Below are 144,179 nucleotides of genomic sequence, written 5' to 3' on the forward strand. Positions count from 1 at the left end.
TATCCAATCTAAACCCTTCCTTCCAACACCAGCTGTGTATTAGTACCTACATTTATACCAGTAAATTTCATGTATTGAGTGTACCTGCTTTTCACTGGTCTTGTCGGCGAAGGTAGCCCCAAGGATATGTATTCGAATTGAGACCAAAGAAGGACTACAAGTGAACATGGATATGATACTGAGCACAGGATGTGACGAACATAAGAAAGCAGAAGGACTTGTGTGTTAGAAAAGCAGTCTACCTACGTCGACAAGGCCAGATAGGCCACATACATCATTCCGTATTCGTTAGTGTTCCTTATCTGGTCTGCCCCTTTCTATCTTTATTCCCGTTAAAATACAATATAAGTTAAAATAACCCATTGCGTGACGAAATTTGTATATATTCAGTGATACGGAAAGGACGCAAGTAAGTTGTACTACTTTTGTCCATTACATTTGATTATAGCTGCAATAAAATTGATTAGAACAAAACTTAAGAAAAAAATATAGTAAAGAAACTGAATTGAAATGAGAAAGAAAAGAGAATACTTTAGAGGTATTTCTAGGAGTTAGTTTGTGTCAACGCCAGAATTTTCAAGTATTTAGGGCTACCCCTCCCCCCAATTTTATATATATGAACTGCTACTATGGAACAATTAAACAGAAATAACTTTTCGTATGCATCGTGGCTAACCCTTGCATAGAAAATATTACTTTCATTTTTTTTTTTTTTTATGTGACAGTGGTATGTGTAATCTGTTAAGCTGAAGGTTGGCAACTACGCCACAGGCGAAACGGCACCCCATCTCACTTCAATCGACTAAAAAACACATTTATTCAAACTGACATGGTGCACACTATATACAACCGTCATCAGGAAACATTCATCTTTAACCTACCGTGCCACTCAATACAAATTGTTACATCCAAAACACAATTTTCGTATTTGACGATGACATGGTATTTGTAAAATGTGCAGAAATAAATGAGCAGGTCTGGAGTAAGTAATGTTGGTACACATGTATACGTTCCAGTAACCTGATGGCAGTCTTATTCGTGATTCACTTTTCTTTTTGTTCGTCCAGATTTCAGTAAACTGCCAAAAGTAAATCAATAAATAAGCATTTTGTTGTACCTTTGTGACAAAAGTATGCAAATCCATTTCCCAATTACCCCTTTTTTTTATTTCAAGTTTAAAATGTCTAGGCCTCCGCGTGAATGTGATTGCAGAATAGGTATTCTTGACTTATTTTGCTTTTCCTGTGTACTAGCGGATTCAGAGTTGGGGGGGGGGGGGGGGGGGGGAGTGGTCCAGGGGGTCAGGAACACCCCCCCCTTCCTTTCACATGAGAAAAAATTGTTTATAGCCTTAAAAACCGTTCATTATTTAGAAAACGATACGATAGTGACGTTCCGTGTGAATCAATATATGCCCCCTCCCCTTCCACTTATCGAAAATCTTATTCTCGAAGGATTGCAAAATTTGCTATAATCATTTGATCAATTTTGTTCCGAAATTTTGGCCCCAAGACCCCTCGCCAAACCCCCCCCCCCCCCCCCCCCTTTCCAATTCCTAGATGACCCCCAAAAGTACACCGGACGACTGACGATCATATAATCGCATGACCTTTCAACCCCGTATGTAAATGAAGAATCTGGACAAGCTGAGGGAGCCGTTTGAAAAATGGCGTTCTGAGCGGGGAATTCGGCGATGTTTTCACGGATTATTGTGTTTTGGATGTAACAATTCGTATTGAGTGGCACGGTAGGTTAAAGATGAATGTTTCCTGATGACGGTTGTATATAGTGTGCACCGTGTCAGTTTGAATAAATGTGTTTTTTAGTCGATTGAAGTGAGATGGGGTGCCGTTTCGCCCGTGGCGTAGTTGCCAACCTTCAGCTTAACAGATTACATATACCACTGTCATATCAAAAAAAAAAAAAATGAAAGTAATATTTTCTATGCAAGCGCCTGTGGGTAAACCGTAGGACTTGCTGTTAACATGCAATTTGTTAAGTTGTTTTTGCGAAAAATGCATGTTTCAGGGGACATAATTAGCTCATTTGTATCGCATATACTGCACAAACTAGCCATGTAGTTTTGCCCACAAATGTCTATAGCACAAAATAGAAGCATTGGTTCGGCTAGATTTGACTTTATTGTATGTATCAACACTGTTTTTATGAAGAACTCTAGAAATTGCCAGAAGACTTGAAGACAAATGTTCAACCGTTTAACAAATTGACTTTAAAATGTCCTTACTATGATCACATGTTTTAAAAGGATGATATAGCAGCATTTTTATTAATTGAAATACCTTCCTATATGCCATATTTGTGTTATATTATTCAAAGCCGCCATTTCAAGGTCAAAACAATACAAGCGTTTATACGTACATAAAGTAAAATCCGGTCAAACAAATGACACTTGTTAGCATAACAGCTTGGCTATTTTTGAGGTTTGGCAATTTGCGTGACTTACAATTAATCCATGTTACAACTTACCACAAAGTAACTATATAGAAGAAACTAATAGCGTCTACGGCAAATTATTGGTGATTGTAAGAAACTATATGTCCAAACAAACACTTTGGTATATTACATGACAATTTTTGTGCTATTCTTTAGATATTTATTTGTGTTTGAAAATCAACATTATACTACTTTCTTGACGGTCGCATATAGTGTGCACTGTGTTAGTTTGAATAAATGTGTTTTTTAGTCGATTGAAGTGAGATGGGGTGCCGTTTCGCTCATGACGGAGTTACCAATCTTGTGATTACCACAGTACACATTACCACTGCCATATCATTTTTTATTTATTTATTTTTTTGAAAATCACATTTTCTATGCAAACGCCTGTGGAAATGATCATTCACGCCACATACTTGTTCCCGACTGTAGAGTTGGCCGGGAACATGTTCATTCACGCGACATACTTGTTCCCAACAGTAGAGTTGGCCGGGAACATGTTCATTCATGCCACATACTTGTTCCCGACAGTAGAGTTGGCCGGGAACATGCTCATTCACGCAATATACTTGTTCCCAACAGTAGAGTTGGCCGGGAACATGTTCATTCATGCCACATACTTGTTCCCGACTGTAGAGTTGGCCGGGAACATGTTCATTCATGCCACATACTTGTTCCCGACTGTTGTGTTGCCCGGGAACATGATCGTCCAAGCAAACTACTTGTTCCCGACTGTAGAGCGAGCCGGGGACATGATCGTTCATAGTCGCTTACCTGTGCCGCTAGCACAGAATGACTTACCTCTCCGCGTGCACAGAGTGACTAACCTCTCACCGCGTGTACAGAGTGACTAACCTCTCACCGCGTGTACAGAGTGACTTACCTGTCCCCGCGTGTACAGAGTGACTTACCTGTCCCCGAGTGTACATAGTGATTTACCTGTCCCCGCGTGTACAGAGTGACTTACCTGTCCCCGCGTGTACAGAGTGACTTACCTGTCCCCGTGTGTACAGAGGGACTTACCTGTCCCCGTGTGTACAGAGGGACTTACCTGTCCCCGCGTGTATAGAGGGACTTACCTGTCCCCGTGTGTACAGAGGGACTTACCTGTTCTCGTGTGTACAGAGTGACTTACCTGTCCCCGTGTGTACAGAGGGACTTACCTGTCCCCGCGTGTACATAGTGACTTTCCTGTCCCCGTGTGTACAAAGGGACTTACCTGTCCGCGTGTGTACAGAGTGACTTACCTTCCCCGTATGTACAGAGTGACATACCTGTCCCCATGTGTACAGAGGGACTTACCTGTCCCCGCGTGTATAGAGTGACTTACTTGTCCCCGTGTGTACAGAATGGCTGACCTGTTCCCATGTGTACAGAGTGACTTACCTGTCCCCGTGTGTACAGAGGGACTTACCTGCCCCCGTGTGTACAGAGGGACTTACCTGTCCCCGTGTGTACAGAGGGGCTTACCTGTCCCCGTGTGTACAGAGGGACTTACCTGTCCCCGTGTGTACAGAGGGACTTACCTTTTTCTGAAGGTACAGTGAGCAGCTGTGAGTATGGTGTCAGCGTTTAGAAGGGTACCGCCACATATAAACTTTTTCTTTAACAGGATGAGCACTTGCCATGGCCAAGCGTCCTCTGCGGCTGTAGTGCCTCCAATAATGGCTGGCGGTATGTCCAGTTCATCGTTACCTCCGTCTTCTGAAATATCAGCGACAGAAATGTTAATAGAGACCCACTCTAAAGCTGAGTAAATCTTAGATCTACATTAACTCTGTTATCCCATCAGTACAACAAGCAAAAACACGTTTAACAACCTTTTGTGTGCATCATTTATAAACTGATAAACAATCATATAGTTGCTAAATAAAACAGTTTATTTGTGGTTCATATATATTCAATGAGTTTGACTGGCTACCGTTTTGCACGTGTGAAGATGTCGGTATGTTCTTAATTAATAGTTTAGTCAATACTCAAAATACAGCCCAAAGCGGGACCTAACAACAACAGAATGTATCTGGTTTTAGATGGTAGGTACCTACATTAAAACAGGAGTCTACCAAAATCGGCCATGGGAGAAATATCTTAAGGCTTTCTAGGAAATCAAGAAAATAAGAGAAATCACATGTTTACCTTCTTCAAAGTGTAATATCTACTTCTTGTGTAACGACGCATATAAGAAATGAACAATATAGTTAGACTAAAGTGCAGTACAGTTGTGCCAAGTTTAGCAAAGAACTAGCAATATGTGTTGAAATCATTTTTTGTTTGACGATAATTGATTTTGACGATAATTGATTTTGTTTGACGATAATTGATTTTGTTGTCTTTTTTTAAATGTAGATATTATCATTAAGTTATTTCATAAACAAATTAAATGAGTTATATTTTACTTCTAAAATGGCGACATTTCACTAGTTTGCATATACATATAACCGATAATACATCATTAGGCCAATTGAAAACACTGTGCATCGCTTATCTGCAATATCAATTTTGGTAAGATCAGTTTACATATGTGTCGAAGGTCGAATCATGTTACCGATTCCAACACTTTTTGACACTATTAATTTTTCGATGTTTTAATTTTGTTTTTAGTTTATAAAATGCAATAAAAACAAAATTGAATGGTTGTTTGACAGAATATTTCGATATTTTTCACCCATGTTTTCCACTCATATCATACTCGTGAAATACATTTTATATTAAACGGGAAACCATTCAATGTCCTCTATATGTTTCAGGACTCCGTTTTTAATTATCTTTAATTGTCAAAACTAAAACTTCGTGCTTGTCATTTATCATAAGATGAAGACAATGAATCTTTTTGAGCAAAAATGACACGTAAAACATGATATACCTTACCTGCCAATGTGACCTCCGCAACGTAGCCATAGATGGCTAAGACCATCAAAACCAACCTTGTGTCCATGGCTTCTTTGATTGTGTGGCAGGCAAACTTAAAGTTATAAGTCCTAATAGACCATCTGATCAACTTGCCTGTGGCCACGTTTCAGCCTGACATGTGTGATTAAACAGGAGCGCTAACGGGATTTTTTGTTATTTTTGTTTAAATCGTGATGTAGAAGAATAGACGTCCATTATATCAGTTGTCCTTCTGTTGTCCCTAGATCGTCCTACAGTTATCTCCATTTCCATTAATGAATACAGTCTAATTGATCATGAAAGTTAAGTGCTGATTGGCGGTCACTTAGTTCTAATAAGACAGGTAGTCATTATTATGCAATACCGAAGTGTTTTAACCCAGTTATGAACCCAGTTATGTTCAAATAGGTGTTAGTAGTAAGACTGGAGGACACACACCCCGACCAAAGTATACCCTAATGGACAGATGAGTGTCCGACTATCTCAAATATATGTTTTCAGATTTCAGGAAATATAACGACAGTTAACGCATGATATAATATTGAATCATATGCAAGATACCAAATCAAATAACATAAAGGTATATTTCGATTGAGAGCACCTCCATGGACGTATCCTGAACGGTTTGTTGATGGAGTTCCTAACCTTATATATATATTAGAGTTCCAGTGGTTATTGTAAGTGACGTCGTAAATAACATGGACAAATTTGAAAGACGGATTCGTTTTATCGTATGTTTACAAAACATAAAATATCCCAAGTTAGAACATGGTTGTGATGTCATCTATTGTTATAGCATGAAGTATAGTTGAGACATGTCTACTATTATCACCTACAGCTGTGGAATAGTTGGAATTTACAGTGGAATAATTACAAACTATTCAACAGTAACCCAAGATTTATTCCACAATTGAAGGTGAGAAAAGTAGATCTGTCTCAACTATACTTCATGCTATACCAATAGATGATTATTTTGATTTTGAAATAAAATATGAAATGGAAAAATAACACTTGATAATAAAAGGCTACTAAAGTATTCATACTCTATGAGGAAGTTCACATTTGATAAATCCAGAATTCCAAGAGCAGAACATATTCTCTCCAAAAGAAATCATAGAAGCTTGACATTTTTGTTTCGCTAAAATGTCCATCTTAGCATTGACCCATTTCACGAAATACCACTGAATTCCAGTAATTATTTCATAAAGTATATATTCCCTTGATATTCTGTTCTATCTTTTTGTACATTTCTGTTATAAATCTTCCTAAATTGCAATCAAGATCTTTGTCAGAAAAAACAAATTCCCTTTAACTTCATATTAACACATTTTGACGGTTTATTGCCTTTTTGTTTCTATCAATTGTTTAGGCCTCAAATGAATAACTGTCCCGTTTGTCACAGTATTTCTGAAACTGGTGGTTATGTTGGTGTTCCAATTTATGCTCTGTTTCCTGCATTGCTTAATTATGTTCCTGTTCCGAATCGATTGCACACAATATATATCTGACAGAATATCACTTTTGGGATCAAAAGTAATGATAATTTTTGTTTGTGTGAGGAGAACTTCCCTAAAGCACTGTGCACAGTCTCCACGTTGAACAGTGAAATGTCTCAATAGTAACACCATAGTACCTGGGAAACATTCACAGATTTCATGCAAAGCATGATGCATGCGTTTTAGTGAGGTAAACAAGCGAATAGGTTTCAGTGTGTAGTGTGTAAAGGTTTACCTGGAACAGAGGAATAGTTGGACAATACACCTGTGTAATAGGTAAAGGTTTACCTGGAACAGTGGAATAGTTGGACAATACACCTGTGTAACAGGTAAAGGTTTACCTGGAATAGTTGGACAATACACCTGTGTAACAGGTAAAGGTTTACCTGTAACAGTGAAATAGTTGGACAATACACCTGTGTAACAGGTAAAGGTTTACCTGGAACAGTGGAATAGTTGGACAATACACCTGTTTAACAGGTAAAGGTTTACCTGGAACAGTGGAATAGTTGGACAATACACCTGTGTAATAGGTAAAGGTTTACCTGGAACAGTGGAATAGTTGGACAATACACCTGTTTAACAGGTAAAGGTTTACCTGGAACAGTGGAATAGTTGGACAATACACCTGTGTAATAGGTAAAGGTTTACCTGTAACGGTGAAATAGTTGGACAACACACCTGTGTAATAGGTAAAGGTTTACCTGGAACAGTGGAATAGTTGGACAATACACCTGTGTAATAGGTAAAGGTTTACCTTGAACAGTGGAATAGTTGGACAATACACCTGTGTAATAGGTAAAGGTTTACCTGGAATAGTTGGACAATACACCTGTGTAATAGGTAAAGGTTTGCCTGGAACAGTGGAATAGTTGGACAATACACCTGTGTAATAGGTAAAGGTTTACCTGGAATAGTTGGACAATACACCTGTGTAATAGGTTAAGGTTTACCTGGAACAGTGGAATAGTTGGACAATACACCTGTGTAATAGGTAAAGGTTTACCTGGAATAGTTGGACAATACACCTGTGTAATAGGTTAAGGTTTACCTGGAACAGTTGGACAATACACCTGTGTAATAGGTAAAGGTTTACCTGGAATAGTTGGACAATACACCTGTGTAATAGGTAAGGGTTTACCTGGAACAGTGGAATAGTTGGACAATACACCTGTGTAATAGGTAAAGGTTTACCTGGAATAGTTGGACAATACACCTGTGTAATAGGTTAAGGTTTACCTGGAACAGTGGAATAGTTGGACAATACACCTGTGTAATAGGTAAAGGTTTACCTGGAATAGTTGGACAATACACCTGTATAATAGGTAAAGGTTAACCTGGAACAGTGGAATAGTTGGACAATAAACCTGTGTAATAGGTAAAGGTTTACCTGGAATAGTTGGACAATACACCTGTATAATAGGTAAAGGTTAACCTGGAACAGTGGAATAGTTGGACAATACACCTGTGTAATAGGTAAAGGTTTACCTGTAACAGTGAAATAGTTGGACAATACACCTGTGTAATAGGTAAAGGTTAACCTGGAACAGTGGAATAGTTGGACAATAAACCTGTATAATAGGTAAAGGTTTACCTGTAACAGTGGAATAGTTGGACAATACACCTGTGTAACAGGTAAAGGTTTACCTGGAACAGTGGAATAGTTGGACAATACACCTGTGTAACAGGTAAAGGTTTACCTGGAACAGTGGAACAGTTGGACAATACACCTGTGTAATAGGTAAACGTTTACCTGGAATAGTTGGACAATACACCTGTGTAATAGGTAAAGGTTTGCCTGGAATAGCCGGACAATACACCTGTGTAATAGTCAAGTCTAATGATGCCATGTTTTAAGTATGAGAAACACCTCAAACTGTGGAATTGTCAAGATAATGCATAGTGCTCGGCGCTAGAAGGCCCCGAACTATCCATTATCTTGACTATTCCAGTTTTCAATGTTCTCCAATACTTACACTGTAATATTTAGATATTTAAAAGAGATCAAGATGTTTCACTATTATGATTTGGGTTTACAATTTAAACAAATTCTCTCAGATAAATAGATAAGATATATAGGTGTTGTACATTACCTTCAGATAAATGGATAAGATATATAGGTGTTGTACATTGTCTTCAGATTAATGGATAAGATGTATTGATGATGTACATTGCCTTTAGATAAATGGATAAGATGTATTGATGATGTACATTGCCTTTAGATAAATAGATAAGATGTATTGATGATGTACATTGCCTTTAGATAAATAGATAAGATGTATTGGTTATGTACATTGCATTTAGATAAATAGATAAGATATATTGGTTATGTACATTGCCTTTAGATAAATAGATAAGATATATTGGTTATGTACATTGCATTTAGATAAATAGATAAGATGTATTGGTTATGTACATTGCCTTTAGATAAATAGATAAGATGTATTGATGATGTACATTGCCTTTAGATAAATGGATAAGATGTATTGGTTATGTACATTGCATTTAGATAAATAGATAAGATGTATTGGTTATGTACATTGCCTTTAGATAAATAGATAAGATATATTGGTTATGTACATTGCCTTTAGATAAATAGATAAGATGTATTGGTTATGTACATTGCCTTTAGATAAATAGATAAGATGTATTGGTTATGTACATTGCCTTTAGATAAATAGATAAGATGTATTGATGATGTACATTGCCTTTAGATAAATGGATAAGATGTATTGGTTATGTACATTGCCTTTAGATAAATAGATAAGATATATTGGTTATGTACATTGCCTTTAGATAAATAGATAAGATGTATTGGTGTTGTACATTGCCTTTAGATAAATAGATAAGATGTATTGGTGTTGTACATTGCCTTTAGATAAATAGATAAGATGTATTGGTTATGTACATTGCCTTTAGATAAATAGATAAGATGTATTGGTTATGTACATTGCCTTTAGATAAATAGATAAGATGTATTGATGATGTACATTGCCTTTAGATAAATGGATAAGATGAACAGAGTGGATCAGATTTACCATAAAACCCCTGAAACTAATGTCATTTCATACTAATCTAGGTCAGCACCAATCCTACAATATAAACAGCTCACATCTATGTTGTTTAAGATAACAGGTGATGATTAGATACCTCGATAATTTCATAATCAATGTTCCCGATTTCTGAAATAGCTGTCTGCTGCCAACCTCTATGGAATACATTACTGTCTTCCTGTATAATATAAACAACCAGAATATTGACATATTAATAAACTACTATTCTAAGTCATGGACGATAAAGCAAGCAAAATATGAATAAAATATGGGTATATGGAGACCCCCTAAAGGAGTACAAGGAGAATAAATCCATGTGTTCCAGGAGAGCAAGCGTTGCATTTTCTGACGAAACGCTTTATACAGATCTAGCTGAAATCTATGATATGTTGGAGGGTAGGCGCCTTCATTATCATCCAAGTCAAGCACGTTGTAAATCTAGGTCACGTTTAGGAAATGTCACGTTTTCAACAGAAGAACCGAGGTGATGACAACAGAACTAAGGAATGAGCAAACATAGAACACATAAATTTATAAAAAAAAAAAAAAAAAAAATGCGAAGGGGACGTGGAATACGCAGTGTTTTTCTTCTTGTAATTTAGTCCCTGTACCTTGGTATTGTCCTTGTCATAGATTTTACGATTTAGAATCCAGATAGGATTTCGTTTTACATCTGCAGTCGCATGGACAATCAGTTCTGTGTAAACTGGATATCATCAATATTTGTACCAAGCCTGCTTAAATATATTTTATAGCAGGAAAAAAAACAAAACAAAAACAACTAAACAGGACTCTGTGTGAAGCATGTATGCCGTCAACGTGGTCAGTACATTGGCTATCTGATGACAACACACAACGTGGTCAAAACATTGGCTATCTGATGACAACACACAACGTGGTCAATACATTGGCTATCTGATGACAACACACAACGTGGTCAATACATTAGCTATCTGATGACAACACACAACGTGGTCAATACATTAGCTACCTGATGACAACACAACGTGGTCAATACATTGGCTATCTGAAGACAACACACAACGTGGTCAATACATTGGCTATCTAATGACAACACACAACGTGGTCAATACATTGGCTATCTGATGACAACACACAACGTGGTCAATACATTGGCTATCTGATGACAACACACAACGTGGTCAGTACATTGGCTATCTGATGACAACACACAACGTGGTCAATACATTGGCTATCTGATGACAACACACAACGTGGTCAATACATTGGCTATCTGATGACAACACACAACGTGGTCAATACATTAGCTATCTGATGACAACACACAACGTGGTCAATACATTAGCTACCTGATGACAACACACAACGTGGTCAATACATTGGCTATCTGATGACAACACACAACGTGGTCAATACATTAGCTATCTGATGACAACACACAACGTGGTCAATACATTAGCTATCTGATGACAACACACAACGTGGTCAATACATTGGCTATCTGATGACAACACACAACGTGGTCAATACATTGGCTATCTGATGACAACACACGACGTTGTCAATACATTGGCTATCTGATGACAACACACGACGTGGTCAATACATTGGCTATCTGATGACGACACACAACGTGGTCAATACATTGGCTATCTGATGACGACACACAACGTGGTCAATACATTGGCTATCTGATGACAACACACAACGTGGTCAATACATTGGCTATCTGATGACAACACACAACGTGGTCAATACATTGGCTATCTGATGACAACACACAACGTGGTCAAAACATTGGCTATCTGATGACAACACACAACGTGGTCAATACATTGGCTATCTGATGACAACACACAACGTGGTCAATACATTGGCTATCTGATGACAACACACAACGTGGTCAGTACATTGGCTATCTGATGACGACACACAACGTGGTCAATACATTGGCTATCTGATGACAACACACAACGTGGTCAGTACATTGGCTATCTGATGACAACACACAACGTGGTCAATACATTGGCTATCTGATGACAACACACAACGTGGTCAAGACATTGGCTATCTGATGACAACACACAACGTGGTCAATACATTGGCTATCTGATGACAACACACAACGTGGTCAATACATTGGCTATCTGATGACAACACACAACGTGGTCAATACATTGGCTATCTGATGACAACACACAACGTGGTCAGTACATTGGCTATCTGATAAACTGTCAAAGGCTTTGTTATCTACACTGGTAAGTTGTTTAATACCTTGATCCTGATATTTCACGGAGGCCTAACATTGATGTCAGGCGTCTACTATTTATGTAAAACAAACTCCATGATTTCTCTGATAACATCAACTTTATTATGAAGCATATGAACACAACATTTCAAATTGCAATGAGTTCAAATTACTCCATTATGTGATAAAAAATGAGAAGTTTTCAAATCTGCTTATTTTACAGAAAATAATACATTGAACTAAACCAAAACATCCCGAACACTTGGCAAGCAGGATGTATTACATTATCCATCTTAATCAACCGATTAAATAGTAAATGCTTAATGACAGATTCACACAAGCATGGTCATACAATCCGCCCCTCAAGTATAATCAATAATTACTCGGAACGACGGAATTTCTCTATACACCAAAATTATCGCTATATTTAAACTTCCATGCTCTTGGTCATTCTAAACAAAGACCATTTTTCAAGACCGACAATATAATTCAACCATATCCCAATACATTTGCCAATTAGAAAAAAAAATCTAAAATAAATTCTGCAGTCAGTGTATTGATCACACTTTATTACGATAAAATAAAGTCAAATCAGATCAATGTCATATTTTCAAATGAAACAGAGAATAAACTTTTCACAAATGAAATATCAAAAACAACAACATCAAAGAAAAATAAGCAAACACACTAAGCTGCACAAATATGTGTTACATTTTCCATCATTAGTCAGTTCAAAGTATTAATTCAAATATATAATTTGATATGATATGTATATGATATGAAAGCAAAGTCATTATCCAAGAAACCATCGGTATGTAACCACAACATAGGTAAAGTACAATGGTGTACAATACAGCACTGGAAACTCTCATCGACTGTGTATTTGTATATTATATGGTGAGTCTCACTGTGTAGTACATTTGTATATTATATGATGGTGAGTCTCACTGTCCAGTACATTTGTATATTATATGATGGTGAGTCTGTCCAGTACATTTGTATATTATATGGTGGTGAGTCTGTCCAGTACATTTGTATATTATATGATGGTGAGTCTCACTGTCCAGTACATTTGTATATTATATGATGGTGAGTCTGTCCAGTACATTTGTATATTATATGATGGTGAGTCTCACTGTCCAGTACATTTGTATATTATATGATGGTGAGTCTCACTGTGAAGTACATTTGTATATTATGTGATGGTGAGTCTGTCCAGTACATTTGTATATTATATGATGGTGAGTCTGTCCAGTACATTTGTATATTATATGATGGTGAGTCTGTCCAGTACATTTGTATATTATATGATGGTGAGTCTGTCCAGTACATTTGTATATTATATGATGGTGAGTCTGTCCAGTACATTTGTATATTATATGATGGTGAGTCTGTCCAGTACATTTGTATATTATATGATGGTGAGTCTCACTGTCCAGTACATTTGTATATTATATGATGGTGAGTCTCACTGTCCAGTACATTTGTATATTATATGGTGGTGAGTCTCACTGTCCAGTACATTTGTACATTATATGATGGTGCGTCTGTCCAGTACATTTGTATATTATATGATGGTGAGTCTGTCCAGTACATTTGTATATTATATGATGGTGAGTCTCACTGTCCAGTACATTTGTATATTATATGATGGTGAGTCTGTCCAGTACATTTGTATATTATATGATGGTGAGTCTCACTGTGAAGTACATTTGTATATTATATGATGGTGAGTCTCACTGTGAAGTACATTTGTATATTATATGATGGTGAGTCTCACTGTCCAGTACATTTGTATATTATATGATGGTGAGTCTGTCCAGTACATTTGTATATTATATGATGGTGAGTCTCACTGTGAAGTACATTTGTATATTATATGATGGTGAGTCTCACTGTCCAGTACATTTGTATATTATATGATGGTGAGTCTGTCCAGTACATTTCCATATTATATGGTGGTGAGTCTCACTGTCCAGTACATTTGTATATTATGTGATGGTGAGTCTGTCCAGTACATTTGTATATTATATGATGGTGAGTCTGTCCAGTACATTTGTATATTATATGATGGTGAGTCTGTCTAGTACATTTGTATATTATATGGTGGTGAGTCTCACTGTCCGGTACATTTGTATATTATATGATGGTGAGTCTGTCCAGTACATTTGTATATTATATGATGGTGAGTCTCACTGTCCAGTACATTTGTATATTATATGATGGTGAGTCTCACTGTCCAGTACATTTGTATATTATATGATGGTGAGTCTGTCCAGTACATTTGTATATTATTTGATGGTGAGTCTGTCCAGTACATTTGTATATTATATGATGGTGAGTCTCACTGTCCAGTACATTTGTATATTATGTGATGGTGAGTCTCACTGTCCAGTACATTTGTATATTATATGATGAATGAGTCTGTCCAGTACATTTGTATATTATATGATGGTGAGTCTGTCTAGTACATTTGTATATTATATGATGGTGAGTCTCACTGTCCAGTACATTTGTACATTATATGATGGTGCGTCTGTCCAGTACATTTGTATATTATATGATGGTGAGTCTCACTGTCCAGTACATTTGTATATTATATGATGGTGAGTCTCACTGTCCAGTACATTTGTATATTATATGATGGTGAGTCTCACTGTCCAGTACATTTGTACATTATATGATGGTGAGTCTGTCCAGTACATTTGTATATTATATGATGGTGCGTCTGTCCAGTACATTTGTATATTATATGATGGTGAGTCTCACTGTGTAGTACATTTGTATATTATATGATGGTGAGTCTGTCCAGTACATTTGTATATTATATGATGGTGAGTCTGTCCAGTACATTTGTATATTATATGATGGTGAGTCTCACTGTGTAGTACATTTGTATATTATATGATGGTGAGTCTCACTGTCCAGTACATTTGTATATTATATGATGGTGAGTCTCACTGTCCAGTACATTTGTATATTATATGATGGTGAGTCTGTCCAGTACATTTGTATATTATATGATGGTGAGCCTGTCCAGTACATTTGTATATTATATGATGGTGAGTCTCACTGTCTATTACATTTGTATATTATATTATGGTGAGTCTGTCCAGTACATTTGTATATTATATTATGGTGAGTCTGTCCAGTACATTTGTATATTATATGATGGTGAGTCTCACTGTCCAGTACATTTGTATATTATATGATGGTGAGTCTCACTGTCCAGTACATTTGTATATTATATTATGGTGAGTCTGTCCAGTACATTTGTATATTATATGATGGTGAGTCTCACTGTCCAGTACATTTGTATATTATATGATGGTGAGTCTCACTGTCCAGTACATTTGTATATTATATGATGGTGAGTCTGTCCAGTACATTTGTATATTATATTATGGTGAGTCTCACTGTCCAGTACATTTGTATATTATATGATGGTGAGTCTCACTGTCCAGTACATTTGTATATTATATGATGGTGAGTCTCACTGTCCAGTACATTTGTATATTATATGATGGTGAGTCTGTCCAGTACATTTGTATATTATATGATGGTGAGTCTGTCCAGTACATTTGTATATTATATGATGGTGAGTCTGTCCAGTACATTTGTATATTATGTGATGGTGAGTCTCATTGTCCAGTACATTTGTATATTATGTGATGGTGAGTCTCACTGTCCAGTACATTTGTATATTATATGTTGGTGAGTCTCACTGTCCAGTACATTTGTATATTATGTGATGGTGAGTCTCACTGTCCAGTACATTTGTATATTATGTGATGGTGAGTCTCACAGTCCAGTACATTTGTATATTATATGTTGGTGAGTCTCACTGTCCAGTACATTTGTATATTATGTGATGGTGAGTCTCACTGTCCAGTACATTTGTATATTATATTATGGTGAGTCTTGCTGTCCAGTACATTTGTATATTATGTGATGGTGAGTCTGTCCAGTACATTTGTATATTATATGATGGTGAGTCTCACTGTCCAGTACATTTGTATATTATATGATGGTGAGTCTCGCTGTCCAGTACATTTGTATATTATATGTTGGTGAGTCTGTCCAGTACATTTGTATATTATATTATGGTGAGTCTGTCCAGTACATTTGTATATTATGTGATGGTGAGTCTCACTGTCCAGTACATTTGTATATTATATGATGGTGAGTCTGTCCAGTACATTTGTATATTATATGATGGTGAGTCTGTCCAGTACATTTGTATATTATATCATGGTGAGTCTGTCCAGTACATTTGTATATTATGTGATGGTGAAAGTAAAACACGATGTCGATAATTCTTTGTGAGATAGTCTTTAACTAAATCAGATTTTATATTCTAAGGACAACATTTCATTATGGAGAGTCTTGTTATGTGTTTTAAACACTCACCATTACAACACTACATAGATTCTTGTTAATTAGCTAATATATATATGCAATTCTTTTATGTTATTTTATATACACACCATTTAGCAAACAAGTTAAAGTGCATTCTAATCTATTGTTTTCAGAGTAACCAGCTGTTTTTGGTACGATGTGAAGATATACATCATGATAGAGTTTGGACACAGGCATGAATTAAAGAACCTCCAATATATCGGGATAAACAAGTTACCCATTAATTCCCTACTGAAGCCTATCGTACGACAATCTACATTACCCGTTACTTGTTTTGTAACTGGTACGAGACGTTTCCGTTCCCTAAAGCCTGTCGGACTCTCGTATGACAATCTACATTACCCGTTACTTGTTTTGTAACTGGTACGAGACGTTCCCGTTCCCTAAAGCCTGTCGGACTCTGGTATGACAATCTACATTACCCGTTACTTGTTTTGTAACTGGTACGAGACGTTTCCATTCCCTAAAGCCTGTCGGACTCTCGTATGATGTTCTATTACATTATTACTGAATTTGTTTCTCGTACCTATAATTATTTCGTGTTACTTGTTTTGTATCCTACCATTATCTATAATTATTGCGTATTACTTGTTATATTTCCTATCAATATCTATAATTATTGCGTGTTACTTGTTATATTTCCTATCAATATCTATAATTATTGCGTGTTACTTGTTATATTTCCTATCAATATCTATAATTATTGCGTGTTACTTATTATATTTCCTATCATTATCTATAATTATTGCGTGTTACTTGTTTTGTTTCCTATCATTATCTATAATTATTTCGTGTTACTTGTTTTGTTTCCTATCATTATCTATAATTATTTCGTGTTACTTGTTATATTTCCTATCATTATCTATAATTATTTCGTGTTACTTGTTTTGTTTCCTATCATTATATATAATTATTGCGTGTTACTTATTATATTTCCTATCATTATCTATAATTATTGCGTGTTACTTGTTTTGTTTCCTATCATTATCTATAATTATTTCGTGTTACTTGTTTTATAATTTGTATCCGATGTTTTTAGTTACAGATATTTACTGATGACGTACCTACTGGGAGTATTCTTGGTATCCAGAAAAATGCCGATTAGTTTGATAATAAATCATCTTCTATCACTGAGCTGTCCGACAGCTACAAGGCACTGAGGAATCATAAGTATATTTTATCGTTAAAACATTTAATACCATACATATAAATATCCCATACAATGTCACCGATATACCACGATATACTATAAACCCTACCCTCCCTCCTATCAGTTATAAATATCCCATACAATGTCACCGATATACCACTATATACTATAAACCCTATCCTCCCTCCTGTCAGTTATAAATATCCCATACAATGTCACCGATATACCACTATATACTATAAACCCTACCCTCCCTCCTGTCCCATACAATGTCACCGATATACCACTATATACTATAAACCCTACCCTCCCTCCTGTCCCATACAATGTCACCGATATACCACTATGTATTATAAACCCTACCCTCCCTCCTGTCAGTTATAAATATCCCATACAATGTCACCGATATACCACTATATACTATAAACCGTATCCTCCCTCCTGTCCCATACAATGTCACCGATATACCACTATATACTATAAACCCTACCCTCCCTCCTGTCCCATACAATGTCACCGATATACCACTATATACTATAAACCCTATCCTCCCTCCTGTCCCATACAAGTCACCGATATACCACTATATACTATAAACTCTACCCTCCCTCCTGTCAGTTGTACCACATTTGTTTAAACATCTCACGTGATACAATAAAGTTAATGTGATATCCGCATGGCACTGACATCAAGTTTAATATTGAGTCGATCAATTATTAAATAACAAAATGTCACTGTCATTTCAAAACCTCTACTCGATCCAACACTTTTTCTGTGTACTTTCTCGCTGACTTAAACACTGTTAACGACTTTGTTAAGATCCCATGATTTCATGACCACAGTATTTTTTTTGGATCACGTGATCTCATGACCGTAAGATTTGGTTTAGATCACGTGGTCTCATGACCGCAAAATTGTTTTGGATTATTTGGTCAAATGACCACAAGATCTATTTTGGATCACTAACCTAATGGTAACAATGTTTGTGTTATATCACATAATTTATGTCTATGATAATTGTTAAGGATTTGTTAAGGATCACTTGTTTTCGTTGACTTTAGTTCAATGATTTGGTCCCATCACAATGCTTGGTTTATATCACGTGATGTCATAATGCCACCCAACGTGAATGTAGTGCTGAACATTAAGGTCGGATCACGTGATCGCCATTTAATTGAACACTGTGTTCAGAAATGTGAAAAGAATAGCATGCCACTTATCGGGGTCGTCTAGATAGGCGGGATGCTTGGCATCCTTCAAAAGAAAATCATAAGAGTTGGCCAGGGCTGCCAGTCTCCTCCGTGCCGAGGGTCCGATTGTTTTGTCTTTGTCCCCCGTCACTATGGCCGTAGGAATCTGAAAAGATATTGTAATGGAGCTGAAAATACATTAACCAAAGGCTGGAGTTTTAAAAACACATATATGACAATAGTTTAGTAGGTATCAGGTAGTGTGTGGAAGATCCCCTCGAAAAACACAACAGATAACACCAAATGAAATGATCAATAAGACGAGGTAATTGTTTAAATTCCTCACGATTAGGATTAGATTGAAATTTACGAGGAATTAAGGTTATGTATGAATTAAAAACAACTGCTTAACAAGGAGCCACAAGGCTTGATAGTATACAGAGGAAGACACCTAAACAACAACAACAACAAAGTGATATAGGGGAGACACCTAAACGACAGCAACAAAGTGATAAAGGGGGAGACACCTAAACAACAGCAACAAAATGATATAGGGGGTGACACCGAAACAACAACAAAGTAATATAGGGGGAGACACCTAAACAACAACAACAAAGTGATATAGAGGGAGACACCTAAATAACAACAACAAAGTGATATAGAGGGAGACACCTAAACAACAACAACAAAGTGATATAGAGGGAGACATATAAACAACAACAACAAAATGATATAGAGGGAGACACCTAAACAACAACAAAGTGATATAGAGGGAGACACCTAAACAACAAAGTGATATAGAGGGAGACATCTAAACAACAACAAAGTGATACAGAGGGAGACACCTAAACAACAACAAAATGATATAGGGGAGACACCTAAACAACAAAATGATATAAAGGGAGACACCTAAACAACAAAGTAATATAGAGGGAGACACCTAAACAACACTAAGTTGATGTAGACAGAGACACCTAAACAACAACAAAGTGATATAGAGGGAGACACTTAAACAACAAAGTGATATAGAGGGAGACACCTAAACAACAACAAAGTGATATAGAGGGAGACACCTAAACAGCAAAGTGATATAGTGGGGGACACCTAAACACCGCTTAAGTGATGTAGACAGAGACACCTAAACAACAACAAAATGATATACAGGGAGACACCTAAACAACAACAACAAAGTGATATAGAGGGAGATACCTAAGCAACAAAGTGACATAGAGGGAGACACCTAAACAACAACAACAAAGTGATATAGAGGGAGACACCTAAACAACAACAAAGTGATTTAGAGGGAGACATATAAACAACAACAACAAAATGATATAGAGGGAGACACCTAAACAACAACAAAGTAATATAGAGGGAGACACCTAAACAACAACAAAGTTATATAGAGGGAGACACCTAAACAACAACAAAGTTATATAGAGGGAGACACCTAAACAACAACAAAGTGATATAGAGGGAGACACCTAAAAAACAAAGTGATACAGAGGGAGACACCTAAACAACAACAAAATGATATAGGGGAGACACCTAAACAACAACAAAATGATATAGGGGAGACACCTAAACAACAAAATGATATAAAGGGAGACACCTAAACAACAAAGTAATATAGAGGGAGACACCTAAACAACACTAAAGTGATGTAGACAGAGACACCTAAACAACAACAAAGTGATATAGAGGGAGACACTTAAACAACAAAGTGATATAGAGGGAGACACCTAAACAACAACAAAGTGATATAGAGGGAGACACCTAAACAACAACAAAGTGTTAAAGAGGGAGACACCTAAACAACAACAAAGTGATATAGAGGGAGACACATAAACAACAAAGTGATATAGAGGGAGACACATAAACAACGATGAAGTGATATAGAGGGAGACAAATAAACAACAATAAAGTGATATAGAGGGAGACACCTAAACAACAACAACAAAGTGATATAGAGGGAGACACCTAAACAACAACAACAAAGTGATATAGAGGGAGACATATAAACAACAACAACAAAATGATATAGAGGGAGACACCTAAACAACAACAAAGTGATATAGAGGGAGACACCTAAACAACAAAGTGATATAGTGGGGGACACCTAAACACCACTTAAGTGATGTAGACAGAGACACCTAAACAACAACAAAATGATATAGAGGGAGACACCTAAACAACAACAACAAAATGATATAGAGGGAGACATCTAAACAACAACAAAGTGATAAAGAGGGAGATACCTAAGCAACAAAGTGACATAGAGGGAGATACCTAAACAACGACAACAAAGTGATATAGAGGGAGATACCTAAACAACAACAACAAAGTGATATAGGGGAGACACCTAAACAACAAAGTGATATAGAGGGAGATACCTAAATAACGACAACAAAATGATATAGAGGGAGACACCTAAACAACAACAACAAAGTGATATAGAGGGAGACACCTAAACAACAACAACAAAGTGATATAGAGGGAGACACCTAAACAACAACAAAGTAATATAGAGGGAGACACCTAAACAACAACAAAGTTATATAGAGGGAGACACCTAAACAACAACAAAGTTATATAGAGGGAGACACCTAAACAACAACAAAGTGATATAGAGGGAGACACCTAAAAAACAAAGTGATATAGAGGGAGACATCTAAACAACAACAAAGTGATACAGAGGGAGACACCTAAACAACAACAAAATGATATAGGGGAGACACCTAAACAACAAAATGATATAAAGGGAGACACCTAAACAACAAAGTAATATAGAGGGAGACACCTAAACAACACTAAAGTGATGTAGACAGAGACACCTAAACAACAACAAAGTGATATAGAGGGAGACACTTAAACAACAAAGTGATATAGAGGGAGACACCTAAACAACAACAAAGTGATATAGAGGGAGACACCTAAACAACAACAAAGTGTTAAAGAGGGAGACACCTAAACAACAACAAAGTGATATAGAGGGAGACACATAAACAACAAAGTGATATAGAGGGAGACACATAAACAACGATGAAGTGATATAGAGGGAGACAAATAAACAACAATAAAGTGATATAGAGGGAGACACCTAAACAACAACAACAAAGTGATATAGAGGGAGACACCTAAACAACAACAACAAAGTGATATAGAGGGAGACATATAAACAACAACAACAAAATGATATAGAGGGAGACACCTAAACAACAACAAAGTGATATAGAGGGAGACACCTAAACAACAAAGTGATATAGTGGGGGACACCTAAACACCGCTTAAGTGATGTAGACAGAGACACCTAAACAACAACAAAATGATATAGAGGGAGACACCTAAACAACAACAACAAAATGATACAGAGGGAGACATCTAAACAACAACAAAGTGATAAAGAGGGAGATACCTAAGCAACAAAGTGACATAGAGGGAGATACCTAAACAACGACAACAAAGTGATATAGAGGGAGATACCTAAACAACAACAACAAAGTGATATAGGGGAGACACCTAAACAACAAAGTGATATAGAGGGAGATACCTAAATAACGACAACAAAATGATATAGAGGGAGACACCTAAACAACAACAACAAAGTGATATAGAGGGAGACACCTAAACAACAAAGTGATATAGAGGGAGATACCGAAACAACGACAACAAAGTGATATAGAGGGAGACACCTAAACAACAACAACAAAGTGATATAGAGGGAGACACCTAAACAACAACAACAAAGTGATATAGAGGGATGCACCTAAACAACAACAACAAAGTGATATAGAGGGAGACACCTAAACAACAAAGTGATATAGAGGGAGATACCTAAACAACGACAAAGTGATATAGAGGGAGACACCTAAACAACGACAAAGTAATATAGAGGGAGACACCTAAACAACGACAAAATGATACAGAGGGAGACACCTAAACAACAACAACAAAGTGATATAAGGGAGACACCTAAACAACAACAAAGTGATATAGAGGGAGACACCTAAACAACAACAACAACAAAGTGAGTTAGAGGGAGACACCTAAACGACAACAATAAAGTGATATAGAGGGAGACACCTAAACAACAACAACAACAAAGTAATATAGAGGGAGAAACCTAAACAACGACAAAGTGATATAGAGGGATTTGGTTTGTTTGGTTTGTGTTTGTTTAACGTCCTATTAACAGCCAGGGTCATTTAAGGACGTGCAAGGTTTTGGAGGTAGAGGAAAGCCGGAGTACCCGGAGAAAAACCACCGGCCTACGGTCAGTACCTGGCAACTGTCCCACGTAGGTTTCGAACTCTCAACCCAGAGGTGGAGGGCTAGTGATAAAGTGTCGGGACACCTTAACCACTTGGCCACCGCGGCCCCGTGATATAGAGGGAGACACCTAAACAACGACAAAGTGATATAAAGGGAGACACCTAAACAACAACAAATGGTTGCGTTCAGGGTGGAAAGTATATGATCCGAATCCAATTGTACTAGTTTGTTTTCAATGCAACCCATTTTGGTACAGCATTTGGTCGATGAAGTGATGAGAACGGTGCCATATTTTGTGTATATTTATACATATACTAAATACGACCTTTCCATACACCTAATGACCTTCCCCATATAATATTTACATTTTGGTGGCAAAGGCAAGATATAAACTAAGTGAAAAGATTTGCAGTCTATGTGAGCATAATTGACACCGAAAACGTGACATCGATCCATGCCGCGCGATTCAACCACCGAAACCACTTGTAACTAACGTAAACAATCATATGGCTCTATGAAAAAAAACTTAGGACTACGTCGTTTTTTATGTTAATTAAAAAGTATCAAAAAGAAATTTTATACGATATTGTTACACAAATAATAAAAAGAATTCAATGCACTTTTTTGTTTGCCAATCTGCACGAGACAAATGAATTTTGAAAAAAATAGGCTGTTCCATTTGTCGAATCCCATTGACGAAGTCGCTGAATATTGGCATTTGTTATGCTAACTCAATTCTAATTTTCAAAAATAACCAAAACAAAATATGTTGATAATGTAAATATAAGCATTAAACTGTCTTTTTTGGTGTCTATGGTCGATATAGAAGACAGAGCTTTGCAAACAAACGTGTCATATAGCGCACAATATGACGTTTGTTTGCAAAGCTCTGGCATCTACATTGTATATCGACCATAGACACCAAAAAAGACAGTTTAATCCTTAACTAAAGACGACCTTTCCATACACCTAATGTGTGTTTGTAGTTTATCCTTACCTTTGATATACTTAGTTGTGACGTATATTTGTCTGTCTGTACCGGTGCCACTGGTACAAATCCCCGGGCCCTGAGAGGGGTTGTGTCAGGCTCGTCAAACAAGAAGGGCAGAGAAAAGCTTCCGCTCATAGACGGGCTTATTATAACCGGCTTCGTCAGCTTCAGTGCTGTGATTAGAGCACCAATAAATGGCCCCCTCTTCTCATCGGTCAGCTCAATTTTGGAACTCTCACCATAGTCTATATAAAGTCAATAATGAAAAACAACATTAGTAAGCGATTAAAATGTCTGCTACAATGTTTAAAACATTGACAAGAATTGCTAGCATATAAATGAAGTTCCAGTCTATTAACATTCTTGTTTGTAGATGACATTTTTATAACAGGCTAAGTAAGGTTTAGTTGACAGGTGTCAGTATTCTGTTATAATTACAAGCTACGTAAACTTTAATTTTATAGATGTCAGTTTTCTGTTTCAATTTCAACATGCTACGTAATTTCAATTGGACAGATATCTATTGTCTCATTGTTTTCCTCCTAAAAAGAAACAGTAGGGCGGATGATAAGTACTGACTTGGAAGATCTACTGCCACTGCCCGATACCCCGCGGCCCCCAGAAACTGTAGGCTAGGACAGCTTTTTTCCCAGGTCTCAGACGTAAACATCTGGCCGTGTAACAGCAGAACGTCGCCACGTGATTTCTCCTTTAGCAGAGGTTCTCGTGTACAGATTTTCATCTCCTGCAATGAATTATGCCGCTATTAAAATAAGTAGCATTTCAAGTTAGGATGCCCAAGAAATAAAATGGTAAAATGAAGCCACGGACTTAAATACAGTACACAAAGCCAAATTCCATTAAAACAATGAAGCTAAAATATAAATAACACCAGACCATCGTACCCTAACATATCAGTGTAGTCATTATATTACTTCCTTATATAGAGTTAATTCAACATAAGCACAAATTATGTGTATGGATACACCGGAAGTCCTTTTGTATAAGGGGGCCGCGGTGGCCAAGTAGTTAAGGTGTCCCGACACTTTAACACTAGCCCTCCACCTCTGGGTTGCGAGTTCGAAACCTACGTGGGACAGTTGCCAGGTACTGACCGTAGGCGGTGGTTTTTCTCCGGGTACTCCGGTTTTCCTCCACCTCCAAAACCTGGCACGTCCTTAAATGACCCTGGCTGTTAATAGGACGTTAAACAAAAACCAACCAAACTTTTGTATAATTATAATAATATTACTTGAAAACAAGACACTAAAAATACCTCCATAGCACGGCTGATTTTCTCAAAACCCCATAACCATATAGTGTAACAAGTGGTTAACGACATTTTCTACAGAGAAGGAATCATTGTTGAATGTTTCAGGGCCATTCACTTAATTTAAACACGCCAATTCTTGTCCAAGCTCGATCAAGAATCATTGCTAAAATATTAAATAATATTATTTATATCTCTCTCGCTCTCTGTATTAACGTACGCCATATTGTATTTTGTGTCATGATTGTATTTAACTGATTGGCTGTTCTGCCAAAGGTAATTACAGAAAGCTAGATGTGTGTGGTTTGGGAGGCTGTGGTATGCTTGTCTTCTTGTGATAGCTCGAACTGTTGCCGAGTTTATAGTGCTACCCCATGGTTATCGAGGCATACTGCCGAAGACACTCCGGCAGGCAACGGGCTAACCATTCTTCTTCTTTCGTTGTTCAGCCTCCGTCAAAAAAAATGACGATTACGGCCAATGGAAGGATCGTTGCACATGCTCTTCAAAAGAAGTAAAAAAGTGCAGGGATTTGGGTACAGTGAGAGGGTTCGTCTCACTCCCAACAAGAGGTCCATGTTAGTTGAATATATATATATAATTATATAAGCATAAATGTTATTTAGCTTGTTTATACTTTTTTTAATTATATTTCATTGTTAATATAAGAGTCTTACTCTTGTTGTCAAAAAACAAGAGTCCCAGATGGCCTGTATCGCTCACCAGGATAATTTAGTGATCATGAGAAAACATCGAGTTCCTCTTCATAAGAGGATGCCCCATGCTAGTTTTCGACAAAATTATGTCATTTGTACAAACGAATTAGGATTTCATGAAAGAATTTGCTTCAGATGAGTCCTGCAACTATGACAGAAAAGGGTAACTTTTTTAAGAGTTTGAAACACTTTCAAAGTATGCGACGATAAATGATCTTTTTTGTTTTTTGTATCTTACCTATTTCGGAATTACAGGAGACAGGATCTGTGATGTGATACAGAAAGAAAGAACAGACATTCATGGTGCGGTGATATTTGTGTAGTGAGTTTCTGGAAGTGTCTAGCGGTCTGAGGTGTACTCTGTCAATTGGTTATCAGGATGCAAACTAATGATTGGGTTGTTTTTAATATGTTATTTACTGCTAAAGTTATTAGTTATTACAGCACAAGTGCAAAAACTATTTTCCTTCTGTTAAATGCAATGTATTTCAATAGTCTATCGAAGCTAATAATCTGTTGGTATATTTATATTATCTGGAATTGCATACATGTATACATATGAATATGTTAATCAGTAATATAGTCATTTACTCTGATAATTGAAGTTTATTTGCAATACATGCAGCACGTTTCGTGTTTTTGTGCAGCATTCACTATTGTTGCTCTTAATAACAATGAGTTGAACATTCTATTAGAGCAAGCAATTTAGCTAAATGCACTTAATATATATAGGAGAAATATATGTATCTCCATAGCTTTATATTGTAAATGAACTTATATTCAATCCAGACATGCGGGTACAGTGACTTCATAATATGCCATATGTATATGGCACATTTTATCTTATAGCTATTTTTGACATGTTCACATCATCATCAATTGTCTTTATTATTTTCGGTCATGTATATTCATTTCATCATTTATGTTATACGGGAAAAGACGGATTATAAGTTTTATACTTGTGTCTAATCCCATTTGTGTTTTGACAAATAAAATATGTTCAAATCAAAACCTATTTCCCCTATTGGACTCCGCCCCTCAGGCCACTGATGGTTTAACCCCACCATTTGTACAGGGTTAAATTCTCCTACCTCGAAAAGATTCTAGTCAAGCGATATCTAGGGCAAAGTTCAAGAGAGAAAGTTGTTATTTGTCCCCATTTGTGCTGCCCCTTGGGGTCAGCCCCACCATTTGTTCAAGTTTGAATCCCCGCCACCAAGGGATGCTTTACGTCAAATAAACTTCAATTCCAATCAGTGGTAAGGATAAAGAAATTTCACAAATCAATGTCCCCTAAGACTTAATAAATAAAGTTTGTATTCGCAAAAAATGCAGGGCAACCCCAGCTTATAGTATCCTGGACAAAGGTTTAGGGACTAGAAACGTTAAGGTTTTTCACATTATCTATACTGAAATCGATGATGATATCAACAGGTAACCCAGCTATATATCTCCTAGACTCTATTAACCTTAGTGAGTTTACCACAGCTATATCTCCTAGTTTCTATTAACCTTAATGAGTTATTTATATACCTCAGCTATATCTCCTAGTTTATACCTCAGCTATATCTCCTAGTTTATACCTCAGCTATATCTCCTAGTTTATACCTCAGCTATATCTCCTAGTTTATACCTCAGCTATATCTCCTAGTTTCTATTGACCTTAATGAGTTATTTATATACCTCAGCTATATCTCCTAGATTTTATCAACCTTAATGAGTTATTTATATACTTCAGCTATATCTCCTTGTTTCTATTAACCTTAATGAGTTATTTATATATACTTCAGCTATATCTCCTAGTTTCTATTGACCTTAATGAGTTATGTATATACCTCAGCTATATCTCCTAGATTTTATCAACCTTAATGAGTTATTTATATACCTCAGCTATATCACCTAGTTTCTATTAACCTTAATGAGTTATTTATATACTTCAGCCATATCTCCTAGTTTCTATTAACCTTAGTGAGTTATTTATATACTTCAGCTATATCTCCTAGTTTATATTGACCTTAGTGAGTTATTTATATACTTCAGCCATATCTCCTAGTTTCTATTGACCTTAGTGAGTTATTTATATACTTCAGCTATATCTCCTAGTTTATATTGACCTTAGTGAGTTATTTATATACTTCAGCTATATCTCCATGTTACTATTGACCTAAGTGAGTTATTTATATACCTCAGCTATATCTCCTAGTTTCTATTGACCTTAATGAGTTATTTATATACTTCAGCCATATCTCCTAGTTTCTATTAACCTTAGTGAGCTATTTATATACTTCAGCTATATATCCTAGTTTATATTGACCTTAATGACTTATTTATATACCTCAGCTATATCTCCTAGTTTATATTGACCTTAATGAGTTATTTATATACCTCAGCTATATCTCCTAGTTCCTATTGACCTTAGTGAGTTAAATATATACCTCAGCTTTATCTCCTAGTTTCTATTGACCTTAATGAGTTATTTATATACTTCAGCTATATCTCCTAGTTCCTATTGACCTTAGTGAGTTAAATATATACCTCAGCTTTATCTCCTAGTTTCTATTGACCTTAATGACTTATTTATATACATCAGCTATATCTCCTAGTTCCTATTGACCTTAGTGAGTTAAATATATACCTCAGCTTTATCTCCTAGTTTCTATTGACCTTAATGAGTTATTTATATACCTCAGCTATATCTCCTAGATTTTATCAACCTTAATGAGTTATTTATATACTTCAGCTATATCACCTTGATTTTATCAACCTTAATGGGTTATTTATATACTTCAGCTATATCTCCTTGTTTCTATTAACCTTAATGAGTTATTTATATATACTTCAGCCATATCTCCTAGTTTATATTGACCTTAGTGAGTTATTTATATACTTCAGCTATATCTCCATGTTTCTATTGACCTAAGTGAGTTATTTATATACCTCAGCTATATCTCCTAGTTTCTATTGACCTTAATGAGTTATTTATATACTTCAGCCATATCTCCTAGTTTCTATTAACCTTAGTGAGCTATTTATATACTTCAGCTATATCTCCTAGTTTATATTGACCTTAGTGAGTTATTTATATACCTCAGCTATATCTCCTAGTTCTTATTGACCTTAGTGAGTTAAATATATACCTCAGCTATATCTCCTAGTTTCTATTGACCTTAATGAGTTATTTATATACCTCAGCTATATCTCCTAGATTCTATCAACCTTAATGAGTTATTTATATACTCTAGCTATATCTCCTAGTTTCTATTGACCTTAGTGAGTTATTTATATACCTCAGCTATATCTCCTAGTTTCTATTGACCTTAGTGAGCTATTTATATACTTCAGCTATATCTCCTAGTTTCTATTGACCTTAGTGAGTTATTTATATACTTCAGCTATATCTCCTAGTTTATATTGACCTTAGTGAGTTATTTATATACTTCAGCTATATCTCCATGTTACTATTGACCTAAGTGAGTTATTTATATATACTTCAGCCATATCTCCTAGTTTATATTGACCTTAGTGAGTTATTTGTATACTTCAGCTATATCTCCATGTTTCTATTGACCTAAGTGAGTTATTTATATACCTCAGCTATATCTCCTAGTTTCTATTGACCTTAATGAGTTATTTATATACTTCAGCCATATCTCCTAGTTTCTATTAACCTTAGTGAGCTATTTATATACTTCAGCTATATCTCCTAGTTTATATTGACCTTATGAGATTATATACTCAGCATATCTCCTATTCTATTACTTAGAGTTATTTATAAAATATCTCAGCTATATCTCCTAGTCTTATATTTACTTAATCGCTTTATTATATATTCCTCAGCATATCTCTAGTTTATATTACCTTATGAGTTATTTATATCCCTCAGCTATATCTCCTGTTTCTATTGACTAGTCAGTTATTTTATACTCAGCTATATCTCCTAGTTCTATTGACTTGAGTTATTATATCCTCAGCTATATCTCCTGTTTCTATTAACCTTAATGAGTATTTATATACCTCAGCTATATCTCCTAGTTCATGACCTGAATGAGTTATTTATATACTCAGCTATATCTCCTAGTTTCTATTGACCTTAATGAGTTATTTATTACCTCAGCTATATCTCCTAGTTTCTATTACCTGTATTTATATACCTCAGCTATATCTCTAGTTTCTATTGACCTTATGAGTTTTTATATACCTCAGCTATATCTCCTTGTTTCTATTAACCTTAATGAGTTATTTATATACTTCAGCTATATCTCCTAGTTTCTGTTGGCCTTAATGAGTTATTATATACCTCAGCTATATCTCCTAGATTTTATCAACCTTAATGAGTTATTTATATACTTCAGCTATATCTCCTTGTTTCTATTAACCTTAATGAGTTATTTATATACTTCAGCCATATCTCCTAGTTTCTATTAACCTTAGTGAGTTATTTATATACTTCAGCCATATCTCCTAGTTTCTATTGACCTTAGTGAGTTATTTTTATACATCAGCTATATCTCCTAGATTCTATTGACCTGAATGAGTTATTTATATACCTCAGCTATATCTCCTAGTTTCTATTAACCGTAATGAGCTATTATATACCTCAGCTATATCTCCTAGTTTCTATTGACCTGAATGAGTTATTTATATACTTCAGCTATATCTCCTAGTTTCTATTGACCTTAATGAGTTATTTATATACCTCAGCTATATCTCCTAGTTTATACCTCAGCTATATCTCCTAGTTTATATTGACCTTAGTGAGTTATTTATATACTTCAGCCATATCTCCTAGTTTCTATTGACCTTAGTGAGTTATTTATATACTTCAGCTATATCTCCTAGTTTATATTGACCTTAGTGAGTTATTTATATACTTCAGCTATATCTCCATGTTACTATTGACCTAAGTGAGTTATTTATATACCTCAGCTATATCTCCTAGTTTCTATTGACCTTAATGAGTTATTTATATACTTCAGCCATATCTCCTAGTTTCTATTAACCTTAGTGAGCTATTTATATACTTCAGCTATATATCCTAGTTTATATTGACCTTAATGACTTATTTATATACCTCAGCTATATCTCCTAGTTTATATTGACCTTAATGAGTTATTTATATACCTCAGCTATATCTCCTAGTTCCTATTGACCTTAGTGAGTTAAATATATACCTCAGCTTTATCTCCTAGTTTCTATTGACCTTAATGAGTTATTTATATACCTCAGCTATATCTCCTTGTTTCTATTAACCTTAATGAGTTATTTATATACTTCAGCTATATCTCCTAGTTTCTATTAACCTTAATGAGTTATTTATATACCTCAGCTATATCTCCTAGTTTCTATTAACCTTAATGAGTTATTTATATACATGTATATATTATTTATATACTCTAGCTATATCTCCTAGTTTCTTATTTATATACTTCAGCTATATCTCCTTGCTTCTATTAACCTTAGTTATTTATATACCTCAGCTATATCTCCTAGTTTATATTGCCCTTAATGAGTTATTTATATACCCCAGCTATATCTCCTAGTTTCTATTGACCTAAGTCAGTTATTTTTATACATCAGCTATATCTCCTAGATTCTATTGACCTGAATGAGTTATTTATAGACCTCAGCTATATCTCCTAGTTTCTATTAACCTTAATGAGCTATTTATATACCTCAGCTATATCTCCTAGTTTCTATTGACCTGAATGAGTTATTTATATACTTCAGCTATATCTCCTAGTTTCTATTGACCTTAATGAGTTATTTATATACCTCAGCTATATCTCCTAGTTTATACCTCAGCTATATCTCCTAGTTTATACCTCAGCTATATCTCCTAGTTTCTATTGACCTTAATGAGTTATTTATATACCTCAGCTATATCTCCTTGTTTCTATTAACCTTAATGAGTTATTTATATACTTCAGCTATATCTCCTAGTTTCTGTTGGCCTTAATGAGTTATTTATATACCTCAGCTATATCTCCTAGATTTTATCAACCTTAATGAGTTATTTATATACTTCAGCTATATCTCCTTGTTTCTATTAACCTTAATGAGTTATTTATATACTTCAGCCATATCTCCTAGTTTCTATTAACCTTAGTGAGTTATTTATATACTTCAGCCATATCTCCTAGTTTCTATTGACCTTAGTGAGTTATTTTTATACATCAGCTATATCTCCTAGATTCTATTGACCTGAATGAGTTATTTATATACCTCAGCTATATCTCCTAGTTTCTATTAACCGTAATGAGCTATTTATATACCTCAGCTATATCTCCTAGTTTCTATTGACCTGAATGAGTTATTTATATACTTCAGCTATATCTCCTAGTTTCTATTGACCTTAATGAGTTATTTATATACCTCAGCTATATCTCCTAGTTTATACCTCAGCTATATCTCCTAGTTTATACCTCAGCTATATCTCCTAGTTTATATTGACCTTAGTGAGTTATTTATATACTTCAGCCATATCTCCTAGTTTCTATTGACCTTAGTGAGTTATTTATATACTTCAGCTATATCTCCTAGTTTATATTGACCTTAGTGAGTTATTTATATACTTCAGCTATATCTCCATGTTACTATTGACCTAAGTGAGTTATTTATATACCTCAGCTATATCTCCTAGTTTCTATTGACCTTAATGAGTTATTTATATACTTCAGCCATATCTCCTAGTTTCTATTAACCTTAGTGAGCTATTTATATACTTCAGCTATATATCCTAGTTTATATTGACCTTAATGACTTATTTATATACCTCAGCTATATCTCCTAGTTTATATTGACCTTAATGAGTTATTTATATACCTCAGCTATATCTCCTAGTTCCTATTGACCTTAGTGAGTTAAATATATACCTCAGCTTTATCTCCTAGTTTCTATTGACCTTAATGAGTTATTTATATACCTCAGCTATATCTCCTTGTTTCTATTAACCTTAATGAGTTATTTATATACTTCAGCTATATCTCCTAGTTTCTATTAACCTTAATGAGTTATTTATATACCTCAGCTATATCTCCTAGTTTCTATTAACCTTAATGAGTTATTTATATACATGTATATATTATTTATATACTCTAGCTATATCTCCTAGTTTCTTATTTATATACTTCAGCTATATCTCCTTGCTTCTATTAACCTTAGTTATTTATATACCTCAGCTATATCTCCTAGTTTATATTGCCCTTAATGAGTTATTTATATACCTCAGCTATATCTCCTAGTTTCTATTGACCTTAATGAGTTATTTATATACTTCAGCCATATCTCCTAGTTTCTATTAACCTTAGTGAGCTATTTATATACTTCAGCTATATCTCCTAGTTTATATTGACCTTAGTGAGTTATTTATATACCTCAGCTATATCTCCTAGTTCCTATTGACCTTAGTGAGTTAAATATATACCTCAGCTATATCTCCTAGTTTCTATTGACCTTAATGAGTTATTTATATACCTCAGCTATATCTCCTAGATTCTATCAACCTTAATGAGTTATTTATATACTCTAGCTATATCTCCTAGTTTCTATTGACCTTAGTGAGTTATTTATATACCTCAGCTATATCTCCTAGTTTCTATTGACCTTAGTGAGCTATTTATATACCTCAGCTATATCTCCTACTTTCTATTAACCTTAATGAGTTATTTATATACTTCAGCTATATCTCCTAGTTTCTATTAACCTTAATGAGTTATTTATATACCTCAGCTATATCTCCTAGTTTCTATTAACCTTAATGAGTTATTTATATACATGTATATATTATTTATATACTCTAGCTATATCTCCTAGTTTCTTATTTATATACTTCAGCTATATCTCCTTGCTTCTATTAACCTTAGTTATTTATATACCTCAGCTATATCTCCTAGTTTATATTGCCCTTAATGAGTTATTTATATACCCCAGCTATATCTCCTAGTTTCTATTGACCTAAGTCAGTTATTTTTATACATCAGCTATATCTCCTAGATTCTATTGACCTGAATGAGTTATTTATATACCTCAGCTATATCTCCTAGTTTCTATTAACCTTAATGAGCTATTTATATACCTCAGCTATATCTCCTAGTTTCTATTGACCTGAATGAGTTATTTATATACTTCAGCTATATCTCCTAGTTTCTATTGACCTTAATGAGTTATTTATATACCTCAGCTATATCTCCTAGTTTATACCTCAGCTATATCTCCTAGTTTATACCTCAGCTATATCTCCTAGTTTCTATTGACCTTAATGAGTTATTTATATACCTCAGCTATATCTCCTTGTTTCTATTAACCTTAATGAGTTATTTATATACTTCAGCTATATCTCCTAGTTTCTGTTGGCCTTAATGAGTTATTTATATACCTCAGCTATATCTCCTAGATTTTATCAACCTTAATGAGTTATTTATATACTTCAGCTATATCTCCTTGTTTCTATTAACCTTAATGAGTTATTTATATACTTCAGCCATATCTCCTAGTTTCTATTAACCTTAGTGAGTTATTTATATACTTCAGCCATATCTCCTAGTTTCTATTGACCTTAGTGAGTTATTTTTATACATCAGCTATATCTCCTAGATTCTATTGACCTGAATGAGTTATTTATATACCTCAGCTATATCTCCTAGTTTCTATTAACCGTAATGAGCTATTTATATACCTCAGCTATATCTCCTAGTTTCTATTGACCTGAATGAGTTATTTATATACTTCAGCTATATCTCCTAGTTTCTATTGACCTTAATGAGTTATTTATATACCTCAGCTATATCTCCTAGTTTATACCTCAGCTATATCTCCTAGTTTATACCTCAGCTATATCTCCTAGTTTATATTGACCTTAGTGAGTTATTTATATACTTCAGCTATATCTCCTAGTTTCTATTGACCTTAGTGAGTTATTTATATACTTCAGCTATATCTCCTAGTTTATATTGACCTTAGTGAGTTATTTATATACTTCAGCTATATCTCCATGTTACTATTGACCTAAGTGAGTTATTTATATACCTCAGCTATATCTCCTAGTTTCTATTGACCTTAATGAGTTATTTATATACTTCAGCCATATCTCCTAGTTTCTATTAACCTTAGTGAGCTATTTATATACTTCAGCTATATATCCTAGTTTATATTGACCTTAATGACTTATTTATATACCTCAGCTATATCTCCTAGTTTATATTGACCTTAATGAGTTATTTATATACCTCAGCTATATCTCCTAGTTCCTATTGACCTTAGTGAGTTAAATATATACCTCAGCTTTATCTCCTAGTTTCTATTGACCTTAATGAGTTATTTATATACCTCAGCTATATCTCCTAGTTTCTATTAACCTTAATGAGTTATTTATATACTTCAGCTATATCTCCTAGTTTCTATTAACCTTAATGAGTTATTTATATACCTCAGCTATATCTCCTAGTTTCTATTAACCTTAATGAGTTATTTATATACATGTATATATTATTTATATACTCTAGCTATATCTCCTAGTTTCTTATTTATATACTTCAGCTATATCTCCTTGCTTCTATTAACCTTAGTTATTTATATACCTCAGCTATATCTCCTAGTTTATATTGCCCTTAATGAGTTATTTATATACCCCAGCTATATCTCCTAGTTTTCTATTGACCTAAGTCAGTTATTTTTATACATCAGCTATATCTCCTAGATTCTATTGACCTGAATGAGTTATTTATAGACCTCAGCTATATCTCCTAGTTTCTATTAACCTTAATGAGCTATTTATATACCTCAGCTATATCTCCTAGTTTCTATTGACCTGAATGAGTTATTTATATACTTCAGCTATATCTCCTAGTTTCTATTGACCTTAATGAGTTATTTATATACCTCAGCTATATCTCCTAGTTTATACCTCAGCTATATCTCCTAGTTTATACCTCAGCTATATCTCCTAGTTTCTATTGACCTTAATGAGTTATTTATATACCTCAGCTATATCTCCTTGTTTCTATTAACCTTAATGAGTTATTTATATACTTCAGCTATATCTCCTAGTTTCTGTTGGCCTTAATGAGTTATTTATATACCTCAGCTATATCTCCTAGATTTTATCAACCTTAATGAGTTATTTATATACTTCAGCTATATCTCCTTGTTTCTATTAACCTTAATGAGTTATTTATATACTTCAGCCATATCTCCTAGTTTCTATTAACCTTAGTGAGTTATTTATATACTTCAGCCATATCTCCTAGTTTCTATTGACCTTAGTGAGTTATTTTTATACATCAGCTATATCTCCTAGATTCTATTGACCTGAATGAGTTATTTATATACCTCAGCTATATCTCCTAGTTTCTATTAACCGTAATGAGCTATTTATATACCTCAGCTATATCTCCTAGTTTCTATTGACCTGAATGAGTTATTTATATACTTCAGCTATATCTCCTAGTTTCTATTGACCTTAATGAGTTATTTATATACCTCAGCTATATCTCCTAGTTTATACCTCAGCTATATCTCCTAGTTTATACCTCAGCTATATCTCCTAGTTTATATTGACCTTAGTGAGTTATTTATATACTTCAGCCATATCTCCTAGTTTCTATTGACCTTAGTGAGTTATTTATATACTTCAGCTATATCTCCTAGTTTATATTGACCTTAGTGAGTTATTTATATACTTCAGCTATATCTCCATGTTACTATTGACCTAAGTGAGTTATTTATATACCTCAGCTATATCTCCTAGTTTCTATTGACCTTAATGAGTTATTTATATACTTCAGCCATATCTCCTAGTTTCTATTAACCTTAGTGAGCTATTTATATACTTCAGCTATATATCCTAGTTTATATTGACCTTAATGACTTATTTATATACCTCAGCTATATCTCCTAGTTTATATTGACCTTAATGAGTTATTTATATACCTCAGCTATATCTCCTAGTTCCTATTGACCTTAGTGAGTTAAATATATACCTCAGCTTTATCTCCTAGTTTCTATTGACCTTAATGAGTTATTTATATACCTCAGCTATATCTCCTTGTTTCTATTAACCTTAATGAGTTATTTATATACTTCAGCTATATCTCCTAGTTTCTATTAACCTTAATGAGTTATTTATATACCTCAGCTATATCTCCTAGTTTCTATTAACCTTAATGAGTTATTTATATACATGTATATATTATTTATATACTCTAGCTATATCTCCTAGTTTCTTATTTATATACTTCAGCTATATCTCCTTGCTTCTATTAACCTTAGTTATTTATATACCTCAGCTATATCTCCTAGTTTATATTGCCCTTAATGAGTTATTTATATACCCCAGCTATATCTCCTAGTTTCTATTGACCTAAGTCAGTTATTTTTATACATCAGCTATATCTCCTAGATTCTATTGACCTGAATGAGTTATTTATAGACCTCAGCTATATCTCCTAGTTTCTATTAACCTTAATGAGCTATTTATATACCTCAGCTATATCTCCTAGTTTCTATTGACCTGAATGAGTTATTTATATACTTCAGCTATATCTCCTAGTTTCTATTGACCTTAATGAGTTATTTATATACCTCAGCTATATCTCCTAGTTTATACCTCAGCTATATCTCCTAGTTTATACCTCAGCTATATCTCCTAGTTTCTATTGACCTTAATGAGTTATTTATATACCTCAGCTATATCTCCTTGTTTCTATTAACCTTAATGAGTTATTTATATACTTCAGCTATATCTCCTAGTTTCTGTTGGCCTTAATGAGTTATTTATATACCTCAGCTATATCTCCTAGATTTTATCAACCTTAATGAGTTATTTATATACTTCAGCTATATCTCCTTGTTTCTATTAACCTTAATGAGTTATTTATATACTTCAGCCATATCTCCTAGTTTCTATTAACCTTAGTGAGTTATTTATATACTTCAGCTATATCTCCTAGTTTATATTGACCTTAGTGAGTTATTTATATACTTCAGCCATATCTCCTAGTTTCTATTGACCTTAGTGAGTTATTTTTATACATCAGCTATATCTCCTAGATTCTATTGACCTGAATGAGTTATTTATATACCTCAGCTATATCTCCTAGTTTCTATTAACCTTAATGAGCTATTTATATACCTCAGCTATATCTCCTAGTTTCTATTGACCTGAATGAGTTATTTATATACTTCAGCTATATCTCCTAGTTTCTATTGACCTTAATGAGTTATTTATATACCTCAGCTATATCTCCTAGTTTATACCTCAGCTATATCTCCTAGTTTATACCTCAGCTATATCTCCTAGTTTATATTGACCTTAGTGAGTTATTTATATACTTCAGCCATATCTCCTAGTTTCTATTGACCTTAGTGAGTTATTTATATACTTCAGCTATATCTCCTAGTTTATATTGACCTTAGTGAGTTATTTATATACTTCAGCTATATCTCCATGTTACTATTGACCTAAGTGAGTTATTTATATACCTCAGCTATATCTCCTAGTTTCTATTGACCTTAATGAGTTATTTATATACTTCAGCCATATCTCCTAGTTTCTATTAACCTTAGTGAGCTATTTATATACTTCAGCTATATATCCTAGTTTATATTGACCTTAATGACTTATTTATATACCTCAGCTATATCTCCTAGTTTATATTGACCTTAATGAGTTATTTATATACCTCAGCTATATCTCCTAGTTCCTATTGACCTTAGTGAGTTAAATATATACCTCAGCTTTATCTCCTAGTTTCTATTGACCTTAATGAGTTATTTATATACCTCAGCTATATCTCCTTGTTTCTATTAACCTTAATGAGTTATTTATATACTTCAGCTATATCTCCTAGTTTCTGTTGGCCTTAATGAGTTATTTATATACCTCAGCTATATCTCCTAGATTTTATCAACCTTAATGAGTTATTTATATACTTCAGCTATATCTCCTTGTTTCTATTAACCTTAATGAGTTATTTATATACTTCAGCCATATCTCCTAGTTTCTATTAACCTTAGTGAGTTATTTATATACTTCAGCTATATCTCCTAGTTTATATTGACCTTAGTGAGTTATTTATATACTTCAGCCATATCTCCTAGTTTCTATTGACCTTAATGAGTTATTTATATACTTCAGCTATATCTCCTAGTTTATATTGACCTTAGTGAGTTATTTATATACTTCAGCTATATCTCTATGTTACTATTGACCTAAGTGAGTTATTTATATACTTCAGCTATATCTCCTAGTTTCTATTGACCTTAATGAGTTATTTATATACTTCAGCCATATCTCCTAGTTTCTATTAACCTTAGTGAGCTATTTATATACTTCAGCTATATCTCCTAGTTTATATTGACCTTAGTGAGTTATTTATATACTTCAGCTATATCTCCTAGTTTCTATTAACCTTAATGAGTTATTTATATACCTCAGCTATATCTCCTAGTTTCTATTGACCTAAGTGAGCTATTTATATACCTCAGCTATATCTCCTAGTTTCTATTAACCTTGATGAGTTATTTATATACCTCAGCTATATCTCCTAGTTTCTATTGACCTTAGTGAGTTATTTATATACCTCAGCTATATCTCCTAGATTCTATTGACCTTAGTTATTTATATACCTCATCTACATCTCCTAGTTTCTATAGACCTAAGTGAGCTACATATTTCCACTTTTTTTGTCTCCTAGCTTTTTGTTTTATTGAGCTTAGGGAGGTAAATGTATACCTTAGCTGTATACCTATAGTCTATATGGTTAATCAGCCCACTTTACCTGGCCATCAAATGTCAAGTCGATTATTTTCTTCTCCACCACGGCCTTCTTTGCTGCCTCTTTGATTTGGTCGGGGACCGCCTTCATCGTGGTGAACCAGCCCTTTGGTTCCATTTTTTTATCCAATGAAGGTGATGTTGTATGCCAGTAGAAGCGGTAAAACAGGGCCAGTCCTCCGCACACGACCAGTATGGCGACAACAGCGGCCTTGTTCAGCTGAATACCCGACGGACTCATTCAACCAGCTACGTGACCTCGCATTCCCTGATAACGACAAGTGCGTGGTGGTTACTTTACCAGATAAATCAGATTTTTTTATATAACATCACATATGCAGTATTGAAATCTTTAGGGGTGACGAACTGTTTACAAAGATTCCAGCACGTATAATTATATCATTAATTTGAAATGTCGAAGGCAAAACTAGGGAATTAGGTGAAACAAATAAAAGGACAACAAAATCTGACCGGTCGACATGACTCCTAAGCGGTTTAATGGTTGAAATGAGGTGTTATAAACAGCACTGCTCATTTCATCACCATATATAATAAAAGAGCCGCATGTTTACAGTTTCCACAAAGCGTGGATCCCGGAACTCGACGATTTATTGCAGGATATATAATTTTTCTACGCTTTCCTATGATCTCAATACGTTCTGCTTCTACCGGTTGCGTTTGGTACGAAGCCAATATGATACTGATCAACATCTGTCGCGACTTCAGTTTTCTTACGCCCCTATAGGCTTCCCATCACGTGCACTTCAGTTCCCTTACGATACACAAGCCTTCCATCACGTGTACTTCAGTTCTCTTACGATACACAAGCCTTCCATCACGTGCACTTCAGTTCTCTTACGATACACAAGCCTTTCATCACGTGCACTTCAGTTCTCTTACGATACACAAGCCTTCCATCACGTGCACTTCAGTTCTCTTACGATCCCCACGCCTTCCATCACGTGTACTTCTGTTCTCTTACGATCCCCATGCCTTCCATCACGTGTACTTCAGTTCTCTTACGATCCCCACGCCTTCCATCACGTGCACTTCAGTTCTCTTACGATCCCCACGCCTTCCATCACGTGCACTTCAGTTCTCTTACGATCCCCACGCCTTCCATCACGTGCACTTCAGTTCTCTTACGATACCCAAGCCTTCCATCACGTGCACTTCAGTTCTCTTACGATCATCACGATTGCTGTCACATTTGGTCACGTTCTGATCTCTGATGTTCATAACGTTGAGTTGAGCAATTCTCCGATTTATGACCACGATTGTAACAAGATGGCCACTCTGGACCCTCCAATTCGGTCCGGATGTGTACATGTATCTAATGTGTGTACATATAATGTAGTTCATTAAATGCTATATTGCTGTTTTCCTATTAGATATGTATACGATGTATTGTCACACAATTTTAACAAATATAAAAGTCACTACAATGGTTATTACACCTCGCTTAGCCTAATTAAATATCTTGTTTTTTTTATAGAAGTTTTGTTTCCCAATCGGGTTTGTTTTATCCTTTTATTGGCATTTCATAATTTCCTTATGAAGTTGCTCAACCAAGTCTTTGGCCAAACTTCTCATTACCATCCTTACTGCTCGTTTTTAATGAAATGTAGACTTTGAAGAAAATTTTAGTAAATCTTAAACATGTGCTCCTAAACACATCTCCATTCAAAACCTTTGATTTTCCCACTCTTTATACTATCACCCGCCCCCACCATTCCAAACACCTTCGTTCTCTTTTGAGGGTCTTTTCCAAGAGAGGCGTATTGCGTTATAGAAGTCCATACATGTGCTATACTACCGTATAGCGGGAAATTTTAGCGGTCATAAAATTTGGCGATTTGGTCATGAAAACTGAAAGTTAAATTTTGGCGAGTTAAAATTTAGCGATTTCCCTTAAATCTAGGGTTTTAATTTGACGTTGAGCATATATATTACCTACTGATATATAGAGATAGAATCTAATTATGTTATGTCCATACATTCAATTCATGTTGATTAAGTGTGTTGTGTATTATCGATCCTCTGTCTCGAAACCGGAAACTACATGTATTACCAAAAAAATTCAGACGAAAACATACATATGAGTATGTGTACAAGCAACAGACAAAGAGAATTTAATCAACCGTAAGATATTGCCATGGTAATCTATTGTATGATGTGTATATGTATACAGGTAAGTTAAACAATGAGACTACAGGTAAAGTGTTAACATCAGTTCATTGAATGGTATGGGTAGATGGCTTTGTTTTCACAAAAAATAATTATGATGCGATATATGTCATACTTGTATTGCTATACATATATCGTGAGTAGTTGTTCACTAACTATTCGTATTACATGTACCTATCGGCATTTTGGCCGAAAGTTGCCAGGCAACAACCAACGTTACGCACAAGTCGTTACTCTCTTGAGTTATCAAAGGTAAATGGCGGTCAGAAAGGAAACTATTTGGGAAATTGAAATTTTCGCGTCTTTTTATTTGGCGGTGTTAAAATTTGACGGGTTAAATTTTGGCGATCTTTATACGGACCCGCCAAATCGCCAAATTAAAGCCCCGCTAAAATTTCCCGCTATACGGTATGACCTATGCTTGAGCATATCTCGTTAACCAACGGACCCAGAGAAAATACGCTAAGGATGAAATCTTGAGATTAATTGAGTTCCGGGTTACCAAGATCTTCCAACAGACGACTAGCATACCAATGGGGAGGGAACTGTGTCCCTCTCACGGCCGACTGATAATTGAAGATCGGAACAGGTAAAAGAGACATTATAAAGTCCTTCAAAATGAATAACAATAACTCCATTGGCCATGTTTATCGGATAAATCCAGCAGAATTTGAAAACTACAGACTATTCAACATCAGCCGCTTACTTTGATCTTTACTTACAACGTTTAACGCAACCAGCAGAGACAGCACACATGTATACATACAGACAGCACACATGTATACATACAGACAGCACACATGTATACATACAGACAGCACACATGTATACATGTACATACAGACAGCGCACATGTATACATGTACATACAGACAGCGCACATGTATACATACAGACAGCACACATGTATACATGTACATACAGACAGCGCACATGTATACATACAGACAGCACACATGTATACATACAGACAGCACACATGTATACATACAGACAGCACACATGTATACCTACATGTTGTATGATAAGGGTGGTGATGTCAATTACCTAACTGTTAATTTTCTATTTCTAGATTGTAACATCCCTTCTTCTCCAGGCCTTCCCACGGTGTTGATATGGTCCATGTGATTTGACATTCAAGGGCTTCTTCTCATTATCATGATTATTACGGATTTCCAAGATTGGAGCCATTACTCTATCTGGATCACAGACACTCTCCTAGTCTATCAATATACCCAATATACAATCTATTGGGTAATTGACCCTGGAGTGATCCCCCGGATCCTGAAGTCGGCCTATGACAATGACTATGAAATATGAGATCGTATGTGATCTTATTGAAGCTGACAAACCAGGCCTCCCTCCTAGAACTCTGCAGTGATCTTATTGAAGCTGACAAACCAGGCCTCCCTCCTAGAACTCTGCAGTGATCTGATGAGGGAGTCATGATCAACCGTTGTCGAGAAAATCATGGAGTTTTCCAACGAAAGTAGTCTGCACAGTATGGGTCCTAGGCGGAGCCGAATTCCAGTAGGGGTCTGACCAGGCCAGGGCAGAGTAAGCGATGGCTTTGACCTGCCTGGTCCACCAGAACAGGTTACAGCCTAAGAATCCTTGAGTTCTATGCGCCATGGCAAAAATGCACAACATGCGAGTCCCAAGACAGGTCATTGGACAGGTACGGGGTGTTTGGGACAACCTGGATTGTTGGTGGAGTGAGTAGTAGAGATGGAGTGACATTGTTTTGATGTCCTTATGACAATTAATTTGTCTTTTGCTGTATTGACGGGTCTACAAAAGATAGATTCATCGGGAAAGAGACGACCATTGGGAAGTACATATTCGGAAAGGCCGTTAATGAAAAGGAGGAACAGAGGTGTTCCGAAAACTTTACTTTGCTAGAAGGAAAACCTTTCGGTACTATTCATAGTCGCAATTATTTAGATTTCCATTTCGGATGGAAATCCGTATCGTTTTCGTTATGTTTTTTGTTTTTGTTTTGTTTTGTTGTTCTTATTATCATTCTTATTTACACCAATCTTGTTAAAACTTTAGCTCATATATAACTTTAGCACATAATAGAGATATTGAACCGATGATGTCCTTGATATTTTCGTGATCGTGGATTTAAAGGTCAATATCACACAACTATAGATAGAACTTTGATAATGTTTTTGAGCGACCCCATATTCCGTGCACGCTAAGTTCTTCATGACGTTCATGCATAGTCAGTGTTAACTTTTCTCTGTCGAATATTATCAGAGAATCCTGTGTCAAGGTAAAGACCTCGCTATTGAGTCAAAATTAGGTAAACAAAAACACAGTCTCAAATTGAGTAATCATCGCATGTGAAAGAGCATGATCCACTGAGATGGAATATACATTTTTTTGGTCTTCCGATGAATAAACCGAAGTTTTTCCCGCCGGAATTGAAAAATCTCAAAATTGCTCTGGAAATGTTTCTGCTTCTTTATCTATTTACAGATATACTTGATATTTTTTTACATATAGTTGACAATAAAAATGTATGCTTATCTTTGACCCTTGACCTTCATTCAAGGTCAATGGGTTCAAATAATCAAAACATCAAAAATTACAAATTTCATTCAAAATGGTCTTTTTCAATCACGTTGTGTGTGATGTTTCAAGGACAAGTCATCAATAATTGCGGAGAAATAGAACTTGGAAAAATGTTTCCCGGCAAAATTCAAATTTGTCCCAAAAGTTGCAATTTAAATGTTTTTTTCCCCCCATGAATCACATTCAGACTTCATGATTTTATGTCGGTATGCATCGCTATACCAACTTGGATTCGTGCACGTATGAATACCTCACCGTTTCGTAGCTCGGCATTCACAACGGGCATGAGCCTAGGTTATACATGTACATAGAAGTTTGTTGCAGGCTCCAACACTGGTATTCATACGTGAGAGATTTAGTCTATTGTAGATAATGATGATTATAATATATTACTTTCTGAATTAAGTGTTCTTCATGACTTGAAGCGGGTTTTGTATAGAATATAATGCATAGATTTTATCTCGGCACTCGGCCAACCGATTTTGATGTGGTTCGCGACATCATTCTTTGGTTTTTACAAAAAATACCATGTTTGAATATCGTTTTTTTGTTCTTGGTACACTTTAACACCGAGTTTCACCACGTCAGCATTTGAACACCAAGAACTTTAACTCTGTACATGTACCACTTGTGATATATACTGAAATGACTAAAGTTTTATATACATGTATGACTAAAAACAAACACATTTTATGTTAAATATTTTATTAGAAAATGTTTTAGATAATGCAATGAACTTTCAAAATACATGTCAAATACAATTTATATAATTCATATATATTCATAAATATATATGATCTCTAGCAATATAGTCTTTGGAAAAAACATTTGATTGTGTCACATGGATTATAAAATAGAGAAATGCTTTAACAGCTTAATATTTAAATCATACGCTTCAGAAAAAAAATATACGTTGAAATTTTATTGTTATCACATGAAAAAATCAGCAAATATGTTTTTTATCTTCTAAAAACCACCGTACTGTCTTCTTAAATAATGTTAAATAAATATGTTTATTATCAAAAATACCAAAGAAACTGTTGATGTAATACCATGTACTGACTTTCGTATACGTGAAGTATCACTATCGAAATGGAGATCATTTACAAATCGTGTGCTTTTAACATGCATCTTATTGCCGTACTCAACAAGACAAACACCGAAACATGAATTAAATAACTTCCACGATTCCAATGATCGATGGTAAAATTATGGATTGATATACATGTATTTAACTCGTTATGGTCATAAACGTGATAAAACTAACTTTCTGATAGCAAAACTTTAAAAGAATAGTTATCATTTATTTGCAAATATATTTATCTGTAAAAGATTGATACATAGTAATAACAAGACATTTCGTAACTGTCTTGTAAATCTTACCTGTGCACGGAGAATGACTTGTAAATCATTCTTATCAACCAATGAAATACGCGCAAAGCATTTCCGCGGCGTTTGATTGACAGCAACAATGCTCACTGAGGTGTGACGAACTTCAGTGTCATCTGCTTTGTATAAGGTGACTTGTCAATCCAACCGATGAAATTCGTGTACGGCCAGGTACCCATTTCTATTGCGTTTGATTGACAGACAGCCAAGATGGATACTATCCACCAATGACGGCTATCATGTTGATTCATCACAAAATGAAAACGTGTTGTATTCTATAAGACGCTACGTAATAAAATGTACAAGTATTATGATTTTATAAAAATCATTGAAATCACATTTTTGATAGAAACAGTAACCATAAAATAGGCTAGAGTAAAACAAAAAATACTCAGTGACATGATATTAATGTGAAGACATGAAACAGCCGGTACATTTAACACCCATATTATATGGATGCCCTAAGATACGATATATTGCAGGTTTTTGACTATGCAACCAGTATCATTACACATAATTAGTGTTATTCCCACTTTTGATCAGTTTCATATATGGAATTAGCCAGAGTTTCTATTAGCCTCCTCTGGCACACTACGATATGAAAACGTGGAATTCTCCGACAGCTGACATGTGGCATGTCGCTAAGATTTTGGTCCTAATACAATAAAATCGGGAATGACATAACACTTACATATATGGATAAATGAGATATTTATTTACCCCAGTATACCCATTTAGTCCCATCTAGGTGTTTTATTCAGTCCTTATAGACCCTCGCTTTACGCTAGTCAATATTTCATTCTGGATTCGACGCCATGTTGCTAACTATACATTGTAGGTCGCGGTCGGCCTAATTACCTAATCCATGTGCGATGATACAACTTTTATTTCTATAGATTTTACCGCTTATAATTAAGAAATTATGAATTTTTGAATTTAATATAACAGGTTTTGTGAAATAATAAGCTTAGTTTTCTTGATTCAAACTACGTTAGAAGAAAAACACAATAAATTATATGTGGTCTTTTCGGTCCATTGCGTTCCGATTCGGGTTGTTGCGTCGTACTGTCACTTACAAAATGGCAGGTCAACAGCGTGAAATTTTGACTAGCGTAAAGCAAGGGTCTATACTGACGGAATAAAACACCTAGGTGGGACTAAATGGGTGATCTGGGATAAATAAATATCTCATTTATCCATATTGGTAAGATACGTACGGTTTCACACCGGTTTTATTGTATTTACACCTTATATCTTAGCGACACCAAACGGTGACGGAACATTCAATGTTTTCATATAGTAGGCTAGTGCGTTCTGGCCCTACACCAGGAATGTATGCAAATTATATCCTTACTTGGATTTAAGTTGTTTGAAATGATAAATGATCATCACACAGTGATTCTTAGATCTACTACTCAAGAAATAACTTCCATCAAATCTACTTTCTTTTACCTGTCATCGACACACAGCGGAATGTTTACAGTTCTTTATATATCTAAATATACTACACATTATCTATGTCCCCTCTAGACTACGACTATAGTGACAAATAAAAAAAATATATCATATTTTCAAGCTAAGTAAAACTGATGTTTAATTCTACGGCATTTATAAGAGATGGAAACAATTAAAACCAATGGCAAATGGTTATACCGTACGTCTCTGGTCACATCGATCATAGCGTTGATGGGTGTCAGTTATATACATGTAATTACTCCATACCGATTCATATTACAGGTAAATTTTATCGCATGAGTCAGCACCGACGAGTCCTGCTGATCCTCTGTGATCCTCTGTGATCCTCAGTGTCTCGATCGCGGAGGTTCACCGCGGCACGCTTGGTCACCGCGATCTTTGATGATTTAACCCCGGTGATCGATCGGCATAATTGGTCTATCACCAGGAAACACGGTGATTATTTCTCCATGTACACTCGTCACCATTAAATCGCGGAGGAGAGGGTAGAAGTATTAAAAGCTAAGGTCCTTACTGTAGAAGCGATGCCTACCTCTCCTCCTATCGATACCCATTACTTGCACACAGGTTGTTTTTCGTGCTCTATCGGGACACAGTGAGTGACCGAGGCGGTATTGAATTAATGATAACATATATAAATATATACCTGTGTATGCATGTACACGTTTTAAGGTTATGGTATTCGGTAACAACGTACGTGGCAGGCACTGTTCTGTCCTAGCTACATGTAATCATGACATATATTTGAATTGTTACGCAATGCATTCAAAACATGCACTGCACATGCAATCGAAGTTATATAAGGGTAATGTCTAGCTATAGATGACCATCGCATTACGAATAAAAATTACCTGTACAAGACGTTTGATTTTTAGTTCCTGGATTACCATCACACCAAAACAAACATATGTAATATTAAAACCAACAGACGAATATTTTTTCCGGAAACTGGAGCATCGATGGGAAGAAAATAATGATCCTGACGAAAACTTGATACGTTCTCCGCGAATACAGATCGACATTTTCTAATTATTATATATATATTTTTTTTACTATTTCCTTTTTTACATCATACCAGCTCAACATCATTTCCTTCTCTGTGGTTTGTGAAACATCAATGACTAGTTTCACGGCAGAGACTTGTATATCAGGTATTGATAGGTGATATAAATATTTTCAAATGTTTTCATTGAACGTCAGCCTCACTGTTGTGACCTTTATTGGTTCTCGAAGTAATATAATCGGATTTTCAAAATGTTGAAATTAATTGAATTTGACTAGGTGTTGGTGTCACCATGTCCTTTGAGATCGAATTAATGTTGGTATTAATACTGAAGGCATCCGTTATGTACAGTAAATTGTTTACTCTGCCGAATATGTGCGTACATAATGATGATACAATATTTATCAAAGTGTCACGCATTGATCAACAGTAAACTACAATTCGCACTTATAAAATCTACAAGTAAAGTGACCAATACCCAGCCATAATTATTTAACACTATGAAACACTAAAAGTCATAAAATTACTCGATCATAATCAATTGACATATCTAAAATCAAACCACTCATACACTAGGACTGATAGAGTATCATATCAGAGCATATCGAACAGGAAATGCCTTCGTTTCACATATGCGGACAAAGGGGGTCGCGGTGGCCGAGTGGTAAGGTGTACCGACACTTTAACACTAGCCCTCCACCTCTGGGTTGAGAGTTCGAAACCTACGTGGGGCAGTTGCCAGGTACTGACTGTAGGCCGGTGGTTTTTCTCCGGGTACTCCGGCTTTCCTCCACCTCCGAAACCTGGCACGTCCTTAAATGACCCTGGCTGTTAATAGGACGTTAAACAAAAACCAACCAAAGTATGCGGACAAACCGGTTCGTCAGTTTTTAAATGCTATATTTCAAACATATATCTTGACGGATGTCAATACATGCCTTGGACGTCTTTGTTAAGTCTCGTCTGAAAACAATATAAAATCACCAGGACCGTCTTTATTCTAAGGTAGTAATATAACTGGACACCATTCTTCATTTTCATTTGGGTATTGGTTCAGTTATCTATCACTTATTCAAAAAGAGTATCGGGCTTGTATATTTGCCTAACTGTCGTTTAACAAAATGATTTAATAAATGAAAATAGATAAATAAGTAAATGAATAAATACATAATTATGTTCTAACATGTGAATAAATAAATAAATAAATACGTTCCATTTCCGTTGTTCGTTTATACTATTAGTATCTTTCAAAATCGTGGTCGTTTTGAAGTTTTATTTGAAAATGGCGGACGCAGATGGTCCATCGACCAAACCGCCGGTTGAAAATGTAGAAGGTGAGTTTATCTATTGGTACATTATCTTGAACTACATGTGGATGTATGTGTGACATATTTCACACTAGTTCACACCAAAAATTAGTATTGATTTCAGAATTGGGATTCCTCTGGATGTAAATACCTGTAGTGTAGGTAGGTTACAATTATTTTTAGAGAATGACATAATCACCTGTTATCAGTTAGTCAGTAACATAGTTTATCGTAAATCGTAATATATATATATCTGTTACAGTGAACCATGGCCGTTTGTGGAGAGACTTTTTTTGTATATTCCTCAAATGAGTCGGAGACCTTGTACATTGTATCGCAGTATCGGTCTATCATGATGGGTTTTTTTTGTTATTGTTTTTGTTTTGTTTTTGCAGAGACGTATATACCATATCTGATATACAAGTCTCTGGTTTTTGTTTTGTTGTAAAATTAGCTCCAGGGGTGACTAGAGTGAGTACCTACATGTACACAGGACCTCGGTTTCGGGATTCTGAGTAACAAATGACATCGGTACTCCGATTTTTTTAAGGGTTCAGAATGTATATGAATACTTAATGTATCGTGTGTTGTGGTTGTTAAATGATGCCATATGTTATATTACTCAGAATTCCGAAACCGAGCCCATATGAGTACCTATAGAAGAGTGACCGAATATTTGATGGTATTGTAACAGAGCACATTCTTAAATTAATTTGAATCACTGCCTCAGCTAGGGATCAAACTCAGGACCTCTGGCTTACTAGTCTTACGCTCAACTGATCGACCTAAAGAGAAGATCTCTCTAGCCAAGCGGTATATTGCGACTAGTATTTACCAGGGTTACATACTCCCCTTCCAGGAAAGAACTTGTCCTCGAGATTCCAGGGGTAACAGCGATGCTTTCGCAAGCAGCGATGAGTATCATTACATTCCCGAGTCCCTATATGGGCGCCAATGTAACAGAGCGCATGATTAATTGAATTTAATAATCATGCGCTCTGTTACATTAGCGCCCATGTAGGGACCTAGCCCATGTAGGGACCCGGGAAAAATACTCAAGCCTTGCTCCACAAACATCGTTGTTACTCCTGGAAACTCAAGGACGAGTTCTTTCAGTGGAGGGGGAGTATGCTATAACCCTGGTAAATACTAGCCGCAATATACCGCTGGGCAAGAGAGATCTTCTCTTTAGCTCGATCGGTTTGATGTACAAACAGATATTCTGACAGATTTTTATTGCATGAACAGTATTTGAAAGAGTGTTTAAAGGTTTTGATGAAAAATGGGATACCTAATCATGATCATGTCAGCTACAAGAACAAATTGGATGGTCGGTAATACACTAGCTGAAGAAATTATAATCGCAGGGCATTATCAACAGTTAGTTAATAGAAAAATAAGGGGGAGTTACACATGCATTAGTTTGACAGTATAAAGGTTATATACTTATTGTACATATTTGACACGTTATTGCAATTAAATAAGTGTTTGAATACATTCGCATGCTTCTTTTTTTTCTGTTGTAGTTAATCTGAATTGAAATATGCAGTGGAATATAACTAACATAACCTGTATGTTCAAAATTGAATTGATAATTTGATGGATAGATGATAAATATTAGTTCTGTAGTTCAACAGATCTATTATGTAAAAAGCTATATGAAGTTAATTTTACTTAATTGAGGCGAGTAGATTTTAGAAATGTGCAAAGTAACAGTGTGCAGAGGAATGGAAACGACTAAGAGATCTATAAAAAGGAATTAAGCAAAGTGGTATTAAATTAAAAAATGACATGTAAAAAACTTGTTTGGCCCGACAGTGATGATTTCCAGGAAGAATTCAAGCCAGATTCTGAGAAACGAATTTTGTCCCGGCTGTCATTGTGCTTATCATAATAAACTCTAGTAACCAGTCAAGATCACATTAGCTTCATCACTGACTATAGCTATATACCACAGATCATTGGGTGTTAATTTCAACAAATAAACGAAGGAATCGGAATTTAAATGAACTGATACTGAGCTAGTGTCATGATATCTGTTGGAAAATGAAAACAGGTGTGAGAGCTTTTTCAGGACTTTAGTTACTGTAGACTATGCACATATACATTTCGTCTCTTCTCCAAACGTTTCGTCTCTTCTCCAAATATGCTATATGTTCAAAATGTGTTTTTGTGTAATATACTATAATTATATGATGTCTGTGACTATGAATAGTAGGCATTTGATGCACTTCAGTTTGAATTGTAATAGTTAAAGTAGATAGAATATAAGTACTTGAGACCATCACTGCCTATATCATGACATCACAGCTATCAAAACACTTAAAATTCTCTTATGTTATCAAGAAGTATGCCTACATAAACATACATTGTATCTATCTTTCTATCCATCAAGAGGAAGTACATGTATGTCTACATAATCATACATTGTATCTATCTTTCTATCCACCAAGAGGAAGTATGTCTTCATATCATACATTGAATCTATCTTTCTATCCATCAAAAGGAGGTATGTCTACATAATTATACATTGTATCTATCTTTCTATCCATCCAGAGGAAGTACTTACCAAACCAGAAGACAGCCAAACTGATGATTTTGACATTAAGTCTCACACATTTGAGATCCCCAACAAAAAAATCAGCTTACCAACAGATGTGCCAGCATGGGAAAAATCAGAGGTATATATTTATACTGTATATGTTAGTGTTGGGAATCACAGTCAATTTCATGATCGATCATCATCATTTCTTAACGATCTATATATATGAAAGATTATTAACCGAATTAACAGAAATGGAAATATATGCCAAAACATTTAAAACCAAAATGGGGAAAAAATGTTGTGGATATGTTTCAAAATATTGTTTTAATGGACATTTATTTCAATTTTCTGGTGATATAATAATAATATATTATTGATGATGTATTAATTGTTTAAATCACTGTAAATCTTGAAATTTTTTATGTTATAAATCAAGATCAGGATCAATTAAGGTACTTGTGTACAATGTAAACATTAAGATACTTGTGTAACAGTGTTAACATTAAGATACTTGTGTAACAGTGTTAACATTAAGATACTTGTGTAACAGTGTAAACATTAAGATACTTGTGTAACAGTGTTAACATTAAGATACTTGTGTAACAGTGTTAACATTAAGATACTTGTGTAACAGTGTTAACATTAAGATACTTGTGTAACAATGTTAACATTAAGATACTAGTGTAACAATGTTAACATTCAGATACTTGTGTAACAGTGTTAACATTAAGATACTTGTTTACAATGTTAACATTAAGATACTTGTGTAACAATGTTAACATTAAGATACTTGTGTAACAGTGTTAACATTAAGATACTTGTGTAACAGTGTTAACATTAAGATACTTGTTTACAATGTTAACATTAAGATACTTGTGTAACAATGTTAACATTAAGATACTTGTGTAACAGTGTTAACATTAAGATACTTGTGTAACAGTGTTAACATTAAAATACTTGTGTAACAGTGTTAACATTAAGATACTTGTGTAACAATGTTAACATTAAGATACTTGTGTAACAATGTTAACATTAAGATACTTGTGTAACAGTGTTAACATTAAGATACTTGTTTACAATGTTAACATTAAGATACTTGTGTAACAATGTTAACATTAAGATACTTGTGTAACAGTGTTAACATTAAGATACTTGTGTAACAGTGTTAACATTAAGATACTTGTGTAACAGTGTTAACATTAAGATACTTGTGTAACAGTGTTAACATTAAGATACTTGTGTAACAGTGTTAACATTAAGATACTTGTGTAACAATGTTAACATTAAGATACTAGTGTAACAATGTTAACATTCAGATACTTGTGTAACAGTGTTAACATTAAGATACTTGTGTAACAGTGTTAACATTAAGATACTTGTTTACAATGTTAACATTAAGATACTTGTGTAACAATGTTAACATTAAGATACTTGTGTAACAGTGTTAACATTAAGATACTTGTGTAACAATGTTAACATTAAGATACTTGTGTAACAGTGTTAACATTAAGATACTTGTGTAACAGTGTTAACATTAAGATACTTGTGTAACAATGTTAACATTAAGATACTTGTGTAACAATGTTAACATTAAGATACTTGTGTAACAATGTTAACATTAAGATACTTGTTTACAATGTTAACATTAAGATACTTGTGTAACAGTGTAAACATTAATATACTTGTGTAACAGTGTTAACATTAAGATACTTGTGTAACAATGTTAACATTAAGATACTTGTGTAACAGTGTTAACATTAAGATACTTGTGTAACAGTGTTAACATTAAGATACTTGTGTAAATATCTTTTTAAACCCACAATGACCTTTTAATTGCAGGCCTACAGAGATCTGGTTGGTTTCATCTGTGCTATAAGTGAAGCTGTTAAGTCTAAGAAGATCAGAGACAATTATCCTATTTCAGAGGTGATTATTATTATTACTTCTCATAAAAGTACACATGATTAGCCATTTAGATTATCACACCTTTTTGGAGACAGTGATATATATGAGATAATCAATGCCTGTTTCTTATTAAATAATTAACCTATTCTAAATCACTGGTATGTATTATTATCAATCTGTATATTTGTTTGGTATCAGAGACATCTAGACAAAAATCTGTCAACATTTATCTCTGCATCAAGTTCTTATTTGATTTAAATGGTCATCAGTTAAGGGTAAAGGTCAAAACTCTTGACAATGTAAATCTGTTTGGTGTAAATAAGACGGACATCTACATGTGTGTTTCAGACCATCACCCGATTGGTAGGTCTACTAGACACAATGAGCCAATGGGTTGAAGAGATCCCACCCATAGATCAGCCACAGCGGTTTGGTAACAAGGCATTCAAAGATTTCTATGACCGTCTCAAGGATGTAAGTATGAGTATGGCTACAACATGTATCTTACTACATTGTAAGTAATTTGAAGAAAGTAAAAACAAAAGAGGTATCACAGCAATGATAATATCACTGATGATGTCTCTCACTCTCCCATCACTGATGATGTCACTCTAACTCTCCCATCACTGATGATGTCCCTCTAACTCTCCCATCACTGATGATGTCCCTCTCACTCTCCCATCACTGATGATGTCCCTCTCACTCTTCCATCACTGATGATGTCCCTCTAACTCTCCCATCACTGATGATGTCTCTCTCACTCTCCCATCACTGATGATGTCTCTAATTCTCCCATCACTGATGATGTCCCTCTAACTCTCCCATCACTGATGATGTCCCTCTAACTCTCCCATCACTGATGATGTCCCTCTAACTCTCCCATCACTGATGATGTCTCTAATTCTCCCATCACTGATGATGTCCCTCTCACTCTCCCATCACTGATGATGTCTCTCACTCTCCCATCACTTATGATGTCTCTCACTCTCCCATCACTGATGATGTCCCTCTAACTCTCCCATCACTGATGATGTTTCTCTCACTCTCCCATCACTAATGATGTCCCTCTAACTCTCCCATCACTGATGATGTCCCTCTAACTCTCCCATCACTGATGATGTCCCTCTAACTCTCCCATCACTGATGATGTCTCTCTCACTCTCCCATCACTGATGATGTCCCTCTAACTCTCCCATCACTGATGATGTCCCTTTAACGTTGCACTAAATAATTAATTGATTTATATTTCTATTGTCAGAAAAGTGAGACACTGTTGAAGGGTGTTTTAGATGAAAAGTTACATGCAGCTGTTCCTGAAATTGCTGTATATCTACAAGAGGGGATAGGCAATGACACTCGGATAGATTACGGAACAGGTAATAACAATCAGACAGGTTACAGGTAAAAACAATCAGACAGGTTACAGGTAAAAACAATCAAGGTTGCAGGTAAAAACAATCAAGAAGGTTGCAGGTAATAACACTCAGATATAATCTGTAACAGGTAATAACTCTCAGATATAATCTGTAACAGGTAATAACACTCAGATATAATCTGTAACAGGTAATAACACTCAGATAGGACATGTAACAGGTAATAACACTCAGATATAATCTGTAACAGGTAATAACACTCAGATATAATCTGTAACAGGTAATAACACTCAGATAGGACATGTAACAGGTAATAACACTCAGATATAATCTGTAACAGGTAATAACACTCAGATAGGACATGTAACAGGTAATAACACTCAGATAGGACATGTAACAGGTAATAACACTCAGATATAATCTGTAACAGGTAATAACACTCAGATAGGACATGTAACAGGTAATAACACTCAGATATAATCTGTAACAGGTAATAACTCTCAGATATAATCTGTAACAGGTAATAACACTCAGATATAATCTGTAACAGGTAATAACATTCAGATAGGACATGTAACAGGTAATAACACTCAGATAGGACATGTAACAGGTAATAACACTCAGATATAATCTGTAACAGGTAATAACACTCAGATATAATCTGTAATAGGTAATAACACTCAGATAGGACATGTAACAGGTAATAACACTCAGATATAATCTGTAACAGGTAATAACACTCAGATAGGACATGTAACAGGTAATAACAATCAGATATAATCTGTAACAGGTAATAACACTCAGATATAATATGTAACAGGTAATAACACTCAGATAGGACATGTAACAGGTAATAACAATCAGATAGGACATGTAACAGGTAATAACACTCAGATATAATCTGTAACAGCTAATAACACTCAGATAGGATATGTAACAGGTAATAACACTCAGATAGGACATGTAACAGGTAATAACAATCAGATAGCTATAGGACATGTAACAGGTAATAACACTCAGATAGGTAATAACACTCAGATAGGACATGTAACAGGTAATAACTCTCAGATATAATCTGTAACAGGTAATAACACTCAGATATAATCTGTAACAGGTAATAACACTCAGATAGGACATGTAACAGGTAATAACACTCAGATAGGACATGTAACAGGTAATAACACTCAGATAGGACATGTAACAGGTAATAACACTCAGATAGGACATGTAACAGGTAATAACACTCAGATAGAATCTGATTCTGTGAGGCTTTTATTGAATATTAACGAGATTTGCTATGATATGATTTGTTAGTTTAAAAACAATATTAGATAGACAGTGCTCCAGAAGTAATCTTTGGTGAAAGTGAAAGCAGAGGCTAACTAAAGGGGCCTTACTGCCCTGGTAGATTACATGAAATTTCTGTTTATCTTGTCAGTGCTTGCAATGCGGGGGTCGCGGTGGCCGAGTGGTTAAGGTGTCCCGACACTTTATCACTAGCCCTCCACCTCTGGGTTGCGAGTTTGAAACCTACGTGGGGCAGTTGCCAGGTACTGACCGTCGGCTGGTGGTTTTTCTCCGGGTACTCTGGCTTTCCTCCACCTCCAAAACCTGGCACGTCCTTAAATTACCCGGCTGTTAATAGGACGTTAAACAAAACAAACCAAAACCAAGCCTGCAATGCAAAATAATTTTTCTGTCCAAAAATGTCATTTTGTGAATGTGTTTCTAACCACTGAAGATAGGTAAGTTATTTCAGCAATAATATATTCATATATCTGGTATTGATGGTATTTTACCCATTTGAGGTGTTGATATTTTTCTTCTAGGACATGAGCTGTCTTTTGTGGCCTTCCTCTGCTGTCTTTTCAAAATTGGAGCTTTACAAGAAGAGGATGCTGTAGCCGTTGCCCTCCAGGTGTTTCAGAGGTATGCCTCATATCAGACATGTTAGTTATTATAATATAATACTGTGTGGCCGGGTGGTTTGAATGTTTGGACACATGCATTGTTAAAGATGAGGTAGCAGTCTACAGGTTGTATGTCTAATCTGATGGTACCAGGCAGATTACATGTAATTATCGGTACAATAACAAGGTATCGGTGATTACATGTAATTATCGGTACAATGACAAGGTACCAGGCAGATTACATGTAGTTATCGGTACAATGACAAGGTATTGGTGATTACATGTAATTATCAGTACAATGACAAGGTATCCGTGATTACATGTAATTATCATACAATGACAAGTTATCGGTGATTACAGGTAATTATCGGTACAATGACAAGGTATCGGTGGTGACAAGGTATCGGTACAATGACAAGGTATCGGTGATTACATGTAATTATCAGTACAATGACAAGGTATCCGTGATTACATGTAATTATCGGTACAATGACAAGGTATCGGTGATTACATGTAATTATCGGTACAATGACAAGGTATCGGTGATTACATGTAATTATCGGTACAATGACAAGGTATCGGTGATTACATGTAATTATCGGTACAATGACAAGGTATCGGTGATTACATGTAATTATCGGTACAATGACAAGGTATCGGTACAATGACAAGGTATCGGTGATTACATGTAATTATTGGTACAATGACAAGGTACCAGGCAGATTACATGTAGTTATCGGTACAATGACAAGGTATTGGTGATTACATGTAATTATCAGTACAATGACAAGGTATCCGTGATTACATGTAATTATCGGTACAATGACAAGGTATTGGTGATTACATGTAATTATCAGTACAATGACAAGGTATCAGTGATTACATGTAATTATCGGTACAATAACAAGGTACAAGTGATTACATGTAATTATCGGTACAATGACAAGGTAACAGTGATTACATGTAATTATTGGTACAATGACAAGGTATCAGTGATTACATGTAATTATCGGTACAATAACAAGGTACAAGTGATTACATGTAATTATTCGTACAATGACAAATTACCAGTGATTAGATTTTATTATCTATAATGACAAGGTACATTTGTATCAGTGAAGTACATCGTCTTTGTTACAGGTATTTAGTTCTGGTCAGGAAGTTACAACAGATATACCGTATGGAGCCAGCTGGCAGTCAAGGAGTGTGGAGTCTGGATGATCATCAATTCATACCATTTATCTGGGGAAGTTCACAGCTACTCGGTAAGATTGACAACAATTTATCTGGGGAAGTTCACAGCTACTCGGTAAGATTGACAACAACTTATCTGGGGAAGTTCACAGCTACTCGGTAAGATTGACAACAACTTATCTCGGGAAGTTCACAGCTACTCGGTAAGATTGACAACAACTTATCTGGGTAAGTTCACAACTACTCGGTAAGATTGACAACAATTTATCTGGGGAAGTTCACAGCTACTCGGTAAGATTGACAACAACTTATCTGGGGAAGTTCACAGCTACTCGGTAAGATTGACAACAACTTATCTGGGGAAGTTCACAGCTACTCGGTAAGATTGACAACAACTTATCTGGGGAAGTTCACAGGTACTCTGTAAGATTGACAACAATTTATCTGGGGAAGTTCACAGCTACTCTGTAAGCTTGACAACAATTTATCTGGGGAAGTTCACAGCTACTCGGTAGGATTGACAACAACTTATCTGGGGAAGTTCACAGGTACTCTGTAAGCTTGACAACAATTTATCTGGGGAAGTTCACAGCTACTCGGTAAGATTGACAACCATTTATCTGGGGAAGTTCACAGCTACTCGGTAAGCTTGACAAAAATTTATCTGGGGAAGTTCACAGCTGCTCGGTAAGCTTGACAAAAATTTATCTGGGGAAGTTCACAGCTACTCATTAAGATTGACAACAATTTATCTTGGGAAGTTCACAGCTACTGGGTAAGCTTTACAATAATTTATCTGGGGAAGTTCTTTGTGTTTTTGACAGTTCCTGTGTATCAAATGTTAAGTATTCATATCATATGTTTTGTATTTAAATCACAGAAATAAAAAAGTTTCGCATTTTAATTTCTTCATTTTTCAGGTCACAAAAGAATTTTGCCAAAGTCCTTTGTCAACCCAGACATTTATCAGAATTTCGACAAAGATTACATGTTTTTGGGATGTATAAAATACATTGATTCTGTAAGTATATTAACGGGTTGCCATTAATATAAATTACATTTCTTGTTATTTTGTGTTTATAATTATACACTTGACTTCCCCTTTATAATATAATGTCTTGCCAACTTTTTCATGCCCTTTCTAGTAGTGATATAGGATACTGGTGTTTTTGTACACTTTACGGTAGTGATAGGATACTGGTGTTTTTTGTACACTTTATGGTAGTGATAGGATACTGGTGTTTTTTGTACACTTTATGGTAGTGATAGGATACTGGTGTTTTTGTACACTTTATGGTAGTGATAGGATACTGGTGTTTTTTGTACACTTTATGGTAGTGATAGGATACTGGTGTTTTTGTACACTTTATGGTAGTGATATAGGATACTGGTGTTTTTGTACACTTTATGGTAGTGATAGGATACTGGTGTTTTTTGTACACTTTATGGTAGTGATAGGATACTGGTGTTTTTGTACACTTTATGGTAGTGATATAGGATACTGGTGTTTTTGTACACTTTATGGTAGTGATAGGATACTGCTGTTTTTTGTACACTTTATGGTAGTGATAGGATACTGGTGTTTTTGTACACTTTATGGTAGTGATAGGATACTGGTGTTTTTTGTACACTTTATGGTAGTGATAGGATACTGGTGTTTTTGTACACTTTATGGTAGTGATAGGATACTGGTGTTTTTGTACACTTTATGGTAGTGATAGAATACTGGTATTTTTGTAGACTTTATGGTAGTTATAGGATACTGGTGTTTTTGTACACTTTATGGTAGTGATATAGGATACTGGTGTTTTTGTACACTTTATGGTAGTGATAGGATACTGGTGTTTTTTGTACACTTTATGGTAGTGATAGGATACTGGTGTTTTTGTACACTTTATGGTAGTGATAGGATACTGGTGTTTTTGTACACTTTATGGTAGTGATAGGATACTGGTGTTTTTGTACACTTTATGGTAGTGATAGGATACTGGTGTTTTTGTACACTTTATGGTAGTGATAGGATACTGGTGTTTTTGTACACTTTATGGTAGTGATAGAATACTGGTGTTTTTGTAGACTTTATGGTAGTTATAGGATACTGGTGTTTTTGTACACTTTATGGTAGTGATAGGATACTGGTGTTTTTTGTACACTTTATGGTAGTGATAGGATACTGGTGTTTTTGTACACTTTATGGTAGTGATAGGATACTGGTGTTTTTTGTACACTTTATGGTAGTGATATAGGATACTGGTGTTTTTTGTAGACTTTACGGTAGTGATAGGATACTGGTGTTTTTGTACACTTTATGGTAGTGATAGGATACTGGTGTTTTTTGTACACTTTATGGTAGTGATAGGATACTGGTGTTTTTGTACACTTTATGGTAGTGATAGGATACTGGTGTTTTAAATCCCGATTAGTTTAGGATGGGGCCGCAATGTTTCTTCCCAAGAAAACTAACAACACTCTAGACAATTTTATCTCCTTTCGCGAAGTATTTGTTTGTGATTTAGTGATATGATTCACACTTTTATATGTTTCAAGACATCTGTTTTAGATCAATAAATTATAGAAAAGCAGTGAAAATCTTACACATTGACCTTTTTTTCCCCCTAAGTATTGCAAACTATTTCTGTGTAAATTATTACACTTACTTCCTGGTTTGTGTGAGGGGAGGTAACTCGTATACACTCTAGTGGATGCTACATTGGAAAGTCACCTAGAGCCCAGGGGTTGATATTTTTTCTCAATAACCAAGAGGCCAGGGTCTTGAGATTGGGCCTGTAGCATGCATGGAAAAAGGGCCACCATGTCTGCTCAAAGGAAAGACCTTGACCTACAATTGAGGTCAAGGAGTTCAAATAGGCTAATATCTTCAAATGACTTCTTCTCAATAACCAAGAGCCCAAGGAACTTGTTATTGGACTTGTAACATGTTGAGGTGAAGGGTTATCTATTGCAAGTTTATTCAAATGAAACACCTTGACCTACATTCAAGGTCACAGGGATCAAATAGGCTTAAACATTTAAACAATGATTTTTCCATAGACAAGAAACCTTATATTAGGCCAATAGCATGCTGGAATGAAAGACTGAAAAATTTATTGACATCAATAAACCTAGCATATTCTGATATTTGAATAAAGTGGTAATCAGCATAGTTTCTGCAGAAATGACCTAGGTCAACTTCAAAGTTGCTGTAGGTGAATGATACAGGTCCATTGGACATCTTGTAGTAGTGATGAGATACTGGTGTTTTTTGTACACTTTTTAGTAGTGATAAGATACTGGTGTTTTTTGTACACTTTTGATTAGTTATAAGATACTGGTGTTTTTTGTACACTTTTGATTAGTTATAAGATACTGGTGTTTTTTGTACACTTTTGATTAGTTATAAGATACTGGTGTTTTTTGTACACTTTTTAGTAGTGATAGCTATAGGATACTGGTGTTATTGTACAATTTGAAGTAGTTATAAGATACTGGTGTTTTGAGCGACTCTTTAGTAGTGATAAGATACTAATGTTCTGCATTCAAATAGAAAAAAAACAGACATTTTTTTTCTTCTAAATTCTGACATTTGACCCTCTTCCATCAGAACAGATAGTGATGATGTTCCATAAACATACATACATTTAGTACTCTTTCATCAAATCCAAAGTGATAAACATGTTTCACAAATATTGCATTTATAGCTTCTATATATTGTAATGTTGAGAGTATATCTATGGTATATATACAGTATATATATAATAATTGGTCTCTGTTCCAGGTGAAGACAGGACCATTTGCTGAACATTCCAACCAGTTGTGGAATATAAGTGGAGTGAAAGAGTGGCAAAAAGTCAACTCTGGTCTGATAAAGATGTACAAAGCTGAGGTAAGTACATAATTCTCAAAATTAGTATAATACACCAGGATTATATAATACAAAGCTGAGGTAAGTACATAATTCTCAAAATTAGTATAATACACCAGGATTAAATTGTACAAGGCTGAGGTGAGTACATAATTCTCAAAATTTGTATAATACACCAGGATTATATAATACAAATCTGAGGTGAGTACATAATTCTCAAAATTTGTATAATACACCAGGATTATATAATACAAATCTGAGGTGAGTACATAATTCTCAAAATTAGTATTATACACCAGGATTAAATTGTACAAGGCTGATGTACAGTGCAGAATTAGCAGTCAAAAAATTAGTTTACCAGCTGGAGAGAAAGATTTAGACAGGAATATAAGGTATGAAGATAGAATATAGGTAATGTCACTACTTTAAGTAGAAATATGTAGATACATTACAACGTAAGATTTCATTTCAAGTAGAAAAACCCATTGATTTGCTGTTTCTATTAAATGAATCTCTGATCATTAAAAAAACCTATTTAGTTGATGTTGCTATTTTCTTTGATGAATTTAATTGATGAATTTAATTATATTGACAGGTCCTGGCCAAGTTCCCTGTCGTCCAACACTTTCTGTTTGGGAGTCTGCTGCCACTTGTTCCCGCTAATGTGACATGAACAGAGACAACAGTTGTATAGAAGTATACAAGGTCGGGTTAGAGATGATTAGGTATAGAGGGACGATTGGGGGGTGTTAACGCTGATTATGATTAGTGCTGTAGAAGTCTGGACGGAATGAGGAAGAAGGGGTATAGAGGGATGGGGGGGGGGGGGGGGGGGGGGGGTTAACGTTGAGTTGATTAGTGCTGTAGAAGGGGAGGTTGAAATTGGGGTGCCGTACCGTTCTGGACGGAGTAGGGAAGAAGGGGTTGGGAGTGGGGTTAAGATCTAGATGTACCTTTACATACAATACTGGTGCTTTGAGTCAATATTTTAGTGGTACTTCTCCACACCAATCCTTCGATAAACCGATCACCTTTTCATACTTCTGAAACAGCAAAATATCGATTTTGTGTCCAGAATGGTTAAACTAATTATTCCTAATCTGTAAACCACAGGGACATGGTACATGTATTTCTTGTTATTTTATTATCAAAAGGGTGCGATAACATATTCCTACCGAGATTCATTTTGTGTATAGTCTCATTAGGTAAACAATGTTACATCAGGATGACTTGGTAGTCACTAAATCATCATACTTCATAGAAGGTCTGAATTAGTCGTTAAAGGGAAGCCATCATGAATGGTTGTTGTTTAAACACGTGTCCTGATCACGGCAGACATTCATTTTCAAATCAACCAGTTTATAATATAAACACTGATGATGGACTGATTGCAGTGGTGACTGGCCGAATGTAGATAAATATCGACACTGGCGATGGACTGATTGGAGTAGTGACAGGCCGAATGTAGATAAATATCAACAATGGCGATGGACTGATTGAGGTAGTGACTGGCCGAATGTAGATAAATATCGACACTGGCGATGGACTGATTGGAGTAGTGACAGGCCGAATGTAGATAAATATCAACAATGGCGATGGACTGATTGAGGTAGTGACAGGCCGAATGTAGATAAATATCGACACTGGCGATGGACTGATTGGAGTAGTGACAGGCCGAATGTAGATAAATATCAACAATGGCGATGGACTGATTGAGGTAGTGACAGGCCGAATGTAGATAAATATCGACACTGGCGATGGACTGATTGGAGTAGTGACAGGCCGAATGTAGATAAATATTGACACTGGCGATGGACTGATTGAGGTAGTGACAGGCCGAATGTAGATAAATATTGACACTGGCGATGGACTGATTGAGGTAGTGACTGGCCGAATGTAGATAAATATCAACAATGGCGATGGACTGATTGAGGTAGTGACTGGCCGAATGTAGATAAATATCAACAATGGCGATGGACTGATTGAGGTAGTGACAGGCCGAATGTAGATAAATATCAACAATGGCGATGGACTGATTGAGGTAGTGACTGGCCGAATGTAGATAAATATCAACAATGGCGATGGACTGATTGAGGTAGTGACAGGCCGAATGTAGATAAATATCAACAATGGCGATGGACTGATTGGAGTAGTGACTGGCCGAATGTAGATAAATATCGACACTGGCGATGGACTGATTGGAGTAGTGACAGGCCGAATGTAGATAAATATCGACACTGGCGATGGACTGATTGGAGTAGTGACTGGCCGAATGTAGATAAATATCGACACTGGCGATGGACTGATTGGAGTAGTGACTGGCCGAATGTAGATAAATATCGACACTGGCGATGGACTGATTGGAGTAGTGACAGGCCGAATGTAGATAAATATCGACACTGGCGATGGACTGATTGGAGTAGTGACAGGCCGAATGTAGATAAATATCGACACTGGTTATCTCCTGTGGAATCATATAAACTCTTTACAGTTTTATCATTAAAATTTTGTAATTTGGTTTTATGTTAAGTTTCCTTTTTTAATAAGTTGTTCTCCATTGATATAACAAACATAAATCAAGCAGCATATCCCTGTCACACTGTGTATTACTGGTTTGGAGAAGTTCCACTTTAATACAAAAGATGCTCATTAGTGATGTCATTTTACAATGTTAATTATACTATTCAGAGTTCTTCTCAGTAGTATCTAATAAGTTAGTGTTACTCGGGGAAAAAAAATTTACATTACATATAATAAAGTTTGTAAATGAAAATACAAAATTAATGTACTCTCTTAATGTTACAGTGTGTAAATCAAGTTTTATGTCCATTGAAATCATAAAAATAAAAAAAAAATAAAGATTGTGAAATATATGTATATAAATTGCCATGTCCATTTAAATTATATTAAAAACATTTTTAAAATTGTGAATTAAATATTACTTTTTTTTATTTTGTCAGACTTATAGAAATAATTATCACACATACTAATTGTAATGGAAAACCATTAAAGAAGTCCCCCAAACGCCCCCGCAGTCGTACCATTGTGTTCATATCCCTGTAAACCTACAATGTATATACTGTACCGATTTTCATTGATATCAAACAATATCTGCATTTCCACCAATTAGAGCCCAGAGCAGTTGGTTGATGAGCTCAAGGGCGCTTTATTAGCTGTCTGAAATCATGTTCAACCTTGACGTATCCTTTGAGATTACCCAATAGGCCTGGATATATCACCATTCCAGTCGACCTATGATAGGTCTGGATATATCACCATTCCAGCCGACCTATGATAGGCCTGGATATATCACCATTCCAGCCAACCTATGATAGGTCTGGATATATCACCATTCCAGCCGACCTATGATAGGTCTGGATATATCACCATTCCAGCCGACCTATGATAGGTCTGGATATATCACCATTCCAGCCGACCTATGATAGGTCTGGATATATCACCATTCCAGCCGACCTATGATAGGCCTGGATATATCACCATTCCAGCTGACTTACAGGATAGGCCTGGATATATCACCATTCCAGCCGACCTGTGATAGGCCTGGATATATCACCATTCCAGCCGACCTATGATAGGCCTGGATATATCACCATTCCATCCGACCTATATGATATGTCTGGATATATTACCATTCCAGCTGACTTACAAGATAGGCCTGGATATATCACCATTCCAGCCGACCTATGATATGTCTGGATATATCACCATTCCAGCCGACCTATGATAGGTCTGGATATATCACCATTCCAGCCGACCTGTGATATGTCTGGATATATCACCATTCCAGCCGACCTATGATGTGTCTGGATATATCACCATTCCAGCCGACCTATGATAGGTCTTGATATATCACCATTCCAGCCAACCTATGTTAGGTCTGGATATATCACCATTCCAGCCGACCTATGATGTGTCTTGATATATCACCATTCCAGCCGACCTATGATAAGTCTTGATATATCACCATTCCAGCCAACCTATGTTAGGTCTGGATATATCACCATTCCAGCCGACCTATGATAGGTCTTGATATATCACCATTCCAGCCAACCTATGTTAGGTCTGGATATATCACCATTCCAGCCAACCTATGTTAGGTCTGGATATATCACCATTCCAGCCAACCTATGTTAGGTCTGGATATATCACCATTCCAGCTGACCTATGATAGGTCTGGATATATCACCATTCCAGCCGACCTGTGATAGGTCTGGATATATCACCATTCCAGCCGACCTATGATGTGTCTGGATATATCACCATTCCAGCCGACCTGCGATGTAATCTAGAGTACCAGTTCTTCATTAAGAGCCAGTCCAAGCCAAAGAGACGTAGCTGGTGCAGTTTCATTAACAGGGAACCTTGCCATTCAACACCAAAGGCCTTCCGAGCATTGATTTACATATCAAAATACAATCGGGGATTATACTTCATCCATGCAGCTGTTGTTGTAACGGTCACATTACTGCAGTGGTGTAGTTAAGACCAAGCATTTCATTCACTGTTATGATATATCTCGTAACACAAGATATTTTGTGAGTGGTTGATTGATTGTCAGAGATAAGGTAATATATACCTGAAAGATATTTTGTATAACCTAACTCGGTGGTTGGCGAGATCTCTTGAGATAGATCCTATAAATATTTTATATAACCTAACTCGTCGGTTGGTGGGTGGGTCGGAGGTAGGTGCTATATACCTATAAGATATTTTGTATAACCTAACTCGGTGGTTGGTGAGATCTCCGAGATAGATCCTATAGATATGTTGTATAACCTAACTCGTCGGTTGGTGAGATCTCCGAGATAGATCCTATAGATATGTTGTATAACCTAACTCGGTGGTTGGTGAGATCTCTTGAGATAGATCCTATAGATATGTTGTATAACCTAACTCGTTGGTTGGTGAGATCTCCGAGATAGATCCTATAGATATGTTGTATAACCTTACTCGGTGGTTGGTGAGATCTCCGAGATAGATCCTATAGATATTTTGTATAACCTAACTCGGTGGTTGGTGAGATCTCTTGAGATAGATCCTATAGATATGTTGTATAACCTAACTCGTCGGTTGGTGAGATCTCCGAGATAGATCCTATAGATATGTTGTATAACCTAACTCGGTGGTTGGTGAGATCTCCGAGATAGATCCTATAGATATTTTGTATAACCTAACTCGGTGGTTGGTGAGATCTCTTGAGATAGATCCTATAGATATGTTGTATAACCTAACTCGTCGGTTGGTGAGATCTCCGAGATAGATCCTATAGATATGTTGTATAACCTAACTCGGTGGTTGGTGAGATCTCCGAGATAGATCCTATAGATATTTTGTATAACCTAACTCGTCGGTTGGTGAGATCTCCGAGATAGATCCTATAGATATTTTGTATAACCTAACTCGGTGGTTGGTGAGATCTCCGAGATAGATCCTATAGATATTTTGTATAACCTAACTCGATGGTTGGTGGGTGGGTCGGAGATAGGTGCTATATACCTATAGATATTTTGTATAACCTAACTCGGTGGTTGGTGAGATCTCTTGAGATAGATCCTATAGATATTTTGTATAACCTAACTCGTCGGTTGGTGAGATCTCCGAGATAGATCCTATAGATATGTTGTATAACCTAACTTGTCGGTTGGTGAGATCTCCGAGATAGATCCTATAGATATTTTGTATAACCTAACTCGGTGGTTGGTGAGATCTCCGAGATAGATCCTATAGATATGTTGTATAACCTAACTCGGTGGTTGGTGAGATCTCCGAGATAGATCCTATAGATATGTTGTATAACCTAACTCGGTGGTTGGTGAGATCTCCGAGATAGATCCTATAGATATTTTGTATAACCTAACTCGTCGGTTGGTGGGTGGGTCGGAGATAGGTGCTATATACCTGGTACATGTATAAGATATTTTGTATAACCTAACTCGTCGGTTGGTGAGATCTCCGAGATAGATCCTATAGATATGTTGTATAACCTAACTCGTCGGTTGGTGAGATCTCCGAGATAGATCCTATAGATATATGTTGTATAACCTAACTCGTCGGCTGGTGAGATCTCCGAGATAGATCCTATAGATATGTTGTATAACCTAACTCGGTGGTTGGTGAGATCTCTTGAGATAGATCCTATAGATATTTTGTATAACCTAACTCGTCGGTTGGTGAGATCTCCGAGATAGATCCTATAGATATGTTGTATAACCTAACTCGGTGGTTGGTGAGATCTCCGAGATAGATCCTATAGATATTTTGTATAACCTAACTCGTCGGTTGGTGGGTGGGTCGGAGATAGGTGCTATATACCTGGTACATGTATAAGATATTTTGTATAACCTAACTCGTCGGTTGGTGAGATCTCCGAGATAGATCCTATAGATATGTTGTATAACCTAACTCGTCGGTTGGTGAGATCTCCGAGATAGATCCTATAGATATATGTTGTATAACCTAACTCGTCGGTTGGTGAGATCTCCGAGATAGATCCTATAGATATATGTTGTATAACCTAACTAGTCGGCTGGTGAGATCTCCGAGATAGATCCTATAGATATTTTGTATAACCTAACTCGTCGGTTGGTGAGATCTCCAAGATAGATCCTATAGATATGTTGTATAACCTAACTCGGTGGTTGGTGAGATCTCTTGAGATAGATCCTATAGATATTTTGTATAACCTAACTCGTCGGTTGGTGAGATCTCCGAGATAGATCCTATAGATATATGTTGTATAACCTAACTCGTCGGTTGGTGAGATCTCCGAGATAGATCCTATAGATATGTTGTATAACCTAACTCGGTGGTTGGTGAGATCTCTTGAGATAGATCCTATAGATATTTTGTATAACCTAACTCGGTGGTTGGCCGGCCTGGTGAGATCTCTTGAGATAGATCCTATAGATATGTTGTATAACCTAACTCGTCGGTTGGTGAGATCTCCGAGATAGATCCTATAGATATTTTGTATAACCTAACTCGGTGGTTGGTGGGTTGGTCGGAGATAGGTGCTATATACCTGGTACATGTATAAGATATTTTGTATAACCTAACTCGTCGGTTGGTGGGAATCTCGGAAATATTGTGCTTTGTAAATTAATCGGTCATAAACAGAAAAAGGCCGAAACAATTGTGATGTTGTATTTATCTCCCTTTATTCCTTATATATCCAGGTGATGTACCCATATGATTGTAACCATATCAACATTACATACACTTAATACACACACTGACACAGGTATCACACAATTATTCATTTGTTTATCAATAATAAATTAAACACTGAATCTTAAGTTGCATTTAGCCTGCATCAAATACATTAATTTAAAAAGATCTTTATCTACATAAGCAAAATATCGTACACAAAATATCAGTAAGTACAGTCGTAATTATGGCAACCTGTCGGAAACAACATCTTATGATGTATAATGAAAATACATGTATTTTCATATTGATCTTTATACAGTAATTTTGAAACCTATCTCTAATAACATTGTATCTATGAAGCAACATGTCCAAATTATAGAGCACCAACAAAACACTGCCCACATCAACACATCCCCTTTGTTACATGTACAATATGGCCACATCACCATTAAACCAGGTAGATGGCCAGGATATTACATATACACGAGGTTACTGCCAGGCTGTATACATCACTATGTTGTATACATCACTACACATCACTATGCTGTATACATCACTATGTTGTATACATCACTATGTTGTATACATCACTATGTTGTACACATCATTGTTGTATACATCACTAGGTTGTGTACATCACTATGTTGTGTACATCACCATGTTGTGTACATCACCATGTTGTGTACATCACTATGTTGTATACATCACTATGTTGTATACATCACTATGTTGTACACATCATTGTTGTATACATCACTAGGTTGTGTACATCACTATGTTGTGTACATCACTATGTTGTATACATCACTACACATCACTATGCTGTATACATCACTATGTTGTATACATCACTACACATCACTATGCTGTATACATCACTATGTTGTATACATCACTATGTTGTATACATCACTATGTTGTACACATCATTGTTGTATACATCACTAGGTTGTGTACATCACTATGTTGTGTACATCACCATGTTGTGTACATCACCATGTTGTGTACATCACTATGTTGTATACTGTACATCACTATGTTGTATACATCACTATGTTGTACACATCATTATTGTATACATCACTAGGTTGTGTACATCACCATGTTGTGTACATCACTATGTTGTGTACATCACCATGTTGTGTACATCACCATGTTGTGTACATCACTATGTTGTATACTGTACATCACTATGTTGTATACATCACTATGTTGTACACATCATTGTTGTATACATCACTAGGTTGTGTACATCACCATGTTGTGTACATCACTAGGTTGTGTACATCACCAGGTTGTATACATCACCAGGCTGTACACATCACCAGGTTGTATACATCACTAGGTTGTATACATCACCAGGTTGTGTACATCACTATGTTGTATACATCACTAGGTTGTATACATCACCATGTTGTATACATCACCATGTTGTATACATCACTATGTTGTGTACATCACTATGTTGTACACATCATTATGTTGTATACATTATTATGTTGTACACATCACCAGGTTGTATACATCCCCAGGTTACCAAAACATGTAATATATACTGTTCCATCTTAATAAATCTTTGTTATAAGAGAACCTGTAATAAGAGAACCTGTAAGAGAACCTGTAATAAGAGAACCTGTAATAAGAGAACCTGTATTACTCCACAGGTCTCATGACATATAAAACAAGAATGGTGCACAAGTTTGTGTCGACCGTCTTGCTATGTTGATATATCAAGTATTTTATTTGGGTACAAGCTAAGTTCATTGGTTTTGTTGTTATTCTAAAAATGTCGGGATCTTATGCCAAAACGTGCATCAATCAACGAAATGAAAATGACTCCTTTTGTCCCCACCCACAATTTGCACAATTTTGAATCTCTAACCTATAGGGATATGCTACCAGTTGAATATGAGTAATATCCATTTCTTATATTCAAAGAAGTCGTTTATATCAATATAGCCAAATTGACCCCTTTGGCCCCGCCCCACAGGCCCCCAAGGGGTTAGCCCAACCACCCTTATAATTTTGAATCTCAACCCAATAACCATTCTACCGGATATATATAGCCAAATTGACCCCTTTTGGCCCCACCATTCAGGCCCACAAGAGGTCAGCCACACCATTTGTACAACTTCGGACCAGGTGAGCTAATAAACACTCAAGGTTTCTAACAGCCCTATTAATTCTCTGTATAGTACAACTGAAGTTCTTTTTTACATATACATATTGCATGAATCAATTCTGAAATGTGGTCTTTCTGAATCCATTAACTGCCAGAACAGCTAGAACTGATTGTCATCCCAGCCTCCGTCCTCACACCAGCCTCCTTCCTCGCCCCAACCTTCAGTAGCCTGTCAATACATAATGTCACCAACTCATTATACATTGATCATCTCTTTGCATACTAAAGTGGTTTGCTGAGTTTCATTTGAAAACTAGCTTTAATGAGCAATTAAGTATTTTACCACCTGTAGTACTTTGTACTTATATTTTGATACAAGAGGCCCATGGGCCTAGACGGTCACCTGAGTTTCGAAATGTTTCAGTTAATTTAATTGACCATTTTTGGCCCCACCCATCCCAACATGTTCATACCATAAACTGTCATTCCATGCTGATAATGTTAACCAAGTTAGAATGAGTTCCAATAGAAATAAGAGTCAAAAGTGTGATTTCTTTAGATAAACTATAGTAAAATTTACCCCCTCCCCAGGGGCAAACGTGAGACCCCAGGGTCATGAAATTCAAAATTTTGGTAAACTACTTTAAGACCCTTCCATCTATAAAGAGTGTTTGATTCCACCATATCTGAGAGTAAAGAAGAAGATTTAATTTAAAAGTTTAAGTCAATTTGACCCTTTTTAGCCCCGCCCCTCAGGCCCCTTGGGGATGGGGACATTATAATTCACAATTTTGGTTGACCTTCAGCCATAAAAGCTTCCTGCCACATTTCATTGAATTTGGTTCAGCTGTTTTGGAGAAGAAGTAGAAAATGTAAATTGTTTACGGGCGGACGACAGACAAAAGGCGATTAGAATAGGTCACTGATGTCTCAGGTGACCTAAAAAGTTAAAAATGAATCTGTACTTACATCGTCTGTTTCTGTGACATCGTATTTCATGCTGATTGCTTGTGTGGCCTGTTTATCAGACACAGACCTGTGGGTAATGCTGCTGACAACAGTCGTATCAGTGTCTCCATTAACAGTAGATACGGTCTCCGTGTCCGTCACACCAGTACTTACAACTGTACTTGTTATACGTGGAGTCATGTCAGCGAAGAAATCAAACACTTCCTTTTCAGCTTGTATTTTCTTCACCTCAATCTCCATGATGTACTCTGAGCCAAGAGCTGCAGTCTTGGTTGAGGGTTTAGGCTTCTTAACAGATTTTAGGGACAGGGCTGATGATTTGCCCGTTATTGACACATCCTTTTTTTGTTCTTTTTTAGGACTATATGTAACATGATTTTCCTCGTGAGTTTCATCATTTACTGTCCAATCAGAATTCCAGTCTGTTACAGAGGTAGCTGTTGACTGGTGTTGTGTCATTCTATCCTCTATCACTGGATCACTATCTAACTGTTCCTCATCGTCCCAGCCAGTCCAATCCTCCTCATCCTTGGACGTGTCACTATCTACACTTTTCTCTGACTCTATAATATCTGTGTGTTGTTCCATCATTTCAGGTGTGTGTACTTCACTAACCTCTTCTACGTCATAGGCAACAATCTCGTCACCATCACTGACAGCAATCTTCTCTGACTTAACTACAACATAAACATTCATTTGTTTATACTCTATTTTAAACTGACAGGTCAGCCAGGCTGTATGGCTATATACCTACCATAATCACTGACAGGTCAGCCAGGCTGTATGGCTATATACCTACCATAATCACTGACAGGTCAGCCAGGCTGTATGGCTATATACCTACCATAATCACTAAGAAGCCATTTGGCCATATCGCGGAGATTTACACTTGGTCTTTGGACTTCAAAAACATGACACAAGGAAGCAAAACATACATAATGTACAAAAATCTACAAAATCTGACCTTGATCTTTGGTCAGTTGACTTAAATTCGAACCAACTTCTTACAAGTTTGCTTCTTATGTTATAACAACATATTCATCAATGAAAATATATGAAAATTGACCTTGACATTTGTCCCAGTGACCTTGACATCTGGTCAGTTAACTTTTTGTTTAATTCCAACTAAGTTTTCTTCATAATTTCATAACAAAACAGTGGAAAATCAGTGGAAAGATACCAAATTTGACTTTGACATTGACCCAGCGACCTTCAGTCACTTTGGTCAGTTGACTCCTCGTTCTATTGTGCGTTATTATGTTATGGCAGTGTGGCGGCCCTAATCACTTGTCCTGAAACAGTGAAAATTATTATCCTATTAAATGTTTCTTTTATGGTTAAATATTCACAGAGTAACTCCTGAAACTGTGAGGATTCACACAACAAACAATTGGAATGGAAAATTCTCATTACTCTGTCTTTCCTGTCTTCGTTTTTCTCTCTTCAGCATTGACTCCTGCATTCTTTGTTCTCTTGCCTTTCTTTTACTTTCAGCTTCACTTTCTCTAACAGCAACACTGTGGACTTTACTATAAAGGGAAAAAATGCATTTTTTATTTTAAATTATATAGTAAAATCTCTCATTTTACACCTAATAACTGTCTTTACCGGGACAAACTATTGGATTATCTCCCCTTCTGATGTTAAATACTATTGGATTATCTCCCCTTCTCATGTTAAATACTATTCGATTATCTCCCCTTCTCATGTTAAATACTATTGGATTATCTCCCCTTCTCATGTTTAATACTATTGGATTCTTTCCCCGTAGAAGCTACTGTAATCATTTCTCATTACTGACCTACATAGTAGATCAATAGACAGGACACATGTTTACAGAAAACCCTGCCATGAACCATTCCTTACATGTCAATATTTTGTTACCCGAGTTTGGCCATGAACCCTTCGATACATGTCAATATTTTACCCGAGTTTGGCTCTGAACCCTTCGATACATGTCAATATTTTGTTACGTGAGTTTGGCCCTGAACCCTTCGATACATGTCAATATTTTGTTACGTGAGTTTGGCTCTGAACCCTTCGATACATGTCAATATTTTGTTACGTGAGTTTGGCCCTGAACCCTTCCTTACATGTCAATATTTTGTTACGTGAGTTTGGCCCTGAACCCTTCCTTACATGTCAATATTTTGTTACGTGAGTTTGGCCCTGAACCCTTCCTTACATGTCAATATTTTGTTACGTGAGTTTGGCCCTGAACCCTTCCTTACATGTCAATATTTTGTTACGTGAGTTTGGCCCTGAACCCTTCGATACATGTCAATATTTTGTTACGTGAGTTTGGCCCTGAACCCTTCGATACATGTCAATATTTTGTTACGTGAGTTTGGCCATGAACCCTTCCTTATGTGTTAATATTTGGTTACCTTAGTTTGGCCAGATCCTTGAGTAGTGGTTTGCCCATTACATCATTGACTGAGCTGAACACGCCTTCCTTTGTGTCCATAATGTCGTCAGACCTAAAAACTGGGTCACCGTTGCTCTGCAGGTGTTGTCTCTGTACAGTCTACAAATAACAGTATGAACAGCCCTGGTTATGTATCTTTATCCTACAAGATGTCAAAACATGTAAACATATAAAATATAAAATTCTATTTCAGTGATTCTGACCTTGATCTTTGATATCAAAAACAAAAATTCAAATATCTTAGTCTATCGCTTTCATATGACACAGAAGGAAATGTTTAACCCCAGGGTCCGACCCCCAGATCACTTTTAATTGACTCAGAATGAAATGTTTAACCCCAGGGTCCGACCCCCAGATCACTTTTAATTGACTCAGAATGAAATGTTTCACCCCAGGGTCCGACCCCCAGATCACTTTTAATTGACTCAGAATGAAATGTTTCACCCCAGGGTCCGACCCCAGATCACTTTTAATTGTGGGATCTGGGGGCTAGACCCTTATGTTAAACATTTCATTTTGGGTCATGGGAAATATCAAGCCCTTGGTTTGTATAAAGCTTCATCATTATGTATTCAACTTGACAGGATAATTCTCTACAGATACGATTACTCTACAATGTAACCTTGTCAGATATAGGATCACTTTCTAGGAGATCTTGGTTTAAGAACAAGTCTCACCTTAGGCATGCCCCTTTTAAAGTAGGTCTTGGCCTTTCCACCGATCACCATTTGGCGTCCAAGCAACGGTACAAGATCAGCGAGACATCGCAGACTGAGGGCGGCCAGATCTTCATTTGTATCGCGTAGTCCCAGTAACACCTATAATTACATGGCACATACTAGTAGGCATTCTTCTCTTTAGCTTATGATAAATTAAGTACTTCACTTTTGATTTAAAATTTGTATTTGCCATAGCCTCACAGCCGACACGGGTTACATTTGACACAAGTTCCCATTGTAAAAGAATTAAGAGAACATTACCATCAGACGAAATAAAGACTTTAAAATATCAATAACAGCTGAGTTGAGTAACATGAACCATCATTAAATCCTGCCTATTGACTGATCGTAAACATACCTGAGGTAATATGGTCTCCTCCAGGTTTTCCTTCGTGAAGAGATCGACGTAGTGAGAGAAGTAGGTGAGGAGGGTCATGCGTATATGGTAGTCATGACAATGGAACACACGGTGAATCTCCGGCACAATGAACGTCTTAAATGTTGATACACTGAAAAGAGGAGTTTCCTCCCCTGCACTTGTATTTGGACGCTTGTCACCTGAAACATTTACAGAATTGTACATAACCATATCCTAACTTTAACACTAATCTAACATAACCATATCCTAACTTTAACACTAATCTAACATAACCAGATCCTAACTTTATCTAACATAACCAGATCCTAACTTTATCTAACATAACCAGATCCTAACTTTATCTAACATAACCAGATCCTAACTTTAACACTTATCTAACATAACCATATCCTAACTTTAACACTAATCTAACATAACCAGATCCTAACTTTATATAACATAACCAGATCCTAACTTTATCTAACATAACCAGATCCTAACTTTAACACTTATCTAACATAACCAGATCCTAACTTTAACACTTATCTAACATAACCAGATCCTAACTTTAACACTTATCTAACATAACCAGATCCTAACTTTATCTAACATAACCAGATCCTAACTTTATCTAACATAACCAGATCCTAACTTTAACACTTATCTAACATAACCAGATCCTAACTTTAACACTTATCTAACATAACCGTATCCTAACTTTAACACTGATCTAACATAACCAGATCCTAACTTTAACATGGTTATCTAACATAACCAGATCCTAACTTTACCTAACATAACCAGATCCTAACTTTAACATGGTTATCTAACATAACCAGATCCTAACTTTAACACTTACCTAACATAACCAGATCCTAACTTTAACACTTATCTAACATAACCAGATCCTAACTTTATCTAACATAACCAGATCCTAACTTTAACACTTATCTAACATAACCAGATCCTAACTTTATCTAACATAACCAGATCCTAACTTTATCTAACATAACCAGATCCTAACTTTAACACTTATCTAACATAACCAGATCCTAACTTTAACACTTATCTAACATAACCAGATCCTAACTTTAACACCTATCTAACATAACCAGATCCTAACTTTATCTAACATAACCAGATCCTAACTTTAACATGGTTATCTAACATAACCAGATCCTAACTTTAACATGGTTATCTAACATAACAAGATCCTAACTTTAACACTTATCTAACATAACCAGATCCTAACTTTATCTAACATAACCAGATCCTAACTTTAACACTTATCTAACATAAACAGATCCTAACTTTATCTAACATAACCAGATCCTAACTTTAACATGGTTATCTAACATAACCAGATCCTAACTTTAACACTTATCTAACATAACCAGATCCTAACTTTAACACTTATCTAACATAACCAGATCCTAACTTTAACACTTATCTAACATAACCAGATCCTAACTTTAACACTTATCTAACATAACCAGATCCTAACTTTAACATGGTTATCTAACATAACCAGATCCTAACTTTAACACTTATCTAACATAACCAGATCCTAACTTTAACATGGTTATCTAACATAACCAGATCCTAACTTTAACACTTATCTAACATAACCAGATCCTAACTTTAACACTTATCTAACATAACCAGATCCTAACTTTAACACTTATCTAACATAACCAGATCCTAACTTTAACACTTATCTAACATAACCAGATCCTAACTTTATCTAACATAACCAGACCCTAACTTTATCTAACATAACCAGATCCTAACTTTAACACTTATCTAACATAACCAGATCCTAACTTTATCTAACATAACCAGATCCTAACTTTAACATGGTTATCTAACATAACCAGATCCTAACTTTATATAACATAACCAGATCCTAACTTTAACACTTATCTAACATAACCAGATCCTAACTTTAACACTTATCTAACATAAACAGATCCTAACTTTATCTAACATAACCAGATCCTAACTTTAACATGGTTATCAAACATAACCATATCCAAACTTTAACACTTATCTAACATAAACAGATCCTAACTTTAACACTTATCTAACGTAAACAGATCCTAACTTTATCTAACATAAACAGATCCTAACTTTAACATGGTTATCTAACATAACCAGATCCTAACTTTAACATGGTTATCTAACATAACCATATCCTAACTTTATCTAACATAAACAGATCCTAACTTTAACACTAATCTAACATAACCAGATCCTAACTTTAACATGGTTATCTAACAAAACCATATCCTAACTTTATCTAACATAACCAGATCCTAACTTTAACATGGTTATCTAACATAAACAGATCCTAACTTTATCTAACATAACCAGATCCTAACTTTAACATGGTTATCTAACATAACCATATCCTAACTTTAACACTTTATCTAACATAACCAGATCCTAACTTTAACACTTATCTAACATAACCAGATCCTAACTTTATCTAACATAACCAGATCCTAACTTTAACACTTATCTAACATAACCAGATCCTAACTTTAACACTTATCTAACATAAACAGATCCTAACTTTATCTAACATAACCAGATCCTAACTTTAACATGGTTATCTAACATAACCATATCCTAACTTTAACACTTATCTAACATAACCAGATCCTTACTTTATCTAACATAACCAGATCCTAACTTTAACACTTATCTAACATAAACAGATCCTAACTTTAACACTTATCTAACATAACCAGATCCTAACTTTAACATGGTTATCTAACATAACCAGATCCTAACTTTATCTAACATAACCAGATCCTAACTTTATCTAAAATAACCAGATCCTAACTTTAACACTTATCTAACATAACCAGATCCTCACTTTAACACTTATCTAACATAACCAGGTCCTAACTTTAACATGGTTATCTAACATAACCATATCCTAACTTTAACACTAATCTAACATAACCAGATCCTAACTTTATCTAACATAACCAGATCCTAACTTTAACACTTATCTAACATAACCAGATCCTCACTTTAACACTTATCTAACATAACCAGATCCTAACTTTAACATGGTTATCTAACATAACCATATCCTAACTTTAACACTAATCTAACATAACCAGATCCTAACTTTAACATGGTTATCTAACATAACCAGATCCTAACTTTAACACTTATCTAACATAACCAGATCCTAACTTTAACACTAATCTAACATAACCAGATCCTGACTTTATCACTTATCTAACATAACCAGATCCTAACTTTATCTAACATAACCAGATCCTCATTTTATCTAACATAACCAGATCCTAACTTTATATAACATAACCAGATCCTAACTTTAACACGGTTATCAATCATAACCAGATCCTAACTTTATCTAACATAACCAAATCCTAACTTTATATAACATAACCAGATCCTAACTTTAACATGGTTATCTAACATAACCAGATCCTAACTTTAACACTAATCTAACATAACCAGATCCTAACTTTATCTAACATAACCAGATCCTAACTTTAACACTGATCTAACATAACCAGATCCTAACTTTAACATGGTTATCTAACATAACCAGATCCTAACTTTAACACTTATCTAACATAACCAGATCCTAACTTTATCTAACATAACCAGATCCTAACTTTATCTAACATAACCAGATCCTAACTTTATCTAACATAACCAGATCCTAACTTTAACACTGATCTAACATAACCAGATCCTAACTTTAACATGGTTATCTAACATAACCATATCCTAACTTTAACACTTATCTAACATAACCAGATCCTAACTTTAACACTTATCTAACATAACCAGATCCTAACTTTAACATGATTATCTAACATAACCAGATCCTAACTTTATCTAACATAACCAGATCCTAACTTTATCTAACATAACCAGATCCTAACTTTATCTAACATAACCAGATCCTCACTTTATCTAACATAACCAGATCCTAACTTTATCTAACATAACCAGATCCTAACTTTAACACTTCTCAATCATAACCAGATCCTAACTTTAACACTAATCTAACATAACCAGATCCTAACTTTAACACTTATCTAACATAACCAGATCCTAACTTTATCTAACATAACCAGATCCTAACTTTATCTAACATAACCAGATCCTAACTTTATCTAACATAACCAGATCCTCACTTTATCTAACATAACCAGATCCTAACTTTATCTAACATAACCAGATCCTAAATTTAACACTTATCAATCATAACCAGATCCTAACTTTAACACTTATCTAACATAACCAGATCCTAACTTTATCTAACATAACCAGATCCTAACTTTATCTAACATGACCAGATCCTAACTTTAACACTGATCTAACATAACCAGATCCTAACTTTAACATGGTTATCTAACATAACCAGATCCTAACTTTAACACTTATCTAACATAACCAGATCCTAACTTTATCTAACATAACCAGATCCTAACTTTAACACTTATCTAACATAACCAGATCCTAACTTTAACATGGTTATCTAACATAACCAGATCCTAACTTTATCTAACATAACCAGATCCTAACTTTAACACTTATCTAACATAACCAGATCCTAACTTTATCTAACATAACCAGATCCTAACTTTAACATGGTTATCTAACATAACCCAATCCTAACTTTAACACGGTTATCTAATATAACCAGATCCTAACTTTATCTAACATAACCAGATCCTAACTTTAACACTTATCTAACATAACCAGATCCTAACTTTATCTAACATAACCAGATCCTAATTTTAACACAGTTATCTAACATAACCAGATCCTAACTTTAACACAGTTATCTAACATAACCAGATCCTAACTTTAACATGGTTATCTAACATAACCAGAACCTAACACTTATGTAACATAACCAGATCTTAACTTTAACACTTATCTAACATAACCAGATCCTAACTTTAACACTTATCTGACATAACCAGATCCTAACTTTAACACGGTTATCTAACATAACCAGATCCTAACCTTAACATGGTTATCTAACATAACCAGATCCTAACTTTAACATGGTTATCTAACATAACCAGATCCTAACTTTAACACTTATCTAACATAACAAGATCCTAACTTTAACACTTATCTAACATAACCAGATCCTAACTTTATCTAACATAACCAGATCCTAACTTTATCTAACATAACCAGATCCTAACTTTAACACTTATCTAACATAACCAGATCCTAACTTTATCTAACATAACCAGATCCTAACTTTAACACTGATCTAACATAACCAGATCCTAACTTTAACACTTATCTAACATAACCAGATCCTAACTTTAACACTTATCTAACATAACCAGATCCTCACTTTATCTAACATAACCAGATCCTAACTTTAACACTAATCTAACATAACCAGATCCTAACTTTAACACTTATGTAACATAACCAGATCCTAACTTTAACACTTATCTAACATAACCAGATCCTAACTTTAACACTTATCTAACATAACCAGATCCTAACTTTAACACTTATCTAACATAACCAGATCCTAACTTTAACTTTATCTAACATAACCAGATCCTAACTTTAACATGGTTATCTAACATAACCAGATCCTAACTTTATCTAACATAACCAGATCCTAACTTTATCTAACATAACCAGATCCTAACTTTATCTAACATAACCAGATCTAACTTTATCTAACATAACCAGATCCTAACTTTAACACTTATCTAACATAACCAGATCCTAACTTTAACACTTATCTAACATAACCAGATCCTAACTTTAACATGGTTATCTAACATAACCAGATCCTAACTTTAACATGGTTATCTAACATAACCAGATCCTAACTTTTACACTTATCTAACATAACCAGATCCTAACTTTAACATGGTTATCTAACATAACCAGATCCTAACTTTAACACGGTTATCTAACATAACCAGATCCTAACTTTAACATGGTTATCTAACATAACCAGATCCTAACTTTAACACTAATCTAACATAACCAGATCCTAACTTTATCTAACATAACCAGATCCTAACTTTAACACTGATCTAACATAACCAGATCCTAACTTTAACATGGTTATCTAACATAACCAGATCCTAACTTTAACACTTATCTAACATAACCAGATCCTAACTTTATCTAACATAACCAGATCCTAACTTTAACACTTATCTAACATAACCAGATCCTAACTTTAACACTTATCTAACATAACCAGATCCTAACTTTAACATGGTTATCTAACATAACCAGATCCTAACTTTATCTAACATAACCAGATCCTAACTTTATCTAACATAACCAGATCCTACTTTATCTAACATAACCAGATCCTCACGTTATCTAACATAACCAGATCCTAACTTGTATCTAACATAACCAGATCCCAACTTTAATCCTAACATAAACCAGAATCCTAACTTTAATCTAACATAACCAAGATCCTAAAATTTAACACTTAGCAATCATAACCAGATACTACTTTAACACTTGAATCTAACATAACCAGATCCTAACTTGATCTAACATAACCAGAATCCTAACTTTAATCTAACATGACCCAGATCCTAACTTTAACACTGGGATTCTAACATAACCAGATCCGAACTTTAACATGGTTATCTAACTAACCAGATCCTAACTGTAACACTTATCTAACATAACCAGATCCTGAACTTAACATGGTTATCTAACAATAACCAGATCCTACTTTAACACTTATCTAACATACCCAGATCATTCTAACGTTAACATGGTTATCTAACATAACCAGATCCTAACTTTATCTAACATAACCAGATCCTAACTTTAACACTTATCTAACATAACCAGATCCTAACTTTATCTAACATAACCAGATCCTAACTTTAACATGGTTATCTAACATAACCAAATCCTAACTTTAACACGGTTATCTAATATAACCAGATCCTAACTTATCTAACATAACCAGATCCTAACTTAAACACTTATCTAACATAACCAGATCCTAACTTTATCTAACATAAACCAGATCCTAATTTTAACACAGTTATCTAACATAACCAGATCCTAACTTTAACACAGTTATCTAACATAACCAGATCCTAACTTTAACATGGTTATCTAACATAACCAGAACCTAACACTTATGTAACATAACCAGATCTTAACTTTAACACTTATCTAACATAACCAGATCCTACTATTAACACTTATCTGACATAACCAGATCCTAACTTTAACACACGGTTATCTAACATAACCAGATCCTAACCTTAACATGGTTATCTAACATAACCAGATCCTAACTTTAACATGGATTATCTACAATACCCAAGATCTAACTTTAACCACTTATAATAACCAGATCCTCACTGTTATCTAACATAACCAGATCCTAACTTAACATAATCTAACAGAACAGATCTAACTTTAACACTTATCTAACATAACCAGATCCTACTTTAACACTTATCGACAACAGATCCTAATTTAACACTTATCTAAACATAACCAGATCCTAACTTTATGCTAACATAACAGATTAACTTTAACCACTATCTAACAGAACCAGATCCGAACTTAACACTGTAAGGCTAACATAAACCAGATCCTAACTTTAATGGTTATCTACATAACCAGATCCTAACTTTAACATGGTTATCACAGAACCAGACCTAACTTTTACACTATCTAACATACCCAGATCCGAACTTTACACTGGTTATCTAACATAACCAGATCCTAACTTTAACCACGGTTATCCTAACAATAACCAGATCCTAACTTTAACACTTATCTACATAACCAGATCCTAACTTTAACACTATCTAACATAACCAGATCCTAACTTTAACATGGTTATCTAACATAACCAGATCCTAACTTTAACATGGTTATCTAACATAACCAGATCCTAACTTTAACACGGTTATCTAACATAACCAGATCCTAACTTTAACATGGTTATCTAACATAACCAGATCCTAACTTTAACATGGTTATCTAACATAACCAGATCCTAACTTTAACACGGTTATCTAACATAACCAGATCCTAACTTTAACACTGGTTATCTAACATAACCAGATCCTAACTTTAACACTTATCTAACATAACCAGATCCTAACTTTAACACTTATCTAACATAACCAGATCCTAACTTTAACACTTATCTAACATAACCAGATCCTAACTTAACACTTATCTAACATAACCAGATCCTAACTTTAAACACTTATCTAACATAACCAGATCCTAACTTTAACACGGTTATCTAACATAACCAGATCCTAACTTTAACACGGTTATCTAACATAACCAGATCCTAACTTTAACATGGTTATCTAACATAACCAGATCCTAACTTTAACTTTATCTAACATAACCAGATCCTAACTTTAACACGGTTATCTTACATAACCAGATCCTAACTTTTTAAAAAACCCGATCCCAACTTTTAACCCGATCTTTCCAACAGTTAACTAACAACCCGATCCTAAATTTTTAACACTTTTCAACATAACCCAGATCCTAACTTTAAATTTTAAAAACCCAAAAATTTAAAAACCCCGATCCTAACTTTAACACTTTCAACAAAAACCCAATCCTAACTTTAACACTTATAAAAATAACCAGACCAACTTTAAAAACTTTTCTACAAACCGATCCAACTTAAATTATTAACATAAACCATCCTAAATTTAACCTTATTAACAAAACCAAAATTTTAGGTTTTTCTAACATAACCAGATCCTAACTTTTAAAACTTTTTAACATAACCAGATCCTAACTTTAACATTATCAAAATAAACCCGATCCCAACTTTAACACTTATCCCAAAATAACCCCTCCTTACTTTAAAAATTAAAACAAAAGTTTTTCTAACTAACCAGATCCCAACTTTAACACTTACTACAAACCCGATCCACTTTAAATTAAAACAACAAACTTTAAACAGGTTATCTTACTAACCCGATCCTAACTTTATAACATAACCAGACCAACTTTTAAAATGGTTATCTTACAAACCAAAACCAAATTGAGTAAAAATAACCCCATCCTAAATTTTAAAAAACAACCACTAATCTAAAAACCCGATCCCAACTTTAACCTAAATTCCCTTTAAAAACATAACCCGATCCTAAATTATGTAAAATAACCAGATCCTAACTTTAACACTTTCTAACATAACCAAACCCAATTTAACACTTTTTAAAAACCCAAAAACATTCAAAACCCAAACCTAACTTTAACACTTATTAAAAAACCGATCTAAATTTAACTTTTTCTAAAATAACCAATCCAAATTTAACACGGTTATCTAACTAAACCCAAACCCCAAATTTTTTAAAATGGTTATCTAACATAACCAGATCCTAACTTTAACACTTATCTAACATAACCAGATCCTAACTTTAACACTTATCTAACATAACCAGATCCTAACTTTAACACTTATCTAACATAACCAGATCCTTACTTTAACATGGTTATCTAACATAACCATATCCTAGCTTTATCTAACATAACCAGATCCTAACTTTAACACTTATCTAACATAACCAGATCCTAACTTTATCTAACATAACCATATCCTAACTTTAACACGGTTATCTTACATAACCAGATCCTAACTTTATCTAACATAACCAGATCCTAACTTTAACATGGTTATCTTACATAACCAGATCCTAACTTGATGTAACATAACCAGATCCTAACTTTAACACTTATCTAACATAACCAGATCCTAACTTTAACACTAATCTAACATAACCAGATCCTAACTTTATCTAACATAACCAGATCCTAACTTTAACATGGTTATCTTACATAACCAGATCCTAACTTGATGTAACATAACCAGATCCTAACTTTAACACTTATCTAACATAACCAGATCCTAACTTTAACACTTATCTAACATAACCAGATCCTAACTTTAACACTTATCTAACATAACCAGATCCTAACTTTAACACTTATCTAACATAACCAGATCCTAACTTTAACTTTATCTAACATAACCAGATCCTAACTTTAACACGGTTATCTAACATAACCAGATCCTAACTTTAACATGGTTATCTAACATAACCAGATCCTAACTTTAACACTTATCTAACATAACCAGATCCTAACTTTAACACTTATCTAACATAAACAGATCCTAACTTTATCTAACATAACCAGATCCTAACTTTATCTAACATAACCAGATCCTAACTTTAACACTTATCTAACATAACCAGATCCTTACTTTAACATGGTTATCTAACATAACCATATCCTAGCTTTATCTAACATAACCAGATCCTAACTTTAACACTTATCTAACATAACCAGATCCTAACTTTATCTAACATAACCAGATCCTAACTTTAACACTTATCAATCATAACCAGATCCTAACTTTAACATGGTTATCTAACATAACCAGATCCTAACTTTAACACTTATCTAACATAACCAGATCCTAACTTTAACACTTATCTAACATAACCAGATCCTAACTTTATCTAACATAACCAGATCCTAACTTTAACACTTATCTAACATAACCAGATCCTAACTTTACCTAACATAACCAGATCCTAACTTTATCTAACATAACCAGATCCTAACTTTAACACGGTTATCTAACATAACCAGATCCTAACTTTATCTAACATAACCAGATCCTAACTTTAACACTTATCTAACATAACCAGATCCTAACTTTATCTAACATAACCAGATCCTAACTTTATCTAACATAACCAGATCCTAACTTTATCTAACATAACCAGATCCTAACTTTAACATGGTTATCTAACATAACCAGATCCTAACTTTAACACTTATCTAACATTTTCCAAAATTTTAAAAATTTCTAAATAAAAAATCCCAACTTTTTTAAATTTAACCCAAACATCATTTTTAAAAAATTTAAAGGTTTAAAATTTTAAAACGGGGCCCTTAATTTAAATAAACTTAACAACCTAAATTTAAAAGGTTCCCCTCATACAGAACCTAAAATTTAAAAAGGGTAACCCAATTTTAAAGATTCTTTTTCCCTTTAGTAAACTAAAACCGATTTTCCAAATTTAAAAGGGGTTATCTTTAAATAACAGGACTTTCACTTAGGGGCCCTAAGGATTTGGGGGCCTTTTTTTACATTGGTGGGTCCCAAAAACCATAAGGGAAATTCCTTCCCTTAATTTAACCTACTAACTTCCAATGGGGCCTTTTAAAAACTTTTCTTCATAACCAGGGAAATCCAATTTAATCCCTAAAAATAACCTTCCCTTACTTTAACTAACTTTAAACCCCGATCTACTAGTTTAAAGATCCTACTTTTCTTTTTTAAAATGGGACTTACCCCAATATCCAGATTAAAACTTTCCCTTTTGGTTATCTAAATAAAACCCGAATCCTAATTTTAAAACCTTTTCTTTAAATAACAGGAATTCCCCTACCTTTTAAAACCTTCAACTTTTCAGAATAAATTACACATTTAAAGATTTTAAATATTCCTTTCTAACATAACAAAACTTACCCCAAAAATAACCAGATTTAATTTTTTTCCTTTTCCTTTTCAGATAACGAAACTTAACAAGGTTATTTTAAAAGGGGCCTCCTTTATCTTTTAAAAAACCCAAATCCTAATTTTACCCTTTCTTACATAGGGCTAACTTACCACATAAAACCTATTTAGGAAATTTCCCCTTTCCCTTATCTAGTAACAGGATTTCCCCTTTTAACAAAGTTAAAATTTCCCAGTCCCCTTAACTAAAAAAACATTACCCTTTGGAAGATTTCCACCATTTTGGGTAAACTTAAAATATACCAGTATTTGGGTATCCCAAAACGTTTTTGTAGGGCAAACTTAAGTAAGGGGAGTAAATTTAGGAAATGAGGTGTCGCTTCACGTCTGTATCTAGTAGGACTGAGGAACTTACCACGATAGGGTACCAGTATGTTAGGAATGAGGTGTCGCTTCACGTCTGTATCTAGTAGGACTGAGGAACTTACCACGATAGGGTACCAGTATGTTAGGAATGAGGTGTCGCTTCACGTCTGTATCTAGTAGGACTGAGGAACTTACCACGATAGGGTACCAGTATGTTAGGAATGAGGTGTCGCTTCACGTCTGTATCTAGTAGGACTGAGGAACTTACCACGATAGGGTACCAGTATGTTAGGAATGAGGTGTCGCTTCACGTCTGTATCTAGTAGGACTGAGGAACTTACCACGATAGGGTACCAGTATGTTAGGAATGAGGTGTCGCTTCGCGTCTGTATCTAGTAGGACTGAGGAACTTACCACGATAGGGTACCAGTATGTTAGGAATGAGGTGTCGCTTCGCGTCTGTATCTAGTAGGACTGAGGAACTTACCACGATAGGGTACCAGTATGTTAGGAATGAGGTGTCGCTTCACGTCTGTATCTAGTAGGACTGACTGAGGAACTTACCACGATAGGGTACCAGTATGTTAGGAATGAGGTGTCGCTTCGCGTCTGTATCTAGTAGGACTGAGGAACTTACCACGATAGGGTACCAGTATGTTAGGAATGAGGTGTCGCTTCACGTCTGTATCTAGTAGGACTGACTGAGGAACTTACCACGATAGGGTACCAGTATGTTAGGAATGAGGTGTCGCTTCAGCGTCTGTATCTAGTAGGACTGAGGAACTTACCACGATAGGGTACCAGTATGTTAGGAATGAGGTGTCGCTTCGCGTCTGTATCTAGTAGGACTGAGGAACTTACCACGATAGGGTACCAGTATGTTAGGAATGAGGTGTCGCTTCGCGTCTGTATCTAGTAGGACTGACTGAGGAACTTACCACGATAGGGTACCAGTATGTTAGGAATGAGGTGTCGCTTCGCGTCTGTATCTAGTAGGACTGAGGAACTTACCACGATAGGGTACCAGTATGTTAGGAATGAGGTGTCGCTTCGCGTCTGTATCTAGTAGGACTGAGGAACTTACCACGATAGGGTACCAGTATGTTAGGAATGAGGTGTCGCTTCCCGTCTGTATCTAGTAGGACTGACTGAGGAACTTACCACGATAGGGTACCAGTATGTTAGGAATGAGGTGTCGCTTCACGTCTGTATCTAGTAGGACTGAGGAACTTACCACGATAGGGTACCAGTATGTTAGGAATGAGGTGTCGCTTCGCGTCTGTATCTAGTAGGACTGAGGAACTTACCACGATAGGGTACCAGTATGTTAGGAATGAGGTGTCGCTTCGCGTCTGTATCCAGCAGGACAAAACGACACAGTAGACTTCTAGTTAAACACCTGCCCACCGTCTCTTCAGGGATCTTGTACAATCGTTCCATAATATCTCTGGAAAAAAAGTCTACATTGTGAAAATTCCATCAATAAACTTTAAAACTACAACAGTTAAATTAGCAAAGATAAAAGCATAATTCATTATTTACATATTAATAGATTTACTCTATATACAAACATCAGAAGTCTGACAGTGTTATCATGAAGTGTAAAAAACATCAGGTAGCCAGTTACATGTTCACATGCTGCCGTCTAATATTAGCTAATATGCTGAAAATTATTGATCCACAAATTTATGTGTATAGTAATGTACATAGATTATGTAGAAAAAATAGTAGATGATTTTGAAGGCAATCAGTTTTCAATGAAAACTGCCTCTATATAAACACAGGGGAACTTGTCATTAAGAGCTCATATCAGCTTGCTCAACTTACTCAAAAAATTCCTTCTTCTCCTTAGCTGATTTTAATGTGATATTTTGAAGAAATCTTGAGATTGTTATGAAATCATTTCTGAAAAATAAAATCATAGAATCAATCAGCGAAGACAAAACATTTCAAATGAAAAAATACAAATAACTTACAAGTTCATAAACTTTACTGCAATCTGATTTAGAAGTTAATACAATCCATGGGTCTATAACCACTGGAGTTGTAACAGAAGTACATGAGAACTGAGGTAATAAAATATACAATTTATAATTCTGAATTTCAGAATAAGAAACATGTGTCCATGATAAAATGTAAACATATCCCGTGTTTGACAAACAAATCAGTGGAATTTATATATCCCCCACTTTACTGACATATTGTAGGTGAAAATGTTTTTGGTTAAGAGAATAATAAAAATCAGAAAATGATTTAATCAAGGGGCCATAACTCTGCCAAAAAACCCCATTGCATTATTGCATGGAAAAGTGGCATGAAACATCAAGACAGACAAATCAAAATTAATATCCCTCTTTACCTGAACAATCGATCGTTAAGTAATGTTTCTAATTTTGGTCTGGCTTTTGGGTCTGGATGTAAACACTCATCTTGGATCCTCAGCTCAAACGTTTTTGTCATATCACCTACAGTACACAAAAATACACCCACATACAAATCAAACCATCCTTTATCATAATAGTGTTGTGATGAAACACCAGACACCATTAACCACTGATCCCATTAATATATACAACACCATTAACCTCTGATCCCATTAATATATATTATATACACCACCACGTACCTCTGATCCCATTAATATATATTATATACAACACCATTAACCTCTGATCCCATTAATATATATTATATACACCACCATTAACCTCTGATCCCATTAATATATATTATATACAACACCATTAACCTCTGATCCCATTAATATATATTATATACACCACCATGTACCTCTGATCCCATTAATATATATTATATACACCACCATGTACCTCTGATCCCATTAATATATATTATATACACCACCATGTACCTCTGATCCCATTAATATATATTATATACACCACCATGTACCTCTGATCCCATTAATATATATTATATACACCACCATGTACCTCTGATCCCATTAATATATATTATATACACCACCATGTACCTCTGATCCCATTAATATATATTATATATACCACCATTAACCTCTGATCCCATTAATATATATTATATACAACACCATGTACCTCTTATCCCATCAATATATATTATATACACCACCATTAACCTCTGATCCCATTAATATATATTATATACACCACCATTAACCTCTGATCCCATTAATGTATATTATATACACCACCATGTACCTCTGATCCCATTAATATATATTATATACAATGCCATTAACCTCTGATCCCATTAATATATATTATATATACCACCATTAACCTCTGATCCCATCAATATATATTATATACAACACCATGTACCTCTGATCCCATTAATATATATTATATACAACACCATGTACCTCTGATCCCATTAATATATATTATATATACCACCATTAACCTCTGATCCCATTAATATATATTATATACAACACCAATAACCTCTGATCCCATTAATACATATTATATATACCACCATTAACCTCTGATCCCATCAATATATATTATATACAACACCATTAACCTCTGATCCCATTAATATATATTATATACAACACCATTTATCTCTGATCCCATTAATATATATTATATACACCACCATGTACCTCTGATCCCATTAATATATATTATATATACAACACCATGTACCTCTGATCCCATTAATATATATTATATATACCACCATTAACCTCTGATCCCATCAATATATATTATATACACCACCATTAACCTCTGATCCCATTAATATATATTATATACAACACCATGTACCTCTGATCCCATTAATATATATTATATACAACACCATGTACCTCTGATCCCATTAATATATATTATATATACCACCATTAACCTCTGATCCCATTAATATATATTATATACAACACCATTAACCTCTGATCCCATTAATATATATTATATACACCACCATGTACCTCTGATCCCATTAATATATATTATATACACCACCATTAACCTCTGATCCCATTAATATATATTATATACACCACCATGTACCTCTGATCCCATTAATATATATTATATATACCACCATTAACCTCTGATCCCATTAATATATATTATATACAACACCATGTACCTCTGATCCCATTAATATATATTATATACAACACCAATAACCTCTGATCCCATTAATACATATTATATATACCACCATTAACCTCTGATCCCATCAATATATATTATATACAACACCATGTACCTCTGATCCCATTAATATATATTATATACAACACCATGTACCTCTGATCCCATTAATATATATTATATACACCACCATTAACCTCTGATCCCATTAATATATATTATATACACCACCATTAACCTCTGATCCCATTAATATATATTATATACAACACCATTTACCTCTGATCCCATTAATACATATTATATACACCACCATTAACCTCTGATCCCATTAATACATATTATATACACCACCATTAACCTTTGATCCCATTAATATATATTATATACACCACCATTAACCTCTGATCCCGTTAATATTAATATTATATACACCACCATGTACCTCTGATCCCATTAATATATATTATATACACCACCATGTACCTCTGATCCTATCTATATTATATACAACACCATGTACCTCTGATCCCATTAATATATATTATATACACCACCATTTACCTCTGATCCCATTAATATATATTATATACAACACCATTAACCTCTGATCCTATCTATATTATACAATGTAGTATATACAACACCAGACACCATTTGGCTTTGATCCCATTAATATATATCATATACATGTTCACAATGATATTTACCTGTGATCCCAATAATACATATATTATATACATGTACAGTGTACATCAATCTGTAAACTCAACTATATATATACTGTATATATTAAAATTATCTGGCTCTCTGCGCTTATTATATATGCTTTACTAACAAGTGTTTCTGAATTTATAATCTTTTTACATGTAATACATTATTGTATATAGTTTTACTCTATATATATAGGTCAAAGAAGTAATATTAACCGTAATAATCCAGGTAACACTGGCTCCTTGCAAAGATGTCTGCAGGATACGAACTACTTGAGATGTTAATATGGGGCAAAGAAGTCATTCTAACAGTGTGGACATGAAGAATGTCAAATTTTTCGAGGCAATCAATACAAATACAATCACACAATATACAAGAGATCCCAGAGGGATCTTGGCGCCCACCATTGAATGATCTTCATAGGTTCCATGTTAGATTGATCTTTTCTCTACTTTTCCCTTCATTTTACTAATCTGTGCAAATTGAGACATCCCTCCAGTATTTTTCAAACAAGGAAATCCTAGCTATATAAGAAAGAGAAGATAATGACTGTCTGTTTGCCAGGTTGTTTTCAGGACAGACTGGTCCAAAAATGCAATACAAGAAACCAAGGGGAACCTTCTTATGAAATTTGAGAAAGATCCATTCAGTACTTTGAGAAATAGAGATAACAAACTTCAATTGTAAAAATCCAAGATGGCGGTCTGTCGGCCATATTGTTTTCCAATTGATCTCAAAATGCAATTAGCATAACGAGGCACCAAGGGGAACCTCCATATGAAATTTCAGAAAGATCCATTCAGTACCTTCTCAGAAATAGTGATAACAAACTTAAATTGTCAAAATCCAAGATGGCTGCCTGTCGGCCGTGTTGTTTTCTGATTTGTCTCAAAACGCAATATGCATAACTAGGCACCAAGGGAAACTTACATTTGAAATTTGAGAAAGATCCATTCAGTACCTTCTCAGAAATAGTGATAACAAACTTCAATTGTCAAAATTCAAGATGGCTGCCTGTCGGCCATGTTGTGTTCTGATTGGTCTCAAAACGCAATATGCATAACTAGGCACCAAGGGAAACCTACATATGAAATTTCAGAAAGATCCATTCAGTACTTTCTCAGAAATAGTGATAACAAACTTAAATTGTCAAAATCCAAGATGGCTGCCTGTCGGCCATGTTGTTTTCTGATTGGTCTCAAAATGCAATATGCATAACTAGGCACTAAGGGAAACTTACATATGAAATTTGAGAAAGATTCCTTAAATACTTTCTCAGAAATAGTGATACCAAACTTGAATTGTCAAAATCCAAGATGGCTGCCTGTCGGCCATGTTGTTTTCTGATTGGTCTCAAATCGCAATATGCATAACTAGGCACCAAGGGGAACCTACTTATCAAATTTGAGAAAGATCCCTTCAGCATTTTTTCAGAAATAGCGATAACAAACTTCAATTGTCAAAATCCAAGATGGCTGCCTGTCGGCCATGTTGTTATCCGATTGGTCTCAAAACGCAATATGCATAACTAGGCACCAAGGGGAACCTACTTATGAAATTTGAGAAAGATCCCTTCAGCATTTTTTCAGAAATAGCGATAACAAACTTCAATTGTCAAAATCCAAGATGGCTGCCTGTCGGCCATGTTGTTATCCGATTGGTCTCAAATCGCAATATGCATAACTAGGCAACAAGGGGAACCTTCATATGAAATTTGAAAAAGATCCCTTCAGTACTTTCTCAGAAATAGCGATAACAAACTTCAATTGTCAAAATCCAAGATGGCTGCCTGTCGGCCATGTTGTTTTCCGATTGGTCTCAAAACGCAATTTGCATAACTAGGCACCAAGGGGAACCTTCATATGAAATTTGAGAAAGATCCCTTCAGTACTTTCTCAGAAATAGCAATAACAACTTCAATTGTCAAAATCCAAGATGGCTGCCTGTCGGCCATGTTGTTATCCGATTGGTCTCAAAACGCAATATGCATAACTAGGCACCAAGGGGAACCTTCATATGAAATTTGAGAAAGATCCCTTCAGTACTTTCTGAGAAATAGCGATAACAAGAATTGTTTACGGACGGAGGGACGGAGGGACGGAGGGACGGACGGACCACGGACCACGGACGCAGGGCGATTTGAATAGCCCACCATCTGATGATGGTGGGCTAATAAACAGTACTAGAAAATACAATAAGACATAGTAAGACTAGTGTTTTAGTAGTAGTTGAAATAACAACCATGAACCCTTCGGCTGGCGTGGGTCGAAGGCGGTGGCTAGCGCGACGCATGACGTTAATATATATTCTATGTAATTGGTCTTGTAATGATTCCCTTTTTAAGATTGATCACTTGGTGTTGTTCTTTTTTATGAAACCAGAACTTTAATATGAACAATTTGAGTTCATGACATATTCTTTGGTACAACAAACATTTCTTTTTTTTTCTTTCTTTGCTTTTTAATTTTTATTCTAAAAGTACTAACCATGGACTTATTCAAAGTAGCCTCACCTTCACGTTCCAAGCCATTTTCATTAGATTTAGTACTTTTAAATGTTGAAGATTTTTTCAGAATTCCAGGAGAATGGCCAAGTATATACAAGCCGTTTTGACAGAAAATAATTTGTTCATACTGTAGTTTGGATTTTATTTGATATGCCACAATGGTAATTTGTTCATACTGTAGTTTGGATTTTATTTGATATGCCACAATGGTAATTTGTTCATACTGTAGTTTGGATTTTATTTGATATGCCACAATGGTAATTTGTTCATACTGTAGTTTGGATTTTATTTGATATGCCACAATGGTAATTTGCTCATACTGTAGTTTGGATTTTATTTGATATGCCACTATGGAAGTTTGTTCTGAGGCATGTTTATATAAATCAGGGATTTTTTATACTTACCTAAGTCTTCAAGTTTTTCCAACAGTTCTTCCACCATCACACCAAATGCATACACATCTCTCGCAAAGGCCAGCTCTGGTACAGACCTCATATTCTCTTCCTGTCAACATAAACTTACTATTCATTATCTTGAAAGTTACTGTTTACATGAATGTACCCTTCATTAAGCTTCAAGCGTTTAAGAAGTACAGTATATAGATATATGTTAGAGTAAATACGCTCTAAGTATGGAAGGAGATATAATGGAATCCAGTCATTAATGGAATTCAGCAAACATCAGTACTAGGACCATTTCTGTTTGTGTTATACATCAATGATATGCCAGCTGTTACAAGCGTTGGAACGGAAACCTATCTTTTTGCTGATGACAAGAAAACATTCAGGTCAATAAAAAAATTGAACAAGATTACGCAATTCTACAGTAATATATTTTTGCAACAACAACGGTTAGATATCTGGCAGCTCCATCTGTGGACAGCACAAAAGCCGATACATTTAACTAAAAATGGAGGAAGGAAGACCATCTCAGAAAAGGATACTGGACTTTAACCATAGGTAATCAATTCACATTTGATAAGCACAGATGCAAAAAAGTGAATAAAGAAAATTCTATTAAAAGCAGAATAACATAAACAATGGAATACATGGCTATATAGTAAACTTTTATATATAGTAAACTGTTATATATAGTAAACTTTTATATATAGTAAACTGTTATATATAGTAAACTTTTATATATAGTAAACTTTTATATATAGCATTAGTCAGACCTCATAGTGAATTAGCAAATCGAGTTTGTTGTGCCTGCATGTGGAAAAACATGTAGTGGTTATTGAAATTGTTCAACATCGAGCAATGAAACAAGTACCAGGACTTTCAAATTTATCATTTACGGAATGTTTGCAGAAATTGGGATTGCAAACAATAATATATACAAGATCTGGTGGGGATATGATAGAAGTTTACAAAATTATTTCTGGACAATATGACTAAGAAGTCACTAACTTATTTACAGTTAAAGAATTTTCAACAACAAGTGGCCATAACTGCATAATACATGTATATAAAGAGATTTTAAAGTTGAATATAAGGAAATATTTGTTCACACTGAGAACAACTGACATGTGGAACAGCCTTCCATCGATGTTAGTCAACGCAATGTCACTTAAACAATTTGAGTACAAACTAGATGAACACTAGTAAAACCAACCACAGAAATATAGTTTAAAAAAAAAAGGTTCTATACGCTTTCAACACTAGAGTTATAATTATGTTTACTTACACTAAGAACTGACTTTCAAAGGATTGTAATATAAATCCTGTACATTTTATGTATACACTTGTATTGTCAGAATAAATCTGTGTATATAGTGCAGATCTATAGATTTATACTTTCAAGTGTTGAATTATATCTCACCCTAGACTGCTGAGATTTTATGATATTTTGGAAACTGGACTGGACCTAAACTTTTGAGAAGTATGCAACTTTTACCAAAAAATGACGAGTTTGAAAAGACGAAGAAAATCAAATTCAGACTTTCTCCCTTTTAACAAAATTTTACTACACCAAAATCAATTCGGTAATAGACACTTCCAACAAAAGCATCAGTTTTAAACACGAAAAAGGATTCAAACTTTTAATATCAATTTGGAACATTACAGGGCTAATTACTTTATTAACACAAGTGATTAAGTCTTTCAACCGACTCTTTATAATCAAAGTCCTTGCCAAATCCCTAACATATACATAAATATGCTTGTACATGTATATACCACACCAGGACATGGTACCAAGCCACAGTCTGTATATATGTTTTAGGCATCATCTACTGACAGATATTAACCATGGGATCAAAATCCAAAGTCCCTGTGATACTGTATAAAAGATGTACATTATATATATAGCTCCCCATGTTAACTGGTAACAAATTGTACCCTTTCTTCTGGTGCAATAGTCTTTGGACTTCTCTGTTTTCTGGCCGAAGTCAGGTACTGAGGGGTAGCATCTTCAAATTTACAGGCATGTTCCAAGCTTGCCAACTTCCACTGGCCCGTGTCGGTTACAGACACAGACTCCAGGCTGATGTTGTTGTGGCACATCCCAGCCTGATCGAAGTGCAGCAAAATATATCCATTACAATATAATGCATACTTTTTAAAAATTTTAGATCTAATTTTAGTTAAAACCTATAAATCTCATAACCTTTTTGTTTAACAATATATTGTTCATGTTATGATATTGTGACATAAGAGACATAATTACAGGGCTTACTTTGTGATATCTAGCAGTAGGCTACTCGGGCTGATAGGATTAAAACTCCAGGCCTAATCTTACAGTAGTATACATTGATGGAGTTAAAACTCTTTAAGGCCTTGTTAAACAGTAGTATATGTATACATTGATGGAGTTAATATTTTAGGCCTAGCTATATAGCAGTATATATATTCAGTTTGGTACAAGCGTGTGCCACACTTACTCTGGTAAATTCTAATGTCCATTTGATACAAACCTTTTCATGTAAGAAAGATAATCCTTCCAAAATGGAGAAGAGTCCAGCGCAGATTTCAATAGAGGAATGTGTCTCAATAAGACTGAGGACAGGGACAACTCTCTCAGCTATAACGTAACTATGACTGGACTGATCGCCAGAGGCAAGGAATCTCACAATACTGGGATGTCGTAAGCTTCTTAGATTCTAAAATGAAATTACAATTGCATTTAACAGAATTGATTGATAGCAACTGCAATAATTAATCTTTGCAGCAGAATATATATCAGGTATTGAATCTCACAGCATGATTCAACTGAATGAAGACAACACTAGTTAATCCAAAGTTTGTTTATGTTTTAGCAGCCTTTTATAAAAATCTTATAATGGCCAATCAGATTATTTAAAAGGCTGATAAAACTTCAGAAACCGCCCGATAAACCACAAATTTGTCACATAATGGTGCTAAACTGATATTAAGAGACTGGATGAAGCATACCAATCTAACATGACACCCTCAGACTATTTGCAAATGACAGCATCATATACAAAACAATACAAAACAAGACTGATGCCATTTAAATTACAACAAGACACATAGATAAACAAATGGAAACAAGATTAATTGATGACATTTCACCCTGACAAATGCAACATCATATCTACATCTAACAAACACACAAAAGTTAGATACCCATACAAACTCCACAACTACACATTACAACAAGTAAACACAAACAAATACTTAGGTATAACAAAACTAAATAAAACATTATAAATGGTACACACATATAAACAACATCACACCCAATACAAACAAATCACCAGGATTTAAAAAAAACCCACATCATACAAGGCCATCAAGTTTGGCAATGTACTATTCTTCCATATGGGTCCCTCAAAACATTGCCCTGCAGGTAGGGCGTAAACATTGTACCTGCTGCCCCCATTGCATGATCGTAAGAGGCGACTAAACTTGGGATCTTATCTTTTCTCTTCTTTCTTAACAAATTTCTTCTTCCTAATGTCTTCCTTGACAATGCCTCACTTTTGGCCTTTAGTTGTGCGTTCGCCGCTGTGAGGAAGGTTTTGGGTTCTGTCCCCTAGCCGAGACATACCAGAGTCTTTAAAAATGGTAGTTGCTACTCCTGCTTAGCGCTCAGCATATTTGGAGTGGGACGACTGGTTGGCCCGTTGTCAGTATAATGTGACCGGGTGGGGTGTGCTGCTGGGTGTCTTCGACAGTATACTCCAGTGAGATGCACTTTAAATCGGCAAAAGTTCCGGCCTATCACAAGGAGACTTAACACGAACATACCGCAGCCTCCCAAAACACACATCGCACGCACGGGAGGCCGTCCTTAAATGACCTTAGATGTTATTTTATAAAATCTTTCACAAATATGTGGCCATAGCTATAGGCTACACCAAAATCCCCCTTACCACGGACTCCAGGACAAGACAAGCACACCCTTACACATATAATCATCATTTTAGTGATGGACTCGATGTAAATATAGATCTGCTACCAAAGAACCTCCTCCTTTTTGAAGCAGTGCAATGCACCATATACTAGATCTAGAGCCTAAGAGGACTTCAAGGCACACATACTGTATATATAGTACTAGTTATTGAAGTCCTCGTATACAAATACTAGGTCTTCTTCTTATTTTGACTCTCCTCCGTCAATGATGACGATAATGGGAGTGTGGGGGTGCACAGGGGCGCTAATGAAAAAAGAGAGCCCAGAGGGAGTGGTTTTTTATATATATATAAATCAAACACAAATAATTTAACATTTTACCAGCGCCTCACGCCCTCAGCGCCCCATAATTGTCTGCATTGACGTAGTGGTTTCACGGTAAGATATAGGGCTCTAACGACACTCCGCCTGGGACAGGACATGATATCACATCAGTATCACCCGAACACTTATACCCTGTCGGTGTTATGTTTCGTCCCTGTCATCTCCCCTTATCCAAATGCAACAGGGTAACATGCATTTGAAGACAGACATGTAATACAATAATGCACAGTGAATCAGATGATACCCATTTGTCTTTAATTGTACCTTTACATTTCGTTGAAATAAATCTCTCATGGTCCGATCACAATTTTGATCTGACAATATTGTGATGAGAGAGTCATCCGCGAGCTGTCCGTGACGAAGAACCCAGGGACAAAACTCGTCCGACGTAGCTTCTTCTAGGTCACATCCATCTAATATGCTCGCCTCAGCCCCCATCACTGAGCATACGTCTGCCAATCTAACCAAACATCGACTATCAGATTAATATGACAGCAACACCTACTCTCTACTCTACGTACAAGAAAATGACACACAGAAACTTCCGGAAACGGTGATTGAGCAAGTAACTTAAAAACGGAAAGGGGTCGAAATTTCCGCCATGCATATAGGCTCCGTACTTTATTTATTTAATTTATATTTTTTTGTGCTTCAAAATTTCAGATACCAAGTAAATGATACAGGTCGTAAGAATAGCTCTACCGAGCAAAATTTGTATTGTTACAAAAACGATTCTAAATAAAATTTCTTGTATTTTGCAGGCTTGTACAAACGGCAAACATGAGCTCTGCAGTTCATGTTACTTCAGCATGCTATCATTTATCACAAAGATATCATAACATGCTATCATTTATCACAAAGATATCATAACATGTGATCATTTATCATGAATATATCATAACATGTGATCATTTATCACAAAGATATCATAACATGCTATCATTTATCACAAAGATATCATAACATGTGATCATTTATCACAAAGATATCATAACATGTGATCATTTATCATGAATATATCATAACATGCTATCATTTATCACAAAGATATCGTAACATATGATCATTTATCACAAAGATATCATAACATGTGATCATTTATCACAAAGATATCATAACATGTGATCATTTATCACAAAGATATCATAACATGTGATCATTTATCACAAAGATATCATAACATGCTATCATTTATCACAAAGATATCATAACATGCTATCACTTATCACAAAGATATCATAACATGCTATCACTTATCACAAAGATATCATAACATGTGATCATTTATCACAAAGATATCATAACATGCTATCATTTATCACAAAGATATCGTAACATGTGATCATTTATCACAAAGATATCATAACATGCTATCATTTATCACAAAGATATCATAACATGTGATCATTTATCACAAAGATATCATAACATGCTATCATTTATCACAAAGATATCATAACATATGATCATTTATCATGAATATATCATAACATGTGATCATTTATCACAAAGATATCATAACATGTGATCATTTAGCATGAATATATCATAACATGCTATCATTTATCACAAAGATATCATAACATGTGATCATTTATCACAAAGATATCATAACATGCTATCATTTATCACAAAGATATCATAACATGTGATCATTTATCACAAAGATATCGTAACATGTGATCATTTATCACAAAGATATCATAACATGTGATCATTTATCACAAAGATATCGTAACATGTGATCATTTATCATGAAGATATCATAACATGTGATCATTTATCATGAAGATATCGTAACATGTGATAATTTATCACAAAGATATCATAACATGTGGTCATTTATCACAAAGATATCATAACATGTGGTCATTTATCACAAAGATATCATAACATGCTATCATTTATCACAAAGATATCATAACATGCTATAATTTATCACAAAGATATCATAACATGTGATCATTTATCACAAAGATATCATAACATGTGGTCATTTATCACAAAGATATCATAACATATGATCATTTATCACAAAGATATCATAACATGCTATCATTTATCACAAAGATATCATAACATGTGATCATTTATCATGAATATATCATAACATGTGATCATTTATCACAAAGATATCATAACATGTGATCATTTATCATGAATATATCATAACATGTGATCATTTATCACAAAGATATCATAACATGTGATCATTTATCACAAAGATATCATAACATGCTATCATTTATCACAAAGATATCATAACATGTGATCATTTATCATGAATATATCATAACATGTGATCATTTATCACAAAGATATCATAACATGTGATCATTTATCACAAAGATATCATAACATGCTATCATTTATCACAAAGATATCATAACATGTGATCATTTATCATGAATATATCATAACATGTGATCATTTATCACAAAGATATCGTTACATGTGATCATTTATCACAAAGATATCGTAACATGTGATCATTTATCATGAATATATCATAACATGTGATCATTTATCACAAAGATATCATAACATGTGATCATTTATCACAAAGATATCATAACATGCTATCATTTATCACAAAGATATCATAACATGTGATCATTTATCATGAATATATCATAACATGTGATCATTTATCACAAAGATATCATAACATGTGATCATTTATCACAAAGATATCATAACATGTGATCATTTATCACAAAGATATCATAACATGTGATCATTTATCACAAAGATATCATAACATGCTATCATTTATCATGAATATATCATAACATGTGATCATTTATCACAAAGATATCGTTACATGTGATCATTTATCACAAAGATATCGTAACATGTGATCATTTATCATGAATATATCATAACATGTGATCAATTATCACAAAGGTATCATAACATGCTATCATTTATCATGAAGATATCATAACATGTGATCATTTATCATGAATATATCATAACATGTGATCATTTATCATGAATATATCATAACATGCTATCATTTATCACAAAGATATCGTAACATGTGGTCATTTATCACAAAGATATCATAACATGTGGTCATTTATCACAAAGATATCATAACATGCTATCATTTATCACAAAGATATCATAACATGCTATCATTTATCACAAAGATATCATAACATGTGATCATTTATCACAAAGATATCATAACATGTGATCATTTATCACAAAGATATCATAACATATGATCATTTATCACAAAGATATCATAACATGTGATCATTTATCACAAAGATATCATAACATGCTATCATTTATCACAAAGATATCATAACATGCTATCATTTATCACAAAGATATCATAACATGCTATCATTTATCACAAAGATATCATAACATGTGATCATTTATCACAAAGATATCATAACATATGATCATTTATCATGAATATATCATAACATGTGATCATTTATCACAAAGATATCATAACATGTGATCATTTATCACAAAGATATCATAACATGTGATCATTTATCACAAAGATATCGTAACATATGATCATTTATCACAAAGATATCATAACATGTGATCATTTATCACAAAGATATAACATATGATCATTTATCACAAAGATATCATAACATGTGATCATTTATCACAAAGATATCGTAACATATGATCATTTATCACAAATATATCGTAACATGTGATCATTTATCACAAAGATATCATAACATGTGATCATTTATCACAAAGATATCGTAACATGCTATCATTTATCACAAAGATATCATAACATGTGATCATTTATCACAAAGATATCATAACATGCTATCATTTATCACAAAGATATCATAACATGTGATCATTTATCATGAATATATCATAACATGTGATCATTTATCACAAAGATATCATAACATATGATCATTTATCATGAATATATCATAACATATGATCATTTATCACAAAGATATCATAACATGTGATCATTTATCACAAAGATATCATAACATGCTATCATTTATCACAAAGATATCATAACATATGATCATTTATCACAAAGATATCATAACATGCTATCATTTATCACAAAGATATCGTAACATGTGATCATTTATCATGAATATATCATAACATGCTATCATTTATCACAAAGATATCATAACATATGATCATTTATCACAAAGATATCATAACATGTGATCATTTATCATGAATATATCATAACATGTGATCATTTATCACAAAGATATCATAACATGCTATCATTTATCACAAAGATATCATAACATGTGATCATTTATCATGAATATATCATAACATGTGATCATTTATCACAAAGATATCATAACATATGATCATTTATCATGAATATATCATAACATGTGATCATTTATCACAAAGATATCATAACATATGATCATTTATCATGAATATATCATAACATGTGATCATTTATCACAAAGATATCATAACATGCTATCATTTATCACAAAGATATCATAACATGTGATCATTTATCACAAAGATATCATAACATGCTATCATTTATCACAAAGATATCGTAACATGCTATCATTTATCACAAAGATTCGTAACATGCTATCATTTATCACAAAGATATCGTAACATGTGATCATTTATCACAAAGATATCATAACATGTGATCATTTATCACAAAGATATCGTAATATGCTATCATTTATCACAAAGATATCATAATATGTGATCATTTATCACAAAGATATCATAACATGCTATCATTTATCACAAAGATATCATAACATGTGATCATTTATCACAAAGATATCATAACATATGATCATTTATCACAAAGATATCATAACATGTGATCATTTATCACAAAGATATCATAACATGCTATCATTTATCACAAAGATATCATAACATGTGATCATTTATCACAAAGATATCATAACATGCTATCATTTATCACAAAGATATCATAACATGTGATCATTTATCACAAAGATATCATAACATGTGATCATTTATCACAAAGATATCATAACATGTGATCATTTATCACAAAGATATCATAACATGTGATCATTTATCACAAAAATATCGTAACATGCTATCATTTATCACAAAGATATCGTAACATGCTATCATTTATCACAAAGATATCATAACATGTGATCATTTATCACAAAGATATCATAACATGTGATCATTTATCACAAAGATATCGTAATATGCTATCATTTATCACAAAGATATCGTAACATGTGATCATTTATCACAAATATATCATAACATGTGATCATTTATCACAAAGATATCATAACATGTGATCATTTATCACAAAGATATCATAACATGTGATCATTTATCACAAATATATCATAATATGTGATCATTTATCACAAAGATATCATAACATGCTATCATTTATCACAAAGATATCATAACATGTGATCATTTATCACAAAGATATCATAACATATGATCATTTATCACAAAGATATCATAACATGTGATCATTTATCACAAAGATATCATAACATGCTATCATTTATCACAAAGATATCATAACATGTGATCATTTATCACAAAGATATCATAACATGCTATCATTTATCACAAAGATATCATAACATGTGATCATTTATCACAAAGATATCATAACATGTGATCATTTATCACAAAGATATCATAACATGTGATCATTTATCACAAAGATATCATAACATGTGATCATTTATCACAAAAATATCGTAACATGCTATCATTTATCACAAAGATATCGTAACATGCTATCATTTATCACAAAGATATCATAACATGTGATCATTTATCACAAAGATATCATAACATGTGATCATTTATCACAAAGATATCGTAATATGCTATCATTTATCACAAAGATATCGTAACATGTGATCATTTATCACAAATATATCATAACATGTGATCATTTATCACAAAGATATCATAACATGTGATCATTTATCACAAATATATCATAACATGTGATCATTTATCACAAATATATCATAACATGTGATCATTTATCACAAAGATATCATAACATGCTATCATTTATCACAAAGATATCATAACATGTGATCATTTATCACAAAGATATCATAACATGTGATCATTTATCACAAAGATATCATAACATGCTATCATTTTTCACAAAGATATCATAACATGCTATCATTTATCACAAAGATATCATAACATGCTATCATTTATCACAAAGATATCATAACATATGATCATTTATCACAAAGATATCGTAACATGTGATCATTTATCACAAAGATATCGTAACATATGATCATTTATCACAAAGATATCGTAACATGCTATCATTTATCACAAAGATATCATAATATGTGATCATTTATCACAAAGATATCATAACATGTGATCATTTATCACAAAGATATAACATATGATCATTTATCACAAAGATATCATAACATGTGATCATTTATCACAAAGATATCGTAACATATGATCATTTATCACAAATATATCGTAACATGTGATCATTTATCACAAAGATATCATAACATGTGATCATTTATCACAAAGATATCGTAACATGCTATCATTTATCACAAAGATATCATAACATGTGATCATTTATCACAAAGATATCATAACATGCTATCATTTATCACAAAGATATCATAACATGTGATCATTTATCATGAATATATCATAACATGTGATCATTTATCACAAAGATATCATAACATATGATCATTTATCATGAATATATCATAACATATGATCATTTATCACAAAGATATCATAACATGTGATCATTTATCACAAAGATATCATAACATGCTATCATTTATCACAAAGATATCATAACATATGATCATTTATCACAAAGATATCATAACATGCTATCATTTATCACAAAGATATCGTAACATGTGATCATTTATCATGAATATATCATAACATGCTATCATTTATCACAAAGATATCATAACATATGATCATTTATCACAAAGATATCATAACATGTGATCATTTATCATGAATATATCATAACATGTGATCATTTATCACAAAGATATCATAACATGCTATCATTTATCACAAAGATATCATAACATGTGATCATTTATCATGAATATATCATAACATGTGATCATTTATCACAAAGATATCATAACATATGATCATTTATCATGAATATATCATAACATGTGATCATTTATCACAAAGATATCATAACATATGATCATTTATCATGAATATATCATAACATGTGATCATTTATCACAAAGATATCATAACATGCTATCATTTATCACAAAGATATCATAACATGTGATCATTTATCACAAAGATATCATAACATGCTATCATTTATCACAAAGATATCGTAACATGCTATCATTTATCACAAAGATATCGTAACATGTGATCATTTATCACAAAGATATCATAACATGTGATCATTTATCACAAAGATATCGTAATATGCTATCATTTATCACAAAGATATCATAATATGTGATCATTTATCACAAAGATATCATAACATGCTATCATTTATCACAAAGATATCATAACATGTGATCATTTATCACAAAGATATCATAACATATGATCATTTATCACAAAGATATCATAACATGTGATCATTTATCACAAAGATATCATAACATGCTATCATTTATCACAAAGATATCATAACATGTGATCATTTATCACAAAGATATCATAACATGCTATCCTTTATCACAAAGATATCATAACATGTGATCATTTATCACAAAGATATCATAACATGTGATCATTTATCACAAAGATATCATAACATGTGATCATTTATCACAAAGATATCATAACATGTGATCATTTATCACAAAAATATCGTAACATGCTATCATTTATCACAAAGATATCGTAACATGCTATCATTTATCACAAAGATATCATAACATGTGATCATTTATCACAAAGATATCATAACATGTGATCATTTATCACAAAGATATCGTAATATGCTATCATTTATCACAAAGATATCGTAACATGTGATCATTTATCACAAATATATCATAACATGTGATCATTTATCACAAAGATATCATAACATGTGATCATTTATCACAAATATATCATAACATGTGATCATTTATCACAAATATATCATAATATGTGATCATTTATCACAAAGATATCATAACATGCTATCATTTATCACAAAGATATCATAACATGTGATCATTTATCACAAAGATATCATAACATATGATCATTTATCACAAAGATATCATAACATGTGATCATTTATCACAAAGATATCATAACATGCTATCATTTATCACAAAGATATCATAACATGTGATCATTTATCACAAAGATATCATAACATGCTATCATTTATCACAAAGATATCATAACATGTGATCATTTATCACAAAGATATCATAACATGTGATCATTTATCACAAAGATATCATAACATGTGATCATTTATCACAAAGATATCATAACATGTGATCATTTATCACAAAAATATCGTAACATGCTATCATTTATCACAAAGATATCGTAACATGCTATCATTTATCACAAAGATATCATAACATGTGATCATTTATCACAAAGATATCATAACATGTGATCATTTATCACAAAGATATCGTAATATGCTATCATTTATCACAAAGATATCGTAACATGTGATCATTTATCACAAATATATCATAACATGTGATCATTTATCACAAAGATATCATAACATGTGATCATTTATCACAAATATATCATAACATGTGATCATTTATCACAAATATATCATAACATGTGATCATTTATCACAAAGATATCATAACATGCTATCATTTATCACAAAGATATCATAACATGTGATCATTTATCACAAAGATATCATAACATGTGATCATTTATCACAAAGATATCATAACATGCTATCATTTATCACAAAGATATCATAACATGCTATCATTTATCACAAAGATATCATAACATATGATCATTTATCACAAAGATATCGTAACATGTGATCATTTATCACAAAGATATCGTAACATATGATCATTTATCACAAAGATATCGTAACATGCTATCATTTATCACAAAGATATCATAATATGTGATCATTTATCACAAAGATATCATAACATGCTATCATTTATCACAAAGATATCATAACATGTGATCATTTATCACAAAGATATCATAACATGTGATCATTTATCACAAAGATATCATAACATGTGATCATTTATCACAAAGATATCATAACATGTGATCATTTATCACAAAGATATCATAACATGTGATCATTTATCACAAAGATATCATAACATATGATCATTTATCACAAAGATATCATAACATGCTATCATTTATCACAAAGATATCATAACATATGATCATTTATCATGAAGATATCGTAACATGTGATCATTTATCATGAATATATCATAACATGTGATCATTTATCACAAAGATATCGTAACATGTGATCATTTATCACAAAGATATCATAACATGTGATCATTTATCATGAATATATCATAACATGTGATCATTTATCACAAAGATATCATAACATATGATCATTTATCACAAAGATATCATAACATGTGATCATTTATCACAAAGATATCATAACATGTGATCATTTATCACAAAGATATCATAACATGTGATCATTTATCACAAAGATATCATAACATGTGATCATTTATCACAAAGATATCATAACATGTGATCATTTATCACAAAGATATCATAACATGTGATCATTTATCACAAAGATATCATAACATATGATCATTTATCACAAAGATATCGTAACATGTGATCATTTATCACAAAGATATCGTAACATGTGATCATTTATCACAAAGATATCATAACATGTGATCATTTATCACAAAGATATCATAACATGTGATCATTTATCACAAAGATATCGTAACATATGATCATTTATCACAAAGATATCGTAACATGTGATCATTTATCACAAAGATATCATAACATGTGATCATTTATCACAAAGATATCGCAACATGCTATCATTTATCACAAAGATATCATAACATGTGATCATTTATCACAAAGATATCGCAACATGCTATCATTTATCATGAATATATCATAACATATGATCATTTATCATGAATATATCATAACATGTGATCATTTATCATGAATATATCATAACATGTGATCATTTATCATGAATATATCATAACATGTGATCATTTATCACAAAGATATCGTAACATGTGATCATTTATCACAAAGATATCGTAACATGCTATCATTTATCGCAAAGATATCATAACATTCTATCATTTATCATGAATATATCATAACATGTGATCATTTATCAAAAAATCATTATGTTCCAAAACACAAAGTCAATATCGACGAGGAAACAGAAGCCTGTATTAATGATGATTAAACGAAAGTAAAATATTGATATAATTAGTATGTTTGGAGGCAATTTGAAATATGCGTACCGAGAAGATAAAATTTTAGTTTAAAACAGTATTGTATTTAATCCATAGACATTGCATACAAACGTAGAAACTAATTTTCAAAAGGATCTGGAAACAAGCTTAAAGCTTATATCAACCATCTCCCTCAGAAATTCAGTATGATTTTATCTAGCATAGTGGTCAAGTCACCACACTGCTTTATCATGTTACAATTTACATAGGTAATAATATAAACGAAAATGTATTAAAACATAAGATGTACATGCAAGGAATGAAATATCAGTTAAAGAACATTGGTGGAACATATATATAACGAAAATTATTAGTTGTCTGAAGATAATACGAAATATTTGTGTTCAGAGAAGGTATGCACTTTATCTTTATATCGATGACACCGTCTTGTTGATTACACCCAAGGAACAGATCCGCTATTAAAATGAGAACTAGCGGAAAGCATCAAAGATAACAATAAACATCGTACAAGAATATAGAATAATGGCAAGCCAAGTTGCTATTTATTCATGAACAATGTTAAAAAAAGCATATAAGATATGTTATTCATTATATAATAAGTTTTCTAATAAAGTATCTCATTGTATTGTTAAGTAAGATATATCATAGGGTATATAAGATATCGTATATGTATATAATATTGTTGATTAAATGACAACATGGCTTGCCATATGGACACGTACGGGTTGTCTCCCTTGTATTTGGTATGTTGTTCGTTTTATTATAGTGACCTCAGTTAATTGACATCTGCGGGTCCGTTAGGATTCATACCCGAACTGCCACTTTTTAAAATGTCCGCTAAACTGTTGTATACAAATATTAGCCCCTACTCTTGCAATACTGTACGTTTTCAATACATATTAACCAAAATTAAACATCTGTGGCTAAACGATAGGTATGATTAGGGTCATCTTTGCTTTTTTCGCCTTAAAAGAACCGAAAAGTCTTTGTTCAAAGTTATAATTCTTAAAAAAGAAAGGATATGAACACGCGCTAGATGAGCTCAGAGAATTTGTAACATGTACAATTTCTACAAGTGATGCACTTTTCATCTGTGGTGACACGGATCATATATACCTAGGCCTATAGCTGACTGGTTCAGTGATTTAAATCCGAGATCCAAATGTAAAGTGGGATGTTCAAATCAAAGCTTCTTTAATATATTATAATCACGATAGTAGCGACGTGACCCGTAACTCTACAGGTAAATAGTCGTAAGTTATAACAGTAACGTAAGTCCACGAGTGTTCCTTAATGGTCAAACTACAGGTGTGAAATCACGTGGTAAACTATCCGCCACGTTTGATATACATGTTTGTTTATTGCAATCGGAATCGATGTCATCCAAACTTTTTTCATCATTTGTGAATGACATGGAGAGCGAGTTTATAAACTGTAATTGTAAGAGTTATAAATTCATTGATTTACCTGTTTATGCTTACATAATTATGCCGATGACTTAAAGCTAATTGTGTATATTAAATCAAACATGACTCATATAGACTTGTTTCTTCACTATACCTGGTTAAGACAACATGTGCAAATTGAAAAGCAATTTATTGAAATGTGCGCACATCGTCAGCAGGTTTTATTCAGCAATAGCCTGGTGTATTTGAGGCATCTCACAAATGATGTTGAAGACGAATTACACTTTATACTTCTTTGTCCAATATGTTCTAAAATAATTGTTACGTGATTATAACAGAGAAAGATGAAAACCAGCAGCTAAGTCCAAAACACAATTTAATGATATAAACAAAACTAAGTAAGTTACAGATAGTTCACAATTACAATTAAGTGGTGTACAACGTACAGTGTATCAAATCATTGTTATTTAATTATTTATCTTATAAAGCTGTCCTTGAGTAATCCTTTCCTATCCGTTTCTCCAGAATTAAGAATGTTTTATGAATCCTACAGTTCACAGTTCCAGGCAATTAATAATCCAACATAATTCAAATAACTCTCCTTGACAATTGTAAACCAGTTCTGAATAACAGTTTGTCTTTCGTGGTATTTATGCTCTATTGTCAAATCTGTTCAAGTACATTCTCCAACCATCTCTTTTCTGGAGTTCTCTTGTTAATAAACACTAGTAAATAAAACATTGACACATCATTCCAGACTATGTAACTACTTACATATAACTTCGTAGGAGTTACTTCCCTTCAAGTAATTACACTAATTGACGTAGCTATATAATGCTCATATAATCATAAATGAACAATTAAATCTAAAATTTCTGTAAGGGTTGTCTCCCTTTAGTCACTAATCTGTATAGCATAATAAAGCCACAAATTAGTACCACTAACACATGCAAATGTGTTAAGACATAAAATGACTTCGAGTTGGTAAATATCTTGCATGCAATCGCTAAACGAAAAAGCCTCCAAAACAGTAATTGTTCATTTATGATTATATGAGCATTATATAGCTACGTCAATTAGTGTAATTACAGTGACAGATCACCTGCTACATGTACCTATATAGGAGCGTATACTCTTTTAAGCAGTCTAAGTTATATTTATTATGTAGCTTGACATTCATACGAAAATGTTCAATAATCGTGATCATCATTTCTGACGGAATCAGCAAAACCTTTAAGAAGAATGTGCTTTTCCATCCGTATCCATTTCGTCAGAGAGTTCTCTATTTCATCATTATCTTACATTCTGATCCTGGCTGTTAATAGGACGTTAAACAAAATAAACCACACGTACATTCTATTAACTTAATACGATCGATTTTGACATGAAAACTCATGTAGAAACCGAGATATCTATTTATAGTATATGTATGGAATTACCCTCCGCCAGCTGGTATGTCTGATATGTTTTGAATAAATATATATATTATTGCTACCTATGTGCAGTATTGCATTTGGAAATAATAAAAAAAAAAAAAAAAAACTTGAAGTAAGATTGTGAGTTCATGGCCCGTACAGGACACGATTAACAAATAAAACAAACTTGTTTTCCTGTACCATTTGATGTTTTGTGATATACATCTATCTATACACCACAATGCATCATGTACATTTCTACGTGTTGTTGGTCCGAAGGTGTGGATGTTTTTGTCTAATTCCGGTATGTCACACGCATTTAACGACGTAGGTTGTATTCTTTCGATAAAAAAGTCACCACAATCATTTAACATCATGCAGTAGATCTCAGCTGTAAAATCAAAACTGGATTGATTTGGTTTTATACAACACTCGATCAGCGCCAGGCTCCATGTCTAGTGATATATACATACAAAAGTATAGTACATAAATCAGCACGTGGTGTGCACGTGTTAGTTTTCGTACATCAAGCTATAGCTACCGGGCGGTGAGAAAATCTGCTTGGCCAGTGAGATTTATGTAAACCTTTTCCATACAAGTGTGTATGTTGGTGAGTGTCGCTACAGCTGTCACTCTGTCTGAGTTATACTCTATATGTAAAAGCTTTATCGCCTACACTTGTTATGTATACCGACAATCTCGGACGTAACGCTTTAATTCGTATATTCGTCAGTATTTCATGTTTCGAAAAAAAAAACTTGTTTCAAAAATAATATTCTGTACAGGTAAGAAATTATAAAAAAAAAAAAAAAATAAACACAACAAACTATATATACTCTATAGGAGGGGGATACTGAAGAGGGATCAAACCATATAAAGGGGTATCTTATTTCTGTTTTGACACCTATACATATCCCACTTACTGTTTCTATAACTGATGACGTCACTGATGCGATATTGGAAACGGACTTAAGACATTAAGAGCGATCTGCATGAAGGTTTTGTGTATCATTTTGTGACGAGAATGGCGAAGTGGTCCTCTGAGACCGCCAGTAATGTAGACCATTAAAAGTCAGCGTTTGTCTGGGATTTACCTGCCTCTTGGGATCCAACTAGCCAATCAGCGTGTGGCAAAAATCACTTCGAAAGTAAATCCTATTTAACGAGGAGTACGTGACGTCTGTCTATGTCCCAGCCACAGTATCACTTATACCCTTAGGGGATCGACAGCCATCTTGGAAGTGTGGTGGGGTGTTATTATTTATTCTTTGTGATTGTCATCCGATGTCTCCGTGAAGTCAACACTATACGACACCTTTAATGAATACAGTGTCGGCTGTTTATATCCTACACGGTTTTTATAACGTGAATTGGGCTGTAGGTATAGTGCATTGCTAATAAAGCATTTGTCGAATATAGACTCTAACAGTACATATATAGTCTACCCTAGTCTCTATAATATATGTCACCCTGGTAAATTATGTTATATATACAGACATATAGTTGATGCTATCCCCCCCCCCCCCCCCCCCCCCCCCCCCCCCCCCCCTCCACATTTCCCATACAGGTGGCGCTCGTTATCGATATCTCTCCTTGTACATGTATATGTATCCACTGCATACAGGTAACACTGTCTCGTGGAACTCCCATGTATCCTATATAGGTGATACTGTCTCTGTATGTCACCATATAGTCACTACTGTATCCCTACAGGTGGCGTTATATCACTGACACTTCACTGTATCCCTACAGGTGGCGTTATATCACTGACACTCCACTGTATCCCTACAGGTGGCGCTGTATCACTGACGCTCCATTGTATCCCTACAGGTGGCGTTATATCACTGACACTCCACTGTATCCCTACAGGTGGCGCTGTTTCACTGACGCTCCATTGTATCCCTACAGGTGGCGCTGTATCACTGACACTCCACTGTATCCCTACAGGTGGCGCTGTATCACTGACACTCCACTGTATCCCTACAGGTGGCGTTATATCACTGACACTCCACTGTATCCCTACAGGTGGCGTTATATCACTGACACTCCACTGTATCCCTACAGGTGGCGCTGTATTACTGACACTCCACTGTATCCCTACAGGTGGCGCTGTATTACTGACACTCCACTGTATCCCTACAGGTAGTACTCTCTCAGTGTCACTCCCCTATTTTCGTACAGATGGCGTTGTATCTGTGATACTCATCGTATGGCAGGTGGCGCTGTCTTGGTGATACTCCCCTGTATCCCCCACAGGTGGCACTGTCTCGATGTAATCCTCCTTTCCCCCTATAGGTGGCGTTTTTACCATGTTTCTCTCTGTATTCTCTATATTTTTACTAGTGTTTGGAAACAATCCCCTGATCATAATGCTCGTACAATAAAGAGTTACATGACTGTAATTTGTGCTCAATATCATGAAAAAAACTGAGGAAAACAAATACTATTTATTGTCTCTAAGTGCATAACCCAAGTTAAGAAGATGTCTTCATTGTTTCATTGCCATGTACATTGAACCCTTCAATTCAAAGTCGTCCTTCTTTTAATGTTAGTTATAGAAATACTGGGTTTCACTTTATGAGCTTGCGATGTGTTTTCAAAAGATGGCTACCGTCTTTACAAAATGTATCCTTTTGATTAGCAACAAACATATCTTAAAAACAAATGTAACTTCCTGAATAGTTCATGTAACGTACACACAATTCGTGTAATGCGTAACATTTTACAACCAATACCTAGGATTTACGTAATTCCTTGTGTGAACAAATAATCATCAGTAGACACCATCGCCAAAAAAACCTCCCTGTGTGGTCAAATCGTCCTTGTACAACATCATCATATGACCTTCATTGAGTGGTCAAATAATTCGTGTACACTGTCGTCATATGACCTTTACTGAGTGGTCCAATCATCAGTAGACTCCATTGCCATATGACCTTCCCTGAATCGTCCAATCATCAGTGGACTCAATCGTTATATGACCTTTCCTGGGTGGTCCAATCATCAGTGGACAACATCATCACATGACCTTCATTGAGTGGTCCAATCATTCGTGTACACTGTCGTTATATGACCTTTCCTGAGTGGTCCAATCATCAGTGAAATCCGTCGTCATATCCATGACCTTATTTATAGGTTATATATAGATTGCCTACTATTAATCACCACCAATCATATCTGTCCTAGTTAATGACCGACACGTGGTCGTACTATAAGTTTCTCTTCCGTTTGTAACCTCTGACCCCATATCTGTGGAATCACGCACGCCCTCTCTAAAGGGGAGATCATTTATATCACTTTCCGCGATGTTTATTGCGATAGTGAAACACTTCCATTGCCGTTAGTATGAACCTTATGCGAGAAGTATGTTTGAGAAACATTTGATTAATGGATTAACAGTACTTTGTATGGGTGTACTGACCTTTGGAATAATAGCTTTGTATACACACGGCTCGAGCTGCTCCAACACTTCAGACTCGTCACGTGAAATATGTATCTGGTATGGTCTTGTTGAGAGGGCACTATTGCTGCCCTCAAAGTATTGTCGAGAGATGGAATCGTTCCCCAGAGGGCACAAGTCCATCACTACATCATACTTAATAGCACCCTTATAACAAGACCATGATCAGTTAGGTATATCTTACTTACATTTTGATTTGATAATTTAAATATTCAACTAAATATGTCACGACCTGAGGGCCTGCCAGCGTCAGCCATTTTTGTTTGCGTCAACAATTACAAGGGTCGACGTCACAATATATTCATGTTCAATTTCGCGCCAAATTTGATAATGCCCAGAGGAGCGGACATATATCGCCTCATAGTACCCATGTAACCAATGGAAAGTCAGTATTCTGTGATGGGTGTACTAGTAAACGCTCAGACTATTTTGACGTCAAAAACTTTATTAGTTATTTTGTGTCATCATAATGACTACTATGGTATCAAATGTTCTCGCAATTTTTGACATCAAACGCTACGACTTTTGTTACGTCAACCACTAGGACTAGATCTATACTGTTACGTCAACCACTAGGACTAGATCTATACTGTTACGTCAACCACCAGGACTAGATCTATACTGTTACGTCAACCACTAGGACTAGATCTATACTGTTACGTCAACCACTAGGACTAGATCTATACTGTTACGTCAACCACTAGGACTAGATCTATACTGTTACATCAAGCACTAGAACTAGATCTATACTGTTACGTCAACCACTAGGTCTAGATCTATACTGTTACGTCAACCACTAGGACTAGATATAAACTGTTTCGTCAACCCCTAGGACTAGATCTATACTGTTACGTCAATCAATAGGACCAGATCTATACTGTTACGTCAATCAATAGGACCAGATCTATACTGTTACGTCAACCACCAGGACTAGATCTATACTGTTACGTCAACCACTAGGACCAGATCTATACTGTTACGTCAATCAATAGAACCAGATCTATACTGTTACGTCAACCACTAGGACTAGATATATACTGTTACGTCAACCACTAGGACTAGATCTATACTGTTACATCAATCACTAGAACCAGATCTATACTGTTACGTCAACCACTAGGACTAGATCTATACTGTTACGTCAACCACTAGGACTAGATCTATACTGTTACGTCAACCACTAGGACTAGATATATACTGTTACGTCAACCACTAGGACTAGATCTATACTGTTAGTCAACCACTAGGACTAGATCTTTACTGTTACGTCAACCACTAGGATTAGATCTATACTGTTACGTCAACCACTAGGACCAGATATATACTGTTACGTCAACCACTAGGACTAGATCTATACTGTAACGTCAACCACTAGGACTAGATATATACTGTTACGTCAACCACTAGGACTAGATCTATACTGTTACATCAATCACTAGAACCAGATCTATACTGTTACGTCAACCACTAGGACTAGATCTATACTGTTATGTCAACCACCAGAGCTAGATCTATACTGTTACGTCAACCACTAGGACTAGATCTATACTGTTACGTCAACCACTAGGACTAGATATATACTGTTACGTCAACCACTAGGACTAGATATATACTGTTACGTCAACCACTAGAACTATTAGACTGTTAAAATGTGCTGTTGGACCGGAGTGACGTCACACCTACAATTCGTGACGTCAATGCGACGTCAATCCTCTTATCGTTTTGGTAAACAAACATAATGATTTGTTGGACCCTCGGCCTTCGGCCTCGGGTAACAGTTTGTCTTCGGGTTTAACAAATCATCTGTTGCCCTCAACCCCAGTCAACAACTGTATACTGCTACGTCAACCACTAGGGCTAATCAATCGCTCGTGCTTACCTGTAGCACACATCCGATACAAGCATTCGGATGATACATAATCTTTCATTGAACGGTTATTATACAACAAAACAAGTTTTATTATGTGCGAGTACAAGGAAAGCTGAATATGGCAATCATTTGTTAAGTCATCGTCGACTTTCCGTCACGAGCTAATTGTAAGATCCTGTAACGTAACACACACCAAGCTTTCGTGTGACGTCACTCAGTCGGATAGCCCCAGTCTCTTATTCGCTCTTTATACACTTAGCCTTACACATACTCTTTTGCGAAAATATCTGAGTAAGAAATGACCTTCATTAGAAAATTAAAATGGTATCAGAAGTCTTTTAAAGTTTGGACTATATATGTATATAATGTAGGAATGTATATCGGAACAGCTGCCAATTCTCCAGTTGGTAGCTGAAAGTGTTAGTCTGTAGTAGCATAAGTAGATACAAGTTACTCTAGCAAGAAGATGTGAAGTATATCGTACTCTCGTAAGTACCGCTATCGTCCCTGACATATGGCCCTTTATCTCTGTACCTCGTGAGTGTTTCCGGTCACCAACACTCTTACAACTGGAGATAGAAATCGGTTATTGTCCAGCAGGCCCAAAACTTCAGCGTCATTCTAATATAGTATTTTATATTGAAAGGAAAGTTCAAAGGAATTGAAATAATTCTGTGGAAAATCCTATAAGTTGTAAACTGTGCGATAAATCAAGTATTACCGCGGGGAATCGAATCACTTCTGGCCGTCAGAGTACGATATCTCCTCCATAACCGTGGATTTTCCTTTACTGACAAAATCGGATCAAAACATTTTCGCCGTGATAAAAGACCGGGGTCCGGTTGTCTGTAAAACTGTTAAATGAATTTGAGGCGAACTGCTTTGAGTTTTTTCCTGGTGGGATACAATGTTGAAGTCTGTAAGTTGTTAGGTCTTCCTTCACGTAATATCACAAGGAGACTGTTTCTGATATACGCGAACAATTATTCAATTTCTAGCTGATATGAAACACATTCGCGGGCCTTTATTCCCAAACGTCCACAGTTTTCTGCCAAAACACGAGATGTTCATTTTGTGTGCGTGGGGAGGGAGGATGATCGCGACTGTCGGAGATCCCTGCCCCAGATATCAGCCGACACAGGCCCGGACGGGGTTATCGGTACTGACCCTTTTTTCATTGTCTCCATCACCAGGGTCTGTAATAACACATAGCAGGACTGCTGTCGATCCCGAGGGGCTCCGATTGCTCACATTAAGTAGCCTCGGATCAAATCATAAAAACAGGGATTTCTCTCCCCTTCCTAAGGTTAATAGACTTCTATTTCGGTAATAAATTTACTCTGAATAAAATGAATAATTGTTTAGCATGAATCTTGGCAGTCTGGCTTAAACAAGTGGCCACATTGGTCAGCAGGCGTTTGTACGTTAAATATACGTCACGATAGCGAATACAACTATCCTCAGTAACGTGTACGTTAAATATACATGTACGTCACGATAGCGGATACAACTGTCATCAGTAACATGTACGTTAAATATACGTCACGATAGCGGATACAACTGTCCTCAGTAACGTGTACGTTAAATATACGTCACGATAGCGGATACAACTGTCATCAGTAACGTGTACGTTAAATATACGTCACGATAGCGGATACAACTGTCCTCAGTAACGTTTAGTAAATATACGTCACGGTAGCGGATACAACTGTCATCAGTAACATGTACGTTAAATATACGTCACGATAGCGGATACAACTGTCATCAGTAACGTGTACGTTAAATATACGTCACGATAGCGGATACAACTGTCATCAGTAACGCGTACGTTAAATATACGTCACGATAGCGGATACAACTGTCATCAGTAACGTGTACGTTAAATATACGTCACGATAGCGGATACAACTGTCCTCAGTAACATGTACGTTAAATATACGTCACGATAGCGGATACAACTGTCCTCAGCAACGTGTACGTTAAATATACGTCACGATAGCGGATACAACTATCATCAGTAACATGTACGTTAAATATACGTCACGATAGTGGATACAACTGTCATCAGTAACGTGTACGTTAAATATACGTCACGATAGCGGATACAACTGTCATCAGTAACATGTACGTTAAATATACGTCACGATAGCGGATACAACTGTCCTCAGTAACGTTTAGTAAATATACGTCACGATAGCGGATACAACTGTCATCAGTAACATGTACGTTAAATATACGTCACGATAGCGGATACAACTGTCATCAGTAACATGTACGTTAAATATACGTCACGATAGCGGATACAACTGTCCTCAGTAACGTTTAGTAAATATACGTCACGATAGCGGATACAACTGTCATCAGTAACATGTACGTTAAATATACGTCACGATAGCGGATACAACTGTCATCAGTAACGTGTACGTTAAATATACATCACGATAGCGAATACAACTGTCCTCAGTAACGTGTACGTTAAATATACGTCACGATAGCGGATACAGCTGTCCTCAGTAACGTGTACGTTAAATATACGTCACGATAGCGGATACAACTGTCCTCATTAACATATACGTTAAATATACGTCACGATAGCGGATACAACTGTTCTCAGTAACGTGTACGTTAAATATACGTCACGATAGCGGATACAACTGTCCTCAGTAACGTTACGTTAAATATACGTCACGATAGCGGATACAACTGTCCTCAGTAACGTTACGTTAAATATACGTCACGATAGCGGATACAACTGTCATCAGTAACGTGTACGTTAAATATACGTCACGATAGCGGATACAACTGTCCTCAGTAACGTGTACGTTAAATATACGTCACGATAGCGGATACAATTGTCCTCAGAAACATGTACGTTAAATATACGTCACGATAGCGGATACAACTGTCCTCAGTAACGTGTACGTTAAATATACGTCACGATAGCGGATACAACTGTCATCAGTAACGTGTACGTTAAATATACGTCACGATAGCGGATACAACTGTCCTCAGTAACGTGTAGTAAATATACGTCACGATAGCGGATACAACTGTCCTCAGTAACATGTACGTTAAATATACGTCACGATAGCGGATACAACTGTCCTCAGTAACATGTACGTTAAATATACGTCACGATAGCGGATACAACTGTCATCAGTAACATGTACGTTAAATATACGTCACGATAGCGGATACAACTGTCATCAGTAACATGTACGTTAAATATACGTCACGATAGCGGATACAACTGTCATCAGTAACGTGTAGTAAATATACATCACGATAGCGGATACAACTGTCCTCAGTAACATGTACGTTAAATATACGTTTTTTTACTGATCTGTTAAAATATAATATATATTCTACTTAATAAAATATGAACAGGGTTTTATATTCTGTTTGGTCAGGTTTTGATGAACAACTCATTATGGACAGAACGGTACATCACAGCAGGGCTGTACGTGCATACAAGGTGAAGAAAGAAGACAGAACCTTTTTAAACGGCACTCGTTTTTCATTAAATTTTGTTTGAAATGCATTTCCTGTCTTTGTTCGATCATTTGTCACGCCTACATTTGAAATTGGCCCCGCCTCAAGACTGAGGCATGGACCAATCAGAAATGCCATGTGATATTTCAGATATCACATATGTGAAAGAAAAACCGAGGCGTCATCCTGATTAATTACGTCATAAAAATACGTGTACATTGTATATAAATATGTGTACATTGTATATAAATATGTGTACATTGTATATAAATATGTGTACATTGTATTGATATTTGTTCATTGTATAGCATGTGTGCAATGCGTAGCATATGTACAATATATAAATTGTGTAACCACGAGTACATCGCACAATGATGACAGGTATGTTGTATGAAGACACCTGTTTATGACATAATCTCCAATCTTCGGCGTACGTCTTTGGATTACGAGGTACGTTGTCCTAGAGAATACTACAGGATATAATATACAGGAAGATCTGTGTCACAGTTGATATATCTTAGCAAACCAGCAAACAAGTATCAAAGTAAAATCAGAGCTTACATGACAGACAGATAGCGACACTAGAGAAACAAACTGATATATACGTCACAAAAAATATATCACAAAAAGATAAACATATATCATACAAAGATAAACATGTATCATACAAAGATAAACATGTATCATAAAAAGATAAACATATATCACAATATATATATATATCACAAAAAATAGACATATATCACAAAAAGATAAACGTATATCATACAAAGATAAACATGTATCATACAAAGATAAACATGTATCACAAAAAGATAAACTTATATCACAAAAAATAGACATATATCACAAAAAGATAAACTTAAATCACAAAAAATAGACATATATCACAAAAAGATAAACATATATCACAATATATATATATATCACAAAAATAGACATATATCACAAAAATAGACATATATCACAATATATATATATATCACAAAAATAGACATATATCACAAAAATAGACATATATCACAAAAAGATAAACATATATCACAAAAAATAGACATATATCACAAAAAGATAAACATATATCACAAAAAGATAAATATATATCACAAAAATAAATATATATCACAAAAAGATGTATATCACAAAAAGATAAATATATATCACAAAAAATAAATATATATCACAAAAAATGTATATCACAAAAAGATAAATATATATCACAAAAAATGTATATATCACAAAAACTAGACATATATCACAAAAGATAAACATATATCACAAAAAGATAGACTTATATCACAAAAACTAGACATATATCACAAAAGATAAACATATATCACAAAAAGATAAACATATATCACAAAAAGATAAACATATATCATAAAAAGATAAACATATATCACAAAAAGATAAACTTATATCAAAGAAAGATAAGCATATATCATCAAATGTGTGTGTTTGTTTGGGTTTTACGGCCCAACAAAATACTGCAATTTTATTTAATTTGAGTTTCAAATAGATAAAAATGTTCAATTCTCAAAGCATTCGTATTGTATATTTAGATCATTAAAATAAAAAGGTGGTAAATAAAACATATAACAAACAGAAGATTCAAAGTTTGTGATATATATATAACGTCAAAGTCTATAGAATAGATCGATGTCTTTCAAAAAGCTAAATAGTGCATTCCAGTCTCCGGGACTCCAAAGTTGTGAATCTGCTTAAAATCGGAACATTCTATTAGGAAATTCTCCACTGTGATCTGAGTGTCACATGAATGGCATAATGGCGGATCTTCTCGTTTTTAAAGGAACGAATGAGTATTATATGTGTACCAGGTACGGAGCAGCGAGAGGACAACTTCATCTCTACGATCTCTCCGAATGGAATTGGATGTTTTAATCTTCAGTTGTACTGATATAAAGATAAATAGGTATCATAGAAAGATAAATAGATATCACAAAAAGATAAATAGATTCACAAAAAGATTAACTTATATCACAAAAAAAGGAAATATGTATCACAAAAAGATCAACTTATATCACAAAAAGATCAACTTATATCACAAAAAGATCAACTTATATCACAAAAAGATAAATAGATTCACAAAAAGATCAACTTATATCACAAAAAAAGGACATATGTATCACAAAAAGATCAACTTATATCACAAAAAGATCAACTTATATCACAAAAAGATAAATACGTCTCATAACATATACACTTACATTACTAAAAGGATAAATATGTATGAAAATGTAAAGTTATATCATAAAATGATAAGCATGTATCACAAAAAAGATCAATTAATCATAAAATTGATAGAGGATATCTACCAGTGTCTTCAGTAATACCATATGATATTTCATGAGTGAGGTGCGCAGCACTTGGGAAGAATATCAAAATATTGGCCACACAACAGATATTTAGAGGTATTTTTCACTAGTGAAAAAATATCACTTTTATAGAAAGAATAATTTTCGATATTTCACTGGTGAAAATTTAATAGAATTTATATCGCTCAAAGATAAACTTATGCAACAAAAAATAAACCATATATCCCGGTTAGATACTTATATAATAAAAGATAAAATTATATCACAAAATGCACGTCACCAAAATATATGCTTAGATAGAATACATGAAAAATAAAGTAAAAATGATTTGATTAAGATCAAACAAAACGTAAAAAACAGAAGTCAACATGTGATTGAACCCATTTTGTCCAGAATAAAAGATTGTAATAACTGACAAATTACTTGGAATATTAAAATCAAATACGCTGATAAGCACTACTGACTTTCTTCAAGAGAAGGGTCACGCAGTCCCCATGTTGGTCATATCAACTATAACCATGGAAACTTGACCTGTCAGGATTTGTCGTACTATAAAGTGCATGCTGAATCATTAACAGTGATTGTAGTTACAGCACGTGAATGACCGTATGGATTAAAACACTGTATGTATTCGTAAATCATTATAGGTCGGAAATAAAGCAAAGTTACTACTTATACACAGGGGTATAGTAAAATCCGAGGAGTGCCGAGTGGTCATTAGCAGAGCATGCCGTCCCCGGGAACACGTGATTGACTGTATTATTAATGGCGCGATGTCGTGTGTCTCCGCCCTTAGCGTCAAAGCCGTGTCATCATCACTAACCATAACATCGGACGTGGACTTTCATCAAAGGAACGATAACTGGATAGTAGGATAACTGGCTGGGGTAGATAAAGCTGACCTCTAACTCTGGAGCATCATGTCCCCCTTGTGTCGCCTCAAATTGAATCAAATGATAAATATTCTCCTCTGAGTTTTTGAAGATTTTCATCCGAAAAAAAATAGCTAATAACCACAAACAAAAATTGACCGCAACAGCTCATTGCTATTTAAACAACATATCTAGTAAATAGTTGTTTTTTTGCAAAGGAAAGAACTTCCTTGGCCTTTTAAAGTTTTTGGCAGGTGCTGATACGTTGCGCTATTAAATCATGATGTGACTATGATTTAACATAACTGGTCTGCACTCAAATCAGGGAGTTAGTTTCAATCGTTACTAGGCCATGGTCGTCAGTAATCGAAGATTCAAACAAAACCTCGCCTGACGTTGGACTGGACATGCGATTTTGAAAGATCCTTTTCAGTTCAATTTCGAAATCAAAAGGTCATATTTCCACCTTAATATATTTCCATCGGCGGTAAAATGACCGGTTTTCAAACAGACTGGTTTAAAACGACAGAAAAGTCTTGTTCTTTTTAAACCTAAAGAGTCTATCACGGATGACAGCGTGATATCCATCGATGAAAACAAAAAATGTTTGATGATATTTAGTAATGAATCAAACTCGCGGAGTCAAATTACTTAAACGCTTGTTTGAAGCTTGCGCGCATGTACCAAATTCAGACCATCAATTATGACCCCGATAAAGGCAAGGCAACTAAAAGGTTAGAGAAAGGCTTTGGCCTAATTTCCACAATCAAGTAAACACGTATCTTACTGGGCAAAATACCGGGATTTGGCGCCGAATAGCAGACACTTTTGTAACCAAGAAAAGGCTGTGTTCCTAGGACAATTTTATGTTGTAGACTGTAACGTACATATGGCGTCTCGGATACATTCGCCTTCGTTTATGTAATAATCTGTGGATTGGTAGCAGTTCTCATGGGAGCAACAAAAACGGGTAAAATGGTGCTTCGTTCATCACTTGAAAATAAACGTATTCTGCAAAATCTGACAATGAATTGGTTATTGTCGGCAAATTGTTTTAAAGTAAGCGTTATGAGATGATAGCGTGGCTGTGTAGAATGTCGGAAGCTGAGGGAATCACTGCCAGAGAGGGTGCAAGGGAACACTACATACAAATACACCAACCACAGTCCAGAACTATACACTACATACAAATGTACAGACAACAGTCCAGAACTATACACTACATACAAATGTACCGACAACAGTCCAGAACTATACACTACATACAAATCTACCGACAACAGTACAGAACTATACACTACATACAAATGTACCGACAACAGTACAGAACTATACACTACATACAAATGTACCGACAACAGTTCAGAACTATACACTACATACAAATGTACCGACAACAGTACAGAACTATACACTACATACAAATGTACCGACAACAGTCCAGAACTATACACTACATACAAATGTACCGACAACAGTCCAGAACTATACACTACATACAAATGTACCGACAACAGTCCAGAACTATACACTACATACAAATCTACCGACAACAGTACAGAACTATACACTACATACAAATGTACCGACCACAGTCCAGAACTATACACTACATACAAATGTACCGACAACAGTCCAGAACTGTACACTACATACAAATGTACCGACAACAGTCCAGAACTGTACACTACATACAAATGTACCGACAACAGTCCAGAACTGTACACTACATACAAATGTACCGACAACAGTCCAGAACTGTACACTACATACAAATGTACCGACAACAGTCCAGAACTATACACTACATACAAATGTACCGACAACAGTCCAGAACTATACACTACATACAAATGTACCGACAACAGTCCAGAACTATACACTACATACAAATGTACCGACAACAGTCCAGAACTATACACTACATACAAATGTACCGACAACAGTCCAGAACTATACACTACATACAAATGTACCGACCACAGTCCAGAACTATACACTACATACAAATGTACCGACAACAGTCCAGAACTATACACTACATACAAATGTACCGACAACAGTCCAGAACTATACACTACATACAAATGTACCGACAACAGTCCAGAACTATACACTACATACAAATGTACCGACAACAGTCCAGAACTATACACTACATACAAATGTACCGACAACAGTCCAGAACTGTACACTACATACAAATGTACCGACAACAGTCCAGAACTGTACACTACATACAAATGTACCGACAACAGTCCAGAACTATACACTACATACAAATGTACCGACCACAGTCCAGAACTGTACACTACATACAAATGTACCGACAACAGTCCAGAACTGTACACTACATACAAATGTACCGACAACAGTCCAGAACTGTACACTACATACAAATGTACCGACAACAGTCCAGAACTATACACTACATACAAATGTACCGACCACAGTCCAGAACTGTACACTACATACAAATGTACCGACAACAGTCCAGAACTATACACTACATACAAATGTACCGACAACAGTCCAGAACTGTACACTACATACAAATGTACCGACAACAGTCCAGAACTATACACTACATACAAATGTACCGATAACAGTCCAGAACTGTACACTACATACAAATGTACCGACAACAGTCCAGAACTGTACACTACATACAAATGTACCGACAACAGTCCAGAACTATACACTACATACAAATGTACCGACAACAGTCCAGAACTATACACTACATACAAATGTACCGACAACAGTCCAGAACTATACACTACATACAAATGTACCGACACCAGTCCAGAACTTTATACTACATACAAATGTACCGACAACAGTCCAGAACTATACACTACATACAAATGTACCGACAACAGTCCAGAACTATACACTACATACAAATGTACCGACAACAGTCCAGAACTATACACTACATACAAATGTACCGACAACAGTCCAGAACTATACACTACATACAAATGTACCGACAACAGTCCAGAACTATACACTACATACAAATGTACCGACAACAGTCCAGAACTGTACACTACATACAAATGTACCGACAACAGTCCAGAACTATACACTACATACAAATGTACCGACAACAGTCCAGAACTATACACTACATACAAATGTACCGACAACAGTCCAGAACTATACACTACATACAAATGTACCGACAACAGTCCAGAACTATACACTACATACAAATGTACCGACAATAGTCCAGAACTATACACTATATACAAATGTACCGACAATAGTCCAGAACTATACACTATATACAAATGTACCGACAACAGTCCAGAACTATATACTACATACAAATGTACCGACAACAGTCCAGAACTATACACTACATACAAATGTACCGACAACAGTCCAGAACTATACACTACATACAAATGTACCGACAATAGTCCAGAACTATACACTATATACAAATGTACCGACAATAGTCCAGAACTATACACTATATACAAATGTACCGACAACAGTCCAGAACTATACACTACATACAAATGTACCGACAACAGTCCAGAACTATACACTACATACAAATGTACCGACAACAGTCCAGAACTATACACTACATACAAATACACCAACCACAGTCCAGAACTATACACTACATACAAATACACCAACCACAGTCCAGAACTATACACTACATACAAATACACCAACCACAGTCCAGAACTATACACTACATACAAATGTACCGACAACAGTCCAGAACTATACACTACATACAAATACACCAACCACAGTCCAGAACTATATACTACATACAAATGTACCGACAACAGTCCAGAACTATACACTACATACAAATGTACCGACAATAGTCCAGAACTATACACTACATACAAATGTACCGACAACAGTCCAGAACTATACACTACATACAAATGTACCGACAACAGTCCAGAACTATACACTACATACAAATGTACCGACAACAGTCCAGAACTATACACTACATACAAATGTACCGACAACAGTCCAGAACTATACACTACATACAAATGTACCGACAACAGTCCAGAACTATACACTACATACAAATGTACCGACAACAGTCCAGAACTATACACTACATACAAATGTACCGACAACAGTCCAGAACTGTACACTACATACAAATGTACCGACAACAGTCCAGAACTGTACACTACATACAAATGTACCGACAACAGTCCAGAACTATACACTACATACAAATGTACCAACCACAGTCCAGAACTATACACTACATACAAATGTACCGACAGCAGTCCAGAACTATACACTACATACAAATGTACCAACCACAGTCCAGAACTATACACTACATACAAATGTACCGACAACAGTCCAGAACTATACACTACATACAAATGTACCGACAACTGTCCAGAACTATACACTACATACAAATGTACCAACCACAGTCCAGAACTATACACTACATACAAATGTACCGACAACAGTCCAGAACTATACACTACATACAAATGTACCGACAACAGTCCAGAACTGTACACTACATACAAATGTACCGACAACAGTCCAGAACTGTACACTACATACAAATGTACCGACAACAGCCCAGAACTATACACTACATACAAATATACCGACAACAGTCCAGAACTATACACTACATACAAATGTACCGACAACAGCCCAAAACTATACACTACATACAAATGTACCGACAACAGTCCAGAACTACACACTACATACAAATGTACCGACAACAGTCCAGAACTGTACACTACATACAAATATACCGACAACAGTCCAGAACTGTACACTACATACAAATGTACCGACAACAGTCCAGAACTGTACACTACATACAATGTACCGACAACAGTCCAGAACTGTACACTACATACAAATGTACCGACAACAACACAGAACTATACACTACATACAAATGTACCGACAACAGTCCAGAACTATACACTACATACAAATGTACCGACAACAGTCCAGAACTATACACTACATACAAATGTACCGACAACAGTCCAGAACTGTACACTACATACAATGTACCGACAACAGTCCAGAACTGTACACTACATACAAATGTACCGACAACAACACAGAACTATACACTACATACAAATGTACCGACAACAGTCCAGAACTATACACTACATACAAATGTACCGACAACAACACAGAACTATACACTACATACAAATGTACCGACAACAGTCCAGAACTACACACTACATACAAATGTACCGACAACAGTCCAGAACTGTACACTACATACAAATGTACCGACAACAGTCCAGAACTATACACTACATACAAATGTACCGACCACAGTCCAGAACTATACACTACATACAAATGTACCGACAACAGTCCAGAACTGTACACCACATACAAATACAATAACCACAGTCCAGAACTATACACTACATACAAATGTACCAACCACAGTACAGAACTACACACTACATACAAATGTACCGACAACAGTCCAGATCTATACACTACATACAAATGTACCGACAACAGCCCAGATCTATACACTACATACAAATGTACCGACAACAGCCCAGAACTGTACACTACATACAAATGTACCGACCACAGTCCAGAACTGTACACTACATACAAATGTACCGACCACAGTCCAGAACTATACACTACATACAAATGTACCGACAACAGTCCAGAACTATACACTACATACAAATGTACCGACAACAGTCCAGAACTATACACTACATACAAATGTACCGACAACAGTCCAGAACTATACACTACATACAAATGTACCGACAACAGTCCAGAACCTACACTACATACAAATGTACCGACAACAGTCCAGAACTATACACTACATACAAATGTACCGACAACAGTCCAGAACTATACACTACATACAAATGTACCGACAACAGTCCAGAACTGTACACTACATACAAATGTACCGACAACAGTCCAGAACTATACACTACATACAAATGTACCGACAACAGTCCAGAACTGTACACTACATACAAATGTACCGACAACAGTCCAGAACTATACACTACATACAAATGTACCGACAACAGTCCAGAACTATACACTACATACAAATGTACCGACAACAGTCCAGAACTATACACTACATACAAATGTACCGACAACAGTCCAGAACTATACACTACATACAAATGTACCGACAACAGTCCAGAACTATACACTACATACAAATGTACCGACAACAGTCCAGAACTATACACTACATACAAATGTACCGACAACAGTCCAGAACTATACACTACATACAAATGTACCGACAACAGTCCAGAACTATACACTACATACAAATGTACCGACAACAGTCCAGAACTGTACACTACATACAAATGTACCGACAACAGTCCAGAACTGTACACTACATACAAATGTACCGACAACAGTCCAGAACTGTACACTACATACAAATGTACCGACAACAGTCCAGAACTATACACTACATACAAATGTACCGACAACAGTCCAGAACTATACACTACATACAAATGTACCGACAACAGTCCAGAACTAGTACACTACATACAAATGTACCGACAACAGTCCAGAACTGTACACTACATACAAATGTACCGACAACAGTCCAGAACTATACACTACATACAAATGTACCGACAACAGTCCAGAACTGTACACTACATACAAATGTACCGACAACTCCAGAACTATACACTACATACAAATGTACCGACAACAGTCCAGACTGTACACTACATACAAATGTACCGACGACAGTCCAGAACTATACACTACATACAAATGTACCGACAACAGTCCAGAAACTGTAACACTACATACAAATGTAACCGACAACAGTCCAGAACTGTACACTAACATACAAATGTACCGACAACAGTCCAGAACTGTACACTACATACAAATGTACCGACAACAGTCCAGAACTATAACACTACATACAATGTACCGACAACAGTCCAGAACTGTACACTACATACAAATGTACCGACACAGTCCAGAACTTATACTACATACAAATGTACCGACAACATTCCAGAACTATACCTACATCCAATGTCACGACAACAGTCCTAGAACTGTACACTACATACAAATGTACCGAACACAGTCCGAACTATACACTACATACAAATGTACCGACAACAGCTGAGAACATACAACAATTCATACAAATGTACCGACCACAGTCCAGAACTATACACTACATACAAATGTACCGACCACAGTCCAGAACTGTACACTACATACAAATGTACCGACAACAGTCCAGAACTGTACACTACATACAAATGTACCGACAACAGCCCAGAACTGTACACTACATACAAATGTACCGACAACAGTCCAGAACTATACACTACATACAAATGTACCGACAACAGTCCAGAACTATACACTACATACAAATGTACCGACAACAGTCCAGAACTGTACACTACATACAAATGTACCAACAACAGTCCAGAACTGTACACTACATACAATGTACGGACAACAGTCCAGAACTATACACTACATACAAATGTACCGACGACAGTCCAGAACTGTACACTACATAGAAATGTACCGACAACAGTCCAGAACTATACACTACATACAAATGTACCGACAACAGTCCAGAACTGTACACTACATACAAATGTACCGACGACAGTCCAGAACTATACACTACATACAAATGTACCGACAACAGTCCAGAACTGTACACTACATACAAATGTACCGACAACAGTCCAGAACTGTACACTACATACAAATGTACCGACAACAGTCCAGAACTATACACTACATACAAATGTAACGACAACAGTCTAGAACTGTACACTACATACAAATGTACCGACCACAGTCCAGAACTATACACTACATACAAATGTACCGACAACAGCTGAGAACTATACAATTCATACAAATGTACCGACCACAGTCCAGAACTATACACTACATACAAATGTACCGACCACAGTCCAGAACTGTACACTACATACAAATGTACCGACAACAGTCCAGAACTGTACACTAAATACAAATGTACCGACAACAGTCCAGAACTGTACACTACATACAAATGTACCGACAACAGTCCAGAACTGTACACTACATACAAATGTACCAACCACAGTCCAGAACTGTACACTACATACAAATATACCGACAACAGCCCAGAACTGTACACTACATACAAATGTACTGACAACAGTCCAGAACTGTACACTACATACAAATGTACCGACCACAGTCCAGAACTATACACTACATACAATGTACCAACCACAGTCCAGAACTATACACTACATACAAATGTACCGACAACAGTCCAGAACTGTACACTACATACAATGTACCGACAACAGTCCAGAACTGTACACTACATACAAATGTACCGACCACAGTCCAGAACTATACACTACATACAAATGTACCGACAACAGTCCAGAACTATACACTACATACAAATATACCGACAACAGTCCAGAACTGTACACTACATACAAATGTACCGACCACAGTCCAGAACTATACACTACATACAAATATACCGACAACAGCCCAGAACTGTACACTACATACAAATGTACTGACAACAGTCCAGAACTGTACACAACATACAAATGTACCAACCACAGTCCAGAACTATACACTACATACAAATATACCGACAACAGCCCAGAACTGTACACTACATACAAATGTACTGACAACAGTCCAGAACTGTACACTACATACAAATGTACCAACCACAGTCCAGAACTGTACACTACATACAAATATACCGACAACAGCCCAGAACTGTACACTACATACAAATGTACTGACAACAGTCCAGAACTGTACACTACATACAAATGTACCGACCACAGTCCAGAACTATACACTACATACAAATGTACCAACCACAGTCCAGAACTATACACTACATACAAATGTACCGACAACAGTCCAGAACTGTACACTACATACAAATGTACCGACAACAGTCCAGAACTGTACACTACATACAAATGTACCGACAACAGTCCAGAACTATACACTACATACAAATGTACCAACCACAGTCCAGAACTATACACTACATACAAATGTACCGACAACAGTACAGAACTATACACTACATACAAATGTACAGACAACAGTCCAGAACTGTACACTACATACAAATGTACCGACCACAGTCCAGAACTGTACACTACATACAAATGTACCGACAACAGTCCAGAACTATACACTACATACAAATGTACTGACAACAGTCCAGAACTGTACACTACATACAAATGTACCGACAACAGTCCAGAACTATACACTACATACAAATGTACCGACCACAGTCCAGAACTATACACTACATACAAATGTACCGACAACAGTCCAGAACTGTACACTACATACAAATGTACCGACAACAGCCCAGAACTGTACACTACATACAAATGTACCGACAACAGTCCAGAACTATACACTACATACAAATGTACCGACAACAGTCCAGAACTATACACTACATACAAATGTAACGACAACAGTCCAGAACTGTACACTACATACAAATGTACCGACAACAGTCCAGAACTATACACTACATACAAATGTACCGACGACAGTCCAGAACTGTACACTACATACAAATGTACCGACAACAGTCCAGAACTATACACTACATACAAATGTACCGACAACAGTCCAGAACTGTACACTACATACAAATGTACCGACGACAGTCCAGAACTATACACTACATACAAATGTACCGACAACAGTCCAGAACTGTACACTACATACAAATGTACCGACAACAGTCCAGAACTGTACACTACATACAAATGTACCGACAACAGTCCAGAACTATACACTACATACAAATGTACCGACAACAGTCCAGAACTGTACACTACATACAAATGTACCGACAACAGTCCAGAACTATATACTACATACAAATGTACCGACAACAGTCCAGAACTATACACTACATACAAATGTAACGACAACAGTCTAGAACTGTACACTACATACAAATGTACCGACAACAGTCCAGAACTATACACTACATACAAATGTACCGACAACAGCTGAGAACTATACAATTCATACAAATGTACCGACCACAGTCCAGAACTATACACTACATACAAATGTACCGACCACAGTCCAGAACTGTACACTACATACAAATGTACCGACAACAGTCCAGAACTGTACACTACATACAAATGTACCGACAACAGCCCAGAACTGTACACTACATACAAATGTACCGACAACAGTCCAGAACTATACACTACATACAAATGTACCGACAACAGTCCAGAACTATACACTACATACAAATGTACCGACAACAGTCCAGAACTGTACACTACATACAAATGTACCAACAACAGTCCAGAACTGTACACTACATACAAATGTACCGACAACAGTCCAGAACTATACACTACATAGAAATGTACCGACGACAGTCCAGAACTGTACACTACATAGAAATGTACCGACAACAGTCCAGAACTATACACTACATACAAATATACCAACCACAGTCCAGAACTGTATACTACATACAAATGTACCGACCACAGTCCAGAACTATACACTACATACAAATGTACCGACAACAGTCCAGAACTATACACTACATACAAATATACCGACAACAGTCCAGAACTGTACACTACATACAAATGTACCGACCACAGTCCAGAACTATACACTACATACAAATATACCGACAACAGCCCAGAACTGTACACTACATACAAATGTACTGACAACAGTCCAGAACTGTACACAACATACAAATGTACCAACCACAGTCCAGAACTATACACTACATACAAATATACCGACAACAGCCCAGAACTGTACACTACATACAAATGTACTGACAACAGTCCAGAACTGTACACTACATACAAATGTACCAACCACAGTCCAGAACTGTACACTACATACAAATATACCGACAACAGCCCAGAACTGTACACTACATACAAATGTACTGACAACAGTCCAGAACTGTACACTACATACAAATGTACCGACCACAGTCCAGAACTATACACTACATACAAATGTACCAACCACAGTCCAGAACTATACACTACATACAAATGTACCGACAACAGTCCAGAACTGTACACTACATACAAATGTACCGACAACAGTCCAGAACTGTACACTACATACAAATGTACCGACAACAGTCCAGAACTATACACTACATACAAATGTACCAACCACAGTCCAGAACTATACACTACATACAAATGTACCGACAACAGTACAGAACTATACACTACATACAAATGTACAGACAACAGTCCAGAACTGTACACTACATACAAATGTACCGACCACAGTCCAGAACTGTACACTACATACAAATGTACCGACAACAGTCCAGAACTATACACTACATACAAATGTACTGACAACAGTCCAGAACTGTACACTACATACAAATGTACCGACAACAGTCCAGAACTATACACTACATACAAATGTACCGACCACAGTCCAGAACTATACACTACATACAAATGTACCGACAACAGTCCAGAACTGTACACTACATACAAATGTACCGACAACAGCCCAGAACTGTACACTACATACAAATGTACCGACAACAGTCCAGAACTATACACTACATACAAATGTACCGACAACAGTCCAGAACTATACACTACATACAAATGTACCGACAACAGTCCAGAACTGTACACTACATACAAATGTACCGACAACAGTCCAGAACTATACACTACATACAAATGTACCGACGACAGTCCAGAACTGTACACTACATACAAATGTACCGACAACAGTCCAGAACTATACACTACATACAAATGTACCGACAACAGTCCAGAACTGTACACTACATACAAATGTACCGACGACAGTCCAGAACTATACACTACATACAAATGTACCGACAACAGTCCAGAACTATACACTACATACAAATGTACCGACGACAGTCCAGAACTGTACACTACATACAAATGTACCGACAACAGTCCAGAACTATACACTACATACAAATGTACCGACAACAGTCCAGAACTGTACACTACATACAAATGTACCGACGACAGTCCAGAACTATACACTAGATACAAATGTACCGACAACAGTCCAGAACTGTACACTACATACAAATGTACCGACAACAGTCCAGAACTGTACACTACATACAAATGTACCGACAACAGTCCAGAACTATACACTACATACAAATGTACCGACAACAGTCCAGAACTGTACACTACATACAAATGTACCGACAACAGTCCAGAACTATATACTACATACAAATGTACCGACAACAGTCCAGAACTATACACTACATACAAATGTAACGACAACAGTCTAGAACTGTACACTACATACAAATGTACCGACCACAGTCCAGAACTATACACTACATACAAATGTACCGACAACAGCTGAGAACTATACAATTCATACAAATGTACCGACCACAGTCCAGAACTATACACTACATACAAATGTACCGACCACAGTCCAGAACTGTACACTACATACAAATGTACCGACAACAGTCCAGAACTGTACACTACATACAAATGTACCGACAACAGCCCAGAACTGTACACTACATACAAATGTACCGACAACAGTCCAGAACTATACACTACATACAAATGTACCGACAACAGTCCAGAACTATACACTACATACAAATGTACCGACAACAGTCCAGAACTGTACACTACATACAAATGTACCAACAACAGTCCAGAACTGTACACTACATACAAATGTACCGACAACAGTCCAGAACTATACACTACATACAAATGTACCGACAACAGTCCAGAACTGTACACTACATACAAATGTACCAACAACAGTCCAGAACTGTACACTACATACAAATGTACCGACAACAGTCCAGAACTATACACTACATAGAAATGTACCGACGACAGTCCAGAACTGTACACTACATAGAAATGTACCGACAACAGTCCAGAACTATACACTACATACAAATATACCAACCACAGTCCAGAACTGTATACTACATACAAATGTACCGACCACAGTCCAGAACTATACACTACATACAAATGTACCGACAACAGTCCAGAACTATACACTACATACAAATATACCGACAACAGTCCAGAACTGTACACTACATACAAATGTACCGACCACAGTCCAGAACTATACACTACATACAAATATACCGACAACAGCCAGAACTGTACACTACATACAAATGTACTGACAACAGTCCAGAACTGTACACAACATACAAATGTACCAACCACAGTCCAGAACTATACACTACATACAAATATACCGACAACAGCCCAGAACTGTACACTACATACAAATGTACTGACAACAGTCCAGAACTGTACACTACATACAAATGTACCAACCACAGTCCAGAACTGTACACTACATACAAATATACCGACAACAGCCCAGAACTGTACACTACATACAAATGTACTGACAACAGTCCAGAACTGTACACTACATACAAATGTACCGACCACAGTCCAGAACTATACACTACATACAAATGTACCAACCACAGTCCAGAACTATACACTACATACAAATGTACCGACAACAGTCCAGAACTGTACACTACATACAAATGTACCGACAACAGTCCAGAACTGTACACTACATACAAATATACCGACAACAGTCCAGAACTATACACTACATACAAATGTACCAACCACAGTCCAGAACTATACACTACATACAAATGTACCGACAACAGTACAGAACTATACACTACATACAAATGTACAGACAACAGTCCAGAACTGTACACTACATACAAATGTACCGACCACAGTCCAGAACTGTACACTACATACAAATGTACCGACAACAGTCCAGAACTATACACTACATACAAATGTACTGACAACAGTCCAGAACTGTACACTACATACAAATGTACCGACAACAGTCCAGAACTATACACTACATACAAATGTACCGACCACAGTCCAGAACTATACACTACATACAAATGTACCGACAACAGTCCAGAACTGTACACTACATACAAATGTACCGACAACAGCCCAGAACTGTACACTACATACAAATGTACCGACAACAGTCCAGAACTATACACTACATACAAATGTACCGACAACAGTCCAGAACTATACACTACATACAAATGTACCGACAACAGTCCAGAACTGTACACTACATACAAATGTACCGACAACAGTCCAGAACTATACACTACATACATACAAATGTACCGACGACAGTCCAGAACTGTACACTACATACAAATGTACCGACAACAGTCCAGAACTATACACTACATACAAATGTACCGACAACAGTCCAGAACTGTACACCACATACAAATGTACCGACGACAGTCCAGAACTATACACTACATACAAATGTACCGACAACAGTCCAGAACTATACACTACATACAAATGTACCGACGACAGTCCAGAACTGTACACTACATACAAATGTACCGACAACAGTCCAGAACTATACACTACATACAAATGTACCGACAACAGTCCAGAACTGTACACTACATACAAATGTACCGACGACAGTCCAGAACTATACACTACATACAAATGTACCGACAACAGTCCAGAACTGTACACTACATACAAATGTACCGACAACAGTCCAGAACTGTACACTACATACAAATGTACCGACAACAGTCCAGAACTATACACTACATACAAATGTACCGACAACAGTCCAGAACTGTACACTACATACAAATGTACCGACAACAGTCCAGAACTATATACTACATACAAATGTACCGACAACAGTCCAGAACTATACACTACATACAAATGTAACGACAACAGTCTAGAACTGTACACTACATACAAATGTACCGACCACAGTCCAGAACTATACACTACATACAAATGTACCGACAACAGCTGAGAACTATACAATTCATACAAATGTACCGACCACAGTCCAGAACTATACACTACATACAAATGTACCGACCACAGTCCAGAACTGTACACTACATACAAATGTACCGACAACAGTCCAGAACTGTACACTACATACAAATGTACCGACAACAGCCCAGAACTGTACACTACATACAAATGTACCGACAACAGTCCAGAACTATACACTACATACAAATGTACCGACAACAGTCCAGAACTATACACTACATACAAATGTACCGACAACAGTCCAGAACTGTACACTACATACAAATGTACCAACAACAGTCCAGAACTGTACACTACATACAAATGTACCGACAACAGTCCAGAACTATACACTACATACAAATGTACCGACGACAGTCCAGAACTGTACACTACATAGAAATGTACCGACAACAGTCCAGAACTATACACTACATACAAATATACCAACCACAGTCCAGAACTGTATACTACATACAAATGTACCGACAACAGTCCAGAACTATACACTACATACAAATGTACAGACAACAGTCCAGAACTGTACACTACATACAAATGTACCGACGACAGTCCAGAACTATACACTACATACAAATGTACCGACAACAGTCCAGAACTGTACACTACATACAAATGTACCGACAACAGTCCAGAACTGTACACTACATACAAATGTACCGACAACAGTCCAGAACTGTACACTACATACAAATGTACCGACAACAGTCCAGAACTATACACTACATACAAATGTACCGACAACAGTCCAGAACTGTACACTACATACAAATGTACCGACAACAGTCCAGAACTATATACTACATACAAATGTACCGACAACAGTCCAGAACTATACACTACATACAAATGTAACGACAACAGTCTAGAACTGTACACTACATACAAATGTACCGACCACAGTCCAGAACTATACACTACATACAAATGTACCGACAACAGCTGAGAACTATACAATTCATACAAATGTACCGACCACAGTCCAGAACTATACACTACATACAAATGTACCGACCACAGTCCAGAACTGTACACTACATACAAATGTACCGACAACAGTCCAGAACTGTACACTACATACAAATGTACCGACAACAGCCCAGAACTGTACACTTCATACAAATGTACCGACAACAGTCCAGAACTATACACTACATACAAATGTACCGACAACAGTCCAGAACTATACACTACATACAAATGTACCGACAACAGTCCAGAACTGTACACTACATACAAATGTACCAACAACAGTCCAGAACTGTACACTACATACAAATGTACCGACAACAGTCCAGAACTATACACTACATACAAATGTACCGACGACAGTCCAGAACTGTACACTACATAGAAATGTACCGACAACAGTCCAGAACTATACACTACATACAAATGTACCGACAACAGTCCAGAACTGTACACTACATACAAATGTACCGACGACAGTCCAGAACTATACACTACATACAAATGTACCGACAACAGTCCAGAACTGTACACTACATACAAATGTACCGACAACAGTCCAGAACTGTACACTACATACAAATGTACCGACAACAGTCCAGAACTATACACTACATACAAATGTAACGACAACAGTCTAGAACTGTACACTACATACAAATGTACCGACCACAGTCCAGAACTATACACTACATACAAATGTACCGACAACAGCTGAGAACTATACAATTCATACAAATGTACCGACCACAGTCCAGAACTATACACTACATACAAATGTACCGACCACAGTCCAGAACTGTACACTACATACAAATGTACCGACAACAGTCCAGAACTGTACACTACATACAAATGTACCGACAACAGTCCAGAACTGTACACTACATACAAATGTACCGACAACAGTCCAGAACTGTACACTACATACAAATGTACCGACAACAGCTGAGAACTATTCAATCAATTAATCATCAACCAATCAAGCTGGTAACAGTCATTGTGAGGGTATGTACTGACCACGGCCTTACTATGTACAGTTGGTGACGGTCATTATGAGGGTCAGTGCTGACCACGGCCTTAACACCTACAGCTGGTAACGGTCATGGTGTGGGTTCGTACTGACTACAGCCTTACTATCTGCAGCTTGTGACGATTACTGTATGGGTCTGTACTGACCAAAGCCTGATCATGCAATAGATACAGATGACGTTCATGGATGGTTGATACTGACCAGTGGTCACTGATTAGTAAGGATACGTCTTTAATCACGATTAATCTGACCTCAAGTTTAGTTACTCATATTAATGTCAAGGGAATATATTGAGTGACAGCGATGTCCACCACCCTCAGTTCCACCACTTACTCAGTACCGTGTGCACTCTGCAAGTCTAGCGAGTAAATTGAAGATATACGCCTCACGCAACTCTGCAGTATGTTTGACACGTTCAATTGTTTAAATACTCCCGACTGACGACTTAAATCTTAATGAAAAATCGTCATAATTTCATTTCGAGAAGCGGTAGTTGCAAGTGCTCATTGCTAAACCGGAACTGCCCGAGACCGCGACAAGATGCCGGACAGAGGAGATTGAATCCATATTGACTAACCTTAATGGAAGAATTACTATGCTGACGTTTGATAGGTTTGTTTAAAATTGTTTTTAAATGTAAAATATTCAGATAAAATTGGCTGCACTAACTTAAATGAAGATCTGCTTCAAATTAGATTTTGGAAATTTCCAATGATTAGCCGCGTGTCTACACAATTAATGTGGATATCAGTCCGACTGAAGCTTTAATAACTGTAAAGGAGACGATGTGTTACATGTATCACACATACACAGGAAACAACGTGTACACATTGTCCGTACATCGTCCAAACAACGTGTAAACATTGTCCGTACATCGTCCAAACAACGTGTAAACATTGTCCGTACATCGTCCAAACAACGTGTAAACATTGTCCGTACATCGTCCAAACAACGTGTAAACATTGTCCGTACATCGTCCAAACAACGTGTAAACATTGTCCTCACATAGTCCAAACAACGTGCAAACATTGTCCATACATAGTCCAAACAACGTGTAAACATTGTCCGTACATCGTCCAAACAACGTGTAAACATTGTCCGTACATAGTCCAAACAACGTGTAAACATTGTCCTCACATAGTCCAAACAACGTGCAAACATTGTCCGTACATAGTCCAAACAACGTGTAAACATTGTCCATACATAGTCCAAACAACGTGTAAACATTGTCCTCACATAGTCCAAACAACGTGCAAACATTGTCCGTACATAGTCCAAACAACGTGTAAACATTGTCAATACATAGTCCAAACAACGTGTAAACATTGTCCGTACATAGTCCAAACAACGTGTAAACATTGTCCTCACATAGTCCAAACAACGTGTAAACATTGTCCATACATGGTCCAAACAACGTGTAAACATTGTCCTCACATAGTCCAAACAACGTGTAAACATTGTCCGTACATAGTCCGAACGTCGTGCTGACAATGTGCGATGTGCTGTTGTATCGCGCTAGTGTGCGGTTAAGTAAT

General features: G+C 35.2%; 4 protein-coding genes across 5 annotated transcripts in view; 1 reads left to right on the forward strand and 3 right to left on the reverse strand.

Annotated features, from left to right (window-relative positions):
• Window positions 1–5,456, reverse strand: part of LOC117344146 (testisin-like) — an 18,321-nt gene extending 12,865 nt beyond the window's left edge. Inside the window, exons 1-2 of the mRNA XM_033906801.1 lie at window positions 5,323–5,456; window positions 3,981–4,158 (exon numbers count right to left, since the gene is read on the reverse strand). Coding sequence (XP_033762692.1) covers window positions 3,981–4,158; window positions 5,323–5,389 — 245 coding nt within the window. The 5' untranslated portion in view covers window positions 5,390–5,456. The remainder of the gene's footprint in view (window positions 1–3,980; window positions 4,159–5,322) is intronic.
• Window positions 5,457–18,544: 13,088 nt separating this feature from the next.
• Window positions 18,545–48,453, reverse strand: LOC117344156 (protein ABHD14B-like). Its single transcript, XM_033906813.1, has 5 exons — window positions 48,385–48,453; window positions 39,906–40,169; window positions 24,724–24,889; window positions 24,151–24,389; window positions 18,545–19,047 (listed from the first exon to the last, which is right to left on the reverse strand). The coding sequence occupies exons 2-5, from the start codon at window positions 40,140–40,142 to the stop codon at window positions 18,862–18,864; spliced, it is 828 nt and encodes a 275-aa protein (XP_033762704.1). The 5' UTR covers window positions 40,143–40,169; window positions 48,385–48,453; the 3' UTR covers window positions 18,545–18,861.
• Window positions 48,454–49,804: 1,351 nt separating this feature from the next.
• LOC117344166 (serine/threonine-protein phosphatase 2A activator-like) lies at window positions 49,805–63,460 on the forward strand. Of its 2 annotated transcripts, XR_004536125.1 has the most exons (11): window positions 49,805–49,870; window positions 52,400–52,524; window positions 54,228–54,314; window positions 54,642–54,767; window positions 55,552–55,669; window positions 57,496–57,595; window positions 58,717–58,841; window positions 59,691–59,791; window positions 62,546–62,653; window positions 63,228–63,357; window positions 63,412–63,460. XR_004536125.1 is itself a non-coding variant. In XM_033906824.1 (10 exons), the coding sequence occupies exons 1-10, from the start codon at window positions 49,819–49,821 to the stop codon at window positions 63,303–63,305; spliced, it is 1,020 nt and encodes a 339-aa protein (XP_033762715.1). In that variant the 5' UTR covers window positions 49,805–49,818; the 3' UTR covers window positions 63,306–63,443. The 2 variants fall into 2 exon arrangements, 1 of the variants encoding a protein (XP_033762715.1); XM_033906824.1 differs by having other exon boundaries at window positions 63,228–63,443.
• Window positions 63,461–71,254: 7,794 nt separating this feature from the next.
• On the reverse strand, window positions 71,255–100,887 carry LOC117344179 (protein-associating with the carboxyl-terminal domain of ezrin-like). Its single transcript, XM_033906838.1, has 13 exons — window positions 100,606–100,887; window positions 98,556–98,741; window positions 97,981–98,151; window positions 96,046–96,145; window positions 90,669–90,774; window positions 90,137–90,214; window positions 89,617–89,756; window positions 76,399–76,598; window positions 75,999–76,139; window positions 75,281–75,420; window positions 74,307–74,422; window positions 72,894–73,570; window positions 71,255–72,153 (listed from the first exon to the last, which is right to left on the reverse strand). The coding sequence occupies exons 1-13, from the start codon at window positions 100,777–100,779 to the stop codon at window positions 72,085–72,087; spliced, it is 2,298 nt and encodes a 765-aa protein (XP_033762729.1). The 5' UTR covers window positions 100,780–100,887; the 3' UTR covers window positions 71,255–72,084.
• Between the last annotated feature and the right edge of the window lie 43,292 nt (window positions 100,888–144,179).

Source organism: Pecten maximus, chromosome 2 (genome assembly GCF_902652985.1).
Source record: "Pecten maximus chromosome 2, xPecMax1.1, whole genome shotgun sequence".
NCBI lineage: Eukaryota > Metazoa > Mollusca > Bivalvia > Pectinida > Pectinidae > Pecten > Pecten maximus.

Excerpts from the sequence above, each read along its gene's own strand:
- LOC117344166 (XM_033906824.1), top strand. The coding sequence starts at position 49,819 with ATGGCGGACGCAGATGGTCCATCGACCAAACCGCCGGTTGAAAATGTA. Across the intron at positions 49,871-52,399 it reads GCCGGTTGAAAATGTAGAAG|AGGAAGTACTTACCAAACCA; the intron begins GTGAGTTTATCT and ends CTATCCATCCAG. Across the intron at positions 59,792-62,545 it reads GTATAAAATACATTGATTCT|GTGAAGACAGGACCATTTGC; the intron begins GTAAGTATATTA and ends TCTCTGTTCCAG.
- LOC117344156 (XM_033906813.1), bottom strand. The coding sequence starts at position 40,142 with ATGAGTCCGTCGGGTATTCAGCTGAACAAGGCCGCTGTTGTCGCCATA. Across the intron at positions 24,890-39,905 it reads ACTTGACATTTGATGGCCAG|GAGATGAAAATCTGTACACG; the intron begins GTAAAGTGGGCT and ends AATTCATTGCAG. Across the intron at positions 19,048-24,150 it reads CACAACTAAGTATATCAAAG|ATTCCTACGGCCATAGTGAC; the intron begins GTAAGGATAAAC and ends ATATCTTTTCAG.
- LOC117344179 (XM_033906838.1), bottom strand. The coding sequence starts at position 100,779 with ATGGGGGCTGAGGCGAGCATATTAGATGGATGTGACCTAGAAGAAGCT. Across the intron at positions 98,742-100,605 it reads TATTTCAACGAAATGTAAAG|AATCTAAGAAGCTTACGACA; the intron begins GTACAATTAAAG and ends ATTTCATTTTAG. Across the intron at positions 76,140-76,398 it reads AGGAGACCATATTACCTCAG|GTGTTACTGGGACTACGCGA; the intron begins GTATGTTTACGA and ends ATGTAATTATAG.